The 132804-nt window shown below is 53.4% G+C and overlaps 12 protein-coding genes and 2 long non-coding RNA genes across 19 annotated transcripts in view; 6 read left to right on the forward strand and 8 right to left on the reverse strand.

Annotated features, from left to right (window-relative positions):
* Positions 1 to 815: 815 nt before the first annotated feature.
* CENPI (centromere protein I) lies at positions 816 to 16933 on the forward strand. 2 transcript variants are annotated; one of them, XM_030498331.1, is made up of 21 exons: positions 816 to 878; positions 2541 to 2867; positions 3159 to 3296; positions 4250 to 4368; positions 5517 to 5624; positions 6836 to 6884; positions 7203 to 7249; positions 7904 to 7993; positions 8754 to 8882; positions 9124 to 9285; positions 9550 to 9670; positions 9873 to 9964; positions 10297 to 10414; positions 10498 to 10562; positions 11054 to 11151; positions 11833 to 11968; positions 12691 to 12815; positions 13884 to 13932; positions 14086 to 14316; positions 15216 to 15257; positions 16031 to 16933. In XM_030498331.1, exons 2-21 carry the CDS (start codon positions 2669 to 2671, stop codon positions 16160 to 16162), a joined length of 2250 nt encoding a protein of 749 aa, XP_030354191.1. In that variant the 5' UTR covers positions 816 to 878; positions 2541 to 2668; the 3' UTR covers positions 16163 to 16933. The 2 variants fall into 2 exon arrangements, with proteins under 2 accessions (XP_030354191.1, XP_030354193.1); XM_030498333.1 differs by lacking the exon at positions 816 to 878 and having other exon boundaries at positions 2532 to 2867.
* Positions 16934 to 25929: 8996 nt separating this feature from the next.
* DRP2 (dystrophin related protein 2) lies at positions 25930 to 53361 on the forward strand. 2 transcript variants are annotated; one of them, XM_030497083.1, is made up of 24 exons: positions 25931 to 26310; positions 33694 to 33847; positions 38771 to 38904; positions 39695 to 39851; positions 40443 to 40563; positions 40980 to 41248; positions 41756 to 41902; positions 42421 to 42499; positions 43627 to 43687; positions 44091 to 44152; positions 44398 to 44472; positions 45176 to 45377; positions 45570 to 45655; positions 46349 to 46506; positions 46625 to 46791; positions 47098 to 47209; positions 47586 to 47722; positions 48000 to 48065; positions 48657 to 48722; positions 48998 to 49141; positions 49739 to 49976; positions 50120 to 50240; positions 50383 to 50469; positions 51263 to 53361. In XM_030497083.1, the coding sequence occupies exons 2-24, from the start codon at positions 33740 to 33742 to the stop codon at positions 51280 to 51282; spliced, it is 2817 nt and encodes a 938-aa protein (XP_030352943.1). In that variant the 5' UTR covers positions 25931 to 26310; positions 33694 to 33739; the 3' UTR covers positions 51283 to 53361. The 2 variants fall into 2 exon arrangements, with proteins under 2 accessions (XP_030352942.1, XP_030352943.1); XM_030497082.1 differs by having other exon boundaries at positions 25930 to 26310; positions 50383 to 53361.
* Positions 53362 to 55786: 2425 nt separating this feature from the next.
* On the reverse strand, positions 55787 to 58236 carry AIPL1 (aryl hydrocarbon receptor interacting protein like 1). Its single transcript, XM_030497084.1, has 6 exons — positions 58032 to 58236; positions 57287 to 57466; positions 56894 to 57082; positions 56652 to 56828; positions 56401 to 56542; positions 55787 to 55959 (listed from the first exon to the last, which is right to left on the reverse strand). The coding sequence occupies exons 1-6, from the start codon at positions 58125 to 58127 to the stop codon at positions 55820 to 55822; spliced, it is 924 nt and encodes a 307-aa protein (XP_030352944.1). The 5' UTR covers positions 58128 to 58236; the 3' UTR covers positions 55787 to 55819.
* Positions 58237 to 58661: 425 nt separating this feature from the next.
* Positions 58662 to 64695, reverse strand: TAF7L (TATA-box binding protein associated factor 7 like). The gene is made up of 11 exons (XM_030497089.1): positions 64454 to 64695; positions 63730 to 63808; positions 63434 to 63567; positions 62924 to 63050; positions 62667 to 62725; positions 61606 to 61678; positions 61087 to 61197; positions 60705 to 60893; positions 60491 to 60603; positions 59646 to 59705; positions 58662 to 59074 (listed from the first exon to the last, which is right to left on the reverse strand). Exons 1-11 carry the CDS (start codon positions 64517 to 64519, stop codon positions 59030 to 59032), a joined length of 1056 nt encoding a protein of 351 aa, XP_030352949.1. The 5' UTR covers positions 64520 to 64695; the 3' UTR covers positions 58662 to 59029.
* Positions 64696 to 64718: 23 nt separating this feature from the next.
* On the forward strand, positions 64719 to 68636 carry LOC115612604 (magnesium transporter NIPA2-like). Of its 2 annotated transcripts, XM_030497087.1 has the most exons (5): positions 64719 to 64909; positions 65690 to 65746; positions 66438 to 66528; positions 66657 to 66817; positions 67315 to 68636. In XM_030497087.1, exons 1-5 carry the CDS (start codon positions 64771 to 64773, stop codon positions 67941 to 67943), a joined length of 1077 nt encoding a protein of 358 aa, XP_030352947.1. In that variant the 5' UTR covers positions 64719 to 64770; the 3' UTR covers positions 67944 to 68636. The 2 variants fall into 2 exon arrangements, with proteins under 2 accessions (XP_030352947.1, XP_030352948.1); XM_030497088.1 differs by lacking the exon at positions 65690 to 65746.
* An 869-nt stretch (positions 68637 to 69505) lies between these two features.
* Positions 69506 to 70848, reverse strand: TIMM8A (translocase of inner mitochondrial membrane 8A). The gene is made up of 2 exons (XM_030497090.1): positions 70622 to 70848; positions 69506 to 70313 (listed from the first exon to the last, which is right to left on the reverse strand). The coding sequence occupies exons 1-2, from the start codon at positions 70739 to 70741 to the stop codon at positions 70152 to 70154; spliced, it is 282 nt and encodes a 93-aa protein (XP_030352950.1). The 5' UTR covers positions 70742 to 70848; the 3' UTR covers positions 69506 to 70151.
* A 60-nt stretch (positions 70849 to 70908) lies between these two features.
* Positions 70909 to 78801, reverse strand: BTK (Bruton tyrosine kinase). The gene is made up of 18 exons (XM_030497086.1): positions 78504 to 78801; positions 78285 to 78383; positions 77993 to 78061; positions 77401 to 77482; positions 75793 to 75921; positions 75650 to 75717; positions 74976 to 75151; positions 74604 to 74666; positions 74313 to 74367; positions 73924 to 74006; positions 73698 to 73825; positions 73484 to 73558; positions 72994 to 73165; positions 72534 to 72750; positions 71983 to 72047; positions 71460 to 71578; positions 71193 to 71350; positions 70909 to 71117 (listed from the first exon to the last, which is right to left on the reverse strand). The coding sequence occupies exons 1-18, from the start codon at positions 78642 to 78644 to the stop codon at positions 71046 to 71048; spliced, it is 1971 nt and encodes a 656-aa protein (XP_030352946.1). The 5' UTR covers positions 78645 to 78801; the 3' UTR covers positions 70909 to 71045.
* Positions 73113 to 80182, forward strand: LOC115612607. The gene is made up of 2 exons (XR_003993093.1): positions 73113 to 73573; positions 78555 to 80182. It is a non-coding gene; the product is annotated as an uncharacterized LOC115612607 (long non-coding RNA).
* Positions 80183 to 82165: 1983 nt separating this feature from the next.
* RPL36A (ribosomal protein L36a) lies at positions 82166 to 84936 on the forward strand. The gene is made up of 5 exons (XM_030497093.2): positions 82166 to 82360; positions 82631 to 82736; positions 82970 to 83037; positions 84669 to 84791; positions 84874 to 84936. Exons 1-5 carry the CDS (start codon positions 82358 to 82360, stop codon positions 84892 to 84894), a joined length of 321 nt encoding a protein of 106 aa, XP_030352953.1. The 5' UTR covers positions 82166 to 82357; the 3' UTR covers positions 84895 to 84936.
* Positions 84937 to 85328: 392 nt separating this feature from the next.
* GLA (galactosidase alpha) lies at positions 85329 to 91126 on the reverse strand. The gene is made up of 7 exons (XM_030497091.1): positions 90821 to 91126; positions 90380 to 90554; positions 89980 to 90157; positions 88467 to 88558; positions 87408 to 87569; positions 86646 to 86843; positions 85329 to 86472 (listed from the first exon to the last, which is right to left on the reverse strand). The coding sequence occupies exons 1-7, from the start codon at positions 90988 to 90990 to the stop codon at positions 86209 to 86211; spliced, it is 1239 nt and encodes a 412-aa protein (XP_030352951.1). The 5' UTR covers positions 90991 to 91126; the 3' UTR covers positions 85329 to 86208.
* Positions 91127 to 96813: 5687 nt separating this feature from the next.
* LOC115613177 lies at positions 96814 to 107193 on the reverse strand. 2 transcript variants are annotated; one of them, XM_030498320.1, is made up of 10 exons: positions 106873 to 107178; positions 104196 to 104329; positions 103800 to 103867; positions 102924 to 103147; positions 102715 to 102797; positions 102383 to 102523; positions 102086 to 102300; positions 101666 to 101815; positions 100729 to 100833; positions 96814 to 98275 (listed from the first exon to the last, which is right to left on the reverse strand). In XM_030498320.1, the coding sequence occupies exons 1-10, from the start codon at positions 106953 to 106955 to the stop codon at positions 97988 to 97990; spliced, it is 1491 nt and encodes a 496-aa protein (XP_030354180.1). In that variant the 5' UTR covers positions 106956 to 107178; the 3' UTR covers positions 96814 to 97987. The 2 variants fall into 2 exon arrangements, with proteins under 2 accessions (XP_030354180.1, XP_030354181.1); XM_030498321.2 differs by lacking the exon at positions 100729 to 100833 and having other exon boundaries at positions 106873 to 107193.
* Positions 107194 to 119163: 11970 nt separating this feature from the next.
* On the forward strand, positions 119164 to 126011 carry PLP1 (proteolipid protein 1). Of its 2 annotated transcripts, none has more exons than XM_030498132.1 (7): positions 119164 to 119300; positions 121446 to 121632; positions 122045 to 122306; positions 123070 to 123238; positions 123416 to 123489; positions 123601 to 123666; positions 124048 to 126011. In XM_030498132.1, the coding sequence occupies exons 1-7, from the start codon at positions 119297 to 119299 to the stop codon at positions 124117 to 124119; spliced, it is 834 nt and encodes a 277-aa protein (XP_030353992.1). In that variant the 5' UTR covers positions 119164 to 119296; the 3' UTR covers positions 124120 to 126011. The 2 variants fall into 2 exon arrangements, with proteins under 2 accessions (XP_030353992.1, XP_030353993.1); XM_030498133.1 differs by having other exon boundaries at positions 122045 to 122201.
* A 1361-nt stretch (positions 126012 to 127372) lies between these two features.
* Positions 127373 to 132804, reverse strand: part of LOC115612908 — a 19044-nt gene continuing 13612 nt past the window's right edge. The window contains exon 3 of the long non-coding RNA XR_003993201.1: positions 127373 to 127387. This is a non-coding gene — a long non-coding RNA (uncharacterized LOC115612908). The remainder of the gene's footprint in view (positions 127388 to 132804) is intronic.
* The window catches only part of RAB9B (RAB9B, member RAS oncogene family), a 6545-nt gene continuing 3848 nt past the window's right edge, over positions 130108 to 132804 (reverse strand). Inside the window, exon 2 of the mRNA XM_030497779.1 lies at positions 130108 to 132804. This exon is cut by the window's right edge and continues 1379 nt beyond it. The gene's annotated coding sequence lies outside the window, so the exon portion shown is untranslated.

Below are 132804 nucleotides of genomic sequence, written 5' to 3' on the forward strand. Positions count from 1 at the left end.
AAATGAATTCCAAAAAACATCCCTCTTTTCACATTTGCAGCAGTATAAATTACTGACGCGCAGTAGTGGCCACATCATCTTTATTACAGAGGAATACAAGACTCTTGAGTACAGTAACAAGTCATCGGTGTTTATCTATATTGGGCTGGCCTCCATCATTGTCCCCCAGCACCAGCAAACTGTTTTTGGAAGCATCTTTGCTTGCTAGAGGTGATAAGGCATCACGAACTGATTTAGTCCCTTTGTAAGACGATGTTCATTTACTCTTAATGTCTTTTTCCCTTTGTCTTCTGCACTTTTCTTTCTTCATCTCCAAGCCCATCACATAGTAGATGTCCTGCTCATCGCAGGGGGTTGGTTTGGATGACCTTTATGGGTCCCTTCCCCACAAATTCTGTGATCCTATGATCAGATCCCTTCAGTCTCACCCCACTGCTGAGGGCAGGCACCTCCTAGCGCCATGCTTCCCCACTGCACCTTGCTGAGGAGCGAGGTCTGTCAGAGGAGCGGTGCTTGTCCTGCAGCCTACCTCAGGGCTCCTCAAAACCGCTGACCCTCCCGCAGGACCTGCCTCAGCATCCCTGCCCGCAGGTGAAAGGGACGAAAAGAACCATTACATCCCACCAACCCTGTCAGACCCCCAGCCCTTCATGCGCCAACGCACCCCCATCTGCCCCGCTCCGCCTCACGCCGCCACGCCATTGCGCATGCTCAGAGCCGCCCTCAACAGGGCGGTGGCGCCGCTATTCCCGCCCCGAGGAGGAGGGGAAAAGGAGGAAGAGGAGGAAGAAAGAGGGAAGGTGCCCGCCCTGCGCGGCCGGTGTGCGCATGCGCGGGAGGTTTGAACTGCAGGGCGGTTGGCGCGGGCGCTGGGCGAGGTAACTGTGGCGGGGGCTCTGGGCTCTGCGGCAGGGACAGCCCCGGCAGCGGCCGCCGCCTCTGGAGCCATGGAGCCGGCATGTCCGAGCGCGGCGGTGGGGCTGGGCCGGGAGGGCCTTGGCTCCTTCTCTTCCCTCAGGGCCGCGTCGGCTCTGCCGGGGCCTCCGGGGGCAGGCGGTGTGGGGAGCCGGAGGGAGGAGGGTGTCGGCCGGGAGGAGGGGAGGGGATGTTCGTGCCTCATATCCGTGTGGAAGAGCCTAATAGTGAAGAGCTGTGCGGTGGTGGGCTCGCTGTTAGTAAGAACTGGTGTTACAGCCTGTCTGGTAGTTCTGCTTTAAAGTCTGGTGGCGCGCTCGTCCCCGCCATACCTTTCTGGGAGAAGTCCTGCAAGACAAAAGAAAACTAAATAAATCCCCCAAAACCAGGTGCCAAGGAGTCTGTGAGAAAGCTGTTGCTGTACTCCAGAGTGTGATAACTGAGGGCTGTTGGCTCGCTCTGCTTCCTGAATCATTTAGAGCATGCTCAGGTGGTTCAAGATGCACCAAGCAAGATTCCAGTGTTTGGGGTCTTCTGCAGCTCTGCATCATGTCAATCTGAGCATGGTATAGTCGCTGTCAGGAGTCTTCACTGCTCAGTTATTTTTGGTCACCATCATGCAAAGCATCTTTGTGGGCGTTGGGATGTGCTTGGTATTGTCCTTTAATGCTGAGGGGGTACATTTCACCTGGAGTAGTTGTCATCTGTAAATGCGAATGCCCTGTGCGTGTACATCATGTGTGCTTCAGAGGAGGTCTTGACATTCCTAGCCAGAGGTTTGTTCTTGATATGCTGCACAGGGAAGTGACAAACAAACCTATAGGAAAATAGGGATGATTCTAACATCTTAAGGAAGTGTGAGCTGAACAGGGAGTATGAATTGAAAATCATTCTGGTTTATTGTGTTGGGAAAGCTTAGGAGCAAAAGATAGGCTCCAGCAGTCCAGGGACATGCATCATATTCTAACAAATTCAGGAAGTTGCAGCAAAATTACATGTTTTGTGGGTAAAAGGTTGATCTCTCCAGCATACTGAGGAAAAAATGCTGCTTTTCATGGTTATATTTCACTCAAGGCTAGGCGGTTCTGCAGTGTTGGTAGCTTTTCTGCTTCACTGGGGAGTTTATAAAATATATATATTTTTTTCAATCTTGGCTGTTACTTAGGTTGCAGAAGAATCTAATTTTTGTAAAATAGGGAAATAAGTGTTGTTATGATCATCTAAAAGCTGTACATTGCCTTGCAAAGAAAGCATGACCTGTTGACTGTTTACATTGACATACGCAATACAGGCAATGCAACTGAGATGTACAGAATAAACTCAAAAGAAAATTGTGGATTGTGTTTTGCTAACTTTCTGATTACATTAGGGTTTGGGTCAAAATGCTATATGAAATGTTATCATATCCTTTACACTTGAAATGAGTTTGTGTTAATTTTTACCTGTGATTTGTTTTCTTCCCTTTTTGAATCAAAGAGAGAATGGAGTTTTGATATGTTGTTGTCTATGCATCTTCTGAGTATATTGTATGACCTTTGGGGGGGCAGGTGGCTCTAAATGGCTTCCTCTGAAGTTACCCTGTTACATTTTGCAGGATCCCTCTAAAATCTGTTATTTTCTTGCAGGGAATCGGCTCTCTGATGTTCTTCAGCTGTTGGAGGTTTATCTGTTTTCTTGCTTGTCTGTAATGAAGGATTGGAACCCATGTGACAAATGAGTAAAATTCTTCAGTCTCAGCTGGGAGTTTGAAAAGATGCAGCGAAAAAAGAGTTGTAAGACCCCAAAGCAGCCTCTGCAAGATCGCCACAAAATCCAGACTGATCTCTCTGCGTGGCGAAAAGGGGGGAGAATCGACCCTGAAAAAAGTGTCCAGGGTCATCAATCTCTCAACTACCAGGAAAGTAACAGCAAGCAAGACTCCCTTGAACCAGCTTTGAGCTACTTTGCAAAAGGTAAGAGCAGTTTTCAGGTTAGCTGCCTGAGGTTAAAAAGACAACAACTAAATTCTTCATAACAACAAGAATAATAATTTTATTTGCTGTTTTCCCTCTTTAATGCCTGAACTTTGTAACATTTCTTTAATGCCTTCAAAAGATTTTCCCTTTCTGTTACTATGTAATGAACCCAACAGAAAACGATAGATGTAAGGACAGTTCAGAGAAGTTTTAAATGGTTCATTTTCGATTCAGAACTGGTTTCATCCTTGTTTTGTTGTGTTTTGGGGTTTTTTTTTTTCCCCCTAGTTCAAGACCGCGTCTCGCTGAAAAGCAGCAGTGCTCTGCAGAGACACTTGGCTACTGTGGAAAGCATTGCCCTGCAAAGAGGGTTACCCCCTGAGGCATTTGGTGTATTGCTAAATACAGCACTCAGCGGCAAACTTGGTAAGTGTTTATATACTGTTAATGTGTCTTCTGTGAATGTCTTTTTTTCCCCTCTAATCAAACCTGCTTGAGATAACGTGTTTACAGGGACTGTCCTGTTAGGTACTTCAGCGTAAAATTCATCTTTCTGAGATGCATCAGTATAATTCCTGAGTTCACACTAAAAATAACCTCAGTTCTTGCTATGGGGGGTGGTATCCCAAAAATACGATAACTTGTAACAAATATTTTTTGAAAAGCTTATTTCCTTTCTCCAGAGTTGCAGGTGTCTGAAAGGCTGAAAGTGTGACATTGTCTTTTCCTTGTTGTAACTGTTTGTGGAGGTTTCTTTTACCCAAGATCAAAATAATTGAAGAAACTGACTTGTTGTTTTAGTGAAACTTGCCCAAATTAAAATGCTGTCCTAACAATCAGTTCAGCATTGTGAGTGCAGCTCTCATGCTGTGTTCTTAGACATGGTGGCCACCATTTATACTTCTAAATAATGGAATACTCAGAGGAAAAAAAAAAACCCTAAACTTTCCCTTCGAACACAAGAGGAGCGTACAGGATTCTTTCTCCATTATGCAACTCGTATTGTGCTTTTCTTGATTTAAATCGCTAACTTCTCTCCAGAACACTGATCTGCTGGTGTTTGGCTTACACTCATATACTCTTGCTGAGGAATTAGTTGTTTAGTATTACCAGAATTTTGTGTTATTTTTGCTTGTCTTGCCAAGAGTCTAAAGCTGTTTCAGTATTAAAATACTCAATATTCCATTTTCTTTAAGCTGGAAAGGAATATTTCTCATCATTTTGAGGTGTAGGTAAGTCCCCACTAGATTCGTGTGTGCTCTTTAAGCAGTGAAGTGCTGAATAATCTTGTCCAGAGGGAATTTTGAGCAAAGCTGCAGAACCATATTGAAGAACCTGATACATGAGCACCATCTTATTTTAAATTGTTTGTTTTCCAGCCGATACAGTGAATACTCGTTTGCTGAAAAGCCTAATTCCAGAGTCAGTAATACCAGAAAGTTCTGTGGTTTCATCTGTATCTTGGCTGTGTGTCAGCAAATGCTCAAGCAACATCCAGGTAACTCAGTAAATAGTTACAGTAGTTATTGCTTCTGCACAGGAATGATGAGGGCAGATTTATTTTTTTTCAGGAAGCAAAAATCCTGAGGTTTTAATATACAAGGTCTTACATAAAGATACTGTCCTTTAGAAAGATTGGCAGACACTCCCATTGCTGGAACAGCAGTGGGAACAGAGGGCACTACTTAAGTATGAGTGGAAATTTGCACAGCTCCTGTGTGTCTTGTATCTCTGAATTCCTTATGAATGATTTCTCTGCCAACATTTCTGTGCAATATTTCAGCTATGGGAGGCATTCCTGACCAACTTCAGCAAGGTATCCCTTAGGTTCTGTGTACCTTGGCCTTGACAGCATGACGTAAGGTTGGCAAAATAGTCCTTTTTGTCCTCACATAGTCTGCTCAAAGATTTACGTTACAGAATAATTTAGGTTGGAAAAGACCCTTAAGATCACTGAGTTCAACTGTAAACCTTACACTGCCAGGTTCAGCACTAAACCGTGTCCCCACTTGCCACATCTACACATCTTTTAAATACCTCCAGGGATGGTGACTCAGCCACTTCCCTGGGCAGCCTGTTCCAGTGCTTGATAACCCTTTCAAATGAAGAAATTTTTCCTAATATCCAATTTAAACCTCCCCTGGCACAACTTGAGGCCATTTCCTCTTGACCCATCACTTGCTGCTTGGGAGGATACTGACCCCCACCTTGCTACAATCTCCTTTCAGGTAGTTGTACAGAGTGATAAGGTCTCCCCTGGGCCTCGTTTTCTCCAGACTAAACAACTCCAATTCCCTCAGCTGCTCCCCATCAGACTTGTGCTCCAGACCCTTCACCAGCTTTTTTGCCCTTTGGACATGCTCCAGCACCTCAATGTCTTTCTTGTAGTGAGGAGCCCTCAGATCACATCTGAGGTCATCACATACTCAGAACTGAGCTGCTTTTTCCATTCTGATTTAGCAGTTGATGCTCTTGGCAGACATTCTTCCACAGCTGAATTAGCCCAGTTCTGTTCATCTGTACCTATGTTGTCCTTGAGAGTGGCACATATCCTTAATGATTGAGTCTCTTAAACTGACTGGTAACTGGTCTGGCTGGCTTTTGCCCATCACTTAATGTAATATGGGGTTTTTTTCCTCTCTGCAGGTGCTTTTTTTAAGATGGCTGATCACAGTTTTTGACTTCATTGATCACAAGGAAGACCTTCATGCCCTCTATGGTATCTTCTTTCAGTTCGTGCAAGATGGGAAGATGGTAAGGAGAGCTGAAGAATATATGGAATTGACAAAAATAAACCTAAATGTTCCTTAGTAGTATTCATGTTAATGTTAGAATTAGTCTGGAGTAGCTGTTGGTTAGAGACCATTTTCTGATGGCTGGAGTTATTTCTGGTTTTTCATTTTGCCTTTGAAGGTTGCTGGGTGATTTAGATTCAGAACCAGGGAGGTTCTGGAGGATTATTTCCGTTTCAATGCTGGGATTTGGTTGTTTAAACACATTTCCAAGAATTGCTATTTTGCATCAGAGTGACAGTATATTTGGTCTAAATTCCCAAGAATAACCATGCTGCTGCAGTCTCTGGGAATGCCTTTGGTGTCACAAATTAGCAGGTGAAGTGTCCTGCTTCTGGGGAGAAACCGGCTTGCATACCTTGGGCAAAAAGAAAACAACCTTTTAGAGCAATGTTGATTTAAAGGTGAGAAACTCCAAATGCTGTTTTACTTAACTGATTTGAAATTTAGCTTAAATGAGAATGAACAATCAAGACATTTCTCTTACATGGCAACTGTAAAACCCAGGTCCTGGAATGTTGAAGTGTTTGGATTCAGTTCACATTAAGATGATCTGGGTGGTCATGTTAGGCAGATATTCTTAGTTTAGGCTATTTTGTGGTTTAAAAGTTCCCAAGGCTAGGAGTTATATTTCTTGCAAAGTTTTTAATGGTTTTAGGTGAACATTAGTTATATTCTTTTCGTAAAACTAGATTTAAGTTCTTACTGTTTAAAACAGCATTTTCAGGCATGATGGGCCAATTGGAAAGCGCACCAAAGTTGGTGTGAAAGTGGTTTAAGCCCCTTACAGCCTCAACTATAGAAGCTCTAATGAATTATTTTGATTCTAAGGTGCCTTTCTTATTGAAAATGTGATTTTACTTCCACTGCTGACTCCTAAAATATCCAGACCATGTTTCCCATAACAAGATTCAAGCTCACTGAACAGCTTGATTGCTATAGGGACTGCTCATAGTGCAGGTAATGTTTCTAAATAAAATTGACATATGTGACACTTAAAAACCATGCTACTTCCTAAGGGAAGTAAGGTGTGCTCTGCCCCATGGGGACACAGGCATGACTTGAGGAGTCAACTGAATAAACCAACATTAGCTTGTGAATCCTGTATGTTGCTTTACTGTTTCCTGGTCAGCAGCACCAGCAGGATAGTTCATTGCTGCCTTTTCCTTGCAGTGCCCCTACATCTGCCACCTGCTCTACTTGCTCACCAGGAAGGAGAATGGTGAGTCAATGCAATTGTATGAGATGGAATATCAGTTTGTTTCTTACTCTGTTTGCTGGCATCAACTTTTGTCCTAATGGAGCTAATGCAATGATCAGCCAATATGCTGCTTTTTAGGCAGGAAGTATGAGTGGTAGTGGTAGTTCAGCCTGATTTGTGCAGCACTTTCTGAATTGGAAACTCTCTATTAGCCTAGAAATAAGACTGGTTCTGCTTCATTTGCAAGGGCTTTCTGTAAAAAAACAGGATATTTAATTTTTGCTCAAATGTCTGATGTAGTGTTTTTAAACTCCATTATGTTCTTAATTGTATCTCCAGTCAAGCCTTTTCGGGTTAGGAGACTGCTTGACCTCCAAGCAAAACTGGTGAGTTTATTTTGAATCTTGTAGAGTTTGACCTGTGGTTAATAATGTGGCTTGTAAGACTGATGTCCTTACAGCATGGAGCAGAGGGGCTTAGCGTCTGAGGACAGGGTTAGACTGGAGCTGTAGGTTATAGTCTTTGTCGCATCAGGGCTTGTCTGTCTTGCATGTGCCTGCCTAGTTTTCATTCATGTTTGTGAGCACATGCAATGACTTGCACACAGCTATAGATTTTATGGCTATGTGTAGTAAAACCCTTGAAGCAAGGGGTGGCTTCATTTATCTGATAACATCTTTTTCAAGTGGTAGCAGAAATGACTCAGAAATATAAGATTGTGCAGGATCTGTGCTCTTTGTAAGAGAAAACTGTACCTGTAATCCTTCTCAGCAGTTAGATGTCAGGAGACTATTTTTCATAGTTTTGATTGTTAAATTCCTTCTTATTAGTTATGACTACAGCAAGTTCCTTCTTCAGTCCCCTTCCTATGGTATTTCATTGACAGTTTCTGCTCTTCCTTTCAGTTGCTCATCTGTGGTCACTTACTGACATGTAGCTTTTAGTAATCAGTGGTGGGTTTTTGCTTCTAGAATACAGTGTGCGGTTTCTACACTAAGAACACACCTCACATGTTTTTCCTCTTGTTCTGCATTTGGCAGGGAATGAGGTCTCATCTGCAGGCTCTACTATCACTTTACAAGCTCTTTCGTCCTGAGCTGGTGACCATAACCCTTCCTGCAAAAACAAAGGTAAGGAATTAGGTTTAGTCTACCTGGAATCAATACTTACAACACTGTTTGTACTGAGCTTTCTGTTTAAGCTATAGCATGATTTAGTGGTGAAGGTTAAAACCCAAAACCATCTTCAACTGTTTTTTATGAGCACACTATATTAACTTTTGTAATAAGAGCTGGATTACCTGGGCTCAAACCAATCTGAATACTTTTGTGATGCTTTAGCACTCAGTTAGAATTTACAGGCCAATTGCAACTGAAGTGACAGAAAATAAGTTTTATGCAGAAAAGGTGTTGGGTTCACTTTTCCAAGTTTCTTTGTTTTCTGTAGTATCTACAGTAATTTGAGAATTTGGTTACTCACTGAATTTTTCTGTTTGGTGGCTATCACTGATGCTGAATTTGGGAAGCCTTCCCAGTAAGTTGGTATAAGCATACCTTGGTCGTTTTTATTTTAATGTATACTTCAGGTTTACTCTATGAATTACTGATTTGTCTGAATAAGGATTATAAATCAGAAGTGTTAGAGATCCCTTCTAAAAAAAGGGGAAATAATTTCAGAAGGGAATAAAAGCATAACTGTTGAGCTACAGGCAAAAGGTAATGAAACTGAGGACCACTGAGAGTTTTGTGCTGTGAAAACCTTGCTGCTTGGTCTGTCAAGCAGAGTTGAGGGTATAAACACTGTGATGACATTTATGAGAATAGAAACTGATCTTTCTGTCGCTTCGTCTTAGTTTGACTTCTTGCATAGATGTCTGCTTTATGTTTTCAGACTTACTTCAAGAATGTGGAGGGCCCATGGAAAGCGGCAATCAAAATAATAAGGCAAAGAAAGCAGGAAGACTCTCCAGTGCCCCAGCCACTGTTTTTAGGCACAGTTCGACCTCAGTCACGGAAAAGGGTAGGTTATGGGCCTAAGGTAGATCCTAGACGGTGCCAAGCAGCTGTTTTCATTATGAATATTGGCAAATAATGGGAGTCAGGCTTTATTCCAGCACTGGGAAGGGTGGAGGAGCTATACAGAAATCCACCGTTCCTATTATAATGAAAGCCTTTCTTGCAAAACAGGGTTTTTATGGGAACACTGCACTTGATTGCAATGGAAACAGTCATTGCTATTCTTTTGTGTTTCTTTTCTAAAGAAGTGGAATACCCAGTTGATGATTCCTGCAACCAGTACACACAGAAATCATTTAGAAGAGGTCAGGGAAAAGAACAGTGATTTGTACAGTACAGATGAGCGTTTTCCAGTGGAGCAGCTGCAGACTTTTCCTCAGCTCCTACAAAATATCCACCATCTAGAGGTGAGTTTCTGGAAGGTCTTGGTAAGGTCACTGAATGTTTTGAGAGATCAAAGGTTATTCCTCTAAGCCCAATTTATATGTGAACAGTGTGTGGGCTACCTAGTTCTAATAGAGCATCTAGTCCTACCTGGGCTTGACAAATGAGTCCTGAGGTGATCTTGTTACTGGTAGAAGGATTGAACAGCTCTGGTAGAATGAGTTTCTCTGGCAATTTGCTGATGTAAATACTGAAGAACTCTTTTTTTAATTTCATTTCTCCTGCAGTTTCCTTCCCAGATGGGTTCAGTGTTAACAAACCCTTTATTGCTTCACTACATGAATTGCGTCAAAGATGAATCTGTTTACCTGAGGCTCCACTTCTGGTTGGGCCAGACTCTTCAGGAAGGTAGGAATTTAATATTACCTTGCATGGTAGGGAGGTAAAGGATGTCTGAGGCTTTTCACCTTTCACTAATGGTACTTTGCTATTCAGATTTATAGTGATAATCTGATAATTACATCTTGATTGGATGAGAACTGAATTCTGTTTCTGATCGTGCTAATTCTTGCTGTGCTGATATTTGAATACAGTGTTCTCTCCTATTTAGAATGTACTTGGTGTGTGGCTGCTAATAGCCAATATGAAGAAGAATTCAAGGACTTCTTGGAAACTCTCTGCAGAGCACAGTCTTTCTTACATGTAAGTGCCTGTTTTGGGGAAGCAAAGGGTTTCATGATGTCTCCCCTTAGGGTGCTTTGGGGACTTAACCTGTTTCAAGTAATATCTCTGGGAAGTGACACTGTCTCAAGTAATAAAACATATTCCTAAGGCAAGTTGATATTCTGAAGATGACCTTGTTTTCTGCAGGAAAGGTAGTTTAAGAATGATATTAAGAATTATAATTTGAATGTCCTGGTGAATTGTATGGCAGGAAGGAGGTGTAAGCCTCTTTCTTTCTCCAGGGGGAAGTGAGCATGGCAAGGTGCAGGCATATGAGATTAGTTTTTGAATGTTCATCTTCTGCTTTGTAGGAGGGACTTTCTCCCTGTGAAGAGTTCCTGTACAGGAGCCTTCCTCTCTGGGATGGCTTGTGCTGCCGATCACAAGTCCTCAGACTTGTGAGCTGGATCCCCCTCAAAAGCTTCTCTGGTACGTGTGATCCTCCGAGTGAGGCTGATCTTGAGGGATAGAATTTTTCCAGATGATATACTGCGTTCTCATCTTATTTTCAGAAATGAAATCACATCTCTATGATCCCCTGGCACAGCTCTTCTTCACATCATCCCTTTACTTTAAGGTAATTTAAGTGAATACAGTGGCTGGTTAGTTTTGGTTGATACTGTATCTGCTCTTCTATCAGGTGTAGCAGGCTGAGGGATTGTATAGGGGACTTCTGGAGAGGTCTGTGCCCAGGTGAGGGTAAAGTATGTACTTACATTGTAACTTCTGGGGGAACTTGGGTGCCGTTAAGATATTTTCTTTTTTTGACTGAAATTCAGCTGAAGCACTAAGGAAATAAAAAGAACTGAGAGTACACAAGACACTAGTTGGTTTGCAATTATTTATTGCAATTTTAGCTCGGTATTTGCAACCCACGTTCTCCAGGAAGAAGCTGGGTGGTGCATACATTCAGTTCAAGGGGACATGCAGTTATTTCCCTGCTCTTTGTGGTCCTGAGAAATGCTTGGTATCTTCCCTTGTATATATCAACTCTCATGGCATTTTTTGTTTAGTATTAGTCACTTTTGTAAATTGCCATCAACCTGGTTTTGTTTTTGCCTCTTGCAGTGCAGTGTTCTTGAAAGCCTGAAGAGGCTGTTGCAGAACTGGTTAAATTCGCAGATGGTTCATCTGGATTCAGCAGCTGACTCTCAAATCCATTCTTCGTAAGTTTATCTGAAATAAATGCAGAGTTCGGTGCATTGTTCACTAGTGTATTTAGAGATATATTCTAACCCTATTACCAGCATAAAGAAAAACTAGAAGGTTAATAATGCTGTCATGTTTCTGCTGTGTATTGTAAGCTGCCTTGTCATAGAATCACAGAATGGTTTGGGTTGGAAAGGACCTTAAGATCATCCAGTTCCAACCCCCTGCCATGGGCAGGGACACCTCACACTAGACCATGTCACCCAAGGCTCTGTCCAGCCTGGCCTTGAACACTGCCAGGGATGGAGTATTTACCACTTCTTTGGGCACCCTGTTCCAGTGCCTCAGCACCCTCACAGTAAAGAACTTCTTCCTTATATCTAACCTGAACTTCCCTGTTGAAGTTTGAATCCCTTACCCCTTGTCAATCCTCTTCTCTCTTTCTTTAAAAATATTTCTATGGACACTGAAGGTTGAAATGTCCAGAAGTCAAATCCTTGTAGCACTGACAGCTGGGTCAGGTTTGTAATGACATTGGTAACAGTATGTTACTGGGTGTACTGAAGAGCAAATTTATGTTGCTGAATGCTTGTGGGGCAGAAGGATAAACTTCAATCTCTTTTTTTACTGCTTTTTACTGCCTACGAAGAGGTGTATATACTCATGTTGCATCATGTCATGTATTCCTCATGCTGCAGGAATACAACCATTTCTGGACTAGTGAACGTGGTGGCTGAACTGATCCACTTTGTTGGAATGATCTCTACAGTTGCCCTGCGTTTGGAAAGCAATCATACATTCTTGCTGTACTTCATCCTTGATTTCTATGAGACTGTACGTATCCTGTTCATTTCTGGCTTTCAGAATCCCAATACACTCAAAGGCTGTTTGCAGTTTTTAAGCTAGACCACGAAAACATCTTCCTTATAGTTTACAGAACTTTGAGATTAAATGCAAGAATATTCCAAATACTTGGTAGATCTACAGGTGATAACTGTTGCTCTTGCATCCACAGGCAGAACTAAATATGCTGCTAGAAAGTGGTTGCCCTTAAGTCAGAGGTGAACTGTGGAAGGGGAAGAAACAATATGTCATAACATGCTTTTTTAATGCTAATTTATAGAAAAGAACAATGTTCAGTTCAATTTCAAACAACATATCCTGATTTTTTTTTTTTTTTTCTCCTTAAAAAAGGAAGCTTTCCCCAGTTTGTCTTGGAGACAAGCTAAGAGCATCAAATAGGCTTAAGCCTATTCTCTAGTTTCCTCACGTCCTCTCTCTGCTTATTGCCGTATGACTTCCATGTCTGGGTTTGGCTCTAAGTAACCATGACAAAACATACGGCATACCTAAGTGGTTGAAGCAGAGACTGAGAGATGGACTGATGATATGTCTCATATCGAGAAGCAAATGGAATTGCTTCACCCTGGCCTTCCCTCCTGGGTGAAGTTGCTGGAGCTGGTTGGAATGCAGCATTATATGCTCCTTCACTCTTAGAGCCTTTGGGGTTTGTTAATGGCAGTAATAATCTGCCTCAATTTGCTTCATTCTTACAGGTGTGTGACATGTATCTGATGTACAATCTGCCTTTGTTGATAATGCCTCCTGCTGGAGTTTTCTACCCAATGCTCCTCAGCATGGATTCTGTCAGCTTGAATCAGCTCTGCTACATTATGTACAGGTACTACAAATGGTGTGGGCTGTAGGGACTCCTTGGTTTCTCTTTCAGTCTTTTGGCAATGAAATTATTATCATCATCTTTTTCTTACCATGCAAGGCAAAGGTGGAAGTTCCAGCTGTTCTGAGCTTTCATGGAACAGGATGTTATAGCTGTAGTTCCCACTTTATCTTTTTTTTTTTCAGTCTGTTATCCAAAATAGCAGGATTTTGACTTATTTCCTAGTATTACTTCCATACCTTTGATATGTGAAGGGAGGAGTTCCCGTATTCTTTTGAGAGAACTTATCAGCCAGCTGGAATCACTAGTAGGAAACAACTTCTCACTCCTGTGCTTTGACCACTAGACTAGACTACTGAATTTATAAGGAAACGCTTACATGTGCTGAGTAGGAAGCACTTCTGCAACTTCCAAACTCTTGGACTTTGGGACTGCCTCTTGCTGCTTTCAGGTGCAAAGGCAGCACAGTTTAGCTCTGCAGGACCCCCCACCATGGCTGCTGCTCTTGGCCTTGTTAGTTCCAGTGGCTGCATGTTAGAAGAGCAGCCAACCGCTGACAGCTGGCCCAGGCCTCTCCATGTGGCCTCTTTCTCTAAGGAGTCTGCAGGGTAATTAACATGACAGGATGGTCTCTGGGAAATCAGAGGAGCCAGTGCTGCTTATAGAGAGCATCTGTCACGTTGCATTACTTAACAGTGCTTCTGTTTTGCTGCTTAGTGAATGAAAGGCTCCTTTCTTAAAAACACTCTGCATTTCTCTGCTGATTTTAAGGCTGTATGTCAATAGGTACGTGTTGCCTTTATAAGGTGACTGTCTCAAGGAAACTGGGCATGTCTTAATCATTGAAGAAACTAGTATTATCAACTGTCTCACTGCTCTGCCTGGGAAGGCCAAGTGATAAAGTCCCTTTGAATTCTTTTTCATCTCTCTCCTTTTTATCAGTAAAGTCTGATCTCTCTTGTGTAGGAAATAAGCTTTCTTAATACATTCCTCCAGCTTATTTTCCACACTGGTAGGTAGTAAAAATGTACAGGCCCCTAACTTTCTTGTTTGTTTGCTTGTTTTTCTCAGGTATCGAATCAACTTGGTGGCTGCAAAAGAAAATGAGCAGAGTAAAAAGGTATTGTGGATGAACTTATGTGCTGGAACAGACCTTAGCAAGGAGTTGGATTGTCTGGAGGGGAGGTGTTGTGATGACCTTCTTTTAAAGACTGGAGGGAGCACGCAACTGCTTCAAGGATGCTAGTTTTTGATTTGTGTTCTTGTCCCTCAGGAAATACAGCAATTCAGGTTCAGCAATGAGACATACCAAGAGTACAACCAGTACATAACAGCTATGGTGGGTTGTCTGTGGACATCCAATGCATTCCAGAAGGATATTCATCCTCAAGGTCTTCGTATGGATGAACTGCTGACTAAAACTGCAATGGAGCAACACAGAACCAGCTTGAACATTGTCTACCACCCAGCCATGATAGGCTATGCTGTCCTCTTCCTGCAGCAGGTAATGGTGGAGGCCAACGTTTGGGCCTTTGGCAGCACTGGCTGTTGCCTTGACAGTTTCTCTAGAGACATGTCTCAGCACGGAGTCTGACTTGTGGAGTCACTTGGGCTTTCAAAAGCTGCTCTGGCATTCTGTGTGCGTGTCAGATCAATAGCACAATTTGAATAGTCTTTGTGTGGTATGAAAGCATGGATGTAACAGTTCTAGATGTGAATTTGTGCTTATCATTTTGAAGATAGAACTAAAATGGCTAAATAATGAAAGGAATCACTAATTCAGTAAACGCTTCCCGACAGTGCGTCCTGCTCCACAAAATATGCAGCATGACCTAAACAGTTAAACTGCAGAAAGCCAAGAAACACGTAGTTCAGCTGTACACAGGTGCACATGGGAGAACATTTGCATTCTTCCTCCTGCAGAACCCAATGAGCTTTTGCTTGGCAGCATTGCACGTGTGTCTTGACAGGAGAAATCCTTAGCTGCGGTGCCGTCGTAAACACATCAGTGTTGAGCACCAGAGGGCACTGCTCTGCAGCACACTTGGAGAACACAAGCAACAATCTAAATGGTTGTAGGTTCTCTCCTCTTGCTCGTCTATGTGTAATGCTTTGGCGGGGTGACTTTTCCCCTGCAGAGACACAACGGTTAAAGGCACCTATAAATATTTTCTGTTGCTGTCCAGTAATGCTGCAGCAATGGGGCAAGAGGGTCTTGCATTACCTGGTCACTTGTGGAACATGGTATGATACTGGAAGCCCGTTATGAAGCATGATTTAAAAATCTCTGAATTTCTTTGCACACCTACAATTCCTGGGTTAGGAGGGGACTAAGCAGAGGCCCAGCAACTCTGGACATACTTTTTATCTGACTTGATACTGTTTTTACTCCCTCTCCTTAAGGCTTGTCCAGGTGATACCACCTTCAACTTCAGTTTAATTAAGGTAAGATTTCTTGTTTTAATGAAGTTTTCAGCAGCTGTAAGAGAGGATGAGATGATAATAGTCACCAATTCCACAAATGCTCTATAAAAGTTTTGAAAGGGGAAAATTCCAGCTGTAGATTTTGGCTCAGTCTCTTAACAGGAGAACATCAACATCTGAGAAGTTCTGTATGTGGCCATCTGTGGGTAGTGGTTTCTCCACAAGTCAGTGCAGCATCAGGACAATGCTGTTTATTGTTCTCTGTAGAACAAGTTGTATTTTTGATGTAGTTGAACCAGAATTTCTATTATCAACAAACTTAATATTAAATTTCTGGGATGGTTGTGTAGCTTTGGTACAGCTTGAACAGGGATCCTCTGCTGAGCAAGTACAGTGGCAGTTTGTTTCCTTTCCTGTATCACAGTGCACTTCAAACCTGATCTGCAGGAATCACCACTAGTGATGGAAGGAAGGCTTTAATAGCCAGGTTGATTTGGTTTGTGACATCTTCACTGTTGATCCAAAAGACTTTGCTCTTTTTGGAACTGGGATTTATAAACATCTTCAGAATTATAAAAGATGCTCATAATTTGTTATGTTCAAGCTAAGAATGTGTAATACATAACTGCTAAGTTTGGGCATTTGGAAACAGGATGTGACCCTGTATACTTGTGGGTGTTTACAGACTAGGATGGATATCAAAGTATGGAAGGCAATATTGGCAGAACTTTTCAGAATGGCCTAAGAGACAAAGCTATGTCCTGCACATCTGACTATTCTTTCTATTTTTATAGGGAAAAAAGTGGAATTGGTATCTGGAATACCTCTACGCAAAAGGTTTAGAGGGCCTGAAGCTCTTTATTGAAAGCAGCATCAATCGTGTTTCCCAGACCTCTCGGAGTAAAGCAGGGAATACGGAAATGTGACCTGGGACTCGCCAGAGCCTTTGTATCATCTGGTACAAGAAAGCAGAATATAATGGACTGTGTCACTAATTCTTCCTTCCTCAGAGGAAAGAAACAGAGCAATTACCCTTGTCTGCATTTTTGTACTGACATCTATTTTAGGAATGTGAGGACACAGAAGGAATGCTGAGTAGTCGTGGCTGCTGGCTTGGCTCACTAATACTGAACCCCCTCTTGTCCCTGCTGAACTTCTCTGGTCTGAGAGTGCTGAGCTCAGATGTTATGTATCATCCTCATTTTTCTCTGTTGGAGTATCTGCTTTGATTGAAAAACATTTTCCAGCTCAAAATCACAACGAGCAATGCTGCTTCATTTGTAAGTAGTGCTGATCCCTGACCTTTGCCTTCCTTGACAGTAGGTGATGAGAATCAGTTGAATCAGTCTTTCAGGAATCCCATATATGTTCTGGATTGTAGCATTATGAGTTTTCCAATTCCCTGTTGCAGCATGTACATACTGACTGTTAACAGGCTGACCAAACTGACCTTCCAGAGCTTCACTTTCATTGTGAAGCTTCCAAAAGAGACTTTTTGCTAGAATTGCTTATAAAGTTCTTCTACTGCAACTGGAAGATTTGGTGCTCAGTTGGATTTATTGCTGACTTCAGCAAAAATGTTCCCACTGGCTCATCATTTTTTGAGAAATGCAAACAGCTTTCCTTCATGTGGTTTTAGCTCTGTATGTATTGTATATTATATGTGTACATATAGATATAATTTATATTCTGTAAAATGTTTCCAATGTGATATTTTGAAGGAACTTTGCAACAAAACTTACCTTCTCCTGTCATTTCATTTTAACACTGGGTAGAGGTTGGGTGAAGCTGAACAGAGGTCTCGAGAATTTGAGCGAATTTGATTTCACTGTTGTAAAACAAGGTTGTAACAACTTGAGAGATGGGTCAGAGTACCCTGAATTTTGCACTTTAATCTGTACTTTAATCCAGTAATTAGTTCTGAGAGTGATTCCAGAACCACGAAGGATGTGTTTGGTGTCTCCATCCTCTCATATGTGTATATATATTTATATATATTCACTCCAGAGAATAAGAAAATCTTTCACTGAAGACTTTGAGAGAGATTTGCACGGAGGTCTGCTTAGACTAAAGTATTGCCCTCTCTCATCCTGCTGTGTTACTCCAGCCTGTGTAAGGGCTGTTTGCTAATTTCTGTTGACAGAAACAGATCTTCAAACATCTGGGTTGTATTTTCTCACCAGAGGAAATGCCACAAATTACAAATTCCCCCTGTTGATGTGTTTTAAGATGTGTTCCTCACATATAAGCAGTTATCTCCTTTAAAGGCTGGTCCTGTTGTTTTGGACCAGCTCAGCTTGTTGGCTGATGACTATCCCGCCACCACTGGCTGGCAATCCCTATCATACTGTTGTCTGTTGTTTGTTAGATTCCTTAAAGGTTTTGGCTAAGGATCCAAGGAGGAGAGCTCTGTAGCTCCATAGTTGGTTTTATAATTTTTCTATGAAAACTCATGAATTTTCATCCTTCACACTATGAATATCTTCCGAAAGGTATTTGAAATGCTGGTACTTGTGCTGGAAAGCCTAAGGAATGCAATGTGTGTTGCATTCCTTAAGGACAACTCACACCATTGCCTTCAGATGTTGACTAGACTTGTACTTTCATATCCACTGGGATTTCATATAGGAATAGGGCTGGAGGGTTTGACAGCCCTTGGTGTGAAGACACGGACCCAGTTACAGATCTGGGTATGGCAGAAGAGCAAATACAGAACATCTCAAAGAATCGTTCTTTGCCAGGAAGACTTCATGTTACTGGGGTGCTGGTTGGAGTTGATGTGGAAGGAGCAGGGCTCTTCAGCATTCCAGTCAGGTTGGAAGGGGCTGCCGGAGGCTTCCTTTCGTTTGTGAAAGGTGCCTTGATTCTGAAGAATGTGTAAATGTGTTTGAAGGGGCTTATAGCAGAATCCTTTAGGCTGCACTGAGTGTTGTAGAGTTACTGGCTTCCGAGATCAGTTTTCCCTTGAGGGTGGTGGTTATTTGAGCAAACTGAATCATGTTACAGCAGACTCTTGTTGCATCATTGCAGGTCTTCTTATACCCTGTGTTACAGAAGTCTTTAAACAAATTGTGTACAACTTTATTTTTCAAGGGCATAGACTGGGTGCTTAGAGGTGCAGAAATAAAGTCTCAGGGTAGACAGGTTTCCTGCAATGTCAGCCTCTTGGTCAAGATGGCTGTTTAAAAACCTTCCCATGTAGCGATGATGTGCCTCCTATTGCTGGGCACTTGACGTGACTCTGAACCTCTGGACACCTTGGTGGTGGTTGTCATCTTTCACATCTGGACATTTTCATTTTCCTCAGAATACCTGACTTCAATGGAAGGATGGTCCTTTTAGGGGGAAATGTGCTGCTCTACCTATTTTAGTTTTTAGCTTTTTCCTGCTTGCTCTTTACCATCTAATCCCATTGGTAAATTTTGTAGACCATTTTCTGTTACAAGCATATGCTTAAAGTCTTGGCTGACCACAGCATCTGCTTTGAGGACTGAACCAGAAATAGGCAAGAGCCGTCTGTTTCCTGGTAGGTGACAAATAGGTGATTTACCTCTAGTGTGTGTTTCTGCCTGTTGTAAGGTGCTGCCCATATGTGTACACTGTGAAACTGCAGCAGAAACAACTGCTTTGTGGTACTGTTTGATAGGAACAATACAGGATGAAAAGGTCATTTAAGACTCACGTTCATTTTGTCAATGCATCCCAGAATATTTAAGTGTAGGTCAGGCCTGCACCCTTCCTCAGGGGATTATATCCAATACAATTCACTAGAAAGTAAAGTGCATGCTTGCATGTCACTGGGCTCTGCTCTCAAGTGTGTGTTTTCTTTTTAGAGGATGCTCTTTCAAGGTCCAAATTTCTAGTATCAGCCGATCTCAGGGAATGCTGGTTTTTGTGTCCTGTCTGCCCATGAGCTGATGATTTGCTCCAATTCCTGCCTGGCCTTCCTTCTCAGGAGGCTTCTACATACTTAAAATGTAGGAGTTTTGTAATCTGACAAGAAGGCCAAGGCAATGGTCACCTCAGCTTAACCACATTCTGTAGCTGTTCCAGTCGTCTATTTAGATGCTCACAAAAAGGGAGGTTTTCCCTTTGGAAAAAATCTCTTGAGTGGGTATTAGATAGGATTTCAAAGTACAGGGTCAGAATCCTGTCTGGGTAAGCAGGAATAGCTCCACTCATTCCTAATGGATCTGTGTTGAGTTGCACCAGCTGAACATCTGGTCCATGGGTCACAGGACCAAAGCCATTAACCCCTCCCCTGCCAGGCACATGGGCCCTGCGCATTATGTATTTGCGAATGCAGATGCCTCAGGCTAGAGTTAAGCTGAATCCTTTTTTCTGAAGCTATGTTTGCTTTGTGTTTTTGTTAATTCTGATTTTACTTTGTGGAGAGAGCTTCATTTGTGCATTTTTACACACCAGGCTGTGTTGCTCTTTCTGAGAGAGCTTGCTCTGAAAGAGTTAATAATTTCAACCTGTTTTCAGCTGGAATGAGGAGACTGGTTGCTCTGTGTCCCTGCTTTCTATTCTCTTGTTGGCCTACTTCCCTCTGCTTGCATTTTGCATTCCTAATGCCATGAATAAATCAGGACCCAAGGATTTAGAAGGTGGTACAGCTGTAGCCACTCAGAAAATCGAACCTCTGAGGCTTGTGCTGCAGCTCTAACAACTGCCAATATGTGTGCTCCTGAACTCTTCTAATAGCATCTCACTGGTACCAAAGTAAAATTTGCTTTGCCCTTTTTGGAGGTTTAAGGTTTTTGTGCCTCTACCCAGCATCTGCTCATGTGGCTCCCTTTGTCTTTTGGTTACAGCTCAGTGATAAACCCTTCAGGGCAGGGCAGTCTCCTCCTGGCTGCTGTGGCAAAATGGCTTATCACAAATCTTTGCACAGGGGAGAGAAGAGTGAGAGAAACTGAGGGATCTGACCTGGCTCAGGGTTCGTCTCTAAAGAATCACAGCACAGCCAAACTCCTGTCTGGCTCTAGCCCGAGATCCTCTGATAAGTACTCATTAATAATACACGCTGGACAGCTTTTATTTGTAGTGCTGTGGCTCCTGAGAGAGTGTGTGAGTGAGCTCTTTATGTGCTCTTTAGTCAGAGGATACATCCAGTCTGGGTGAAGAACAACAGGCATCAGTAATAGGCTTGCTCTGGAGGATGAGTATCTTGAAAGAACAAAGACTCCAAGTATTTTCTTCCAAGAAAGATGATTTGTATTGTACCAATGGTTTTCCCTCATTATGGCTTTTAGAATAAAAGTAGTGATTTTAGTCTCATGGTGGCTTGATTTCCCTAAACTTTGCTTTTGACTAGAAGGTCTTTTATGACTTTCTTAGCATATGGTGATGTGGTTTTCAGCACAGGATTCCTGAGATCTGTACCTGGCTGTTAGACCTGCCCGAGTAACTGCCAGGTAATTACAGTTGGCAAGAGAGGTATTGAAGTACATAAATAATGTTCAGTAAAGCGCATGTCTTATGATGCTGCTTCATTTCTCTCGGTTTCCTGTGTTGTAGGAGTAAAAAGTCTGCATAGCAGAAGGTAAGATTAAAAAAACAAACCCGACCTTCATTATTTTGGCATCTAATTTCCATTTCCAGGCTCACCACAGACATAGAAACCGACACAGTTGGTCTTCAAAAAAAGCTGCAGGTACCTTCCACAGGCTCTAAACGCTACTTTAACCTTGACAGCATTCAGAGATGTGTAGGCTCAGACATGATCATCCCATTTCACAGCTTAATGAGTGAACATGTACCAGGCAAGCTGTGGTACCTGCCAGCAATGTGACACAAAATGGACTGTTCTAGTCCAGGCTGGGTGATGGGATGTTAAGTCACTGTAATGTGGCTGAGCTCCTGAGCCTCAGGCACTGGGTTTATGTGCAAATTGCCACAGATGCTTTTTGAAACATTTATTCTCTGCCTAAATCATTTGGGGCTCTTCCTTTAAAGAATTCAGGGATAAGCTGCTTGTGTGCATTTTCATATGCAGCTCTATCCCCATGCAGTTTGACTTGCTCTCCTCCAGCATCTGTGCTGCCTGGAAGTCTTGAGTGCGCTCTCTGCAGAGAGGCTGCTCACTGCAGGTTTTCTCCCAACCCTCTAGAGACTCTAGGCCTGTAGCATTCCCATCATGGTTTGCTGTACACGGATCACTAAGCACTTTCCTTTCTCTTAGGGCGCCTCTGTTCTATGTCTGAGTGAATCTTCGGCAGCTCCTGTGTGATTGCTTTCCTGCTCCTTTGTGTGCTCAGCCCAGTAAATAAGGAGGGGGATGGAAAGCACATTGTAAACGTGTTGACAGCTTTTGAAGAATAAACAGCCCTGAAAGCCGCCTCTCTGCCTTCTCTCCTGCTGCTTTTGCTTTCTTTTCTATCATTTTCTCTATTTTCTTTTTTTTCCTCTCTTCCACTACCCGCCCCCCCCCAATTCTTTTACACTCTTGTGACACCCACCCCTGTTTCTTTTGGTGCTCGCTACTCTCTCCCCTATAGTCCTCCTCATTTCTCACTCGGGTACTGTTTCAATCCCTATGCTGGAACAAATGAAAAGGGGGGTTCATTCTCTTTCTGTGTGTGTCTGCTTGTATGGGTTCTCTCTCCATTCTTCTCTCTCACCCCAGGTCCATGCTTTTAGAAAGTATCCTGCTGTTTTCCTAAATGCTTTCAGCAGGGTGGAATGTGCATGGGGGATTTCTGTGCTTACAGATGCGAGCAAAGGAGGTGGTGTTATTTATTTGGCATCAGGATGATACAATATCTGAGCAACTGTTAGATTCTTCTCAAGCTGTAAATGGGCCCCTATTTCTAGTTTTACTCCTCCTTGTTAAAAGAGGCTTTTTGTGCTTTACTCACAAACAGGCTTGCTTATCTAATACATTGGAATTGATGGGCAGGTCTGTCCCTTTGTGTGAGAACTTTTCCTTCTGGCTTTCCCTTCACAGCATAACCACTGAGACCAATGATCCTGCATCAAAACTGAGTAACTCATTTTGGTATGGATGCCTGTGCGAGAGCTCAGTCTCATCTGTTAGGACAAGACCCAGATGAGGGAGCGTGGTGTTTTAGGAAAACATGGATTCTTAGGTTCTTGGGGAGAAATGGGATTTCTTCAAGCCATAAAGAATCTTGTCCTGGCTCAAATGCCTTTCATCAAACCCTTCTTCAGCAGCTGGATCCATAAGGATACTGTTGGTATTGTGCCTCTTCCTCTATCCTCCTTTTAGCAAGGAGATGCACTTTCATCTATAATCTCAGTCAATGTTTAGCTTTGTTCTTTGGTTTAGGCTATGAATAACTTGTTTCCTTATGTATGAACTTCACAACCTCCAACTGCTTCTCCAGCACTAACTTGGGCATCAAACTCATCAGGCAACACCAGGGGCTTCTTTGCTTACAATGTTGTATTGGTTCCGTGTCAAAAGTTGGTTGACAAAATGCTGCAGCACTTACTGCTTGAGTATCATTTAAATTCAGGTGTATGAACATGCTCTAACCTACTGCCTCCCTTGCTGCTACTGTGTTTAAACCAATTTAAATTGTGCTCCCTGAAGCCCTTTGTCACTTTGCATTCTCAGTGTGTGTTCTTGGTATTGCTCTATTATGAGGGACTTCCGAGAACTTATCCCACACTGGTAAATCTTCCTCGCACAATCTGTGTTCTAGGTTCCTGCGTGAAGAGTCATTCTCTGAATTACTAATTGAGATAAACTGAAAAAAATGGGCTTTATTCAAAAAGAATCAGGCAAAGTTTCCAAAGGATGGTAACAAGAGGGAAGATGATCCTCCTCTTTCAGGACCAATGAGATTTTGAAGGAGGAGAGTTGCAGTGTTTGAAGGGGAGAGAGTGTGCGCATTTTGGAAAACAATCCTCTGCGAGAAGGACTTATTTTAGAAGAGAAAGCTGATGGGTGGGAGGTTATGAGAAGCACAAAAGTGCAAGTGGTAGCCTTTACCTGCACTGACAACAGAAGAGCTGTGTTGAAAATGCAAATGCTAGAATTTATTTAGTGTTTTTATTGGTTGGTAGTGCAAGATACTTGGTGTTATGGATGTTCCACTGAAAAGTGATTTGGACAAACACAGCGCTTCTAGCTTTTTAAAGTTTCTAAACTAAAAATACTGTTAGTTTATCTCCCTATAGCACAGTTTTCACCAGTCATTCTCAGCAAATGCATTTGTGTTCAGGGCGATCCTCATTTTGTGACTTTGTGTGTTTGGTCAGTGTGGCTGGTTCTGATTTCACAAGCGTAAACTGGAATCTGCTTCAATGATTTAAACTGATTTGAACTCCAGTGTTTTAAAGGGTTTGACTCTGGTGTAAACCTGAATCTGACTTCAAAATCATGCCCATGCCCTATGAAACTTGTCTTGGTGTTTATCTGTCATATGTCTGTGCACTGTATTTAGCATTGTGCATATTGAGATGTTCCTGTTGGGTAGGTGGAGATACTTAGTTTCGCTAACATGGTACATATTTGACACAGAGATGTTTTGTTAGGGAAAGGCAGACAGTAGGTACCACCATGCTTCTGGAAGTTGGGTTCTTGAAATTCCTTGGGAAATCTTTTGGACTAAGTTCTCTTCAGAACTCAGAGCACACCAAATTTAGCATCCTGTCTCGTCAACCTTCCCATACGCTTAAAAGATGTGTAGTTCTTCCGTGGAAGGCTGTGTTTATCACAAATCTGAGTTTGTCTCCCTGATTTCCTTTGAGTTCTGAATTGCTCAGCTGTTTGTCCTAATTATATCCTTAAAACAGAAGGTATTGGGAGACTCAGGAAGATGCTCTCAGCCACGGAAACAGCTCTTTCACCAGAGATTCTGGTTTGTCTCAAAATGTAAGCTAAACTGACGTGAGAGATTTTTTCCTGCTGCGTTTTACTGTCCCTAAGCTATCAATAATTTCGGATGCATGTACGGCAAAGCACCTTGGTTTTGTGATTCATCCTGTCTGTTAACGTCTCTGTGCTGATGTCTGTCACGTGTGCATGTACAACTTGGCTTGATATGTACTCCCGTTGTTTATCCGTGTTGTCATGTCCCTTATAGATACTGTTGGTGACATGCATGCTGCAATTGGATTTGGTCATGTCTCTCTGTAGAATGGTGTGTTAGGAGTTGCTGGATATCCCTTCCAGCATTCCGTTCTTCCCGCTCACTCTCCTTACTTAACCCAGGATGTATTATTTGTATTTGTGTGTATGCACAAAAATAGCCCAGCAGAGACCCTGCTCATTTCTGTCTTCCAATCCATATTTCTTTTCAGTCTAAAGACAGCTTTTCAGAATGAGTTTTGTTGCCTCAGTACAGCTGTGGTGGAAGCAGAAGCTATTGAAGTAGCTTTTAAAAGCAGAAGGTGTGTGGAGTGAGAGTGTGTTCTTGGGTTGGTACTCGAAGTATTCAGCATTAGTCCTTTTGGAACCAACTATAAAGAGGTTGTTATTTAAAAATATCCTTTCAGTGTAGGTACGTGAGGTTTCTGTGCATCTCGCCTCACTATGTGCTGATGGGCTCTGCTCCCGACTCCTGGTTCACCTACCTAGGACGAAAGGAGAGGTTCCTCAGTGCCAGTGGGTACCACCATGAGGAGCACACTGGTTTCTTGGGAACTCTCTCAAATTGTATTTTACTGAAGATCAACTATATTTTTACTTCCTTCTCCAGGTTTAAATTGGTGATCTAGAAAAGCTTTTGATCTGCCCGCATCCACCTTCCAACAATGATGTGGGATTAGAAAGTTTTGCTCTTAAAGTCCCAAAGCTGGCAACGAACCTGCATTGAGGTACACCCGACCTACCGTTTGTGAGGAATAAATGTGTGAAAATGGGCAACCTTTAGAAACAGCGGTGATGTTCCTGTAGAACATGACTGTATGAGTAGAAAATTAACATCTTCAGTCTGTCAGCTCTGAGAAAAGAAGGGCTGACGCTCATTAAAGGTTGTTCTGACAAGCACCAGGGAGATGGTGTTTCCCAAGTTCTAATTTTCTCAGGGAGAGGCTGTGAGAAGGTCTCATGGCTAAAGCACAGGGCTGGGATCAGATCTGAATCCTTTTTCTGACCAAGCCATTTATCTCTGTTTCTTTTTGTGTAATAACATCACTGGCATCTTGAGCAGCTTGAAATCCTTGGGTGGAATGATCTGAAGAAGTACAAACTCTTTGTTATGTATGGACTGAAATCCTAATTCCAGGTCTGCCGGTGTCCTCAGCCAAGATAGGAGCTCAAGTCCTTCTATTTTTTGTGAGCTGAGACAAGATACCTTGACATTTAAAAAATCTTGGATCAAGATTTCTCCCCAGCTTGGAGAACTGCCTCTTCCTTTACTTATTCTTCTTTCCTAAGAAGAATAGGAAGCATATCCAAAATGAAATTATTATCCTATTTCGCTCCTTAACTTTAATTTTTAAATGGGCTATTTCTAAATTATTAAAGCATATTCCAGACACCCAAATTGTTGTTAAAGGAGGTGAATGTGTCTGGCATTTTCCAGCACACACATGGCCATATCTAACCTAAAATGAGAGCCACCAGTCGTGAAAGGCAGTGGGGAGACGTCGGCAAGCAGCAGGAAGCGTGTCTGAGCCCATCAGCCTGTGTCGGGCCTCTGGAGGTCAGACCACAGAGCCTTTTGTGCATCTCTCTTTCTCTCCCCCTCCCTTTTCTTTCTCCCTTTCCATGTGTGTTTTGTCTCCTCCTCCTGTATCTGTCTTTGCATCTCCACTCTTCTCCCTTCCCTCCTCTGGATCAATTGCTGGCCGAGGAGACCTCCAAAGGGCCGGGCACTTTGTGGGATCGTCCTTGTTCCTCCTGCGTTTGCCGAGTCAAGGGTATCTCTTTGGAGGCTCGGAGGGATGCTGTTACTCCTGGTGATGTGATTGCATAGCAACACAGCAGCGCGGTCGGTGGAGGAGGAGAGGCAGGGAGCGTGCAGGCAGCAGCGCCCAGCCTCAGCATGCATCCCTGTCACAGGGACTCCTTTGCTGATTCACAGGCAGCCCCAGTCCCTGCTCCCGAAGCCCAGTGGCTGCTGCTCCCGCGTCTCAGACCTGGTGGACTCAGAAGGTAGGCCATGACTAGAATTTGTTTCCCACTCGGATCCTCGCTGGGCTGGGAAAGGGGAAGGTATTGACAGACGGTTAACCTTGGAAATGCGCTCTTTGGGCGTGTGTGTGTATATCCCCTCACAGTAATGCTGTCTGTGTATATGCGGGTGAGGAAACTTAGAGAGAAGAAAAGAAGGGTGTTGGGGGGGACACAGCGGGAGCAAGAGAGGTGGACAAGGCTGATTCCACAAGGGAGAAGCTGAGAAGCAGTAAGTGATGTGGATTCCCAAGGCAAACAATAGTAGCCAGCATCCCGATTTCACCAGCTTCGATTCTTTGCACACTGGAGGCTTATTCACCCTGAGCTGAACGACTGCTCTGGGGAGGGTGTGTGATGGCCTTCTAGCATCCTCCTGGGAGGATTAGACAGCAGGGCAAGGCAGGTACCCAAATATAAGCTGGGATCAGACTCTAGTCCCAGTCTGCCCTTTCCATTCACTACCTTTCCCAGTCCAGCCTTGCTCCTTTGTGTCTGCCCTCCCCTCCCCCAGCTTCTCCCCAATCCCTTTCACTTGCTCATCCTCCTCCTCTCTCAAGGCCTTATATTGCCACTGCTGACCTTCCTTATGATGTGCTGGCTGCAGAACCACCTGCAGGAAGCACGGGACCTCTCCTACTCCCCAGGGCTGAGCAGTCTGCCTCCCTCTCCATGCCAGACAGGGCAGCCTGGGCAGTGCTTCACCAGGATTAGTGCCATGTTGCAGAACAGATAATTACTGGTTCCCAGTCCAGCCCGTTCCCTTCAGTCTTCCCTCCGGCACGGCATGGCAGTGCGGGAGCTCCGCTAGTGGCATTGCCAGCATCTTATTCATGGGGTCTCACTGCTGAGATTGCCCATCCACACAGGGGTGTGGAGCAGTTACTTTTAAGGCTGAGCTGTGTGAGGGACAAACCGATGCTTGTTTGGGTTTTGGCTTTTAGCACTGAAAACCAAAATTCTAGTACAATCTTTGACAGTCTGTGTGTTCCCTGTGCCCTGACCTGAGGCCCTTCACACCTTCCCTCCCGTCGCCCACTGACCTCTCTGGAACCATGAGAGTTCGTATGTGCTTACTCTCTTTAATGGCCTCTATTGCCCAACCACAGTACCCTGCACTGTGAGGAGTCCCAGCTACAAGGCTCAGTTGTGCTGGAAGGGTTCCTGTTTTTCCAGCAGCTGTGTGCCTGCTGTGGCTCCGGTGCCATCTCGCATCCTTCCCTGCCGGCTCCCTATGCTGAAAGCTGCTTTCTCCTCTACTGCAGGAACGGGCCAGGCAGGGCTCTGGTGACAACAAGCGTGTGATGACACTTTGGGAAGGGACCGGACTATAGACATGTGATTCCAAACTATCTTGGTTTGCAGCATTGTGCCCAGGAACGTGGGTGCCTGGAGCGCTGGGGTGGGAAAGTGTTGGAGTGGGCGCTGTGATGTGATGCTGTGTTCAGGTCCTCTTTGTTTATTGAAGAAATTAAGATAAGGACCATCTCTGTCTGGATTAGTATCTGAGATAGATCAATCCTACTTGCTGAAATTGGCCAGGACTGTAACCATGAATGGGGTTGCCCAGGTTGGAATGACTCTTTCCAAAACTAAACATAGTGAGATAGGGAAGGGATTAAATGAATGGGTTCAAACAAAAGCCCTGAGTTCTGGAGGCATATGGTGAATTTCTGATTATAATCCTACTTTGAGAAATACATTCAAGGCCTCCACTTTAGGCTGGATGATAAAAGCATGAAAGAGGAATTGTAAGTCTCCCAAACCAAGACATACTGACTAGAAAGAATTCAGACTTCAAAAAAACCCCTCGTTTTCACAGGTGAATAAAGATGAAACTGAGCTTTTCAGGATTGAGACAAAGTAGTTCCATCCCATTTTCCTTTTCTGTTTCTCTTAGCATAGGAAAAAGGCTGCTCTGATATATCTCAAGAAAGGAAAGGAAATGTGACTTCATGTCATGCTTATAAAATGCATGGCCTCAGAAAGCCAGAGAACCCCTTGCTTTGACAGGGAGATTATTGTAAAGACAAGCTTGTTGTGGACAAGGCAGAATATTCAGTACAGAGATAGAGATATCAGTCTGACATTGAGAATGAGGAACAAAGCATCAAGGAAGCCAAGAGTTAGGACAGCATTACCTTGGCTATTGCTGCATGGTGGGTAAGCTCTTCTCACTGCTGCTGATCAGTTATATAGGATGGCAAATGGGTGATGTGTTTTTTCACAGTGCAGCAAGACTCGTTTCCTGCCTCTAGCAGCAGGGAAGGGGAAATTCAGCTTCTCAGAGGAGAAAGACAAAGACAAAACTTGAGATTTTTAGTGGGTTTGAATAGGCTGGTTTCAGGGCTACAGCACACAACTGAATCTGAAGAATTGGGTTCAGTTTTTATGGTTGTTGCAACCTTCTTTCAGTCATTAAGCAAGTTATTCCCCCCTCTCCACTGTCCCTTTTGGAGAGCTGGAGGATGTTTGCTGCTTCCCCTGCTCCTTTTGTCTGTCAGGTCTATCAGACAGCAACTTCCCTGTGTCCAGCACAGCAGGGCTTTGTGTTTGCAGCTGAGTCCTCAAGGTGCTCAGGTAATCATCTGTAGTACTTCTGTAATCGAAGGAGGAGGAGAAAGGATGGGAAGAATTCACTGGCAAAGTGAGTTTTGGAGAGAGCAGCTTAAAACCCAGCTGGGAGTCTGAAGCAGCGTGTGAAAGACATTTACATTTCAGCCTTCCTAAATGAATTCCCACAGGTTATTTTTAAGCAGAGATAGGAGCAGTCAGTTCTGCATGGCCATGCTGTGGCTGTGCACTCACACTCACCTGGTTAGCTGGGCACATCGTCATCCCACTTTCCCGGTGCAAGGCTAACGGGTGACATCTTTCAGCTTGAGTTTTTGTGTGCATCTGCCTATTTTTTTGCTTGAAAAATGGCATGTGAATGAGGCAGTGGGAGAGATGCTGCTTCTGTGGCACCTCTTTATTCATAGAATTAAAATAACATTTGGCTGTGAGCTCAAAGTCTAAGTGGTCATTTAAGAATGCAACTCATTCAGTGTGAGTGCCCCATGTCATCCACTGCCAGTGAATGAGGCATCTCCTGCGCCACTTGCTCCCTACCAGATACAGCAAAGATTTTATGTCACTTCTTAAGGAGAGCTGCTTAACTGAAGGACCTTTCATCGTAATTGATGAGGGGACCTGGCACTTAGGTGACAGTGCAGCGTGAAGCCCAGCTGCAGCTTTGGCATCTGGTATTTTGGATAACAGGGTTGTAAATGCCCGCTCATGTGGAAGGTTGCTGATAGTCCTGTTCCCCTTTCCTTGCACAGAGGAGCAAGTGAGAACCAGGAGACTGTTGGGGTGATTTTAAGGAGTGTGTTTGGGTATCTACTCCTGGTTTGTAAAGAGATAGAGACTAAGGACCCATTCTCTGAGAGGGAGTTGTGTTGTTTGTATGCTTGGTCCCACTGGGACAAAGACTTCTCTTCCTTCTCTCTCAGCAAAACTTGACCTAATGGGGTCTTGGGAAGTAGGTCTGCTGGCCCTCAATCTCAGGCTTAAACTATTTACTTAACATGTGTAGAAAACAATTTTTGCTGGGACAGGATGTGCTATTGCGCTGTCGAGGGAGTCCTGCTGTCTGCCAGCTTGGGAATGCTCCCTTTGTAAGCATTTACATGGGAGCTGAACTTTGAAATATCCACAAGCCTCCCACCTTTCCCCTTAAAGGACATTGAGCATACTGAGCTTTAGCTTCTCTTGTACAGTAAGTTAAACAACAACAAAGCCATTAACATTTCTAGCAGCAGGGAATGTGTTTGTGTTTCCATTCCCCTCATGGGGATAAAGTCTAAGCTGCCTTTCCTTAGAAAGCTGCCATATTTTTTCCTTATAGGCCAAGATCTGAAGTGGAAAGTTTCAGTCTGGAAAGAATGTTTTGGAGGAAATTAGCAATTCAAAGCATAAACCTTGTGATCAAGAGACCTCTTGACCTAAATGCTGTATTTGCTCCTGTTAAATGTGGTAGAGAGCTGGAAATTCAACATCTGACGTTGAACTTTAGCTTCTGCTGCAGGTGCCTTGGGTTACCTTTAGTGATGCAGATCAGCTGCAGTGTGAATTCCCTTGGTGTTTGGGAGGGTTTGTATAGGGAGGATTTTAACCAAATGTAGTGAAACAGCAGAAATAGACTGTGCAGCACGTGCACTGGTGGGAAGCTGTCACCTTCCTGCTAGCTGGGATGAAGAAGAGATGCTGCAGGAGATGGAGCATAACCCATACACCCAAGCACTGCCTCTCCAGCCAGCCAGTGCTGCTGCTGCAATGGGTCTGTGAGTAGGAAGAGTGCGGAGGCCACTGAGCAGAGCGGTAAGTTTTGTGGTAGAACTGAATCAGAACTGGTTGGGCAATGGCCATGCCAGCTGCATTTGTCTGACTGGCTGGAAAGCAGAACCAGATTCTCCAGTGCTGGATTAGTAACAGGTACAGCTCAGGTAGGAAGAGGAAAAAGGCAACTGCTTTGTTTTGAATACACCCTAATGCCTAATACACTCTAAAGCATTCAACTGTTGAAATGTAACAGCAAGATTTTTGGCTTTCTTATTTTTCCACCAAGGCATCATCATGGTCTCCAGTTGTGTCTTGGTTACTAAAGCATTTGGAAGCCGTAACACAGTGCCGTGAAATATCTAATGCTTTGTTTCCTAAGGTGTACTAGGAGCAGAGGCAAGAGTTGGCTGCTTTTCCTGTGGGACGATGCAAAACAGCATTTTGTAATGAGGGAATAGACCCTTCTGAGGAGAGTCTGGTCACCTTTGGACCTGGAGTGAGAACCTTCAGCAAAGACCATGTGAGAGACACCACTGGGAAAGGTTTCACTCCTTACTCTCCCCATTATATGGGTGTAATGCCCCATTGCCTGCTCTGTGGTGACCCTAAGACTGCTCCTTATGATGTCTTCCTGCTCCTGCTCACGTGGGCCTTGACGTTTTAACTACTTGCACAGAAATGTGCCAGGGGATCAACCTCACTTTAAATCTGATGGGACTGCCTGATTACACTGAGTCCTCAAGGAGGAGTTTTCAACTCCTTTTCAAGTATAGGCTTGTAATAGGCTGCAGGGATGGTAGTTTTAGTTGCCAACGCTCTAACCTTTTCATGATTGATGTTGTCCCTTGGCTGTAGCACTCTGGATCTCCAGCACCAGCCTAGAGGAGAGTGCAGAGGGTGAAAGCTGCTGTGGGAGAAGCAAGGTGGATCACAGGTCCTGTTCTTGACAGCTGTATGCACCAGGCAATAGCCGGGAAGCATCCACAAAAGGTCTACTCCACATGCTGCAGTGCCCAGATGCAGTACCATACTGAAGCACCAAAGTAACAGCGCAAGAGCTGGGGCTATTTTGTGTGCCCTGGCAGAGGAGCAGACCAGATCAAGGGCCTGGTTCCTGTAGTAGCAGGGAATTTGGCAAGGGATCATACGTAGCTGGTGGTTTGCTTGCAGTCATGCCTCACGGCCTGGTTGTCTGTCTCTCTCCCACCAAATGTCCTGTTTTGCCCCGGTGTGTGCTGTTGGAGATCAATGGCATTCCTCTGATGGAGCTTTTGAGTAACTTTTCATGCCCTGACAGTTGTATCTCTGCTAGATTGAGCCTCATCTAGAGGTCATTTAGAGCATCAAGGTCAGCTCAGACCCCAAATAGCACAAGCATTGGAGGAATAGGATGTGGTGTTTCCTGCTGTCAAAGACAAAAATCATCCACTTGAAGTTGCCCCACGAGGCTGGGAGGCTTTGAAGACCCTGGGATTTATGACTGCTCATGTATCCTGGTAACCCTGCCTGCACGGGAAAGCAGCAGAGCGAGGGTGCTGCAATGCACGGTCTGTGATGTTCATTTATGCCAATGGGCAGGAGGGGTAGGAGAGCAGACCTTGGATTAACAACATGTTGTTGGGGAGCTCAACACAGGCTGTTCTGCTGGAAAGGGAGAGAATTATGGCTGTGCAAACTGCTCAGGGATTAAAAAACCCCATAACAGGATAAGCTGTGCTCTTAATGTGTGTAATGGAGGGGGAGAGGCAGTGAAAGCTCAGGCAGGGGAGTGAGGGATGGGCAGTGTGTACCATGGCCTGAGGCTTTCTCCAGCATGACTGCTGACTGTGCAGGACACGCTGCCTGCTCCTGCCCTGCCAGGAACAAGCAGGAAGTTTCTCAGCTGGTCCAAGTGAGTGTGAAGGAGCCAGCGACCTTCTTCCAGCAGTATTGCTCCATGTGTACCTTGGAAGCAGCCCCGTGTCAACTCGGACATGAGGTCTGGCTGTGGAGGCAGGCAACAGTAGGAAAGCAAACACCAGGTTAGGCAGTGTGTTGGGCAGGAGACAGCACAGTCCCTCCGTGCTGCCTCATGACCCATCACAGGCAGTATTCAGAGCATCACTTTTCATTTGCTTATCTGACCTCACATGTGCTGAGTCTGGTTGGGCAAAGCTCTGCATGGTGTTCCTAGCTTTTAGGTCCCCATCCTGCTGTGAACATGCTGGTGCTCAGCTCCTTTCACAGCACTGCCACTGGCCAGACATAGAGTTGTGGGGTTGTGCTTCAGTTCTAGAAATATGCCAGATTCAGGTAAAAATCTTGCACCATTTTCTCTGGGCTTTATTTTCTCATGGTTTTGTGTAAAGCTGGGGTGATGCTGCACTGTTTACTTTATTCAAAGTCCAAACACCACAAAAAGCAGCACTGCGACCAAAGGTCGTGTTTCAGATCTATAGGATAGACAAGGGGCCACAGCTAAGCAGCTTTATGGGTGAGACAATTCTACAAATGGAGTTAAAAAGAGAATTTTATAACGAGTCGAAACTCATAACAAAGCAGATGACAGTGTGAGATGCGTGTGTGGGGACTGTGCAGCTCCAGGCAGTTTTCCTTCTGAACATAAAAGGAAAAAATAATGTGTTTGAAAATATTGTTTGTTATGTAAATATGTCTGTTTTGTCTACTCATAAGTGGTTGTCCTGGATTAAAAAAGCCCCACAGTACTATAGCAGCTACTAGGAAGCAAATTAACTATCCCAGCTGAAACCAGGACAGTTGTCATGACAGTGAGATCCTTCCTTCCCTTATTCCTTTAAACCCTGGATATTTCCCGTAGTTCAAGAAACACAACCCTTTTAAAACTGCAATGTGGGACTGGCTGACACCAAATCTAATTGCAGCAAATTGTGTAACTGGATGCAAAAAAAGTTGGACATTTAAAAAGATTGCAACATTAGTACAAATGTATTAAGAAAAAGCATCCTGTGAAGGCAGCTAGGGAGGGGGTCAGCTCCATGAGGAGGTGCAAGCTGACCCTGGGACTCTGACACTGCTTTTCAGGTGCTCGTGCCCAGAGCTGTCTCCATCCCCATGAACATCGATTCTGATGCAGCCCCTGGTGATGCAGGAATGGCCCTATGCCCTCCCACAATGTCCTGAGTGGCACGTCACAGAGCAGGTACAGCACAGCAGCACTGCCCGTGTGCTGTCTCAGGTAAGAGCTGGGTCTGGGAGCCTTCCTTGCAGTGGTTGCAAGTATATATGGAGCAAACTGGGACTTCTGCTCCTGATGTAAGGGAAAGCTGTTAGCTCCAGCCCCCTGTCTGCTTGCACTTAATGAGAGCGTTGGCTCTCCTCAAGCATTTTGGCTGCAAAATGTTTCCCAAAGTAGAGGAAGAGAGACAACCTGCAGAGCTGGATTTCAAGCTTCCTTCAAAATAAAGAGGAAGAGGCCACTGTTAGCAGCCCTTTTGTATTTGGTTGGGTTTATTCTTTTCCTGGAAGTTTGGAAGAGCATCAGCTTTTGCTAAAAATGTAGGTTTCTAACTTCCCTGATTGCAGAGAACAGCTTGGAAATAAGCCCCTGGCAAATGCTGTGTGCAGAGGAGGAATCTGACCTCTTTCTGGTCTAATATCTTGAGGAATGGCGAGTGGGTGCTCACACTGTTGGTCTCCCTCCTCCTTCCCCCATGGTCTCTGAGCGAGCCCAGGCTCCTCACCAAAGCCAGGAAGAGAGGTGAAGGTCTCTGGGCAAACGGCAGCGCGGAGTGGAGGGGAACAGAAAGATGTGCTGTGAGTGTCTGCAAAGCTGCTCGAGCTCTGCACTGAGCTGACACACACTGGTTTAGCACCTTGTTCTGGGTCACCCAGGACAGCAAGGCTGGGGAAATGCTGGAGCATGGCCTCCCCTTTGCTGCCTGTAGCTGTTGTCCCAAGGTACCTCTCACCTGACAAGAGACTGATGGATGGAGCCAAAGTTCCCCTTGGGCACTGGCGTTGTTGTTGCCAGGGGGAATGAGGCCTGGCTCTGCCTCTTTTCCGTCTTCATCGTGCTTCAAACATGAAGAGCAAAGGCTGAGTGGGAGCTCCTTCCTGCTGTGGCTTCCATCAGCACGGACTCATCCTGCTCTGGAGAGCCGGGGTCTGTGGGAGGGAGGCAGAACTGTCTCTGGAGTGGCTCCAGCCCACAAGGATGAGGCTTGCAGCTGGGGCATCCTCTTGGTAGCTGAGCCAGGGCTTATTTGCCCTGTGTTGGGCAGCTGCTACAGTGCATGGGTGGTTAACGAACAGGCCAGCAGATGAAGAGCGGAAGGAACGGGATAGAACAAGATGAGCAAATGCCCTCCCGAGCAGTCCAAGCCTCTACGATGGGGTCAGAGCCCTGTGGGGTTTGCTGGGAGAGGGGAGCTGGTGCAGAACACCCTGTGGGACCCACCACCAAGACAGCACAGGGGAAGGGTGCAAACATCCTCAGTTTAGGTCACACCCAGCACAGGTTTCCCCCAGTCGCTGCCTGAGCCTGGCTTTGAGCTGCATGGGCTTTCCACACCCAACACAACAATTGGTGTGTTGGGTGCTGTGCACCATGTGGCTGCTGGCTCCTGCAGTGTTAATGACAGCCCAACTCATTCAAAGGGTCTGCAGTGCCCGCCTGCTCGCAGGTGTAGGTGTTGCCAGGAAGCAGCCCTCTTCTCTTGTCCTTGCTTGTCCTGACAGCTCCCAGCAGGCTGCAGAAATAGAATCACAGAATGGGTTGGGTTGGAAAGGACCTTAAGATCATCTAGTTCCAACCCCCCTGCCAAGGGCAGGGACACCTCACACTAGACCATGCTGCCCAAGGTTCCCTCCAATCTGGCCTTGAACACTGCCAGGGATGGAGCATTTACCACTTCTTTGGACAACCCATTCCAGGGCCTCAGCACCCTCACAGTAAAGAACTTCTTCCTTATATCTAACCTGAACTTCCCCGTTTAAGTTTGAACTCACCACTCCTTGTCCTACCACTACAGTCCCTGATGAAGAGTCCCTCCCCAGCATCCTTGTAGGCCCCCTTCAGACACTGGAAGCTGCTCTGAGGTCTCCACGTGGCTTCTCTTCTCCAGGCTGAACAACCCCAGCTTTCTCAGCCTGTCTTCATACAGGAGATGCTCCAGCCCCCTTATCATCCTCATGGCCTCCTCTGGACTCGCTCCAACAGCTCCATGTCCTTTTTATGTTGAGGACACCAGAACTGCACACAGTGCTCCAAGTGGGGTCTCACGAGAGCAGAGCAGAGGGGCAGGATCACCTCCTTCAACCTGCTGGTCATGCTGCTAGTGATGCAGCCCAGGATACTAAGGATCTCATCCTTAGCTGTACCCTGGCCTTGCTGAAGCCTCTTTCCCCAGTCTGGGAGCTGGTTCTCCATCAGTCCAGCCTGGGAGGTGGTGGGGAGAGGAGGCTGGTGCTGGTCCCAGAGGGAGGGAGGGAGGGACAGCAGCTGCCAGATGTGCAGGCAGGGAAGGAGGGGAGGAGAATGAGAGATAGAGGGAGCTTTTGATTCCCTCCGGGTAGGTGGAGGAGAGCATGGAAACAATGCTGGGCGTCAGGATTGCAGGGGGCACAAGGAGCCAGCCCAGAACCTTCTGGCAAAAACAAACTATTTGCACCCAGTCCAGGCAGGCAGAAACATCTGTGCTGGCACCCAGCGCTGGGCTGGGGCATGCGGGGGGCAAGGAGGTCATCTTTGGCTTTTTGGCTCTCAAGGACATGACTGTTTCTCTTCTAGGTAGCCAAAGCTTGCTGGGGACCATTGCCTGGGTACATCTCTTCCCTGCCAAACACCCCATCTGCCCTGCATGTGCTCCAGCACCTGAGGGCAAGGTCTCTGCTTGTTACCTGTCCCAGCCCCACCATCATTTTTGCCATGCCCTTGCAGGGATGGATCTTCCCCAGTTCCCAGAACATCCCACCTGTACAGGGCCAGCTTCCCACACGGAGCTTTCCCACGCTGGGGTGCCCTGCAGACCTCTGCCCCCTTCGTGCTTTGCGGGCAGCCGCGGTGGCACCACCGGGGTTAAGGCAGGTTGGAGGCTGCCGGAATGTCATCAGACAAAGCTGGGATTGAGGCTGGCTGCGAGGCACTGCCGCCCCCCTCCACATTCCTGGGGGGTCAGTGCTCGGGCTGCTCTGCTGAGCACACGGTGCCCGTCTCCTTCCCTGCCGGGTGCTGCCTGGCAGCACCCGGAGGGGTGGGAGGCAATGCCCGCTCTCCCGAGGAAGCTGAGTGGCCCTGCGGCAGATCTGAGGCTAAGCACAGGTAGATGCGCCTGGAATTCTGTTCAAGGGTGGAGGGGGAATGCAGCTCCAGGCAAGGGATGCTTAGGGAATGCTTGGAGGGAAAGCACTGCTTTTCCCCTCTGCTTGCTTGCAGGGGTTTTGTCCTGGGGGAGCAGATACTTGGCCACTGTCACTGGCTCATCTACTGGGCGTGGTCTGTGAGTTGCAGGCTTGGTGGGCTTTTAACTTCTTAAACAAGGCTGGGAGGGCTGCATTGTGTCTGCTGAGCTGTGCTCATCCATCCAGGTAGAGCTGATCCCTCCTTTGGTATCCACTGGGATAGAGGGGAGGAGTGGAGTGCTGACGGTGCTCTGAGGATAACCTACTTCAGGGTCATGATGATGTGCCCATGCAGAGTATTGATTTTTCTATGTGCAAGCAGCAGTTCTCGCTTGAGCAGTTTATTATTCATGGCCCCAAGATTCCTGTGAACTCTGTGGGTGGTGGTTTTCTCTGTTTCCTTGATGCTCCTGGAGCGGCAGGATGGGGAGGCAGAGAACAGGCTGGTGTTAGGTGGGTTTAGATGAAGCAAACTTAGAACCAGTCTCAGGAACCGTTTGATTTCCCTCTGAGCACTGGTGTGGAGGGGGTATTGGTTTTGCTGTGTGGATAAATCCCTTGTCTGGCGGGTTCCTCCTGCCTGTTGTTCTCCTTGGCTTAGCTGGATTTGTCCCCTTGTCTCTGAGAGCCCTTGGACAGGACAAGTGACAAGTACCTGCACATTTCCCTTGGAAGCGCTGCTGCTCTTCCCAGGGGCAGCTGCCCTTCTCTGGCAAAGGAGTGCCTGTTGTATGCGCTGTTTAGAAAGTGCTAATGCAGTTAATTATGGTTGATTAATCACCGGGGGATAATTATCACAAATGAGCTCTAGTATCAAAGTAGCATTAGATCGAAATGCTGCCATTTCCCTAAAAAAGCCCATCAATGTCTCACTTGTGGAAATGAGACATGTCCCTGTGCTTTGCACAACTAGTTCTTTTGGAGAGGAAATCCCCCCTCACTAACTGAGTCCTGTGTGAGATGCTGCTTGTCCTGATGGTGTGTGCTGCTATTGCCAGCAAGTTAAATGTTGTCTTCATTGACATCATGAGCAGGAGCATGGTAGAGTGCTAAAGGCTTAGGAGAGGATTTCTGCCCCATCCACTGAGGATTTGTTGTCCGGGGATCAGCACCCGCTTTTCCAGGCTGGATGATGTGCTTCCTTTGTGTGGCTGGGTTAGGATTTGCTGCCATCTGCTCAGAGCACCCTTCTCACCACTGCCCATTGTGAAGAGGTGCAAAGAAGCAGCATCTGTGGAGGAGAAGCAGCATCTCAGAGTTTCTGTACAGGCAGGGAATATCCTTGTGCTTCTGTAGAGGAGCAGGTGGCAGCTCCCAGTACTGGAGATGGTGTAAAAGAGGTTGGCAGGTCCCCTTGGTCCTAGGAACAACAGGACCCACGGTGCTTTCCTTTTCTCAAAGGCACAGCAGCCTGTATGGCATGGAAAGAAATCACTGTTAGCCCTGCAGGGGCTGTGACACACAATGGCCAGCTCTGATTTAATCCCTAGCAGTGAGATAAGTTCATTGCTGAATAACTGAGGAACAGAGATCCTGCAGAAGAGAGATGTACACTAAGCTCTTCCTTCAACCTTTGCTCTTGGTGCTGCTGGAGCTGGCATTGCATCCTTCCTCCACAGACCCCTCTGGGAGCAGGGCAGCCCCTTGCAGGTTGGAAAGCCAGGCAGGGTCAGGACAGAGCAGGGTAGCTGTCCCCAGGTAAGTGCCATAAGCACAGGGCAGTGATCCCTGGATGCAGTCTGGTTCTGTTTCTGCCCAGGTTGAAGCCTCACAGGATGGTGCACGACCCTCGTGTGTAACCCACTGGGCTGTGAGCGGAGCCGCTGCGCCCCGGGCCCCTCTGGAGATGAATCTTTGCTGGAATGAGATCAAGAAGAAATCCCACAGCCTGCGGTAAGAGTTCCTGCCCAGAGCAAAGCCCAGGGCTGGGCTGGCCTCCCAGCACTGCCTGCTGCATGTTCTTGGCAGGACGGCTTGAACTTGTTTGCTTGATGAGCCACATGAATTCACGGTGACCTTGGCTTGGTTTCCTCTCTTGTCCACAGACTTCTGAGTCTTTCTTCTTGTGCTGAAAAGCATCCCCTCCATTTCCACCCATCCCATCCTCTTCTCCCTCCCCTCCTTCACTCCTGCTCTTGCTTTCTGCTGCTTTCTCCATCTTCTGCCGCTGCTGTCTCATCTCTTTCTGCCCCATTGCCTTGCTGCCACCTCCACTGCACTTGTCCTTTTGCTGGGAGCCATCTCCACTGCACAAGGGAATGTGCCTCCCAGACCATCAGAGGTTGCAGATCCACAGCCAGCACAACGCAGCCTTTAACTGGGGCGTGTTAATTGTCTTCTGCCTTAATGCAAGGCTCCTGGAAGCTGCCCAGTCATGCAAATGTTGAGCCAAGCCCGCTGTGCCAGAGCACAGCCCTGACCCACAGGCAAATGCAAAGTCACTGTCCCCTGCTCTGGGCTCCAGGGTTAGAGTTTGCTCTCTCCAGTGCCTCTGTGCTTCACCCTACCTGCTGGTGCAGTGTCTGTGCTGGCTGAGGGTCATGCACGATCCATGCTGGTCACTGGTGGGGTCGTGTGTGTCCTGAGACCACCCCAGCCGCAGTGCTGTGCCTCCCATCCCCAGGGAACCTGCTCCTCTCCGGTCCATCTGACCACTCTCCTGCTGTCCTCGCTCTCCTGCCAGGGCTCGGCTGGAGGCCTTTTCTGACCACAGTGGGAAGCTGCAGGTGCCTCTCCAGGAGATCATAGACTGGCTGGGGCAGAAGGATGAGGAGCTCTCGGCACAGCTGCCCCTGCGGGGGGACGTTTTGCTGGTGCAGCAGGAGAAGGAGACACATGCGGTATGTGCCCTCACACCTTCCCTGACACCATTCACTGCTGAGAGGATCCGCAGGTCCCATGTCACTGGGAGCCCCGCATCATGTCACTGCCAATGCCCACAGCCATGAGTCCACCAGGCTGAGGAGAGGGCATCCTAAACCAGCCTGTCTCTGAAGCCGTTTGCCCGCAGCAGATGTGCTGTTTTGGCACATCCTGCTGGTCCTCTCCTTGCTCGTCCGGCAGCTAAATAGCTGCTGGAATGAATGTTTGCATGAGCATGCTCTTGCTGCATAAGGAGAGTCTCCAAGCAGTGCCTATGAAAGCAACATCAATAAAGCAGTTCATTTTGCATAGCCCTGGCTCAAGAAACCTTTCTGAGCTCACTGTTCTGCCTCCCCGCCCCAGCAAAGCTGCAGGCCAGGAGCCACCGTCTTGCAGGTGGTCATTCCTTCCCCAAACTGCAAAAATATTTCTCTGTTAACTTCTCTCTGTGTCTCCAGTGAGGTTTGGGCCCTGGAGTGAATAAATCACTGCTGCACTTGGTGAGGGGGCAGCAGGGGCACAGCTCTCTGGTTGTGCCTGCTGTCTCATCTCTGTGCTCTGCTCCCCAGGCTTTCATGGAAGAAGTGAAGTCTCGGGGACCATACATTTACTCTGTCCTGGAATCAGCACAGGCTTTCCTTTCCCAGCATCCATTTGAGGAATTAGAAGAACCAGCTTCAGAAAGCAAAGGTCTGTGGAGCTCTCTTTTCCTTGTTCTCCCATAGCACAGCTCCTCCTGGGCTGGGCTAAAGAGGATGGAGTGGAAGTGGTTGGTGTGGTACAAAGTGGCACATCAGTGCTCTGCCTCACACCATCGTGCTGTTTCCAGCCCTTTGGCAAAGGTCAGGCTGGCAGGGAGCAGGACTTCTGTCCTGGGCAAAGGCAGAGGCTGTTGATGCAGCCCATGATGGGGTACATCTCATTGGGCAGTATCAGATATGCTCTGTGGTTGGTTTTTGAGGAGCTGGTGCAGAGATAGATCCTATTATCACTTGGTTTCCCCCTCTCTTTCCCTTTCTCCTACCCTCCCTCCATCTCTTGCGCACTCTCCTTCGGGCTGAGCTCTCACTTTTGCTCTGTGCCCCCCTTCTGCTTTACCTTCACAGATGTCTCTCCCCGGCACCGGATCCAGAACATCAGCCGCTTTGTCTGGAAGCAGGCAAATGTGGCCAGCGAGCTGTGGGAGAAGCTCACAGCCCGCTGTGTGGACCAGCACCGGCACATCGAACGGACACTGGAGCAGCTCCTGGAGATTAAAGGGGCTATGGAGGAGCTCAGCACTACACTGGACCAGGCTGAAAGCGTGCATGAAACCTGGGAACCCATTGGGGACCTCTTCATTGACTCCTTGCCAGAGCACATCCAGTCAACCAAGGTACTTCTAGCTCTGAGAAGGCTCCAGCCTTCACCCCAGAGGTGATGAGATGCTGCTTCCCAGGAGGGCAGTGTCACTTCTCCTGACTGCTCAGCCCAATGCAACCTCATTACTGGGGGTCTCAGGGGGAATGTTCTCCCTATGACACCTCCTTAGCTTTGTGAGGGTGGATTTGTCCCACAATGTCCAAGCAATTGGCTGTGCTGAGCACCTTGTCATGGCACAGACCTCACACAGACCTCACACAGAGTGGCTCAGCATAGATGAGCTGTTGCCCATGTTCCACTTCTCAGGCAATGAGAGTAATCTCCAGCCTGGCTGCTGTTTGGTTTGGTTTGGTTTTCCCCTGCTGAGATACTCTGTGGAGGGTCAGTCAGCAGTGTGCTGACAGCCACTAGCCCACCCTAGCTTGTAGCATAGGATCAGATCCAAGTCCTGATCACTCAGGCCTGCTTCTTTTCCTTCTTGTCCTGCTCTGTGCCTGTTGCCCTGGGCATGGGGCTCCAGCTGTTCAAAGAGGAGCTCTCCCCCATGAAGGATGGGGTGAAAGTGGTCAATGATCTTGCACACCAGCTTGCCATCTCAGATGTCCACCTATCCATGGAGAACTCCCGTACTCTGGAGCAGATCAACACACGCTGGAAGCAGCTGCAGGTGGGAAGGAGTCAGGACCATGCACTGCAAATAAACCACAGGTGGGAGGATCCTGGGGAAGGGCTGTTGCTGCTGAGCTTCAGGGATGGTACGTAAGGCTTGGCATAGCAGGGATGGCATAGCTGTGTTCCCGGAGGGAGAGCATCAGTTCAGTGTGAGGAAAGTTGCTGGTAAATCTGTAGAGGTCTTGGGCAGGAAAAGGAAATGGGAGCAGCAAGGATGCTGTCTGAGGAGAATCAGGATCTGACGGGGATGAGCCAGCACCAACTGTGGCTGTTTTGATATCTGTGAAGATACAGACACAGGTGAGCTGGAGATGTGGCCTGTGCTGCCTCAGGCTGTGGGAGAAGGTATAGAGGGCTGAGCAGATTGGGGAATGCACATACCAAGGCAGGTGAGGAAGGAAGAGGACCTGCATGCTGGGGCATGTGTGAGTCCATCCACAAGCTCTCCTGAATGGGGCTCCAATTTGGAATGCACGATGGGCTGCCACTGAGTTCTTCTGTCCCATTCTCCAGGCCTCTATAAATGAACGCCTGAAGCAGCTCCAAGATGCCCACCGGGACTTCGGACCAGGCTCCCAGCACTTCCTCTCCTGTACGTGAGCAGATCCCTCTGGCTTCCCACCGTGAGGCTGCCTCTGCAGACTGGCTCAGCATGGGCTGTGGCTCAGGAGAATGGGGTGCAGAGTCCTGTTGCTGAGCCCAGAGCCACACACACAGAGCTAGAAAAGGGCCCAGCCAGTGCCTGGTGCACTGGAACCAGAGCAGGAATCATCTCCCAGAGTCAGCATTGTGCTACTTCATCTTGTGGGACCAAGGGTGGGACATGAGTGTGGTTGCCCTTCAGAGTGCAGCTCCCAGATGATGCTGGGACTGTGCTAGCCTCAGAGATTGGGTGGACAAGACAACAGGTATCAGAAAAAGGCAGAATCCTATGGTGTTAATCATTTGGAGGCCAAGAATGTGCATGTTAAGGAGGTTTTCATTCACATGGCGAGGCAGAGGGATGCTGTTCCCACAGGGCTGAGCTGCTGATGGCTCTCAGACCTTCAAGGATGGGCAGCAGATTGTGGAGTCCATCCTTGGAAATGCTGAGCCCTTCAGGGTCGCCAGGTATCAGTGGCATTTGTTGGCCTGTGCTTCTCTGCAGACCATGTCTTCCTATCTGAAAGAAAGAATGACTTTCCCAGTTGCTGGAATTGGTAAGCTGCCTGTGACAAGGAAAAACAGCTGAGGGTGATAAAAGGGTTTTCATCCTCTAGATAACAAACATAGGGTGGCAGGCAACTGGTATGGGATGAGTCCTCATCTTCCTGAGATACTGCAGCTGACACACATAGCATGAGTAATGGGAACAGCAGATGCTGTGGGTGCCCAAGCCTGGCCATTAACAGGCAGTGCTGCGTGTACCCAAATCCCACTGGTGACCCCAACATTGCCTTGGGTATCATCAAAAGCATCATGAAGTGTCTCTTGCTGAGTTCTGAGCTCAGCCAGATCCAGAGCCCACCTCAAGAGAGGCAAGATACCTCTAACAGACCAGCAGTCTTGTGTCTTTTATAGGTAGCATCTGCTCCAACACCCCCAGTTGGTGATTTGGAAAGGCAGAGCCTCTTCAGAGGCACCCACCTGCTGACAAGGTCCTGCTGTGCTTTCATCAGAAACAGCATCAGCCTAAAGGAGCATTTGGTTGATCTGAGATCTGTGTTTCTCTCCTTGCAGCCTCTGTCCAGGTCCCCTGGGAGCGAGCCATTTCCCCCAACAAAGTGCCATACTACATCAAGTGAGTGTGCTCCCAGCCCCTGGTTTGCTCTGGCACAGTGGGAACAGGAACTGGGGACCAATTAGGAGCAGGGGGCAGTGAGCAGACTGCTCTGAGCACTGACCCCCAGTGAAGTGTGTTGCCCCCAGCCTGGCAGAACCAGGCTTTCCCTGCCTGCAGAGATGTTCCATATGAGGGAGGACAATGGCTGGAAGGAGTGGGGGGCTGGAAGCAAGTGGGAGCATCCCTATGGGCATCCTCCATGCTGCTGTGGCTGGGGAGTGCTCTCTGGGGTGCAGCAATCCATCTGCAGGCCCTGGGGGACTCGCTCCTAGGGCTGGCTGTGTCCCTTTAGTAATCTACTTAATTAAGCAGCTGCTTAATTCCCAGTTTGACTTTTGGCTTCCTTTTATTTTCCTTCCAGCCACCAGGCCCAGACAACATGCTGGGACCACCCAAAGATGACGGAGCTGTACCAGACGCTGGGTAAGGAGCCTCCCATTCAGTGTGGGGTGGAGGGAGAGATCCCTCCAGCCCTTCTGCTCCCCTCTGTGGCACAGGGATCCCCAAGGCAATGGGGAGCGACCCCCTGCCAGGCTCTGCCCTTCCTTCTCCCACACACACTTTGCTTCTGCTGGTGGGGCTGGTGCCTGGGAACTGCAACTGCTGCTTATTGCCCTGGAGATCAGGCTGTCGAGCTGCAGTTTCATTCTTCTCCTGTCTTATTCCAGCGGATTTGAACAACATCAAGTTCTCAGCGTATCGGACGGCTATGAAACTACGACGGGTACAAAAAGCCTTGAGATGTGAGTGCAGGAAATATTTCCCTCCTGCTGGGTCTCCCTCGATAAAGGCATTAAACTAAAACAAGCTTTTAACAGCACATCAAAGGCAGGAGCCCTCCAAGGGACAGGTAGCTGAGGCGAGAAGTGCTAGGAAGATGAGCCTGTGGCTGGGAAGCTGAGCAAATCCACTGTGCCAGTGCCTTTCTTTGCAGGCTTAGGGTGGAGATGCCTCAAGGGCAGGTGTTAGACAAAGGTATTTGAGAACAAAGTGGCCCAGCTGAGAGTTGCAAAGCTGTGGGATCAGGCAGGGGCTCACCCAGGAGCTCCAAGAGAGCCTAGAGGTGGATGTAACTGAGAGCAGAAACCAACCTTGCTGGCAGGGGCAGAGAGCGCTCCACTAGTTAAAGAGGAGGAAGGGAACCAGTAAACCTCACTTCACTGTTGGTAAAACTCCAGTTAAAAGGTGTCCCTGCCCGTGGCAGGGGATTGGAACTGGATGAGCTTTAAGGTCCCTTCCAAACCATTCTATGATTCTATGTGGGTATTTTGGGAGGGGTTTATGGGTGAGAGAGCAATTCTGGGAGCTGTGCCCATCCTGCCAGCATCTTCCCCATCACAGTGGGTCTTACACTGTCAGGGCAGGGCTGCCGCTCCCTCTTCTTGGTTCTCACCACTCCCGTTTCCCTCTCTCTCTCTGCTCCCTCTGCCCGTGCTTTCTGCGCAGTGGATATGGTGACCCTGGCCACAGCCTTGGAAATCTTCAACGAGCACGACCTGCAGCCCAGTGACCGAGCGATGGACGTGGTGGAGGTCATCCACTGCCTCACCGCCCTCTATGAGAGGCTGGAGGAGGAGCGGGGCATCCTGGTCAATGTGCCGCTCTGTGTGGACATGAGCCTCAACTGGCTGCTCAACGTCTTTGACAGGTACCAGTGTCTCCGCATCCCACTGCGCTTTGGGGCTGCCATGCTCGGAAGGAAACCCCTTTGCTGCTCTTCCAGCTGGCAGTGCTGCAGAGAGGCCCTGGCCACCAGCGAGGTGCATGCTTGCCTTGCTCACCCCCTGCATTCAAACACCTCCAGAACATCAGCAAACCTGTGCAATATCTCTCCTTGCAGTGGCCGCAGCGGGAAGATGAGGGCTCTCTCCTTCAAGACGGGCATTGCATGTCTGTGTGGGACAGAGGTCAAGGAGAAGTTTCAATGTGAGTCCCCTGCCTGCCTCCCCTGGGGTCTGGTGTGGAGTAACCTGGGGAAAGTGCTTTTGTTTCCTGTCATAGCCCTTCTTTGCCCAGAAAGAGCAGAGGAACTGCTTTCCTGCAGTGACTAATCTGCTTGCATCACCACCTTTGTCTCCCTCCTTCCCCCGCTCCCAAAGCCTATGCCACCTAAATCAGGAGGCATTTTTGCAGAATGACTGGTACTGAAGTGATCTTGCTTGCATGGCACTATAAGGAACAGTGCAGAGAAGGCAAACAGGCAACACTTATCCACTGCTTCCCAGAAGGAAAACACCTGGGAGTACACAGCTGGGGTTTCAGACAAATTAAAGGAAGCCCCTTTGCTCGCTGTATCTTAACCATGGTACTTTCTGCCATAGGATACTACAGAGGGGTTAGTACGGGAAGCACCAAGGGGTTAAATAAAGGGATTGGGCAGATTCATAGAGGACAGGCCAGCTGTGGCTCTTAAAGAAGTGATGTATGTCATCTCAAGCAGACTCTAAGCTCCTGGTTATTGGGAGCTGAAAAGGTTATTTAACCATAGATCAGTTTCTCCCTCTTATTTAAGCTCCCTGGTCTGATCCACACATTCATCCCTATGCCTGCATCCTGCCCAGTGTGTCGGGCATCACCCATGTGTCTAACAGGGTTCTGTGTGTGTGTGTCTTGTGGCAGATCTCTTCAGCCAAGTGGCCAATGCTGGAGGGCTGTGTGACCAGAGGCACCTCGGTGTCCTGCTCTATGAGGCCATCCAGGTCCCACGCCAGCTGGGGGAAGTGGCAGCGTTCGGAGGCAGCAACGTGGAGCCCAGCATCCGCAGCTGCTTCCGCTTCGTGAGTAGGGTGATGTGGTCCGGGATGTCCCCTCTGCAGTAGTTGTGCTGGGGACAGGCTCCAGAGGTAGCGAGGAGCTTGCACCCCATCACAGCAGCCCCTTCCTCTCCCCTCCCAGAGCAATGGGAAACCCGCCATCGAGGTATCCCAGTTCCTGGAGTGGGCCAACCTGGAGCCGCAGTCCATGGTGTGGCTGGCTGTGCTGCACCGGGTCACCATGGCTGAGCAGGTGAAGCACCAGACCAAGTGCTCCGTTTGCCGGCAGTGCCCCATCAAAGGCTTCAGGTAGGGATTGTGATACCTTGGCCCCCAAGGGAAGTGTGTGGTGTCCTGCAGGATGCAGCTGAATTTGCTCTGTGCTGTTGGGGGGACCTATTGCTCTGCAGCAGCAGTGCTTCAGGCAGGTCAGACAGGGTACCAGCAAATGGGAAGGAGAATGCTTTTCTGGGGACTTCAGCTATCAGCACTGTGGGTTCAGTGGGGAGCAAGAGCAAAGCAGAACACCTCTGTCCCCTGCTGACTTCTTCTTGGATCCAAAACGAGGTGGTTTTGCTGCCTCCTTGCCTCCCTATGGCCTCTTGATCTCTCCAGGTATCGGAGCCTGAAGCAGTTCAATGTGGACATCTGCCAGACTTGCTTCCTCACCGGACGAGCCAGCAAAGGCAACAAGCTGCACTACCCCATCATGGAGTACTACACCCCGGTATGGAGTTGGGCTGGTCTTGGCTGAGAGCAGGTCCCCACTGACAGCAGCAGCCTTGTAATGTTTAGGCTAGTGCACCCCCAGAAGTGGATCCCTTTGTATGTTTTTGTTCCCCTCTGCATGCTGAAGGTTGCCTGTGTCCCTGCTACTCTGGGGCTCATGGTGAGCACGATGGGCACCCACCATTGCTCAGCTTGGCTTGTGCCAAGCCCTATGACAGGCTAACAGAACTGCCGTGTGCCCTCCTTGCTTTCTTAGTTGTGTCTGCCTCTTCCTCTATGGAGCTTGTGCCCAGCATGAAGGGACATCTTCCCTGCTGACCTGTGGTCCCCACTTTTAAGTAAGCAGCACTTTGTTAATGTCTGTGTCTCTGCAGACCACATCCAGTGAGAACATGAGAGACTTTGCCACAACGCTGAAGAACAAGTTTCGGTCCAAGCAGTACTTCAGCAAGCACCCGCAGAGAGGTTACCTGCCCGTCCAGTCCGTCCTTGAGGCTGACTTCTCCGAGACGTGAGTTGGCTGCCCCCCCAGGCTGTGTCTTTTGAGCCTATCTGATATGTGGGCTCCGCAGATGGAAGCAGCATCTCAGCTGCAAGACAGGGCTCCCATGGGAGGGTTGGAGCAGGCACTCGCTCTGCGGGTGATATGACACCTAGTTCTTGGTGGAGCAGGGATTTCCGTCTCCCTCTCCAAGCCTGTCCCTGGCTCTTCTCAGCCCAGGTGAGACCAGAGCAGCACCTCCAAGCCCTAGCTCTGAGCCTTGCTGACCAGTGCACATCTCTTCCAGACCAGCCTCCTCCCCGATGCTGCCGCATGCCGATACCCACTCCCGGATCGAGCACTTTGCCAGCAGGTATCACCATGGGCACTGCTGCCATGCCAGGGCAAGGACTGTGGGTCTGATGGGTGCGGAGGTGTTTCAGGGCAGATGTACAGTGAGAATGCTGACTGCAGTGCGATGGGAAGAGGCAGCTGCAGGGCCAGGCAAACCTGCCTGCATGGCTTTGCTCCTGCCTGGGATGCAGCTGGTGCCACACAGTTGGCAGCAAACACCATGCATTTGACAGCAGATGTCTCAGTGTTGAAGAAGCCTCCATGTACCCTCCTGCTCTTTTCTCAGTATGAGCTGCTGGATGGATTCCTCTGCACCTCGTTCTGCCTGTGCCCTCACCAGTGCTGCTGCCTTGTGGTCTGTAGCGCCTCTGCCCTCAGCATGGGCCCGGGCAGAGTGTGGGGACCTGCGGAGTACAGGGAGGCTGTAGCTCACGTAGCTCAGGGCACACTTCCACCCCGCTGACTATGTGAGAGGATGCTGAGCTGGCTGCATGGCAGCAGCCCTTTATTCTGCAGAGAGGGGTCTGGCAGGGGCTACTGTGTGTCGGGTGCATTAAACAGACATTCAGGGTGTCTCTCACCACATCTGAACCTGTTTCTCTTTCCTCAGGCTTGCAGAGATGGAAAGCCAGAATTGTTCCTTCTTCAGTGACAGCCTGTCCCCTGACGATAGCCTGTGAGTTCTGCCTCCTTTCCTCCTCCTCACCTGCTGAATCAGGGCTCCCGTGGCTTCACCCCTGCCTAGCCAGGGCACAGAGATGCTTTCCTTCCCAGCTCCTTTGAGCCTGAGGTTCTTGGGCACCCCTAGCTGCCAAAGAGCCACTTCTGATAGCAGCCAGAACAAGCTCCCATATGAAACCACCTCCCTCCAGGCTGTCCTTTCCCTATGGACACACAAATCCTGTGGGACTGATGCTTCCCACTAAGATGTTTCTCCACCTGCTGCAACAGGGACGAGGACCAGTACCTGCTGCGCCATTCCAGCCCCATCACTGACAGAGAGCCTGGAGGCAGCCAGCAGGTTCCAGGAAGCCTCAACATGGATGACAAGGGAGAGCTGGAGCGAATCCTGGCCCACTTAGAGGATGAAAACAGGTAGAGGCATGGGCAACTCTGAAAGGGAGGGTTTATAGCCTAAAGGAAAGGGACTGGAAAAGCCTGGCAGAGCTCAGAGTGGAGCTGGGGATAGCTAGTGGTGCTGGATGTGGGGATTGGAGGAGCTGGGTGGGCTGGTTTGGAGGGTGTAAAGGCTGAGCGCTAAAACCTTCATTAGAGTGCTCAGTGAGGGTGTGCTCTTTGGGGAAAGCAGAAGACCCAAAATGTTCCTGCCCCCATCCCCAGAACCTGTTCCCCTCCTGAACCCCAAACTGGCTGAAGTGAGCCCAGGGTGCTGCTGTCTGTCTTCCCCTGAGCCCCTCACAAACAGTGGTGGTGCTGCTCTGGACCACACGAGGTGAGGCTCTAGGCAGGGCAGATCGACTCAGGAGGAGTGATGCTTTCCCTGCCCTTGTTCTCAGCCTCTTAGGAAGCAGTTGCATGTCTCTTTCTAAGCGGGGTAGAGCTGCAGGAAAGCTACCCTGTGGTGCAGGGACAGAGTCCGGGAGCATGCAGGTCCTCAAGCTTCACAGCAAAGGCTCCAGGGGTGTCTTGTCTCTGAGGAGAGCAGTGATGTTGACCGAGGCTATCCCGCAGGATCCTCCAGGGAGAGCTGAGACGTTTGAAATGGCAGCACGATGAGGCGGTGGAGTCTCCAACCTTGGCTACAGGCTCCCCTGAATCCATGCAAGACCCGTGTAATGATGAGCTCCTGGCGGAAGCACGAATCCTCCGGCAGCACAAGAGCCGCCTGGAGACCCGCATGCAAATCCTGGAGGACCACAACAAGCAGCTGGAGTCCCAACTGCACCGGCTGAGGGAGCTGCTGCTGCAGGTACTGTCGGAGCAAGGATGCAGGGAAGACCATCCTTGGGGTGGGCTTTGCCATAACGGCGCTGGGGCAGTGGCAGAAAGGGATGGTCAGAACTGGGAGAGGACAAGGACAGAGGGTCGTGACAATCCCTCTTCTCTCTCCAGCCTCCAGCAGAGTCGGAGGTCAATGGTTCAGCAGCCTCTTCCTTGGCTTCATCTCCACATCAGTCTGAAGGCAGCCAGGCAAAGGAGAGAGAGCACACCACCCCTGACACTGAAACTGCAGGTGAGGGTTGGGGTTGGGCTGGACTCTCCCTTGGTTCAATGCTGCAGGAAGCTGCCTGCGCCCTGCCATCCTGCAGGAATGCTGGCCAGAGACGTGGATGCCCAGGGAGCTGCTCACCCCCCTGCCCTTTTTCCTGCTGCAGATGAGGTGGAAGCCAAAACCCAGGAGGTCAGCGTGTGCCTGGAAGACATCATGGAGAAGCTGCGGAATGCCTTCCCCAACTCTCGAGGTACTCGAGTGAAATCCCCCTCTCTGTCCTCTTACTGCTCCCTCAGATGAGATTTCCCCATGGAGCCCTGTCCCGATCCCAGCTTCTCTGTGATGGCCGGTCCCCTGCAGCGCCTACAGCCAAGAGCTCTGCTGCCACAGTGCTGCTGGGGCTCGTGCGTGGCCTGGGCACAGAGAGGATGAGGAGGAGGTTTTATACCTGCAAGGAGATGCTGCCAAGAGTACGGACCAAATAGACCCCCCCAATAAGCCACAAGGCAGCCTCTGCCCTGCTCGGGACCCTGCACCCCGCGGGGGTCCCCACTGCAAAGATGGACAGATCTGCCAGCATCGAGTCTGCAGTGACCACCTTGAGCCACCTCCTTGCTCCATCCCTGTCCAGACCCCTCTCCAAGAGACGTCGAGGTGCTGGTTACTGGGCAAGATGGAAGCAATGGTGCGAGCTCTCCTAGCTGCTCATGGACATCTCTTCCCAGCAGGGATGGGGACTGGGGGATGTGTATGTGGATGGCACTCAACTCGCCCAGTAGGTTTTGGTGTTGGTTTTTCTGCTGTCCCTCTGTGCTCCATCCCAGGAGCAGCACTTGGTCCTGTGCCCAAGCTGCCCATCCACGAGATGGGGACGGGCATTGCTTGGTTCCAGCACTAACATACAGAGGAGAGCTTCCGTCTCTGCCCATTCCCTGGCATGCTTTCTGCCATTCCTGAGCAGGATCCTCCTGGCTCTGCAGCAGCCCAGTTCTAACCAGGTGGCTGCAGGTCTTATAGTCCTGACCTCTCTGTTTCTCTTTCAGGTATGACCTCCCTTATCTAACACCTCCTGTGAGCCAGAGGCTTTTCCTAACCAGCTACCTGGCTGCTTTCCTCCCCCTCCTCTCCCTGCCATGCTCCTTGTGCTGCAGCAGACCTCGCACAGACTCCCTATGAGCCGGCTGTGCAGGACACTTGCCAGTCCCAGAAGATCTCAGGGGAACATAGGCCAGGCAGGAGCAGGACTGTGGGCTCCCCAGGAGGCTGGCTTGGTCACAGCCACAGTGCTCAGGCCTGAGTAGAAAGGGTCAGAAGAAAGAACTGAAGCAGCAAAAGCTGCCTGTCTCCCCTGGCACTTGCAGGCTGCTGCCTTTCCCTGCAGCCCTCGGGGGATGCAGAGATCAGCATCCCATTGCTCTTCAGCTCTGCTCCAGGTTTATGGGCACCAAAACACTCCTGGAGCCACCCAGGTTTTATAAGAGCTCTCTCTAACAGCATCCAGCTGCCAGCCTTATGGATTGAACTCTCTGTGCCAGCCAGGGCTCTGCAGCCAGCCAGGCACATACTGCCTGGTGGGGAGAGGCTGTGAGGTTTATGGAGTAGGGATGAGTCCATGTGAGAGCTTCAGCCCAGCTAGTAGCCTTATCTTGAGATGGTCTTTATAACAGAGCCTTATCATCTAATTTGCATATATTTCTGTATGTTATATATATATATTCTGTACTTAAATACTCTCATGGACTCACTCCATTAAATTCTAATACTGTAAGTGCAGCCGCCCTTCACTTTCAGCCCAGCCCAATATCTCCTGTGGGGACCAGCACCTTCCCTGTTGCTGATGCTGCCTTGGAGCAGGGCTGTGTGAGGGGAGCTCTGTGGAGGGCTGGACCAGCAGCAGGTACTCTGTCCTGCCTGGTTTGCTGAGGAGCTGTGCCTTTGCTGCCTTTGCTGTGGCACAGAGAGCGTGTCCTGCCTGGACCTGGCTCCATCCCTGGGATGCTTTGGCTCTTGCAGCCAACAGTACTTCAGGAAGGGGCTTCTCCAGCCATAGCTCCTGGGGCCACCAGGACATCGAGCTGTGATGCAGGAGCATAGCAGTGCAGGCAGGCAGGCAGCAGGACACTTCCTTGCCACCCCAAAGCAGCTGCCCTGCTGCTGTCATTCTGTTTGAGCTGGGCTGAGGGGCCAGAGACACTCAGAACCAGGCAGCAGAGAGGAGGCTGTTCTGCAAGCTGGCAGGGCAGCTCGGCGGTGGTGCTGCTAATCCCAAAGGCTCCCTCAGGCTGGCTGTCTCATGCTGTGTTATGTCGAGAAAGAGGTAGAGTCAGGTGCTGTGGGGTGCCCCGGAGTGGGGCTGAGATGGCCCTGGTGCTCTGGGGACACAGCGATGAGATGCCTGAGCCCTCAGGGCAGGGCAGGGCACAGGCAGGGACTCATGCCAGTGTGAAGCATCCTGCCCAAAGCAGGGCTTTGCTGCGAGGACAGGGATGGGGCTGTTGTCACTGGCTGGGGTGGGTTGTGGTGGTGAGCTGTGGGGAGGTTTGGACCAAGGCAGCATGTGGCAGCACAGGGCTATGGTTGGCTTGGCGTGCTGGCAGAGGTGCAAAGCAGTGCCCACAGCAGGGATTGGGCAGTGTGAGCCCTATGGCCAGGTTTTTGGGGTCTTGTGCTGCAGTGTCCACTAGCAGCGGTGCGAGTTGCTGTCCCTGCTGTTCCCCATCACACCCAGGCGGGCAGCAGCCATGCAGTAGTGGTGGCATTGGTGTTAGGCTGGCTGTAAGCATGCTGTGTGTTTGGCTGTGGTGAGGGACAATATTCCAGCCTGCAAGACCTGGCTGGATCTCCTGTTATCCCAATGGCAGACCTGGGGGGTCATGGAGAGGAGCGAGGTTTTGGCCTGAGGATGAGGTCGGGAGTAGCCAGCCAGGGGGAGCTGGAGGAGGGAAAAAGCAGGATGAGGACAAAGCTGCTGGCCCTGGTGCCAGGTACTGTGTACCACTGGGCTGTGTTTGAGAGCTGGGATGTGGCAGGGAGGGGAGCAGGCTGGCTAACGCTCTGGTAACCGTGGTGCTGCTGTCCTCTCTGCTTTGTGCCATCTCTGCTCTGGAAGGAGAATAAATTTGTATTTATACTGAGACCCGGATCCGTGCTCTGGCCTCTTCTATCCATGCACCTCGGCTGAGTCAGGGCAGCTGCCAGCACCGTGCCACCCTGGCACTGCTCCTGCAGGGCTGCTGGGACACAGATGTCCCAGTGTCACCCTGGCTCTCCACACCATTTAAGCAGAGTAGGAGCTGTGAGCGGAGCCCTGTGCTCCCCAGACACAGATGTGTCGCCCAGTCACCATCTTCCTTCCTCCTCTCCCAGCAAGATCTGCACCAGGCCATGTGGCAGCCTGGGACAGGGGCTGTGTGTGTGAGGAAAGCCCCTCTTCCTCACCTGGGAACTTGTGCTGTGGGAAACCCTTCATCCCCAGGAAGGATGTCGGCAGCAGAGGGATGCTGGGCAGCCAGTCCTCTCCCTCTGTGCTTTCTGCCTGGAGCCCCATTAGGTCTCCAGTGCCCACAGGTGTCTGAGTGCTTCTGCTCCACGTTCCCTGTATCTCCATGGCACAATGAGGGCTCGGCTGAGGACTAGCGCAGGGCAGGGCAGGGCTCCCTGTGCCAGGGTGCAGCCCAGCCTCAGCTGACATGCGGAGCCTGCCCAGGACTGATCCTTCTAGTGCTGGACCTGCTCTCACCCCTGCCTGAAAGGCTGGTGGTGCTGTGCAAAGGCCTGACTCGTTGCTACCGCATGGGGACAGCCCCTCACACAGGAGACTTTCAGGAGTTTAAATGGGGGTGAACTGCAGCCTCGGTGAAGGGCAGCACAAACTGCCCCTCCTGTGCCGCAGGCTCCAGGCAGGAGGTGCGGTGTGATCAGGGAAGCGGGTCACGTCCAGGAACAGATCCAGCCCGTGGTGCCAGGGAAGAGCTTTTATTTGTGAGCCAGCAGACCGCAGCGGTGCCCGGCTGGGGAGCGCTGGAGCCGGTGGGTCGGGGCAGGGCGGCAGCAGGCGGGTGCTGCACAGCGGGGCTGGGGGTGCAGCCGTGGCAGGGTGAGGGCAGCATTGTTCCCGTGTCACTGTGGGGCCAGGCCCCAGCCCTGGGGCTCCCTCTCGGCGTACAGCAGCCCCACTGCCTGTGCTGTGCCTCCCCAGTGGGTAACCGGCCCTGCTCAGGGCTGGCTGTGCCCCTGCGTGCTGGCCCCGAGCTCTCTGCTCTCGCTGCGGTGCCCTGGGGGTGCATCACCCCCTTCCCTGGCTGCCGTGGGGCAGGGGGGTACCTCTGACCCTCCATCCAGACCTTCCTTTGCCCCTGTGTGCCCAGCCTGGAGCACTGCCCCCGGGGTGGAGCTGTCTGGGGGGATGCTGCCTTCCCCCCTGGCAGTGCCTGCTGGCTGCTCCCCGCAGCTCCCCTCTGCCAGCGCCTCTCTGGGTGCTTCATCCAGCTCTGGGGGTCCCTCACATGGCATCAGTCCCTCATTGGGGGGCTCTAGGGCTCTGCTTGGCTCAGCCCCGGCCCCTGTGCCAGCGTCCTGTGCCCCACCGGCTCCCTGCTCCAGCCCCTGCCCAAACCCTGCCGCCTCTGTCCCTCCTGCTGCCCCACAGTGCCCTACAGACAGCTTTTCCAGCTCTGCTTGTGGGCTCTCTTCCTCTTTGTCCTCCTCTATCTTCCTTTCCTTCTCTTCCACTCTGTCCTCTCTTACTTCCTCCTCCATGTTCTCCCCTTTTTCCCCCTCCTCCCCCTCCTTTTCTTCCTTTTTCCCCTCCTCTTCTTTCTCTGCTTGTGGGGTCTCTTCTTTATTGTCCTTCTCTTCATTCTCTTCCTCTCTGTCCTCTCTTACTTCCTCCTCCATGTCCTCCCCTTTTTCCCCCTCCTCCCCCTCCTTTTCTTCCTCTTTCCCCTCCTTTTCTTTCTCTGCTTGGGGGGTCTCTTCTTTATTGTCCTCCTCTTCCTTCTCTTTCTCTCTGTCCTCTTTTTCTTCCTCCTCCATCTTCTTCCCTTCCTCTTTCCTCTCCTGCTCTTTCTCTGCTTGTGGACTCTCTTCCTTTTTGTCCTCCTCTATCTTCTTTTCCTTCTCTTCCTCTCTGTCCTCTTTTTCTTCCTTCTCCATACTATCCCTCTCCTTCCCCTCCTCTTCCCCCTTCTCCTCTGTCTCACCTCCCTCCTCTGCCTCCCTCTCTGTTCTCCAGCGTTCTGGCTCTGCCCTAGAGGTGCCCAGGTTTTCTTCTTCTCCCACTCCTGTCCCATTCCTCACCTCCACCTCTGCAGGCTCCCCCTGGGTCACTTCACCTCCTGGCACTGCCCCTTCACCCCCAGCCCTGGGGGTCTCTTGTTCTGCTTGGTCAGCCCCTGCTTTTTCTGCTTCTCCCGTCCCTGGGACCCCAACCTCACTGTGGGGTGCCCCCTCCTGCAGCATCGCCCCATCTCCCCCCTCCCTGCTCTCCTGCCCCTTGCTGGCCTGCGGCCCTCGAGATGGCTGGAAGAGCCCTTGGTAGCGCTTCCGATCCTCCACGTGCTTCTTCCTCATCCTCTCCCCGAGCTGCTTCAGCTCCTTCTTCACGGCGGCTGCCATGGAGGGGTCGAGGTGAGCCACCCGCAGGAAGTCCTCCCGTGCCTCCCGCTCGTTCCACACAGCAGCATGAGCCTTCGCCCGCTTGAAATAGGCCTTGGCATTGTCTGCCAGGAGAGGAAAGCCCCTGGGGGGGTCCTGCAGCTCAGGGCCACCAGCCACAGGAGCTGGAGACCCTGGGAATCCAGGGGACACAGACCACATGGAGCAGGGGTAGGTGCTATTGGAGGTAGGGGCACCATCATGGGCAAGGTTACTTGTGCCACTGCAGGCACCAGGGGGTAGGAGATGCAGGGATCATCATGGGCAAGGGGATCATGGTGGGCAGTGGGATCTGGATGATGTGGGATGTCACGGACAGGGGGAGCTAGAGGATGCAGGGTGCAGGTGCCATCACGGGCAGGAGGACTTGGGACACAGGTTCTGCAGTGGACATGGAGATCCAGATGACATAGGTACCATCACAGGCAGAGGGATGTGGGATGAGCATTGTCATGGTTGGGGGATCCAGAGGACGGAGTGCCTGGGGGCTGTGGGCACAGCAGGGCGGGATGCAGGGCACAGGTACCTTTGTGTTTCTGGAGGAGCTCTGTCGTGTGCTCCAGCACCTCGTAGTAGTCGCCCAGCTCCAGCTGGCACTGGCAGTAGTTGAGCACCAGCGGCGTGACCAACCTCTCCAGCTTCAGCCAGCCTTCTTCCCATGGCTTCTCCTGTCCCGGGGAGCCGCAGTCGGTGTTTCGTGGCTCCCCAGCACCCAGGGGAGCGCTTTGCAGAGGAAGCCCAGGCAGGGAGGACAGGAGGTGGCTGGGTCCTGCTCACCTTGGCCTGGAGGTTCCTCAGGCAAATGACAGCCTCCTGGTACTTGGCTGCTGCCTGCGCGAACTCCTTGCGGAGCACGAGGCGGTTGCCCTCGCTGTGCAGCACGGGCACCGCCGCCAGCTTCTCCTCCTTGCTCATGGCCCACGTGTCACGTTTGTACGCTGAGGGCTCCTCTACCTGCACGGACAGCGGGAGCTGAGCTGCTGCCCTGGCCATCCCCCCCATCCCCACATCCCCCTTACCCGGAACAGCTCCATGATGAAGATGAGGGGCTGCGGTGTCCGCTGCAGCTCATCCAGGTCATCGTAGCCCGTGCTATGGTAGTCAAACATGTTGCCCATGCCACAGCGGTGCTTCTGCCCTTCCAGGGGGTCCCGGCCCTCTGCGATCCTCCGCATGCCCCTGGAGACCAGGGCATACATGCCTGTGTGCTGCAAGGAGGGGGAGCACCCTGCTCAACCGCATGGGACTCGCCTGCACCCCTTCCCCTGGGTGTAGCCCAGTAGTGCCACGGTAAGTGACACCCAAGGCATTGTGCTTGCACCAGGCAAGGCTGGGGTATCTCTGGGTACATGGTCCTGTGCCCTGGCTGTGCAGAAAGGAGGGGAGTAGGTGCCTGTGGGCCCCTCACTCACAATGGCGTCACACCAGAACTCGGCCACCTCCCCAGTCCTCATGGAGCTGAGCAGTGTCTCCCAGATCTCCAGCTTGAACATCTTGCCCACGATGATCTCCATGGGGATGCCAGCTTCCCGGCTGTCATCAATGACCGTCCGCTCAAAGTCATCCTTCAGCGTCTGGAAGTGGAAGGTGATCTGCCCCGGAGAAAGCTCAGTGTTGAGCAGTGAGAGACCTCTGTCCCCTCGACAGCCCCAAATCCCTCTGCCATGGGGCCAGGACGCAGGGACAAGCCTGCTCCCAGCAATGTGCTGGCTTGATTAGCAGCTCTCCATCTGCAGCAGGAGATTGTGCCTCCTTCCATCTCGTGCCTCTTAAGACAGCAAGCAGATGGTGGAGCGCCTTAACGCCCATCAGTGCTGTATCTTGCTGCTCTCTTTAGATCCCACATTATAATCCAGAGGGCTCCCATAGGATACACCAGGACCTGGTGGAACCAACGCTGCTCTGCCCATACCCATGGGCTGGCGAATATCAGAGACCCTCAACAGCTCCCCACGGGCACCCCTGTGGCTGCCTGTGCCCAAAACAGCTCTTCCTGCACCTCCCCCTTGGGAGGGATGTCCTGGAGATGGGATCTCCCTGTACCACAGACACAGAACATGGCTTGTGAGCAGGGAATCTAATGTAATGGGCAGGGATGTTGGTGTCGGACCCGCTCCCCTCTCCTGGGGCTTTGGTGTAACAACTAAGCCAACTTACCTTGCTCCCATCCTGCAGCTTCGGCAGCTCCCCTTGGCCTCCATGCAGAATCTTCTTTCTGACCCCTTCCACGTTCAGCAGGTAGGTTTCCTCCATGGCTGCTCCTGTTGGCCCCCAGGAGCAGGTCACGGGCACAAGGCCACGCTCAGGCCCTTCCTGAACTCCACGTCTTCCTCAGGGTCTCTCCCTTTCCTGACTATCTGGACACACATGTCATCTCCCAGGGCTGCTACTGACCTTCCAAGTTCTGTACTGGGGCAGAGCTTGGAAGCCTTCTCCCCTTCCCTTGCCCTCTGGGTTGATAGAGGGGTGTCCTGCTATAGCACACCCTGGGTGCTCTCTGTTGCGTTCTGGAACTGCCTTTCTAATCCTCTTCCCACCCTGCCAGGTTAATCTGAGATTTGCCTGCCCAGTCTGTGAGGAATTAAAGAAACTCCCTGATGAGGAGGGCCTCATTCCTTCCACAGCATGACAGCTCACAGGGTTCCTTTCCCCAGTCTTCTTTTACCCAGCCACAGAAGGAGCAACTCAGTGAAGGAACCCAGAACTGCTGGTGCTAGCAGCAGCCAGGGGCTGTGTATGGTCAGAGGTAGTGCTAGTCTGTGCTCTGGAGACCACAGAGGAACAGACAAGAGTTGGAAACAGTCCTTTATTGAGTCTGATTTCCAGACACAAGTTTTCCTCAAACACAAGAACAAGTTCCTACCTGGCCACGGCCCATGAAGATGCAGAAATCTGACCCAGGGGGAACTAAACCCCTCTGGGAGAATGGTGCTGAATATTTACACTAAATCCAGTATTTTGGCTGCTCTCACAGGCATAAGTTCAATTCTTTAGCTCCACAAACCAAGCCCAGAAAAATACACGTGAGACCAGCATTGGACATGCCCAGGAGCACACCTGGCAGCAGAGGTGTGTGACTAGAGCAAAGACTTCAGCAGGGCAAATGAACACTGCTTCCAGCTCTGCTCGCAGGTACAAAGACCCTGGCCTGCTCCTCACTTCTCCATGAGGGACTCCAGCTGCTCCTGCAGGGATGTCATCTGGGAAGAGAGAGTGAGGCATTGCAATATGGCATGGCTGGGGCTCCTGGCAACTCCAGCCCAAGCACTTCTGTTTCTGTGGATCTTCCACCTACATCGGTGCTGCTTTGCCTGTACATTGCAGGGAGCCATCCCTGGGCACCTCTGGGGCAGAACAGGAACCTGGGAGTGGGAACCTCCTGCCTCGGTACCTGGTTGAAACTCAGGAGAGCTGCCCAGGCAGGTAACGTGCCACGACCCTACAGCTACTGCCCTTCTTGTACATGGGTGCTAGTGGGTTTCTGTGTCATGTTTTACCCCAGGCAGCAATCCTGGCAGTGTTAGGCTATTTGTCCAAGGTTTTGGGTCACTGCTCCTCCAGAAGGAAGGTTATAACTAACGCCATTTCCTATAAATCCTTGTGCCTTAGGAAGGTCTTGCAACTACAGATAAGGTACAGCCACACCTGACCTGTACCACTGGAATTCAAAGCAGCCAGTGTGGTACAAGATCCAGGAAACTTTGTCAGAGGTCAAGCCTAGAACCAATTGGTGTCCCAGTTCTTCCCCCTCCACTGTGGGAGTTTCCTCACCTGCTGCTTCTCTCGCTCCTCCTGCTGCTTGAACTCATCCAGCACGGCCTGGAGACGTGTCTGCAGAGACAAACATGACGCTCCACAGTTACCGATGTGATCTCGATTGAATGAGTGCTGGCACATGTCGAATAGAGCAGCAAGCCCCAAGCTGCACGGACAACCAGCCCTGCAGTTTCATGTAATCCTGACCCCTAAAAGTGATGGGCCCTGACAGTATCTTCCCAAGGGTGTTTGTTAAGAGAGCTGGCTGACATTGCAAGGCCACTCTTCATAGTCTTTGAGAAGCCATGGAGATCAGAGGACATCCCAGCAGACTGGAAGAAGGGTAAATGTCACCTCCATCTACAAGAAGGAGTTAAAGGTTTTTTCAGCCTAGAGAAAAGAAGGCTCAGGGAAGACCTTATCACCATGTTTAAATTTAGAGGGTGGCTACAAAGAAGATGGAGACTTCCTTTTTACAAGGAGTCACATGGAAAAGACGGGGGTAATGGGTACAAGTTACTCCCAGGGACATTCCAGTTGGGCATAAGAGGAAAATTTTTCCCAATGAGAACAATCAGCCATTGGAACAATCTCCCCAGGGAAGTGGTGGATTCCTCAACATTGGATACCTTTAAGATTCAGCTGGACAGGGTGCTGGGCATCTTGTATAGACAGCTTTTGCCAAGAAAGATTAGATCAGATGATTCCTGAGGTCCCTTTCAAACTGGGATTCTATGATTTTTAACTCAGCAAGCCCAGACCCATGGCTCTTCCAGGCCAGCAGCAGAATCAGTCTACTGGATCTAACAGCAGGCCAGTGCTAAGCAGAAGACGTGAAGAGACCCCAGGAGAGCTCTCACCTTGAGGGCTAGGTTCTCCACTTTCATGATGAGATCTTCCTGGCGCTTCCTCCTGTCCTGGGTCTCCTGGAGTTTACTTTTCAGGTTGTCAATCTGTTTCTGGATCCCCATGACTGGAAGAGAGAGTGAGCTCAGACCCAGAGCAGCAGCAGAGCTGGGCAGTGCAGGCTGCCTGGCACCCCAGTGATCCTACTGTGCTCTGCTATCCACTCACCTATCTGGTTGGAGCCCTCATTCTCCTGTTGCTGCCCGTCAGACTCATTCAGCTTGTCCTGCAGCTGCCTCTCCAAGTCATCCTCAGTGTCCATGATGTTCAGGTCTTCATCGTCATGATGATCCCTCTCATCTTCATCTTCGCTGCTGCTGCTGATGTCATTAAATATCTCCCGCAGTTCATCATGTTCTAAGGAGAAGAGAAGAGATAAAGCACAGCTGATGACCTCCTAGCACCCTCTGCCTGTTAGGGACCATGTCAGTACTGGGTGCCTCTCTCAACACCCTCTCTCCTTCGCTCTGGTTAGGGCTTACCCCAGAGAGAATGGGCCCAACTGACTACTTAGTGGCTACAAAGAAAACAACAGCCTTGCCCACTGCACCTGAGGAGCCTTGTTTATGTCCTGACATCCCTGGGGAGGAGATGTCCAGGCTGGTGAGTGAACCATGGTTGTCTACTTCTTTTGTTTCATCTTCAGCAATGACTTCCCAGCCTGACAGCAGGAACAGATGAGTCAAGGGAAAAACAGGAACATGAAAGATGCAGTGTGATGGAAGAATGCTAAAAACTGCAGCAGATCACTGCCCCTCCCGCAAGTCTGGCCTTGCAGCTATGGATATCCAGGACAAACCACCCCCGCCCCCTTTTTGGATGACTTCTCCTCTGCCGTTACTTAAGTTCCTGCTCAGTACACTAGTACAGTCTAAGGAAGGTCACCATGAAGAAACAATGAGCTTTGAACAAGGCAAACATGAAGCTCCAAAACTTCAGTGCCTCTTGTACACCTATCTCGCAGCCTCCCACACCCATATTAAGCTGAACTTGTCTCTTTTCCAGACCCCCCAGGTCTCACATAGTGCCCTGTCCCCCACTTGAGCTTTTTTCTCTCCTAAAAGGATACGGACACTGACAGCTTCAGCATCTGTGCTCAGGAGACGCTTCACCTCTTTTTCCACATCAGGAGACTCGATATACTGGGCCAGAGAGAGGAAAGAGAACAGAGAAATTGTTAAATGCCTCATGCATGCTGCTGATGCTGGCCAACTCCAACCCTCCACCTCTGGACAGAGCCCTCTTTCAAGCCCCTCTTCTCTTATGCTTTCTGCTCAGCCTTTGCTTATGCTCACCCTAGAAGTAATTTATGCACCTCCTGAAGGCAACCCATCTTTTTTGTACAGAGCTCCTTGGTGGGCTGCGTGCTCTCGGTTTTGTACTTAGTTATGAAATAAGACGTGTGTATGCAGAAAGTCTTTGAGGTGCGGTATCTTGATGGATGGTCAACTCAACTCCTTCCCACCTCACTCAAAAGGAGGTTTAATTTTTCAGTTTTAAATTAGCCAGGAATCTTAATGCAGTGACATCAAATCTCTCCTGTGGGCTATAAGAATGTCTCAAGTAATTTGCTTCCCAAATGTCATGCGAAATAGCATGAAACAGTTCTCAGGAACTGCAAAGCAGAGAAGAAAAAGTCTTCTCAACCTCGCAGTGCTGCGTCTCCCCAGCACCTTGCCTGGTTTGTGCATATGCACAGAAACAGTCTCTGAGCTCCATCTGTTGTCACTCCCCCAGCTGAAATGACAGTTATTCTATTTGCAGCATTGCTTGTTGGGGAAGTGAACAGGTTATGCATAGAAAGAAGATTTGAGCTGGGAAAGCAGGAATGAGTGGAGCTTCATTTCCAGGCAAGTCTTCCTTTCTTCTCTATGAGCAGGAATAGATGCAAGGCAGACGCAGGAATGGGGTCCAGCAATTCTCTGCACAGAGGATTTTCCCCTCAGGAGCATCTTGGGAAACATAGAAGAAGCACCCAAAGAAGTGTTTAAATCTACTACCATCCCTTCACCCTCATCTCGGGCAAGGAAACACATGAAGCAATGTTTTCTGGGCTAATAGAGAGTTACAGCTCTAATGTCTCTGCCTCCCTATCCCTTGGTTACTGCATCTCTGTGAGAAGCAACTCACCTTCTTCTTAGCTGTCTTCCGGAATCGTCTCTTCCGTACATTTTTCAGGGGAAGAGTGACTGTGACAGAGGAAACAGATTGCATGTATCAGGCAGATGGCCTAATGAGAAAGCTGTATGCCAACAGGGAGAAGATCCCTTCAGGAACAGAGAGAGCACTGAAAAGAGCAGCACAGCCGGGACATGGCAGTGGTGAGTGCCCTCAAGAGCTGACACTGGGGTGGTGGGACGGAGCTGTTTGGCACAGCCTCTACTCACTGCCATGATTCCAGATGAATTTCTTCTCTCTGTCCTTGTCCTTCTTCTTGTTTGCCTTAGGGTCAGTGCTCACAGTTTGCTCTTCCAAAGGGGGGTAGAGATCACCATCCACAGTGCAAACAAGCATCTGGAATCCCCACATAAATGCAAAGGGTGCTTATTGTAATGCAAGGACAAAAGGATGTGAAAGCTTTTGTGGAAAATGAACAGTAACTGCCCACTGCATGTGGTGAGCCAAAGGGATTCCCAGGCATGGGGTACAAGAAAACACAGTATTCCACACCCAGCTCACTTCATATCCAAACACAGCAGCAGTTCAGCTGTTACAAAGACAATCACGTTTCATGCTTTGCAAGTGGGATTTCTAAATGAATTTAAAACTGCTAATATTGTGAGAATACAGAAATTGGCCATTTTATAACGGGTGTCCAGCTGCCAAAGCATACAGGGGTTTTCCTGGAGAGAGGAGCAAGGAATTAAGCTGTTGGGGCAGACAAGGACAGCCCATACCTGGCAAATATCTGCTGTCTTATAGAAGGTTTTCTTGTCAATGGTTTTTAAGCTCTCGATGATGCAGGGCAGATCCACCAGCTTGGCTGCCAGCGGCACCCGGTCCACGCGGACAATCCCATGGCGCCCATCCGCTGTGGAAAGCCACGGAACAGGTTAGTGCTGTCACTGAACACTTAAACTGAGCAACACGTTCCCGGGCAGCAAAAACATCAGGGGAAGACACATGCAAGTCGCACAGCTTCACTTGTGGGTTGTCAGAGGAGTTATAACATGCCCTGATCCTGCTCGCTCACCGTGTAGCTCAATGGTGAGCCTGTCCTTCAAGTTGACATTCCCAGACTGTACCGCTCGCCGCACAGTGGAGGCATATTCCTGGGAAGGTTGGAAAGACTTATGTCAGGACTGGATGGGATTCGTCTGAGAATCACCAGAGGTTTCTGTACAACCTACCCAGCTTCAAGCACCCCTGCCATCCCAACACAGCCAAACTACTGCAAGAGCTGCAATGAAAACTGCACCCTCCTCCCAGTGCCACGCAGCACCCCTGTGGCTCTGCTATTCCCAGTGCCCTTCACACCCCACGACATGATACAGCTCTGACAGCAATGTGAAGCCCCAACAGCGATACCCTGCAAGGGGACACAGGGGAAGTTACAGCTCCCATCACCGAACTCTTGTGGTCTCAGCGTGACACAGTCTTGACTTTAAGCATCTAACAGTCAGCATCAAGCGCACTGACAGCCACAGCAACTGCAGATCCAGCACCTGGGGTTCCTCAGCTTTCCCCCCTGATCCTCTACGTTGTCTACCCAGCCTCCTGCTCTGTGTCACCTCCTCTTAAGAGGAGGCCATGGAAAATCAGCCCAAAGCAGTGGGAACGGGGCCAAAAGCATCCAGCCTGTTCCCATGTCCCTTGCCGCGTCCGCAGACTTCCCACCGACTCCACCTGCCTTGCTGACCCCTTTCGCAAGCCCGGGTGTGAACCGCGATGGCTGCCCCGCACCGAACGGCTCTTACCGGCGGCAGCCGCAGCACGAACTGGCTCTCCAGCTCATGCGGAGCATCGTCCTTGCCCTTACTCATCTCTCCCTCTTCGGCTGGAGCACCGAGCTTGACACCCAGGGTGCCGGCAGCCCAGCACCCCCAGGCGAGGCTCCCGGGGCCGCGCTGCCGCCAGGATCACCCCCTCGGCTGGGCCTGCCCGGCGCTACCCAGCCCCCCTCGCAGCGCTCAGCCGGGCGGAAGCCGGGCTCGGTGCTCCAGCCCCGGCTCCGTTCCGGGGGAGGGTTGTTACCGGCGCACCGGAAGCAGCGGGCGGCGGCGGCGGCGCTGCCATGGGCCCCGCGGGCGGGCGGTCCCGGTTCTACGTGGGGCTGGGGCTGGCGCTGGCTTCCAGCGCCTTCATCGGCGGCAGCTTCATCCTCAAGAAGAAGGGGCTGCTCCGGCTGTGCCGCTGCGGCCGCGCCAGGGCAGGTACCGCCGCCTGCGGGCCGGGGGGCGGACAGGGGCGGCGGCGGTGTGTGCAGGGGAGTGGGGAGCGCCCCGGGGCTGTCACTGCCGCGGCACCGCCACCGGCACAGCGCTGGGCTTTGGCTGCTGCTTCCTTGTTTGTGGGGCTGCTTGGTCTAAAAGTAGGCTTCTTCCATAAGGAAGCTCCCATAGCCACACGGACACGTTCGTGGAACGCGTCCTTGAAACTGCTCTTTCAAGCGCAAAACCGGGATAAAGTTTGTGCTTTTAGGATAAAGAATCCGTTCTTGCCCATGGCCAATGTGTGACAAGGCAGGCAGAGCCCAGGCAGCCTTGTGCTTAGAGATCAGGCTGATCCCACTTGCTCGCTTCTCCGATGCTGTTCAGGCATGATAAGCCTGTTGGGTAGGTTATAGAATCATAGGATCAGCCAGGTTGGAAAAGACCTTTAAGATCATCAAGTCCAACCTTTACCCCAGCACTGCCAAGGCCACCACTAACCCATGTCACTGAGGGCCTCGTCTACGCGTTTGTGAACACTTCCAGGGACGGTGACTCCAGCACTGCCCTGGGCAGCCTGTTCCAGTGCCTGAGCACCCTCTGGGGAAGGAATTGTTCCTAATATCCAGCCTAAACCTCCCCTGGCACAGCTTGAGGCTGTTTCCTCTTGTCCTATCACTTGTTACTTGGGAGAAGAGACCGACCCAACCTCACTACAACCTCCTTTCAGGTAGTTGTAGAGAGCGATGATCTGAGGTTCCTTGTTAACTCTTTCTTACTTAGGACGAGGAGGCCACGCGTACCTGCAGGAATGGCTTTGGTGGGCAGGGCTGCTCTGCAGTAAGTACCGGCTCTGAAACTGTGTAAGGACACACTTAAGAGTGCGTTAGTCATGGTTTCCAGTTGCTTTTGTGTTTTATTATGATGAACATTGTTTGCTTGATTTTTATCTGAGCGTCTGAGGATGCTGTTGATCTAATTATAACTCCGTATATTCTAAATCCTCATGCATTACCAGGTTTCTTTGCTTAAACAGGAGTCGAGGAGCACGTCCAACTTAGTTAAGTGCTTCTGACATGGCATGTTCAGACAATGTAGTTGTAACAGCACATCCAGCACTGTGGGTTTAGCGCTACAGCAGTTTCAGCAGCTCTGTTTTACACTTTTCAATGTTATTAATCAATTGTACTTGATTTACCCTTTAAAAAGCTGTAAAAGCTTGTCCTGGAAGGACAAGAACATGACTTAGAAACATGGGTCAAAACTCCTTTCAGCTTTGAGAACATTATGGAAATATTTTCCTGTGGTTACTGCTAACGTGACTAAGGATCACCAGGCAAAACCACAAGCCTTCACAGGAGAACCTATATCAGGTTTCTGCTTGTTCTTGCTGGTGCTGTTCTTTCCTGATTCCTCAGAGAAGCATGGGATGCTCAGGTGGAAACTGAGGCTCCCTTCTGACTGCTCCCAAACCTGTATTATGCTGAATTGCTCCTACTTTGATGCTCACCTGACAGAGTTTCTCTTGCAGTGGGAGTTGGAGAAGCAGCAAATTTTGCTGCCTACGCCTTTGCCCCTGCAACACTGGTAACTCCATTGGGAGCTCTGAGTGTCCTTGTTAGGTAAGCAGCCTCAGAAACACCCCTACCTCACCTTAGTGGTGAAAGCAGTTGCTCTGCTTTCCTCCATCTCTTCTCTCAGGTTACTCCATGTTTTGGCTTAATTGGTCTGGGTTTTTTTTCACTTTCAGTGCAGTTTTGTCTTCCACCTTCCTGAACGAGCAGCTGAATGTTCACGGGAAGATTGGCTGCATCCTGAGTATGCTGGGCTCCACAGTGATGGTGATCCATGCTCCGCAGGAAGAAGAGGTTTCCAGCCTGGAGTCAATGGCAGAGAAGCTGAAAGATCCAGGTACTTAAATATAAAGGGTTCTATCAATTCAGGCTTGGAAAGTACAGGAGAAGGTAGGATACAACTTGGATAGATTGGGAAGAACTGAACTGAAGAGTAGTTGAGCTGTTTCTTATTCTGTACACCAGCGGAGGAAACATTCCCCTGTGTCCAGGATAGCTTGTGGGTTGCCTTCTGTGGTGGGAATAGACTGGGGTCTCCACACTTTAAATGTGAAAGAAACAGAACAGGAGGTGGAGGAAGAAGGCACAGGAGAGGAGCAAAGCAGAGTAACAGGTAGATGCTGCTGCTCATTAGAGGAAGTGCACTGGCAGGGCCTTGTACTCCTGTGATGTGATGCTTTCCTCTTTATCCCACCACAGCCCACAGAGGTCAGCTAGGGCTTCCCAAGCCTTCTGCCACCTTCCTAGACCTCCATCTCTACTTGCTGTTCAGTTACATCTGTCACTGCTCCTACTGTTCTCTGGTAGAGATCTTTTAATTCTTCTTTCCCCAAGGATTCATTGTATTTGCTGTGTGTGTCCTGGTGAGCTCCCTTCTGCTTATCTTTGTGGCTGGACCCCGTTACGGACAGAGCAACGTTCTGGTTTATGTTTCGGTGTGCTCCGCCATCGGCTCGCTTTCTGTGTCCTGCGTCAAAGGCTTGGGAATTGCCCTGAAAGAACTGTTTTCTGGGAAGCCAGTCCTGAAAGAACCACTGGGCTGGGTGCTCCTGGTGTGCCTGGTGATCTGCATCAGCATCCAGATCAACTACCTGAACAAAGCCTTGGACATTTTCAACACGTCTGTGGTCACACCCATTTACTACGTGCTGTTCACCACAGCAGTCATGATGTGCTCTGCCATCCTCTTCAAGGAGTGGCAACATATGGTGCTGGACAACATCATTGGCACCATCAGCGGCTTTGTCACCATCGTGTCTGGCATCTTCCTCCTGCACGCCTTCAGGGACGTGCCCTTCACCCGCAACCTCCTGCCCCTCTTCCTCCAGCAGGGCAGGACAGACCTGCATGCCTCATGGAGGAGGGCAGACAGACATCAGTCGTGTCAGCACCAGCCTCTTCTGCCCTCAGAGGACAAAGGCTCTCAGAGCACAGAAGAGGAGGAGGAAGGTGAAGGCATGTGAGGAAGCCTCTGAACTGCTAGCTTCTGCTCCCAGCACTGAGCAGCTCTGCTGCAAGGTCGAACATGCTGCCTTAGCTGCTGCTACACCAGCAGGACATGGCAGTTACCATCTACCTGCCTCAGGTGTGAGATGGGGGAGCTGCCACTGCGAGCGGGCTGACAGGGACGGCAGCTTCCTGTGGCTACAGACAGGAGCCTTGGGAACTGCCCAGTTCCTGGGATCTGGTGCCTCTTCACTGTTCTTTCATGTGAAGAATCCATCTGCCCTTATCAGGACAGAGACTTCAGCTGCCCAGAGGCCCGCAGCACTAACACAGAGCTAACCCTGACCGAGTGTGGACACCACACATGTGGGGAGGCCTCACAGCGATTTTAAGAATAGAAGATTAACAAACTAATCTAACCTGGTGCTAAGATGACAGGGAGAGAAGACGGATGTCTGGCCTTAAAAGATGACATACCCAGAATATTAATTCAAAAATGCCTCTGTCAAATGCTTGTTTTGCTCACTCTGCTAGAATTTATTTACAGATTCACATCCAAGAACAGAGTACAGCCAAAACAGGAAAACTTCAGTGGTGCTGCCACTGCTGTGGCTCTTACAGAGGGACCAGCCTCTTCATACAGTATCTGCTGTGCAGGTTGATGAAGCACCTGCTGATTGTATTCTATTAAAAACCGTTCTGTTCAGTTACCAGTGGCTCATGTTCCATTTGTACCGAGAGCTGGGCCACGCTGAAAGGCCTGAGAGATTACAGGGGTAGGAAGAACCGTGTGGATGTTCCAGAGAAACTCAAGATACAGACAGGAGAGGGAATCACTTTGAGAACAGGAGTGACTGAGAGTCCTTAGCTGTTGAGGTAAGTTTCTGAAAGATAACTAGACAGCAGTGTCCTCACTTACTTACATGGGTTTCTATCTGCATAGCTCTGTTGAACACATCCTGAATTTGTTCCCAGGAAGGCTGCTCACTGCAAGCCACTCGTGTTAGAAACTCACACACCCTGTCCAGCCACCCATGGCAGATGGACATGTGCAGAACTGCTTTAGCAGGTTCCTGTACAGAGCTCCAAACCACTGCCAGGCTTCCCAGAGGATGCTGTATGTAAACACTGCAGAAACGCCATGCTGCCTTTCCAGAGGGCAGGTGAGGAGTTTGCTGCTTTTCCAGTTAGAAGCTACTCTCTGTGCCTTGGGGAGAGAGGTCAAGACGACACAGCCACAGGCCTCCCTCCAGTCACCTCCACAGGTAAAGGTGCATGAGGTTATAAAGTACCTGGTTACTTATTTCCTGCATTTAGTCTAAATAAACTACTTTTTTACGTGACAGCAGAGGAGGAAAGGTCACAGCCTCTCCCAGCAACACCTTGATTCATGCGATCAAATTAACTGAGCAATAGGTCAGAATTCAGAGCAGACCTTCTAGCCAGAACAGAATTATGCCCCCTCCCTCCTACTTATTTTGCAATAAGCAGGATCACTGGGAAGGAGGAGGAGAAGTGACAAGAAGGCCAGATTTTCAGTCCTCAGTGGCCATCTACCTGAACAAAGGAGAATCTCATGTTAAAAATTGACCCAGTTAATATTTATTACATTGACCAGGGGAAAGCAGTTAATGGAGCGAGTCAATATTGACAGAGTTGTGCTGCAGTGTGAAAACCTGTCGCTTTGGCCACATGAATGATTTACCTGTGGAAAGTATTCTCCAGTAGTGATACTGCCTGGGATGATCACTGTGCCCAGCAAGCTCTTCTCACTAAGGGTACCTGTCCCAGTCTGGGCAGCGATGGCACCTACAGGGCTCGTGTCTACCCAGGAGGGTCCGTTTTGTGCAGCACGATTAAGGCAGCGGTCACGGGCTGGCCTCACCCAGAGCTGAGGCTCACATCAGCGCTGGGAGCACCCCCAAATGTGAACATCACCACCCGTCCATTCAGCCGAATGGGTGCCTTCCAAACGCTCCCTGCGGAGCACCGGGAGCCCCGGAGTCCCAGCACAAAGCCGGCTGCTGGCCCACGGGGCCAGGAGCAGCACATTGCCTCGGGGAGGAGCGACTGTGCCTCTGCCGTGGGCTCTCATCTGGCTGCAACTTCCCCGAGAGTGGCATTGAATTAAATCCTAACCCCCAGCGCTGCCGCGGGCTCATTTGGGCAGCGGTGACCAGGAGCCGGCGGGGGGTGGCCGGTGTCCCCCGGGGCGCGGGTCCCGCTCAGTCGGACAGGCTCTCCGAGAAGGCCGACTTGGACTTCTGCGTCTGCTCCAGCCGGTTCAGGATGAACTGGCTGGTGTCGATGAAACGCTCCACGCAGTTCACGAAGCACGTCTCGGCCCGGCTGTCCAGCTTCGGGCCTGGCTTGTCCATGCACTTCTCCTGCACACAGCGGGGGACCCGTTGGTCCCGGACGAACCGCGGCTCGACCCCCCCCCCCGCCCCGGAACCCTCCTCCAGCGCATCCAGCCCCCCCCGACCCGGGACTCTCCCGGTCCCGTCCTCCCGGACCCCCCCTTTCCCAAGAGCCCTCCCCACCGCCGGGATCAGAGCGCTCCCACAGCGGCTCCATTTTGCCCCCGTCTCCCTCCTCCCCCTGGGGACAAAGGCCAGCCCGCCCACCCCACCACTTCCATCACCGCGACCCGCTCCCTCCGCCTCCCCGGTGACCGGAACCGGGCCGCCCGTACCCAGCAGAGCTCGGTCATCTGGTGCACCAGCTGCTGAAATCGCTGCTTCTGCGTCTCCACCTCGATGAAGCGCTGCAGCTGCGGGTCGGCAGCGCCCAGCCCTGCGGCGGACGCGTCCATCCCGACACCGGTGTTACCGGTACCGCCGGGTCCCGCCGCGCCGCGACCTTCACGTGCCGCCCCGCGCCGCGCCGCCGCCACCGCGCGTGCGCCGAGCCCGCCCCTTCCGCGCCAACCGCGCGCCGCGCCGAGCGCCCCCTGCCGGCGGGGCGGTGTCAGCGAGGAGCTCAGCGTTGGGAACGGTTTATTGTGGAGCCGAGTCCCGGGGGACCACGGTTCGATCCTGCGCTGGGCGAGGGGCGGCCCTAAGGGACCCCCGGGTGCCGTGTCCCGCTGCAGCAGCCCCGTAGTACCCAGCCCGCGGTCAGGGCTCCTCGTCCGTGATGTCCAGGATGCTGCCCAGCAGCGCTGAGAAGGTGGGACGCTCCTCCGGCTTCTGCAGGGAGAAGGGAGAGCTGCGGAGCCAGGTCCCAGCAACCCCGCGGTGGGCAGCGGTCTGGGAGCCGCTTACCTCATGCCAGCAGCTGTACATGATGGTGTAGACCCGCTCCGAAGCCTGCTGCGGGCGGTACAGGCGCAGCCCCTGGATGACATGCTCCGTTGTCTCGCTGTTGTTGAACCTCTCGTAAGGCATCTTCCCCAGGGAGTAAACTTCCCACATCAGAACGCCTGTCACAGGGAATGGCAGGGATGGGTCATGGCATGGAAGCAGCTGTGGCTGAAGCTGGTTTGTTGGAGCACCCTCTCTTCCCGACCTCCGAGTCATTCATGCTCTTACCAAAAGCCCAGACGTCAGACTTGCTGCTGAACTTGCTGTACAGGAGCACTTCAGGAGGAGACCACCGCACTGGGAACTTTGACCCCATGGAACTTGTATACTCGTCATCTAGAACGTACCTGCAGAAGATAAATAGATCACGGTGCCTGCCTTGTGTTTCATAGTTTACTCCACCATGCAACCAACGAAGACCAAAAGGAATTGGCAGTTCTCAGAGTGACTACAGGTTTCAACAGGCAGAAATAGGGTGACACAAAAGCACAGCCACAAAAAAGGGGATGTGGAGAGAAAGCCGCAGCCAGGAGACTAGAAGTGGGAGAAAGAAGCAGAAAAGAGAAGGGGGAAAAGGGACAGGGGAAGTAAGGAAAGGATGGTGGAGAGGTGGAAGGTTGAGCCAGATAAAGGAGCGGAAAGACAGGAGAAGACAAAGGAAAAGCAGAGCTAAAGGACTAAGATGTAAAAGAGACTGAAGGAGGAGATGCAGGATTGAGACAGGAAGGTGACATAGACACATCCGCCAGACCTGGAAAGGCCAAAATCCGATACTTTCACAATTCCTTGCTCGTTCACCAAACAGTTGCGAGCAGCCTGTGGATGGAGAGATGGAGGCAGTCATTCCTACCTGCTCCTGCCTCCAGCATCCTGTTTATCTGCAGAAGGGCAACTTCTCTGGTGGGATTTTGCCTCAACAAAGCAGTACCAGGAGGAGATCAGGTACAGCACCCAGCAGCATTGCAAGCTAGTGATAGCCCAAGGCTGACAAACTGCAGGCTCAGCTTTTCACGGGGGTTGAGAGGTCCCTTTTCATGTCTGAGCCAGCAATGCTGCCTAACACAAACCCTGACCTAGCTACAGATTGATTTCCCATCCCCTGGAAAACTATCCAATCCTTTCTGCAATCCCTGCTAACCCACTGCAGTGACTTCAGAGCATCCTGCCCATGCTCAGGTGGGCAGGGAAAGCTTAGAGGGATGTGCTGCAGAGCTGCCTCTCCTCATGGTGATGAGCTGGACCCTGTCTGTCCAGGACATGCTGTGGCTGCTGCTGAGTTGGAGATGTGTCCTTCAGGCCTACCAGGTCTCGGTGCAGGAACTGCTTGGATTCCAGGTACTCCATAGCTTCACAGACATCCTTGCACATCTCCAGCAGCTCGGCAGGCTGGAACCGCCGCCGAGTTTCCCTGAGGAAGTTGAGGAGGCAGCCGTTGGCCATGTACTCGGTGATGATGAAGATGGGATGCTGCTTGGTGCAGACCCCATAGAGCTGCACAAGCTTCTCATGAGACAGGTTCCTGTTTTGGGGACAAGAAGGGCAGTTCTGAGCACCTAGAAGGCCAAGCAGCAAAAGAAGCATCTGTGAATAAAGAGAGTTTGGGAAGGGAAGGTGCTCCTGGCCCAGCTGATGGTGGAAAAGCTCACCAGGGAATCAGCACAAAGGCAGTAGGTTCTTGGATGCATTTTTGCATCCACACCACCCAGTGCAGCCATTCTGGCAAGACACGTCCACCACTGACCTGAGGCTGCTCACCACTTACATCATGACTTTGGCTTCGTCAATGAACTCATCCTCTGACATGGAGCCCTCCCTGATCATCTTGATAGCAACGTTGTACTGGCCTCTCCATTTCCCGTACTTCACCACGCCAAACTGCCCCGTCCCCAGTTCCTTCAGGAAGGTCAGATCCTTTGGGTCAATCTCCCACGACCCTGGGACAGAGAGAACAAGCATAATGGGGTTGCAGGTGGCCTCCTTGATCTAGCAAGCACAAGAAGAGCTCACAAGCATTCGCTGCCTGAAAAACTGTCCCCAAAATCCATGAAATCTGAGACTTGTTCCTCCAAGGGATGGGGAGCAAAGTAGTTTGTGGCATCTCTTGGTCAGAACTGACACCAGAGGGAGAGTGTGTGTTGGGAAGTGATTCCTGGGAAGGCTGTGAGCCCTTCTGCCATGGGACAACCAGGATCCCAGCCTCAGAAAGTCAGTGCTGCAACCAGGGAAGTGTGAGGTAGCCCAGGCCAGCTTACCATAGCCAAGGCCAGCTGTGGAAGGAGCACTCCTCTGGTGTTGAGACACAGGGTACTTCAGTCTGGATATGAGCCCTGAGACACAAAAAGGTAAGATTGCCACACCACACTTATCCAGCAGGGAACACAAGCCTCCTGCCTTCAGTGCAGGAAGGTGGGGATACTGTTGTGTCAGTAAAAGCACTGCTGGCCCCACTGTGCCCCCATCACTGACCGGCAGAGTTGTGCTGGTGGTAGGTGATGAGCTCCGGGATGGTGTTGAACACGTGCTTTTCTGCCAGGTAATACTGATTCTGGGGGGTGCAGCACACAACATAGTGGCGGATCATGCCTTGGGGGTCTCTGGAGACACAGTACGTGGGGTCAGCAGCGTGGGGAGGACAGGCAGAGGGTGAGGGGTGCCTCTGAAGTAGGAACAAGCTGTTCTCAGATCCACTTACACAGAGGACTTGGCGTAGACGGACACAGTGTATTTCCCTGTCTTGCTGGTGGAGTCTCGGACAATGAAGCCTCCTTCCTTACCCTAAAAGAGATAGGGGAGAGGGGATGGGGTGGTTGTGGGGTGGTGTAATGTAACAGGCAAGACTTAAAGTGAGTGAAGATCACAGCATGGCTGGAGAGGGTGCGATAAGCCAGAGGAGTCCTACTGGCAGTCCCTGCCTGGGGGCCACCTCCTGAGGAGGTCATGTTGGGGTACAGATGGTTCCCGGGGCTGCTGGGGTGATGCTCCCCTCCCAGCACAGGCCTGGCTGGTCCCACGCTAGGCACAATGTGACAGCAGCCCATGGAGGGCTGGTGTGTAGGAATGACCCAGGGAGTCAGCACTTACCTCCTGTTTGAGCAGTTGCTCTGCTTGGCTGCGGGTGATGTTCTTTGAGTACCACCTGGAACAGGGACACGTGTCAGGGAGATCCCTGCAGCCATGCTGTCCCCAGCCTGGTCTGAGCCTGGCCCAGCACAGGGCAGGGCTGACTGTGGCTCTCAAAGGAGAGACTCAAAGGGTAGGGAAGAGGGAGAGGGACCCAGCTGGGCTCGCAGGCTGTGTATATTTAACAGAACCGAATGTGAAAATCTCTGACCAAGAGCAGCTTGCACCATCCCTGCGCCTTCTCCTACTCACTCAAAGATCTCCAGGGAATTGCTGGTTTCAGTGACATAGTTGCTGGGGATGTATCCTTCTCTCCTGCAGGAGAAAAGGGGCTGGTCACACACTGATGGAGGAGGCCAAGGGGAAAGCAGGTTCCTGTCCCAGAAGGCTCAGTAGAAATGGGCTCAAAAACCTTGGTGCAAACCCATTTGGGTTCATGCTGAAACCACAGCCTGCTTCAGTCTCCTGCACTGTCCTCATGTGCCACCCCACATGGGACCCGCTGACTGGCAGCAGGCTGGCCTGCTGTCCAGGATGCTGAAGAGGTGTGTTTGCCATCAGTGCCCTGGCACCAGGAGAGGCCACTGCAGCAGGGTGACTGCAGCGGGCAGTGGGAGCTCTTACCCGTTCTTGTCACGGGCTTTCCACCAGGGCAAGTGGCTTTCCTCCAGGATGAGGTACTCCTCGCCCTTCTGCAGCTGCAGGTCCTGTGCATTCATGGGCAGGTAGTTGTAGAGGGCCACCACCTTCTTCATCTCGCCCGCTGTGCTGGGGGCCGGCTCGGGAGGCAGCGGCTTCATCTTCCCAGAGCAAGGGAGAGCATGGGACAGGGTGAGGCAGGCAGACACACAGTGCCCAGGACAGACCCTCCCCAGGCCTGGTGGGCAGTGGGCTCAGGCCAGCTCAGTGCAGCGTTTGTCTCAGCTCCCTCATGTATCCCCACCAGGAGACCAATCCCCCCCCAAGCACTTTTCATTGCAACATCTTTTGGAGACTCATCCTCACAAAAGGTAAGTGTTTTCTCTCTACCTTTTGGCTTAACCCGTGACTCCCTATACTAGTTCTTCTCTATCCTCCCAGCTCCCCCTGGGGAACCTCAGGGGTGAGATCACTTGACTTTCCTTCAGGCCTTTGGTTCAAGCTCCTTCTCCCTCAGGGCACCATCTTGACATCCCTCTCCAAAGCAGAGCCCTGGCCTGTACCTGTCTGAGCAATGCCATTGAACTTGTCGGCTTTTCCCAGATAGACCATTCCTTAAACACCTTGGAGCAAACCCACATGCTGCTGCTGGCCCCTACCTGGTCCTCTTCAGGAGTGGGGGGAAGAGGCTTCTTTGTCTTGCGATGCGACCGCCCAACTTTTAAACCTTCAGAACAGAAAAGGATGAGAAAAGACCCCAGAGCCTGGGGACAGGGCGAGGGGAGGATGCCCAGTGTCTTACTGCCATTCCTGCTCTCCAGGATCTGGCAGCCCATGGCATTCTTGGCTGTCTGGGAGCAGCACAGGTACTGGCCGTCGATCCAGAAGCAGGGGTGATACTTCTGTACCAGGTCGCTGTTGTACCGGATCACTGTGGCAGGGAAGGGGAGATGTGTGTGACCTGGGGCTGTGTCCCCAGCACGCTGCAGAGAGCTCTCTGCTCCGTCAAAGCAGATGATCAGCCCTGTCAAATCATTCCACCCTCTGCTGTGCTACTGATACACAGCCACACGTGGCCCCACTGCGGGTTTACCTCAGCTCATCGCTCCTGCAGCCAGAATGTCCGGCATCCCCCAGGCTGCTGAGGTTTGCAGCTCTCTTGAACCCTGATTTTTGGAAGTGGGGAGGGAGGCCAGTGTTGTGCCTGGCTTGTCCATGGGGACAGCAGGGCACTGCCACCATCCCTGCCTGCTCAGAGACTTCCCTTGCTGGGATACTGCTCCTTTGCTAGGAGACAGCCAGCTTCCTTGTGCTTCTCCCCAAGCTAGAGGGACAACTAAAACACCACGAGAGAACAGTGCTGGCCCACAGCAGCTCTGTGGGTGCAGAGAAGGATGAGGGCATCCTGGCACTAGAAGACATGCATTTTCTCTCCCCTTTTCCCTGTGGATTTCACACTGGCTTCAGCTGCCCCAGCAGCCCCGGTGCTGCAGCAGAGCAGTGGGAGAGGGCTGCTGCCTGCTGGGGAAGAGCTGCAGGGCTCTTGTGTAGCAACTGACTTCCCTGTTATCAGCCTGTGCTGCTTCCGCCTCGCTGGGGCAAACTTCCCTGTGTCAATTCAAGCAGCTAATCACCCACCAGCACAAAGCCACAGAGATGCACACGCACCAAGAGACACACACAGGCAGCTCCAGCACCAAAGCATGAGCACTGAGTTGAGGTAAACCCTCGGCGGGGCCACGTGTGACTGTGTATCAGTAGCACAGCAGAGGGTGAAATGATTTAACAGGGCTGATTATCTGCATTCAGGGAGCAGAGAGAGCTCTCTGCAGTGTGCTGGGAGATTCTGGCCAACTTTAAGCACCCCGGCAGTGTGCTGCAACACTCAGCTCAAGCAGGTAGCACCTCATGCAGCAAAGTGTTAGCTCAGCACAGCTCAGGGTGGGTTGGGAGAGATGCCCCTTGGCTTCCAGCAGGCTTTTGCCTGTGGTTCCTAAAGCACTGGGGGCTCTACCCTCGCCTTCCATGCCAGTACAGCTGCATGGCCACATCTGCTATTTCTTTTTGCCCTCAATAACTTCCGAGCCTGCTCGAGCTCATTTGGAGCACGCTTGTGAGAGGCCAAGAAGCCTCAGCCGCGGTGACTATGGTGGGGCAGAAGTCAGGGTGACAGAGGCGAGTGTCCATGTCCCCAGGCAGGAGCAGCTCAGGGATGTTAAGGAGTGGATGTGGGGTATGGTCTTATGAGTGCTCTGGTCACGGGAGGAGTTCCTGATCACTCTACTTCAGCCATGGGACAGCAGAACCACAAGATAAGAAGCCCCGGAAACCTGGTGCTCTGGGTCACACCACACGCACAGCTCATGGCTTGTGTTTGCCTTTGGGGGGGCTGCAGAGCCCCCACACTCACCGCTCTTCAGCTGATGGATCCAGCGTCTGCGCAGCTCCTCTGTCGGGGAGAAGACGTAGAGGGGCCCTTCGTCATACACCACCTGCAGGACCACGCACCTCAGCACCCATCGGGGGTCTCCAGGGAGGACAGGGGGAGCCGAGGCTTATGGCAGAGCACAAGCTGTGCCGTGTGTGCCAGCCCCGCATGCTGCTCGCGGGACCGTGACAGAGAAGTTATAAATAAGCCCCTTCCCCCGAGACTTTCCACTTCCTTCTCTGACTTTCGGTGTGTCCAGAAGAGGCAGGCAGCTGGGCAGGGAGCTGAACGGGCAGCATCCCTCCAGCATGGGCCGTGGGGCCGAAAGGGGCACAACAGAGCTCAGAAGCTGGTTTGCATCTAAGCAGCCCCCTCAGATAGAACTGCCCAACTCCCTGGGGCTCAGTGGCTCACCTGCATGCCCCATGCAGCACTGACTGCAGCAGGGTGTCCCCAAATGGGTGAGTGACACCCGACATGGGGGTAGTGATGCTGGGTTTGTCACCAGGTCCCCCTGTGGTCCTCCTCTGCAGCCAGGCAGAAGGGACCCGCAAAGGGTGCAGTGAGGACTCACCTGGAAGGGGTAGGGGAACCGTTCAATGATGGAGATCTGCTCCATGTTGTTGCAGTCGTCTCCTTTTCTCTGGAAGAAAGAGCCAGAGACATGCTGCTCAGCTGCTGGCATCTCCCATGGGACCCACAGCCTTTGGCATCCTCCTGCCCTGCATCAAGCCAGACCCCTGGTATAGGCTATGGGTGCAGAGCCCCCCATGCCAAGCAGGTCCGTCCCCCATTCCCACCACCCCATTGCAGGGTACCTCTCCCTACTTCCCCAGCGAGGGGACACAAGCGGGGACCCAGCTCACCAGGACCTGCCGCTCAGGGGGAGGGTTGTGCTCAGGCACCACTGTCTCCACACAGGTGATCTTCTCAATGTCCACTGAGCCCTTCTTGCTGCCCCGGCGCTGCAAGACACAGGCTTGGTTTGAATGATCATCAAGGGAGGCTCAAGCCAACCCTCCCTGTCCAACCACCCCTCGGGCTAGCAAAGGGACAACTGGTGACCCCTGTGGCTGCCGACTCACCCCCCGCTCAAAGTCATACTCGTAGTAGGACAGCTTGCTCTCTGTCAACAGGAACAGGCGCTTCTTGAAGTTGAGGGGAGATGTCTTCTTCTTCTGCTGTGAACGCTTCAGGAAGATGCTCTCCAGGAGGACACTGGCCATGTCGGCCCTGCCGGCCTCCTCCGTGCTGTGCTCACCACGTTGCTTTGGGCAGGACACCACCAACACAGTGCTCGCTGCCCACTGCTGGACCTCACTTAGCGCACTGTCTCCACTGCCCGAGGGGCAAGCTGGGGGTGCTGGGACCACCACGGCGGGGAATCAGCTGCAGAGGTGTGCGGGCAGGTCAGTGCGGGGTATCTGTGATGTGACCTCTCCCTCTTCTGTCCCCTCTCCAGCGCCAGGCTGCAGACCAAGCCGCTACCCGGATGGCTTTGGCTTCCGATGGGTGCTGGAGGGGCCCCACGGGGGTGCAGATGGACAGACAGACATAGATAGAGAGGGAGGAGCGCAGAGCCTAAGAAGCAACACCCAGAGGGCTCCCTCCTCTCCTCCAGCATCATGTGTGTATGTTTGTGTGGGCCGTTTCCTCCTGCCATAGCGCAGGCACTTTGTGCAGGGACGTGCTGACCTGGTTCTGTGGAAGGGGCAGCTGTGGGAGACCGGTCCCTAAAAACTTGTGGGTAGATCCTGGCCTCAAATAGCTGCTGAGAGCACAGAGTAGCCCTAAAGGTATCCTTCCCCTCTGTGTCGATGGAGCCTGCAGGAAAGCAAGGATGATGCTCGACCCAGTTTTCTCCCCCTCCAGGCTTGAAGGGCTGCCTCCAGCCAGCAAACAGAGGGGTTAAATCCTTCCCCAGCCCTCCTCAGCAAAGCTCTTCCCTTGAGCCTCTCCAGGGATGGTCCAGGTAGAAAAGGGCTCAGTTGAGAGCCCGTTGTCCCACTGCTGCCCTGCTTTCAGGGGGGCTGGAAATCTGCACTGGCACATCTCTTGGAGCATCCTGTACCCTTTCATGCTGCACTGTGGCACCCAGACAGCTCCAACACCCCCCAGAGCTCTGGCCTTCTCCTCCTCTGAAGGCTGTAACCAGTGCCTGACTCCAGCCTGAATGTAACAGGGAGTTCATGAGCTACATGGAGCCTCTGCTGAACTCCCCTGGAGCCCTCCTCCATGTCTCCTGCCCTGACTACCTACATGCCCTGCTCCCCCTTCACCTCCACCTTTTTTCCTCCTACAAACACAGCTTTAGAGGGCAACCCAGAAGAAGCTGTTTCCCTTCCCTGCTGCCCTCAGCCCATCTCCTCTGGGGGAGGCTCAGAGGTGCGCAGGAGCCAGGAGTTGAGCCCCCCTCCATCAAGGCAGGCAGCCCATCCCTTCCCCTCACACAGGAGGCAGGCATTGGCTGAGCCATCACAGGGACCATGTGGGGACCAAAGATGCCAGGACCCGGTCCCAATAGCTGTGCCTCTCTCTGGGGCATGCCCAGACCGGGAGGCAGGAGCAGGAGTGTTCCCAGACTCTCCCAGCACAGATCCTGCTGCTGCAATCCCGCCCCACTGCGGTGGCTATAGCCAGAGAGGCTGAGAACAAGCAGGGTTCCCACTTCCAGGGTCCCCTTTCCCTACCCTTGTGGCCTTCATGGGCCTTTCCCGCTTGTTTGGGTGGTTTAAAAAACAAAACAAAGCAAAAAAACCCTTCAGCGATGAGTCCTTAGAGTCTTTTATAAAACACAGCAGCCTCCACTGGCTGATCCAGGCCTGGGGAGGAGGGAACTGGGTCCCTGCTGAGCACAGGGCAAGTGGCTGGGGTTGCCACTGACAGGGTGGTGGGCAAACCCAGAGAGACCCCCTTGCAAGCATCCCCTTGTAGCCCCATGCCTCAGTTTCCTTAGCTATAAAATGTGGCTGCCGGCCCTGTGTCCCCCCTGACACAGGCACAGGGGCTGAGCAGAGCGGCCTTGGGGTCCATCCCATCCCATCTGCAGTGCTGGGTCTCCAGAAGCTTTGTCTTGAGTCACAGCAGCTGGGTCACCACCAGCAGTGCCAGGCAGATGGGGCCACATCCTGTGTCCTCTGGGACAGTGCTAACGTGGGTATCTCAGAGGGCTGCTCTGCCCAAGCATGGCACAGCCTCCCCGTCACTGCCACCGGCTCTATTCTTGCCTATCCTTGGGGGTGGTGGGTTCCCCGTGGGACTCACCCCTGCTGCCGTGCTGTGATAAAGCAGAGGTGCAAGTGGGTGGCTGGAAGCATGTCCTGTGTGTGTCCCCAGCTCATGTGACTTCCTGCCGCTGTCACACCTTGGCCAAGTGTGCTCTGGTGCTTGTGGCCTGGGTGCTATGCCCCACCATGGTGCCTGCCCATGTCCTGCTAAGGAGCTGAGCCTGCCGGCCACTGCTGGCTGATGGGGGGCTGCCGGGGGCTGGCATACCCAGAGCAAGTGGGAAGGGTGACAGGGTGTCTGTGAAAGACAAACTCCACAGCCCCTGTGTGTGGGGTGCAGCCCGGAGGGTGACAAAAATGAAGAGGAGGGAATCTCCTGGGTAGGACAGGCTCGTGAACAAACCCAGAGCTGCACTCCAGCAGTGCCTACTGCAAAAAGCATGAGCAAAGAGTGGTCAAAGGCACTGTCAGCACCACGACCCCCTGCTCTGGAGCACAACTGGGGTCCCTGGCACTCACACACCACCCTGATCCCATGCTCTGGAGCACCGCTGGGGTCTATCACACTCACACACCACCCTGGTCCCATGCTCTGGAGCACTGCAGGGGTCCATCACACTCACACACCACCTTGATCCCATGCTCTGGAGCATCACAGAGGTCCCCAGCACTCACACACCACCCTGATCCCACGCTCTGGAGCATCACGGGGGTCCCCAGCACTCACACACCACCCTGATCCCACACTCTGGAGCACCGCAGGGGTCCATCACACTCACACACCACCCTGATTCCATGCTCCACTGCAGCCCCAGAGCCTCCGGCACTCACCCGCTCTGCTGCATGCACTGTGGCCTCATGGTACCTGTCCCCTCCTTGGCCTGCCCAGGGCTGGCCGGGCTGTGGGACAAGGCTGAGCCTTCCCAGCTCACCCGCCGCTTGGCAGCATGTGGCCTGTGCCCAGGACAGAGGCGCGAGGCCACAAGCAGGCACCACATGGCTCCCGCCTCCCTGGCTGTGCCCGCGCTGGCAGCGGGTCACGCCGCCACCCTCGTGTTCCAGCCCTGTCCCCACACCGCACACGGCTGCCCTGGGCACTCACCCGGCCCTCCCGCCGCCGCTCCGGCCCGCCGGGGTCCCGCCGTGCCCGCTGCCCGCCCGGGGTGGCCCAGCGGGGCCGGTTGGGGTGGCTGTGGCGGCGGGGACGCGCGGCGGGGTCGGCTGCGCAGGGAGGAAGGACGGGGCTGGCCAACCCCACCCTTTCAGTTCCCCTTTCCCTGCTCTCTGACTCAAAAGCACCAGCTGTGTTTCCTCCTGGCGCGGCCGGGGCTCGGGGCTGCCCCGCATCGAGGGGACGAGGGACACGCACATGGCACCGGCGTCGCGCTGGGGGGCAGTGCCATGTGCCCCCCGCATCCCGCACCCTGCGCATCGCACAGGGTCACCGCAGTCACGCACCCCGGTGACCCCCTCCTGCACCCCCACAGCCGCGTACCCCCAACCCTCCGCACCCCCCCGGCCACCCTCCGCACCCCTAACCCCTCCGCGCTCCCCACCCCGCAAACCCCGCACGCCCCGTCCCGCCGCCCCGCTCTCCGCCCGCCGCAAGGAGGCGCCGCTCGACCTCCCTGCGCGCCTCCCCTCGATTGTTCCCCGCTCCCATCTGTTTCCGCTTCCCGGGCGCTCCGCCTCTTCGGGCCGCAGCCGGCAAGATGGTGAGTGCCGGCGGCAGCGGGCCCGGTTCTATCCGCTGTCATCCGCCGCGGCGGCGGCTCGCTCCGCCCGCCCGAGGCGCCCGCCGCTGCGGTGGGTGCTTGGCCAGCGGTGCGACCGGGTTTGGGCGGCGCGGGGAGGTCGTAGGTCCGGGGTAATCGCGCAGGGCCTAACCGAGGGGAGGGGAAGGGCGGCCAGGCCGCGCTGCGCTGGTGGCCGTGCTCCCTGCGCGCCCGCTGGCCGCGGTGACCGAGCCCTCCCTTCCCCTGCAGGTGAACGTCCCGAAAACCCGTCGGACCTACTGCAAGAAGTGCGGCAAGCACCAGCCGCACAAAGTCACCCAGTACAAGAAGGGGAAGGACTCGCTCTACGCCCAGGGTAGGGCTGCGGGCACTGGGGCACGGCCCAGGGGAGGTTGTGTGGGACCCGGGTGGCCATGTCCCGCAGCGGGGGGATGGTTGTGGGGCAAGCACGCGGCTGTGGGAGAGGTGGGGGTTGCTTCTGATCTGTGGCGCAGTTGCAGGCTGAGTTCTGTTAAGGTTTGGTGAGTGGCAGTTGTGCTTATGGCGTGTTTTGAGTTGTTGCCTAACGAGAGCCATTTCTTCCTACAGGAAAAAGACGCTACGATAGGAAGCAGAGTGGCTATGGGGGCCAGACGAAGCCCATCTTCCGTAAGAAGGTGAGTGCTGCTTCTGGAAGGAGGACCTGAAACTTTTATGGCAATCCACATGCTCGTTTGGAAGAGGGAGCTTTAGCCTCCTGCAGCCTTGTGCTGGTCCTGTGCTCTAGCTATGTCATGGTGGCTCTGCCGGTAGTGGTGTCCGGGGAGTGTAAATTCCCCATCCACATCTTCCCTGCTGCTCCCGTTTCGTGTGATGCTCCTTTTATTTTTAGGAGTGATGATGTAGCATGTTGTGATGATGAGCGGGTTGTGCAGGGAGGTTGATGGTAGAGGGGAGCAGGGTCTTACTGGGAGTGATGCTTTTGATGAAAGGAGAGTTTTCTTCATTGCTTGCCAATACAGCGAGGGGAAAGGGAGCCTGCTGCTTGCTCTCCTTATGAAGAAGCGGCAGTAGTTTCTCATTGCAACTTTGCTGGGTTTGTGAGGCTCTGCTGTCAGTGCAAGGGTGTGGGAGAAGCAAAGCACGTGCAACTCTTGGGGCAGGGCAGGACACAACATGGTTTTCTTGCAGTCTGCTGCCTCCAGGGAAATCCGTATTGCTGAGCCAGTACACGAGAGCTGCTGCGTTAGGCCTGTCCTGGGAGCTTCAGAACAGCAGTGCGTTCTGTTACAGATGAGCTGCAGAGACCTGCTGCTGTCATCCTCTGTCCTCGGCAGTGTGTGGATACCTGGGACTGTGGTCTTGCATGTTTTCCCCCTGTGCCTCTTTGTACCTCCTGGCAGGGAGTTGTAGGGGGGCAAAATCCATGGTATTTGCAGCAGGGAAGCAGAACCTGGTGGCTGATTTGCTATAGTTTTTGTGTGAACTGTTCAGTTACTTACTAAGCTGCTTGGCTTGTTGCTGGAAAGCCCTGGTGGTGTGCTGGAGATGTTCATTAAGTCTTCCAGCAAGAAGAAAATGAGACAGCAGTTCTTCAAGTTGATTTTCTGCCAGGAATTGGGGAAACCTTGCAGAGAATGCGGGCGCAGCAGGGTACACAGAGCAGCCGTACTGCTCTCGCAGTTTGGCACTCTCCTGCTGTACCGTGCCATCCCCATTCCTGTTTCTTGCTAGTCAGCGTTATATGGATGATTGGGCGAAGCTGGTAACTGGTGGTTACAGCCATGGGCAGCTGCTACAGCAGCTTTGGGTCCTTCCCTCTGTACTCTCGGGCTTCATCTGACTTGTCAGTAGCTGTGGGTCTGCACTGAGCATACTGTGTTCTGGGGCAAGTTTGTGCTGCTTCCAGGTGTGTCTCTGCCTGGGATTCTGCTGAGTTCCCTGAGCACTGTCAGTCTGTTCTTCCACACTGCAAAGTGCCTGTTCCTGGTTCAGTGTTCAGAACTGTTCAGTGTTCGCTGGCACAGGCTTGCAGCGTGGCTGAGCTCTGCAGGGGCCAGCACTGCCCCACTGAACCAGTGTCCTTTATTGTGAAGGTGGAGATCCACTGTACTCCTGTACTGGTCCGTAGAGTGCTGCCTGGTTTTTAATGGAAGGAGCCTAGCTCTGTAGGTAGTCTTTTTATGTATATTGTGAGAACAAGCTGCTCACTGTTCAGGAGTGCAGGTAACATGCTTTTCCTGACAGCAGCAGTTTGTTTGCTTGTGGACATTTTGTGCATTGATACACTCTGCTCCTCTCCTCCCAGGCTAAGACTACGAAGAAGATTGTGCTGAGGCTGGAGTGTGTGGAGCCCAACTGCAGGTCCAAGAGGATGCTGGCAATTAAGAGGTGCAAGCACTTTGAGCTGGGAGGAGACAAGAAGAGAAAGGTAGGTTTGTGTACCATGAGTGGCTAAGAGGGTGGCAGCATTCAGTGGTGAATAAACTTGCTCTGTCTCTTCCTTCTTACAGGGCCAGGTGATCCAGTTCTAACCTGCTTGTTGTTATGGACCATATTAAAGTATTTGGAAGTGATCTGTTGTTTGGGTTTTGTATCTTCTCTTGGTGGTAGGGTTGGACTCACAACTACATCAGCCCAACAGGAAGGTATTGCTTGCAGAGCTGCTTAGTAAGTGAACAGTTGTCATCCAAAAGCCCTGCCAATGGCTGGGATCTCCTGTCTTCCTAAGAGCTTGTCTAGAATGCATGTAGAGCCTGAGGCTCTGATGGATTTTGCAGCAGTGGCTTCTCAGTGTGACCTCTGCCTGTGACAGGGACTGGATGGCTGCATTGTGTCAGCTTTACTGAGTGCTCTGTAGTAAATCGTTACAAAAACTTAGGGACTGGAACAACTATCCTGTCATCTAAAACCTGTTTTAATTTCAGAGACTGAGCTGTACTCCTGTATAGTGGAACTAAGAAAAAGCTTGGCCTTTTAAAGGGATATTTTAATCAAAGTGCTTAATCACAGAAGTAAGAACAAATCAATATACCCTGATTGTGCAATAAGTCAGAAGAGAACATACTTGTACATGATAGTTGCATAAGTGATTGAGTATCCATCTCCTGTCTCAGAGGGACCTGTGTTATTCCAGCTAAAGGTCACTGTAGCAGTGGAAAGCAAGCACACAGGTACTTCTGGGAGGCAGCTCACATGATAGGATCTCAGACGCATCATGAGGGAGTTGTCATCTAAAGGGAAGTGTCCACCGCTAGTGAGAGTCCCGGGGTAAGGAAAAACCCTCAACAGCTGAGTCCCCAGCTTACATTTATACTAAGCAGGCAGCTGTTAAGAAAGCAGTTGCTAAGAAGTGCAATGATTTAGGCCAGTCCCTGAGTGGTCAGGTGGAAGGAGATGTCCATCCTCTGAGGAGAGTGTTGGGTTTCTTCTTCCTTGACTGTGTGCCCCAGCCTGGCAAAGCAAGAGCAAGGCAGCCAAGGGTGTTTCCCTATTGTCCCTGAAATGCTCAAGGAGAGCTGTAAGATGCTGCATGTGTCCTTCTGCATTTCCTTGGTAGTGGCAGAGGGTATGAACAGGACTTGCTGCCCTGCTGCAGTCCTTAGAGCCCCCTGGAGGAGTTAGGTGAGATGCCAGAGAAAGGGTAAAGGAGAAGCAGCACCCCTTTCTCTGTTACCTTTGGTGATGGAGCGATGGGTATTTGTCGCCTTAGGCTGAAGGTTTGAAGTCCACATAGAAGCACTTGAGTAGCAAATGCCTGAGGAGAAAACAAAGGCACCCACCCCACTTCCTTTGACAAGAAGTTTAGAAAGAGCCTGAGGCTTACAAGGAGATTGTCTTTGTGCCTCCTATAGCGCCACTACTTTGAGCAGCACAGTGCCTGTTGGGTTCACCTCCACGCTCAGGGAGGACACCCAGCTGTACACCCCGCAGTCCCTGCTGGCCGGCAGGACCTGCCACACAGAGCACGCCGGGTTGCAGGCCAGCCCGTTGCCAAGGAAGGTGAGGGGGAAGGTGAAGTTTCGGGGTCCCCCAATCTCCTGATGGTTCAGCACTGCCACAGCATAGGCTTGGCCAGACAGGGGCCGCTCCCACAGCTCAAAGTCCTTGTCCTGCCAAGGAGAAAATAAACATGTTAGGGGAGACAGAAGTGATGGTCTTTGTGCCTGTCTGTTTCAGGAGGCTTCAGGAACAAGTGGGCTCACTTGGCTCCCATTCCCAAACCTGGAGCACCCCCCTATTACCCCAAGTGTCCCCTTTCTGAGGAGGCTGCTGCCTGCTGTACCTTGGTGATCTGGTATCCCTGCTTGCCCAGTGGGTCCTGGTTGATGGCGATCACCTCTTTGTTCTGGAGCAGCCACTTGGCCTCAGGACTAATGTGCCGCAGGTCGTTGGACATAAAGAGGGGAGCTGCCATGATAGCCCACATTGCCATCTGAGTCACCGCCTGGTCCCAGCTCAGCCCAAAGTTTCCAATCACCAGCTGTGACAAGAAAACAAAAGCACCTGGTAACACTGCCTGCCAAGGAGAAACTGGGCCACCAACATAAGCACTGGTAAATGGCCGGATGCTGAGGGTGGGACCCCTGTTTGGGAACTGCTTAGATAGATAGTCTGAGCGCCAGGAGCAGGTTGAGAAAGGCAAGGCATGACTACTGGGGCAATTCAGGATGAGCCACTGGTACAGGCAAAGAAAGATCCTCAACTGGCTAGGCAGCATTTCAAAATCTGCTTTCGGATGCAGCTATTCCTTCCCTGCAATGCTGGCACCCAGGGGATTCCCTGTAGTGGGAGATGAGCACTTCAGAGTCTCTCTCCCACTGCCACGCTGCTTGCTGAGGCTGCATTACAGAGACAGCACTTCCTTGGTACTGTCTGCAGCTGTAGTTCTCTTTCCCTTTTTCAGCCAGGGATGCTCTCATCAAGCTCCTCATCCTGAAGCCCTGTCAGAACCCTTCTCAATGTTTCTCCCCATCCTTCTCAGCCTACACCCGATGAGAGGATTTTTTGCTGGTGCTACAAGGGAGCTGGGCACTGCTCTACTTGCCATGTCAGGATCATTCCAGCCCCCTGGCCCAGCTATCTTCACAATGCTGTCCTGGTGAAGTGCTGTCCAGTCCAAGATACTTTTGATGCTGCTCCAGGAATCATAGACATCAAAAAAGTTCCTCCAGTGATTGCAGTACTGTTTGATCTCTGTGTAATTGGGCTGCCAAAACAATGAGTGTGATTAGCCACAGAGCCTGACTGTACAAGAACAAGACCATACATAAGGCTAGACTGGATCATGGATAACATGGGGAAGAACTATGATAACACCTTACATCAGCAACTATCTAGATGATCTAGTGCATGTTGGTTCCCTGGGATGCCTTATGCCCAGTAATTGCAGGCTGCCATGCTCCAGACAACACTATTGCCTCCCTTGGGAGAATGGCTGTGGCCATCCAGCTCTGTTAGAAAATTCCTCCGAGCACTATTTTACTGAAGGTGTGATGAGGCCAGTGGGATTAACCGTGACATCCCAGTAATTACCGCCATTTCTTGGGTTTACGCCCTTTGGTGACTAATGCATTAATTAGGAGGGAATGGCACCATCCTGTCATGGTGGCACAGGGGAAGCCAGCTATGGGTGGAGAGTCTGTCATGGACCCTGGCTGGCAGAAATCTGTTGGCAAACAGGAATGTGGAGAATTCCTGTTGAACAGGCTGTCCTAAAGTCTCTTTCCTGGTCCCCAGAGGTGACTGTAAGGCTGAGTATGCAGCACTCTGCATTCAGGAGGAATAACACCAAACTATCTGCTAGCTGTGTGTCTGCATTGCCCATGTTTTGTTGCTTGGCTCCTTGGAGGCAAAGCAGATGGATGCTGCTGTGCTCTCTCTGGCACGCTCCAGCTGGGCTGTGCCTTCATGCTGCAGGATCCTACTGAATTCAGCAGAGTAATGACTTGCCTCAGGTGTGCTTCAGGACTCTACAGGAAAATGTTGTTTTCCTACACCTTACAGTCTCGTTCTCTGTCAGATGAGCAACAAGTTTCTCAGGAGACTGTTTTGCAGTCTTAATGCTTAATTTCTTCCAGGATAAGCCTTGAGAAACACTTCTTACCTGCTGCATGGGCCTCAGGTAGAAAGGCCACTCACAGGAGTACACAATGCTCCTTCCAGTCCTGTTCAGGGCCAGAGACATGTGCCTGTAACCTGAAGGAAGAGGACAGACAGAGGTTACACAATCTCCTCCGTCAAACAGAGGAACTTAATCTAACGTTATAGGTTCAGGTTTCAGTTCAACTCTTGCTAAATCAAGGCTGAACACATTATTGCAGCAGGAACACCAAAGGGAGGACAGGGGAGCTTATGGTCTGCAGCCAGTCTCCAACCTCCCAAGGACAGGTGAGCTCCTTCACGGCTTTGCTACACGTCATGGGCAGCGTTATTGCTCCCAGACTGCTGATCTCTTTGTACATCCAGCCCTGGGAAGAGGCTGGGGTTTTTCTGTATGGCTTTTTTAACTCTAGATACCTGGGAAATAGAAGTTGGTGTCCATCAAGCTGCTGGGTACAGCGTCACTGGATAATGTTGCAGGATTGTGTTCCTCTGAGGCATTTGCACCATATGGATTGGAGTAGGAATGCAAAACCACTCGTTTTTCCTGTCTTTGTCCCCAGACAGCCCTGTTAAGTCCTTTTTAATCAGCAGAGAGGGAATGAAAAGTTTCCTCTCTCCCCTGGAACTGCTTCTATACAACTGGGTTGTAACCTGGTTACATCTGATCCAACAAGAGCTTTGAGCTCCGCTGTCACGGTCCTGAGCCATGCTCCTGGCTGCAGCAGCTGGCGTATGCCCCACCGACTGGCTCCTATGGGATTGTTACTTGGGTGGGTTCTCCCTACCAGGCAGAGCGTGCAGGATTCCTGCTGCCAAACACTGCGGTGCCGACTGTGACAGCAGTGAGAGCCCGGCTGAAAGAAAACCACCTTCCCAGTTGCACCATTCTTCCCACAAATCTGCTCCTGTGGCACCAGGATTTGCTTGTGCTTGCAGGAAGTCTGTACCGAGCCCCCTCGGCACAGTGAGCTATGGAGCTTTCAGCTGCTGACTTGCCAGCCTGTGTGCAAATAACTCCTGCACTAGGATTCACACTGCCAGGCTTTAAAATCAAAACCCTGTCAGGAACTTAATGCCAGAATTCCCTTTATTTTTTTTTTCTTCCTGTTAAAAACCCTGATAACTGCCCTCTTTATGGCTGACACAAGCTGTTCTTGCTTCAAGCTGTTCTGCACTGGCATGGCCTTGCCAAAGGGATTAAGAGTTAAGTGTGTGGAACATTTTGAGCTTTCCAGTAAAAGCACTGCAAAAGGGCAAAGCCTCTGCTGTGTTTCGAGCTGAGGCAGCAGTCTGCACAGAGAGCCCCCAGGAGGGTGAGCAGGTAAAAAACACCAGTGCCAGCAACACTCAGTACCTGGGGAACAAAGTCTCATACCTGCTTCTGTAATCAAATTCCTCAAATGAGTATGCTCAGGGAAAAGCAACTCCCTGGAGCCCACCCTGGGCCTGGAATTGCTGCTGCTTGCAGAATATTCCCACCCCGTGGTGCAGTGCAGCCTTGAGCCCGTGCCTACCTTCTGCCAGCAGCTCCAGCGTGCCAGAGTTGCAGCCGTCAAACTTCAGCAGGTCCACGCCCCAGGAGGCAAAAGTTTGGGCGTCCAGATCGTAGTGGTTGTAGCTGCCGGGGAAGCCAGCACATGTCTTGTTCCCGACATCGCTGTAGATTCCCAGCTTGAGACCCTTGGAGTGGACCTGGACAGAAAGAGAACTGGGGATGGGGCAGCCGTGAGGCAGGAGGGAGCAAAGCTTGGCCAGCAAGGGCAGCAAAACCCCACTCTGTCAGGCAGGGGTTTAGCTCAGCAGCTATGCATCCATTCCCCACCCGGCCTTCCCTCTCCTCCCCTGCTCCCAGCACGGCTGCAGGCCAGGTCCCTGCCTGCCATCACTGCCTGCACCGCAACGGGTGGCACTCACGTAGTCGGCCAGCTTGCGGATCCCGCTGGGGAACCGTTTTGGGTCAGCCTGGAGCCTGCCGTGCTCATCCCGCGTCGGGGCCATCCAGCAGTCGTCAATGCAGATGAACTCGTAGCCCGCGTCCCTCCAGCCCTCAGCAACCATCACATCGGCCATCTCCACAAAGAGCCGCTCGCTGGGCACGGGGAGGCAGCATGACCAGGAAAGAAAGCGGAGAACAGAGCAGCCCCATGTCAAGCACTGAAATGTGCTGCCCTTCCACGCAGGGGGTTGGAACTGGCTGAGCTTAAGGTCCCTTCCAACCCAAACCATTTCCCAAGGGACAGGGGCGGCACCGGCACAGGAAGCACACCGGGCCAGGCCCGCAGAGCATCGCACTGTGCCGCTGCCTCCTGCCCTGTCCCGCCGGTGCGGGTACCCGCGCTGCCCCGCCGGCGGTACCTGACGCAGCGGTGTGGGTCGGTGCCGCAGTCGGTGCCGCAGAGGAAGCGCTCCCAGTGCAGCCAGCCCATCGGCGGCGTCCGCGCCAGCCCGTTGTCCAGCGCCAGCCCCGCCGCCACGGCCGCGGCCGCCACCAGCGCCCAGCGCAGCGCCTGCCGCCCCGCCGCCATGGCCGCCGCAGTGACGGGCTGTCCCGCCGGCCAATCGCCCCGCCGCCAGCCACAGGGACCGCGGCGCTCCGCGGCCCGCCCCTATCCGGGAGTCTTGTGCAGTGGCGGTCACATGAGGGAGGCGAAGTGCGTGTCCGGTGTCGCCCGCTCGGTGCCGGGGCACGGTGCGGTTGTACCGGGTTAAATCGGCGTTTCGCTGTGTAATCGATACCGGGTCAAATCAGCGTTTCGCTGTGTAATCGATACCGGGTTAAATCAGCGTTTCCTGTATAATGGATACCGGGTTAAATCAGCGTTTCCTGTATAATGGATACCGAATTACATTAGTATTTCACTGAATATAGAGGCTTGGACATAGAACTACAAGGGTGCTTAAACTGGTATTTCACTGTGCATAGGGGCTACAGTCCTCAAGATAAGGCTGCAACAAGAGGACCAGATGTCTTCTCTCAAACCAGTGTAGGTTCCTCCTGTTGAAATTGGTAATCGGCTGCAAAAGAAAACAACTCGAGGAGCCTCTCAGGGTCAGAAATTAGAACAAACAAGAAGATGTAGTTAATTGTCAAGACTACACACTACACACACGTCCCAATGTCCTTAACTAGCAGATTTCCATCAAAGGATACAATAAGTAGGGGTATTTCTCCCCAGATGACGACCATGACCCCCAGAGACCACTCCTCAAAATTTACAGTGCCTGCACCACAGCCATATCTACCCAAGTTACCATAAGCAATGCGTAGTGAGAATTGGGTGAGCGTTTTGTGGAATTATAATTAGTATGTATATAATGAAGATACATGAGCTGTAAACTGTCTCTTCTCAGGGTGCATGAGAGGCGGAGTGATCCCCCATGCAGCTGGTACTATAATAAAGTTGTGTTGGCTTCTAACCTCTCATTGTGGTTAGAGAGTTTATTGCCTCTGATGGCACCATCTTCCTCGGAATGGCTTCTTCCCCCTGCTCTCTTTCCTCCTCTGTCACCACTGTGCTTAACCCGCCTTCATCCCTCTGAGACACACTGCTGGGTTCATCTTCCTCACTTTGCCTTTCACCCTGAGCACTCCCACTCCTGACCGTGGCAGCTTGTCCAGCAGCAGTGGAGGAGGAGGGCTTTGGTGTCACGGTGTTTCTGCAGACAGCACCTTGCAGCCTGGCTGTGGGAGGTGTTTGAGCACAGGGCTCTCCGGTGTCCCGGCTGTGCTGAGGGGCTGCCGGGGTCTCCACCATGAGCTCAGGGTGGTTTATGGTGCTGTAGGTTGGGAGGTAATGAAGGGGAATGGGGGCTCTGCAGAGCTTGGCTTTCCTCTTGCAGGGATCCAAGGATCAGAGCAAAGCCCAGGGCTGGATCCAGCACTGGCAAGAGGCTGATGCATGGGGTATGGCCAGGCTGTTTGCTGCTGCCCTGCCTGCTTCTGGGGATCCCTGTGGGGCTGGATCCAGTGCATCTCTGTCTGGAGTGCCTATGCCCATGGAGGTCTTTGCACTCAAAAACTGTGGTCTCTCTTCACACAAGTTCAGCCATGAGAATAAATCATAGTCACTGGGCATCACCCTGTTTGCACCGGTACAATCAGCTTGACTGGGAGTTGAGATCTGAACCTCTGGGAATGGGCAATACTGGTGTCAGCAACACTCGGGGAGCTGTAAGGGGCACCTGCATCCCAGTCTGTTTCTGAGATGAGCCCCAGATGTAATTCCCGTGTTTGTAGGATTTACACAGTGGCAGCATGTGTGGCCTGCCAGGGAGACATGGAGGCTCTCATTGCCAAGGCAGCAGTGAGAGCAGTGAGAAATGGGAAATGAGGAGCCAATTCTTCGCCCCTGTGGATCTTCCCCAGGGCTGGATCAGCCCCTGCAGCCCTGCCGGAGCTCTTCTTGTGGTCCCTGCCACAGCAGGAAGACAGGAGCAGGATGGGGCCGCTGCAGGGCCAGGGCTGCCACAGCTTTGGACTCTGGGTGCCGCTGGTGTGTGGGGCCATCGAGGCATCTCGCTAGATGTCCTCCGATCCCTGCTCTGGAGCACCCAGGGAACAAAAGCTCTTCAGAGCCCGTGGTTTGATAATTGCTCCTTGTTTCAGTGCTGGGGTCCTCCCCCTGCCCCTTGAGGGGCTGAAGCGCAGAGGCTTCTCAGAGTCGGACAAAACAAGCCACGTTTGGGGCTGGAAAACCTCATCGCTTTGTTTTTTCTTGTGTGAAAACCACAGCCCAAAGCTACGCAGTTATCCCATATTCCCATATTCCCAGAGCTTAGGAGCACTGCAGGGCTCATCCCTGCTTGTCTCTAGGTTCCAGCCTTCCCTCACTGCCCCTTCCCAGGTGCCCTGCCTGTGCCCTGGGGGTACCTGTCTCATAAACACCCCTTGAGTTGGGGAGCACGTGGGGTGCCCCATGGCCTGTGTTCATGCAGGCTGGTCCCAAAGAGATGCCAGGGGCATGGATGTGGCTGTGGGGTTTAGCAGGGCACTGACGAAGCCCCTCTGAGCAGGTGGAGGTAATGGTGTGGTGTGATGCCCCAGCTTAGATGGCAGGGCTGTGGTGGGGCAAAGTGCCCTTTGGCTCCTGGGGCTCCTCTGTCTGGGGGGTAGTGCTGGCAGAGCTGTGCTGAGGGCTGGGGGGCCAGCACAGCCACACCGTATGAGTGCCCCACACCTGGACCTTCCCTGGGGTGGATGGATCCTGCCCCACAGCGGGTCTGAGGTCCTGCAAGGGCCCCCTGAACCATGGCATTACCGGATCACAGCAGCACATGCTGCCAGTGCAGCTCTTGGTGCTTTCCTTGTGCCAGTCCTGGTGCTTTCCTTGCTCCCCAGCTCGCTCAGGACTCATTGCTGACTTCGAAGCTTGGTATTTGCTTTTAAAAGATCCACACCTGGGCAATGTGCGAAGGGCACCGAGTGCTCAGAGCCCTGGCAACCTGCTGCCTGTTCTGGCTGCATTGAACTTGCCTGGCTCCAAACCTGGTGCCCCAAACAGCATGGGACATGCTGTCCAGCAGGCATCGGTCCGTCTGGACAGGGTGGTTTGCTAAACCTCTGGGAGTTGGTATTGCCCCACAGCAGCACCAGGCTGTGGGTGCAGGCAGGAGCCCCTGGTGAGGGAGGGGGGGAAGATTTGGCACCCCAGTGCCGTCATGCACAGCAGCAGAGCTCAGCTTCAGCAGGATCAGACCCTCTGTGCTTGGCAGGGGGGCCTGGCTGGCATGAGTGTTCAAGGCCAGGTTGGACACAGGGGCTTGGAGCAACCTGCTCTAGTGGAAGGTGTCCCTGCCTGTGGCAGGGGGTTGGAACTGGATGAGCTTTAAGGTCCCTTCAACCCAAACCATTCTATGATTCTTTGGCCCCATGCAGGTGCCCCAGGGAGCCCTTGGGGCTGGAGAAGGACTGAGCTGCCTTAAACCTATGTGTGCCTGTGGCCACCTAGCCCTGGACATGGTGTTGACAGGCCGTCGGGAAGCTGCCAGTGCTGGTGATGCTCATTTTACTGTCTGGGAGGCCCATTAACCTGGTGTAACTCCTTTAACTTCTATTTAAACCAGCAATTAACTTGGCCACAGCTGTTGGTCCTGTGCCCACAGCTGATTCCCATGGTGGCTGAGATGCGTCCCCCTGTGCACAGCCTCGGGTGGAAAATGGAAAACCAACTCTATCTGAAGGCTTTGCTGGGGGTCAGAGCCACCTGGGGGGGCTTGGTGCTCAGCACCCCCAGTCTGGGCACAGCCGCTGTCCCCAGGGACCTGCTGGAGGTGTGTGCTGGAGGGCAGTGACAGCCCTTCAGCTGTGAGGGTGTCCCAATGGCTTCCAGTCCAAACTGGGCTGCTGGGAGGACTGGGATGGGGTCTCAGTGCTGCGCCTGACCCTGAAACTGCTCCTGGGGACGCCTGAACTGCAACAGTCTGTGGGGCAATGCTCCCCTCATGCCTTAGCCAGTGTGCAGCAAAAAGGCACACACGCACCCCACTGTGATCAGTGCATGGGACCCAGGGGCTTTATCTTAGGAAAAGGGTGTTTTACCATTTCCATTTTGCCAATTCCCAGAGCCAGGTGGCTCAGGGCTGACTGCAGCGTTTATCTATGAGCAGATGCAGGGTGCCCAGACCTGATGTTTGGCATGGGAGAGAAGGGAGAGCAGGGGGTGAAGAAACTGGGCACATCACACCGCTCCTCTTGGCTGCATCCTCTCTATGCTTGGGATGGGCGCAGCAGCAAGACCTCGTGGCGGGGTTTGGTTTGTCCCATTTAAAGAACACCACCACGGGTGCATCTTGCTTTCTCTCCTCCCTGCCACAGAAGACCCCGATGGGGCCGGGCGGGTGACAGGGCTGCGAGGTACCAACAGAGCTGGTCTGTGAGACTTGGCTGGGAGGACAGAGGGAGATTGATGCTTGCTTGGGCGTGCGGCCCTCAGCTGTGGGCTCTGCCTGCCCCTGTGCCAGCTGGGGACAACAGCGCCGGCCCCGGGTGGCACTGTGGGGCTGGCGTAAGCCCCCGGCACAGCTGGCAGCTCTGTAAGGCTGGCGCCTGCCCAGAGGGCTGGCACCAAGGGGCCACACAGGGAGGTTCACCCCTCGGGATGCTCAGCCGTGTCCGGGTGTCTGAGCTCCACTGCGGAGCTGGAGCCCCCCTCCTGGCCCCACACCTGCCTCATTGTGGGTCCTGTGCTTTTGTCAGGGGTGAAAAGAGCTGTGGAAGCACCCCACAGAGCTGGAGCTGGGGGATAAAGTGATGGGGTTTGGGGGTAGGAGCTCATGGGGGGCTCCTGTGCAGCTCTGTGGCATCTCCTGTGTGAGAGAGAAAACCTGACAGTCACCACCTCTTATATCAGAAAGATCACGTGTGGAGGTAACGATAGCTGGGTGTAATAATGATAGCTGGGTGTAATTGCAGGTCTGTCCCCACAGGGCAGTTGTGCCTTCATCCCTACATCCCCCCCACACATGAGCGATGCTGAGCTGGCCACAGGGTCCTTGGCAGACATAAACCCCCAGCACAGCACTGAAAATCCCAGAAAGGCTTTATTTATTCATTTATGTATGTAGGAAGGTTGATGCTGTTTAAAAACCCACCGCTGCTGGAGGGTGCTGGGCCACCAGAGCTTGTGGGTGCTGGGTGCTCGCTGGCACCTCTCTGTTCAGCACTGCCTCAGGGGGCCGGGGCTGGGTTAGCCAAGGACAGGGGGTGCACCCCTTCCTCCACCTCCAAATGGGGCCTCTCCCCAAAACCAAGGCTCAAAAGCCTCGCCCGGACACACGATGGGGCCCTGTGGTGACCCCCATGGTGGGGATGGCATGCACAGCAATGGCAATGGGATGGATGGAGCTGGCGCAGCCCATCCTGGTGGGTCCTGGGCATGGCCTGGGGCTGGTTCTCCTCTGCTTGTCCTGTCTGTGGAATGGGTGCATGCAGCTGAGACTCAGGGGTTAAGCGGGTTGTGGGGAGATGTCTTTGCTCCCCTAAGTCATGCAGGGAAAGGGTGATGCCTGCCCGAGGAGCAGGGTCCCTGGTGGCCATGGTGGGGGGTTCTGCCCAGGTCTGGCTTCAGCAGTCAGCGCTGGCCTCCCTCCCATGTCCCCCTGCCCCGCAGAGTCCCTTTTGCCATCACAGGTAGGTCACCGGGGCCCTTGCCATGCCGTGGTGGCTCCGCAGCCTCCAAGGAAAGGGGTCAATCCCATTTCCACCCTGACCTGCCTGCAAGACCCTGGGCCCTCTCCTGCACTTGTGGGGCTGTGGAGGGACAGACCCTGCTGGGATGCGAGTCTCCCCAGGCTGGCTGTGAGCAGGGGGAAAAGAGAGCATCAACACATTTCTCTCTGTAGGACCTACATAAACATCACCTACTGCTTTTATTTCCTGCTAAGCATGGAGGATATCCAGGTCTGGAGGGCTGGAAGCCTTGCTGAGCTTGTCCTGTCGAGGTTTTGGATGCTCTCCTCTCCAGTGGAGGAGCAGCAGGGGTGAACCTGCCCCGGGAATGCAGCGCCTGAGCACCAGGGTGTGGAGGAAGCTGGGGAACGGGGCGGTTTTCACCTCTGGCGCTCTGCTGGCACTGTAGGGCTGCGGGAATGCAGCGGTCTGGGGATGCCACCACTCACTGTTCCTCCAAAAGCACTGGCCCAGCTGCCCCCACTGCTTTCATCCCATCATCAGAAGATGGGCTGTGGGCCATACCCTGCAGGTAGTGCAGTGCCAGCTCCCTGGTGCCAGGTGGCACCTGTCGGCAGCTGCAATGGCTGTCTGTGCCCCTTCACCATCAGCAAGTCTGGGCTCACCTACTGCTGACACAGGGCTGTTTCCCAGCAGAAACAGAGCCTCCTGCTCAGTGTCCGTGCCACAGCCCTGCCGCAGCCATGGGCACCATGGGCAGCTCTGTGCTCTGCAGGGAAGGAAGCATCCCTGACCCACTGCTTTGCTGTGGCTGAGGCTGGTTGGGGGCCTGTCTGTTGGTGGGCTGGGGGCTATGGGGCCATAGCCAGCACCACACACAGTTCAGGTGCAGACAGGGGTGCTGCTTGCTTTTCCTGCAAGCCATAGAGAACTTCAGCTTCTCGTCTGGCTGCTTGTGGCCCATGGCTCAGTGATGCAGCCTGGAGAAGAAGCAGCCTGACACGGAAGAGGTGAAGGGTGTTTGATTGGAAGGTGGTGTTCGCTGGCCACCAGCTGTGCAGCACCCCAAAGTATCAGGAGCCCCCCTGTACCATAGCAGCACAGCATCCATGGGTACCTGGGGCTCCCCAGCAGCACAGCATCCCTGGGTGCCCAGAGTTGATGCCATGAAGGAGGCAGGAGGGGTCCCTCTTTCCAACCTGGGGTTGCTGTCCCCCACTCCTCAGTGCCCCAGCATCCAAAGGGACATGAGTGCTGCCACACGTCCAGGCTCCGAGGCCGAGCCCGGCTGTGCCGCTGCTCCAGGACAGAGGGAAAGGTGGTTCTGGCTGAGCTCGTGGCATCCAGGCGCACTGCGGGGGGCAGACGGAGGGGCAGTCCTGCTTTTCCAGCCCTCAGGGAACCGAGTGGATGTCCTCTGAGCGCAGCACTTTGTAGACGACCCAGTAGAAGATATTGAAGACCAGGAAGGTGAAGGGGAAGACGGCTCTGGAGATGGTGTCGATGCGCTTGGCCCTGTCGATGTAGCGCCGGTGGAGGCTCTCCCCTTCCCGCAGCAGCATCCCAGCTTGAGGGGGGCTGTAGATGCCGGGGCCCTCCCCAGCCCCATCCTTTGGCTGCAGGCAGTGGCTCAGCCCATAGCCTCGCAGGTAAAAGCGGCTCTCACGGACAAGCTCTTCCTCCTGGCGAAGGGAAAGGCTGTCACCCTGTGCGTGCTGATGCTGCAGGGTGAGCAGGAGCTTGTGGCTGCATGTCTTATACACCCGCCCTCTGGGCAATATGGTCATGGAAGTGCCCAGCACAAGGTTAGGTGCTTTTTCACACATCCCAAACTGAACAGGGATGTCTGAGAGCACAGGGCCAGCGGGCTGCAGGCAGAGGCAGGCAGCGGTGTGAGTGCTGCTCAGCCAGGACGTGTTTTAAGGGTGCATCCAAGGGTAACCCTGACCCTGTCAGCCTCACACTGATCCCCCCAGCCTTCTCCCAGCCCTGGCTAGGGGCCTTGGGAAGCCCGGCTCTCCGGCAGCTCGGGGGACACAGGTAAACTGGAGGGAGTGGTTTGGGTACACGGGGGTGCAGGGCATAAGGGTGCAGGGTGCATTGGGGTCCTGGGAGCTTGGGGGTGCAGGCACTGCTGTGACAGCTATGCCTGCTGCAGGGTGCAAGCATGCCTGTGCTGGTCAATAGGAGAGGACAGGCAGCTTGGTGGGGCAGAGCTGGGCAGGGATGCATAAGCCTGGCTTCCATCAGGGCTTGCAGAGCCACCCAGTCCCTCCAAGGGCCCAGACCCCTGTTTCTCGCACAGCTGCTTGGCAGGAGCTGCCTAGTGCAGCAGAGGAGGGAGGATGAGAGAGCTGGATTCTGTGCTGCTTTCTCTGCCGGTGCTCACCCCATTCCCGCTTCATGCTGGTGGGGGCTGCAGGGAGGACAGCACGCCCATGGGGCTGCATGTCCATGATCAAGCCTCCAAAAGTGCCATGAGAGCGGGGCGCCTGCCCTCACCCGTGGGTCACAGCCCATTGCCATCACTCACAGCACAGCCCTGCTGCCCTTGCAGCCCCTTGGGTACCAGCCACACTCCTCCCCGCTGGCAGCCATATCATGAGCCACTTGCCTCATCGCACTCGTTTATCCTCGAGGGGAAGCTGTGAGTGCAAAGATTAGGCAAGGAACCAGCATGTACAAGCCCAGGCTGCATGTCTGGCTTCTCGCTGAGCCCCTGGGGCACTCATTTGGTCTGTGTCTCATCCCCCCCTGCCCTGCTGGTGCCATAAGGGGGAGTGGTGGGTCCCTTCTCCCAGGATGTGCTGCAGGATGGCTGCGTGCCTCATGAAATGGCCATACACAGCCCTAGTGCTGGACCCCCAATGCCATCTCGGGCCAGCACTGAGCCTCCTCGCTGAGCTCAGCCCGCAGTGGCACTCAGCCGGCAAGGGGGCTCTCATGCGGAGAGCGTGCGCTCTGGCGTCTTTATTTAACTCAGCAATCCACCAGCTAAGCAAGATTTCTCGGTGGGAAGAGCAGCACCAGCTCAAATTGCTGAGATTAGCTCTCATTTGCAGCAGAGTTTTATTCCCCTGCCCCAGGCTAAGCGCTTGCAGCCACCCTGGGGAACGCGGTGGGGAGGCTGCAGCTATTCCCTCAGCACAGAGAGCCAGCAGAGCCTGCCAGGGCATCTGGGGGAGGAGATCCACGCTGGGAATGCTGGTCCTTGCAGATGGGTCCCCCAGGACTAGGGCAGCCCCATGGCACTTACTGGGGCTGGGTGCAGTGAGCTTCCTGGGCCCAGCTTTTTGGGGTCTGTGCTGCAACTCTGGATGCTTCTGGTGCATCCCTGGGATGCTACACCCCAGGGCGGCTGCGCTTTGGTCTGGTTTAAGCCAGCACATGGTTCCTGGGCTCAGCAGAGGTCCCCCCTTTCCTGCCCTGGCTGGTGGGTGCTCATCTCCAGGAGCCGTGCTCACGGGCTGTGAAAGGCAGGGGTAAGGGAGCATGCTATGGAGAGCTGGGAAGCCTCTCCTGGCATCCAAGGGCTGCTGATGGTGGACAGGAAGCTTGGGGCAGCCTGGCTGGGCAGGGAGGTGAGGATGTACGAGGCCTGACCTCCCTGCCTGGAGCTGTGCTCATCCCCCAGCATATCCCCACCATCCTGGGAGCCTGCCCTGCCCCATCGCTCCTCCCTGCACAAGGTGCCTGTGTGTCCTGAGCAACTGCCCATGCTGGAGTTAATGCAGGCAGCCTGAGCGCCTCAAACCTGCCTGTGACAGGGCAGGCAGAGCCCTCACCCTGCTAGAGGTGAGCACACCCAGGAGTAGCCATCAGTCTGCCTCAGCACCACTTGACCCTCAGCAAAGGGAGCTGTGCTGCTCCTGCTTTATGGAAGGGCAAACTGAGGCACAGCGTGGGGATGTCTCCACAGAAATCTGCTCCATTCCCATCACTCTCTCAAATCTCTTTTCAGCCCAGGAAGCAGCAGCTCCATCCTATGGGCACATGCTCCGTGCGAATAAATCACTGCCCTGCTTCCCCCAGGCTGCTGCGACCAGCTCCTGCGGGGAGTTGCTTTGGGTATGGGGGGCGAGGCTGGCTGGGGGTGCTCTGCACTGCGGGGCGCTGCCGGAGGGTCGTGCTTTACCCTGGAGCTGGAGATCTGCGAGAGTGTCGCGTAGGTGTGCTCGCCGCCGTGCCGGCCGCTCGGCTGCCGCAGGGACTCCAGGCTGCCTGTCCCGCTGCTCAGGATCTTTTGGCATCCCACAGTGCGCACCAAACAGAAACAGGACAACGGGTGACCCGCGGCTCTGCCCCAGCCTCGGGGACAGGGGCTCAGGGTGCCGGGATGGGGATGGTGGGAGAGATAGTGGGGGCTCTATGCATCAGGGAATAGCCCCCACCCAGCCATGCCCAGGCACCGGTATCCATCTTCAGCATGTGCTGAAGGGGTTTGGCTGCACAGGACTCTGCGAGCCTGTGCAGTGTGTGTCCATGTACTCCTGTTTTCCACAGAGGTCTGGTGCCTCATGGCATGGTTACTGCAAGAAAATGAGAGTGGGGCAGCCACAAGTCTTCCCCTGATGGGCTGAAGGAGAAGGCTGTCCTGCAGCATGGAACCCTGCCTCTCCAGGCCCTGCTGCATTCCATTCTGCAGCCCAGACCCTGTCCTTTGGGTGCCACCACATTGCCTTGGTGCTTCATCACCCTGACTCAGCAGTGAGCCCCTGTCACCGCTGTGGCACAGCGAGGAACCTGGGTTTGGTGCTGCAGGTAAGGGGAAAGGCCATTTCCCCCACCCTCGTTTATTGTTCTGCTTTTTTAGAGGAAGCAGAGCCCAAGGATGTGCTGACAGGAGGAGGATGGCACCCTGGGTGTGTTTGTGCTGGGGCACCCATGGGTGCTGTGCACTGTGCTGCTCAGGCAGGCATGATGCCCCTGGGTCCCTGATGTGCCAGAGGGTCTGTCTGCAAGCCCTGGGCAGTGGGACACGGCTCTGTCCTGGCGCAAAACTGTCCCTGCAGCCCCAGGCTGTCCCCTTGGTAGCTGGGGATGGGCAGATGTCCATGGTGGGAAGGACTCACCATTCTCTGCCGCCGCTGGCGCCGGCGCAGGCGCATGAACTCCTTGTGCTGCCGGGAGACGAAGTTGACGGCTGCGTACTCCAACAGGGCAGCGAAGACAAAGAGCAGGCAAATGGCCATCCAGATGTCAATGGCCTTCACGTAGGAGACCTGCAAGGGTGAGAGGGGGCTCAGAGACCTGCTGCCTCGCTTGTCCCTCCCCACTTCACCCCACTGCAAGGGGCACAGAGGCCCTCTCAATCAGGACACATGGGTTAAAGCTCGCCCAGCTGAGCAGCACCATGTTCCTGCTCACTCCATAGCTGGCAAGGCTATGGACCCAGCCATCCTCAAGGGAATGCTGCCCTTGGGACACTGGGGGCAGCCCATGTTCCCTGGTCAGGCACCAGTACAAGAGCCCGGCATGGATCCAGCACTGACCTTGGGCAGGGAGGCACGGGAGCCAGCGCTCTGCGTGGTCATGGTGAGCACGGTGGTGATGCCCAAGCCCACCCGGGCCGGTGCCGCATCCATGTTGATCCAAAAGGAGACCCAGGAGAGGATGACGATGAGCAGGCTGGGGATGTACATCTGGATCAGGTAGTAACCCATCTGTCTCTCCAGGTGGAACTTCACCTCGATGCAGGTGAACTTGCCTGTGGGGAAGGGCAGCCCGAGGGGTGAGAGGGACTCCTGGGGCATGGTGAGAGGGTGGTAGCAGGTCCCTGAGGTGCTCACCTGTGTTGTAGTACTTGGTGCAATAGCCCAGGTCCTTCTCATCCCTGAGGATGAACTGCGGGAGTGTCAAGCCCTCTGCCACCTGCACAGCCTCCTGCTCCTCCAACCACTTGAAGATGAGGTCGTTCATGGTGTAGCCAACTGGAGGGGATGGAAAGAGCCATGGGACAAAGCGGAACATGCACCCTGTTCATGCTCACCCTGAATGACTGCTCCTTCCTGCTCACCTCCCTCAGAAGCAGGGAGATGCCAGCCAGGTGGCTGGGATGGGATGGGATGGGAGGGGATGGGGTGGGAGGCAAAGCACAGCTTGAACCCCCCTAGGTACTCACAGCTCTCCAACTGCATGGTGCATGTCTGGATGTCCATGGGAAAGTTCTTGAGGTCCATGGGGCAGGATAGGATCAGCGTCAACCTGGAGGAGGCAGAGAAAATGAGGGGGTTGCTGGAGCAGTTGGCGAGGGGAAACCTGCCCCACGGGAGGCAAGAGGAAAGCTTCACCTCCCTACTTGAGAATCACACCAGAGGAGCAGGGTTCTACCTAATGCTGTAGAGCACGTTGCCGTTCTTGAAGATGCGCAGCAGCTTGTTGTCGGTGGTGACCTCGTGGAAATTGGCCCCTTTCTCATTGGCAAAGAACAAGTCTGGCTTCCAGATGGAGTCGAGCATGGAGGGGTCGAGGTCCAGGGAGTCGTCGGGGTACTCGCGGTAAGCCAGGCGGGGGTCATTCCACTGCTGCCGCAGGAACACGTTCACCCGGTAGTCCTGGGGCAGGGGGCACCGTGTTAGCTGGGAACACCTCGCGGGGCCCCAGGAGGAGGAGGAGATGGAGGAGGAAGGCGGGATGGGGAGGAGGTGGAAGTGGGGCTCTCAGCCCCACAAGTGCTGCCTGCCTGGCACTAACCACGACAGGGCAGGGGCACTCTGGAGCCTTCCCATGCTGTCGGCAGCCAGGCGGAATTAAAAAGCCAGAGCCACAGCGGCCGGGAGGAGGAGGAGGACCAGTAGCTGCTGCCTGCAGTGTTTGTTGCAGGGCTCTGTGAGGGGCTGATGTGACAATTTATGGTACTAAGGCTTTGCAGCAGCACAAAGAGGACATTTTTAGCCCTGGGGCTTCCTCACGCACACGAGAAGGCTGGGGATGGTGGGGACACAGAGCTCGCTTGCATTGTGTGGCACCTGCCACACTCTGACCCAGCTCAGGCACAGGGAATGTGGCCCACAAAGCCCAGCTCTGGTTAAGTGATCCTGGAAAAGCCACAGCCATTTGCTGTGTCCCCACTGTAGTTCCAGGGCTCACAGGACCCCTGTAAGCATAGCCACGGGCTTGACCACCAGGACCTGCACACCCCCCGTTAGAGCCATTGCCAGTCCCGAGGCACTGGGGCAGGAGCCCGTTGGGCAGCAAAACCCTCACCATGGTGGTCTCGGTGACGGAGCCGAAGCTGTTGATGAAGATGTTGCACGTCACGTTGACGGGCGGACCTGAAAAACAGTGTGAAGCCTCCTCTTGCTGCTGGCCATGGAGACATGTGAGGGGCAGAGCACCCCCTCCTGCATGCACTGTGTGAATAGATGCACACGAGCATCCCCTGCCTGCTGAGGATCCCCCATAGGATGTTGGTGTGAACCCCACTATACCCAGGCACAGTGGGCACATGCAGGGCACTAGGATCACACACAGGGAGGGTGTTGGGATGGAAGGATGTGGGTCAGGGCCCTACCCCCAGACCGTACCTGCCCATTCCCTGGTTTTGGGCAGCCATAAGTGTGGATCTCTGCCAGGTTCGGAAGCCTCATGTCCTCCTCTTACCTTTGAAGTTGGGTCGAATCCGGGCATCATACCCTGACGTTCGTCCCATAAGCTTGTCCAGGAAATCAGAGGGCGACATGGGCTGGGGTGAGCTTCGGGAAGCAGCTTTGATTTCCTCCCGCCCTGAGACCAGCCTGTGGGGCAGAGGAGGCAGGTGAGCTGCCTGCAGGTACATCTCAGCACCCTGCGGTGCCACCTCCAAGGGAAAGTGGCTGTGCCCACACTGCATCCACTCCAGTGCCATCAGTCTGCTGACCCCAGCACCTGCTCTCACTGTCATCCCCTCTCTGCCACAGCCTGAGTGCCACATGCCTGTGTTTTGCCTGTCCCCCTGCCCACAGTGTCCCCTGGCAGGGTGTTTGGGGACACGGTGGTTCCTCCCAGCTCCAGGGTGCCGCGGGTGATGGCCTTGTGCCTGGCAGCCGGGCTCTGTGCCGGTGCTGGAGGGGCAAAGTGTGAATGGTCCCTCCGGGTTCAATCGCCAGTTTGAGCTGCTGAGCAAACATCCGTACCCTGCCTGGCAGGGACTCATGGTCTAGAGGGCTTGGGGGACACAACCATGGGCTGGCCTGAAATGAGGTGCCCAGGAGCACAGCTGGGGCTGTGACACTTGCCAGGAGCCAAGATGATGTGGCAGGAGCGGAGCAGCAAAGCCCACCTCTGCACTGGCCGTGGCATGGACCTGACATGATCTCTCCCATGCAGCGCTCCCAAAGATGATGGAGACTTATTTAAACTGACCTTGGAGGGGCTATTTTCATGCACACATCTCAGCCTGCCAGCTTCTCTCCTTCCATCAGTCTATAATGATCATTTCAAGAAACAATGCGGGAGACGCTCGCTCACCACATTGCCAGGCATGTGGCTGTGATGGAGAGGAATTAGCCAGAGACCTCCAGACACAAAGGGAGCTTTGAGCACGCTGCTGCTGCTACACACTGCTTCATAACCCCACCAGGGCCATGCCCAGGTGGGTCCCACTCCTGCTTGGAGCTACAACCCCAGTATCTCAAGCAAGAGGATGATGCTGAGAGCTGGGACACCCTGGGGTCCTTCTTTCTACCTCCTTGTTCCTACCAACACACCTCGTTCCTACTTCCTCTCAGGGGAGCAGGGTTCATCCTGGAGGGGCTTATGTGCACCCTTTGCCATCTAGAAATGGCCACAAGGGCCATCCCAAAATGATCCAGCCAGGCATGTTTTCCCTTAATTGGAGATGGGCAGCAGAGAGAACCTGAGACTGGTCCTGGCCAAGAGCAAAAGGCTGGAGAAATTCCCCCTCCAGGAGCTGCATTAGGAAGGTGCACCTTTGGGAGGAGGGCTGTGAGAGGCCAGGGTAACAAGGAGTTAAGTCAGGCCTCTGCCTGCCACACATCTATGAAGGTTTCCTCCTCCACTGGAAAGGAGGATGAGGGTTCTCCCCTGGAGCATGTGGGAGGAAGGCTCCTTGAGGAGGCTCAGCTGAGCTGCAGCCCCAGCGATGCTCGCACCTTGGGGACTGCAGGGGTGCGGGAACACCCCGGTGCAGCCACCTCCAGCGGTGTCACTGCAGGGCCACACCGGCACACAGCCCCTGGGCACAGCCCTGGGTCCTGGCTCTTTTCAGGGTTTGGCTCCTCAGTTTGGGCATTGCCTGCCCCGGGGGCACTCTGCCACTAACCTGGCCCCGGAGCCGTGCACCTTGTGGAGTGGGGATGCTGGGGCTGGGAAACGCTCACATCTGCCTAAAAATGCCACCCAAGACAAGCAGTTTCCACACGTGCAGCGAGGACATTTTGATACCGTTTCCCACTCCCCATCACAAATGCCGCGGCTCTCCCGCACACTGCTCAGCCGTTCTGGCTGGGTAGTGCGGGGGAATGCAGGCAGGAAGAGGGCTCAGAAGCCCCCCAACCCCTCCCTGCCTGGCCCCTTCTCCCCCTGCATCCCACCTTGCCCCAGGTAGCACCCGAGGTACCAAAGAGGGAAAAAAAGACCTGGGAGCTTTGGCTTTTCCATCCTTCATCCAAGGGGCCAAGAGTTGTTCCTGCACCCATGGGACGTGGGGCACCCACTGGCCTGGGTGACCCAGGGGATGATTCAGGGACTGTCCTGAGCCCCCCCAACGTCCTGACCCAGGAGAGGGTCTGGACCTCACAGGGGCTTTGCAGCACTAGAGAAGGAGCTGCCTGGGCCATCACCTGGCTGGGATCACCCCTTTTCCCACCGTAGCAAAGGTCCCCAGCTTGGCTGGGGTCAGGGGGACCACCGGGGACCCAGCACGGGGGCAGGGACTGCTGGGGACAGGCAGAGCCTGGCTGTGGGTGGCTGGGGCTGGAGGGGGAAAGTCTAGCGGGTCCCCTGGGTCAGGGTCCCAGGGATGTGGGGGAGCTCCGGCAGCCTTCGGGGTCCGGATCGGGGCTGGGAGGGCTCTGGCTGGGGGGAGCGGCCCATGAAGAGAGGTCCGGATCTGGTTTGGGGGGTCCGGGAGGGGATGCCCGGGTCCCATAGGAGAGCTGTCTCCAAGAGAGGGTGAGCCTGGAGTCCCGGAGGGATAATGTGGCTCCCCTGGGAGGGGATAAGGGTCGGGGTGCCGGGGGAGCGGTGCGGAGAGCAGCGGTCCCCGCAGCCCCACGGCCCGCGAGTGGGGGGCACCCCGCGGGACGCGCAGCGCCGAGCCCCCGCGCCGTGCGCTCACCTGAGCGGGCCGCGCCGGGGCAGGAGGCAGCTGAGGAGGAGGAGGAGGAGGAAGGCGAGGGCGCCGGCCCGGAGCGCGCCCATCCCGCCGCAGCCCGCAGCCTCGCCGCCCCGGGCGCACGGGCATGACCCGGCCGGCGGCGGCGGCGCCCCCGCTCCCGCTCCCGCCGCACCGGGGCCGCTGCCGCTGCCGCCGCCCCCCGCCTGGTCCCGCTCCTCATAGTCCGGGCGAGCAGGAGCCCGCCGCAGGGTGGGCGCCGGCCGGCTGCGGGCCCCAGGAGCCGGGCGGAGCCTCGCCCGCCGCGGCGGGGAGGAGGCGGTGCGCGGCGGCGGGGGGCTCCTCTCCGCCCTGCCCGCCTCCTCCCCAGCGCTCGGGGAGCTCTGCCGTCCCGTCGGGGCTGCCCCGGAGCCCCACGTCCCACCCTATCCCGGGGGCTCCTCGGCGCGGGGCGGCTCTGCCCCGTTGAGAGGGACAGGGGCGCACACGGGGTCTGGGGTGCGGCGGGGCGATGGGATCGAGGGATGCGCTGGGGGTTCGGGATGTGGCAGGGCCGATGGCTGTGCTGGGATCAGGGGATGTGCAGGGCTGAGGGATGCTCCGGGGACCAGGGATGTGCTGTATCGAGGGCTGTGCAGGGGTAGAGGGATGCCCCGAAGGTACTGTCCGTCCGAGTGTGAGGGGAAGAGTCGGCCTCCGGCTCCTTCGTCCCTCTGCCCGGCCTGGCGGTGCCCGCTCCGGGGCCGCAGCTCAGGGCCGGCTCGCAGCCCCCGGGGCTCAAACCCCACCCTGGGACCCCTGTGGTTGCCTTTCCCAGAGGCTCATCGGATGGGCAATCCGCGGTAGGGGCAGGTAAGCTTCTTGGAGAAGGCAAGAGGAACAGTCATGTCTGCGTGCTGTGGGAAGCTGCAGTGGCTGCCAGGGAGGGGTAAACTGAGGCAGAAGGAGGAGAGCTGCTTGTTAACCAGGGCAGCATAGGCAGGGCTGGGCTGCTTGGCTGCCTTTGCTGTCCCCTGGGGCCACCCGGCCCAGCCGCAGTCACCTCTGGTCCTAAGGCAATCTGTGATTAACTTGCGAGGAAACGCATAGTATTAAAAAAAGAGAAAAGCGCAGAATTAATGATTCCGGCAGATATGACATTCAAATTTCTGTTCACTCTTCTGTGGCTGCCTCATCTCGTTTATTTGTATTAATTACAGTGTCGTAATGGCTAGGAGCTGCCTAAAGAAGCCATTACTGCAGTGGTCCACAGAGGAGGATCTCGGTGGAGGAGGAGAGCGTGGTACCCCCAAGGCAAGTGAGTGGCCCAGGTCTGTGCCGGCTTCTCCTCGGCAGAAAGCCAGAGCAGGATTTCCAGAGCTCCATGCTCAGTTTGCTGTGTGGAGGCAGCATGACCAAGGGCTGGCTGTGTGAAGCCGAGGCTGAGGCACCTTGTCCGGAGCAGGGGAGAAGACAGGGGGCTGTAGGAAGCAAGCACTTAGCTGTGGGGCAGCGTGCAGGACCCCTCATCCCCACTCATCAGCTCTCCCAGCACCAGCAGCTGGGAGAAGTCTCTTCTGATTACCATTGCCATTATGGGACTGCGGTGCTTGGAAGTGCAGGGCAGGATGTGGAGCCGTGGGGCGTGGAGCTAGCGCACTGTGTGGCAGTTTCTCATCCAGACACTGTCCGAGCTAAGTGGACCTGACACCGCAGGAGGAGGGGAGCCAGCCGCATCCTCTCTGCCCTCCAGGTAAACTGAGGCACCCGCGCGGCGTGCCTGCATCTGTGCCTGCATCCTCCAAGGGGATGGATGGAGTGGCCATGGGGCTGGTTCTGCAGGTGGCCACGAGTACGGGCTCTCAAGATAACCATCCACAAGGCTTGGCTGCAGTCAGCAGGGCACTGGGGCCGTCCTAACGAGGCCCGTGGAGAGGCCGGCGGAGCCGATGCGTCAGCGTGGCTCCCTGGCGGGCAGCCCTCCTGCCTGCCCTGCAGCTCTGCAGGCAGCCAACGCTGCGAGGAGCGAGGCCGTGCTGGAAATAAGCTCTGAGAAAATGAAGGCGGCGAGCATCCCACCGGGAAGGCGAAGGCAGTGCTGATTTGTTGCCGGCCGGGTCAGGGGGATGGAGCAGGAGCTGCAAAAGCAGAGCCTGGCTGTGCCCAGGGGACCCCCAGGCACCGTGCCGCATCCCGGACAGGGGATTTTGGGGAGTGACAAGAACAGGTTTCTCCCCATGTTCTTTAAACTGGAGTGCGAGGTTGTTTTACTGTAGAGAGCAAAGATTCCAGCCAGCAGGAACACGCTCCCGGAGGCTGGCATCCAGCGGCGGGCTGCAAGGAGCACACTACGACCGGGCTGTGGGCAGCAGCCTGGTGCAGTGCCCAAGGCTGGTATTGGCATTGCCCTCCCCTGTTGCTGCCCCGAAGCTCTCCCCATCACAGTGTCAGGCTCTGCTGCTAGGAGAGGCGCAGGCAGCAGAGGCTGGGGTTGCTAAGGCAGGGAGGAAAGCATGATACCTTTATTTCCTTTCCCTCTGCTATCTCCGAGCCCTTGTCAAGCCATTCCCATGGGGCCAGGCTCTGACCCGCTGTGAATCTGGCTGGATCCAGAGCTGGAGGAGAGCTGTGCCAATCCCACCTGGATCCAGACCCCTCTCTGCTGCTCAGCACCTGCATTGTCACATGTATATATTTAATCCTGTCTGATAAACCCTGTAGTGCGTTCTCAGACAGCAAGATTCCGAAGGGCTGCGTGATTCAACCTCTTGAAAACAGGTTTGGTTTTTCCCAGAGAAAAGGTTGAGAGGTGCTTGGGCTCAATTTCAGGATGAACAGCCGCCTGTAAGATCAGTTTTGTGCTGCCTGTGTTGTGGGTAAGTTGGAGGGAGGGAAGTGGTGAAGGAACATGCTTTGCTCTTCACCCCAGAGGCAGGAGATCCTGCAGCACCAGGAGGAGCAGAAGCCTCAGGTGGGCACAGATTCGTGGTGGGCTTTAAGCAACTTGCTCCAGCTCCCCTCCAGCAGGCTCAGAGGGATTGAAGGGCTCTGGGGCACGGGTTGACGGCAGCTTAGGGGCAGGTTTGGGGGTGTCACATGCTCTGCATCTCACAACCCCAGTGAGGTGATCCAGCCTCCTGCCAAAGACAGGATAACGACTCTGAGATTCACCAGGGCAGAGGCAGCTGCTCTCTGACACTGCTTGTTTTAATTAGAGAGCACCACACAGCAGGCACCTCCGTTCCCTATGTAATTCCCTCCTGCCTTCCGTCGCCTTTCCCAAGGCTCCCAGCCAACCCAGCTGGGTCTGGACATCCTCCTCTCCCTTCTGCCCTAGGGCTGGGATATTTTTGCAGGAGCCAAGGTGTGAAACAGGGTCGCGGAGCGCAGAGGGCTCTGCAGCCAGCGTGCTAGCGCTGCTCTGCGCTTCTGCTCTGTACCGGTTGCTTAAATGCTTAATGAGCACTGGGGAGCAAAGTGTTCTTTGGGAAAGATTCAAGACATCTGCGCCTCCAGTTTCGGGATATGCCAGTTCCCCTCTCCATGTTTTAATCCTCTGTCAGTGAAACAAGGGGAAGCAGACACAGTCTCTTCACTGTTTCTAAGGAAAGCAGCAAAACAAATAGGAACCTCCGTGTGTTCGGGGAGAGGACAGCCCTGGGGAGGACACGGTGACAGGCTCCCGCAGAACAAACATTTTGAGGCCTCTAATCAAGTGTGAAATTAATGCCATGGACAGCACATTCTCAACGGTGCATTGCTGCCAACCTGCAGCCTTCCCTGGTCACCCAACGTGTGCCCAGCTTGGGTGCTTCATTCTTTTCTAATGGCACATTCATCTGGTTCCCCAGTGTTGTACTGGTCCCTGTCTTTCCTCAGGGAAGCTGTATGATGGGCTGTGGGTGCTTTCCTTCCCCTGCAGGAGCAGAAATCATCTCAGGGCAATAAATGCATGGCTAAGGGATGAATAACTGCAGTGGTGCTCTGGCTGGGAGACTTGGTTTGGCTGGCACCTGGGCTTGGGCAGAGAGCCCTAACCCCCCTACGTGTCAGAAGGGCAAGGGGTTTGGGTGTAATCACCACCAGGACCAGGCACGACGTCCCCTCCAGTGATCCAGGAAGGTCATGGGGAACCAGGGAGGTCTGAGGCTGCTCCTAGGGGAAGGTGGCACCACGGCATGCGAGGAGGGGACAGGATGGTGGCGGTACTGGGGAGCCCAGTGCATGCTTGGTCCTGATGCGGCGGTGCTGGCAGGGACTCAGTGCCTCACCGAGCCGGGCAGGGTGACCTGGAGGAGATTGCAAGGTGAACTGAGATGTTGGTCCCAACTCCAGCTAATGTCACTCTATGATATTGTGGCGCCTTTCCAGGCTAAAAATACCCCTGCCATTGGTGCGGCACGGGGCGGGCACTGCACAGAGCCGCTGTGGAGGGATGCTCTGTGCTGTGGGACCGGCCAAGGGCAGCCCACCGGTGGGGCTGGGGTGTCCCTGGCAGTGGCCGTGGGGCTGGCCATGGGGCTGGCCCTCCTGGACCCCAAGCAGCCAAGCACAGAGGTTGCCTCTTCTCTCCTCCATCTCCGAGGTGACTGAGCACCTTTCTCCAAGGCTATGACACGCAATTACTCAGCCAGAAGTCTCCAAAATACCATGTGGGAAGCTCAGTGACCACTCTGAGCTGGTTTTCTGCCCAGCATTGGGTCCTTTGCTGATCTCAGAGGGTCACAGAGCTTCTATGGGTGCTCTTTGGGGTGTGTCTGGCCCATCTGGGAACCAGCCTGGGAGCAAGATGCTACAGCAGGTCCCTAACAAGGGGCAGCAAGGTCTGAGGAGCTCAGCCTATCACTGTGGGGGTGCTTATGTGCTAAGGGATGTGCCCCCAGTGCTTTCGTACAGCTGGGGGCAGTGCATCATCAAAATGAGGGACCTCACCTTGTTCCTGTGTGTGTGAGCTGCTGGGGAGCTGAGTGTCGGATGCACGAGGGGACAGGGCTGGCAAGCCTCTCCCAGGCTTGGAGGCAGTCCCAGCACTGCAGGATCCAGCTGGGCCAGCCCCATGCACCTTCACCACCCTCCTTGCCATGTGGGGCAGCTCAGCCCTGTCCTCTCTGCTGTCCCAAGTGGATCACTTAGAGCCAGGCAATGAGACATGCAGGATCTGACCCTGTGCCCATGTCGACATCCATGACAGGACTTCTCAGGGTGATCCATAGGAAATGGGCCCCCTGTGCCATTGTGCATCTTGGGGATGCCATGCCATCACATCCCACTGTGATAGAGGCCACATGGACAGACCATGGCTGCCGCTGGGGCTGGATGCTGTGCTTCATGGGAGCTGGATGGGTGGCCAAAGGAGGTCTGGTGGCCGTGCAGCTCAGTGCTACCTTGGGAGCTCCTCTGTGCTCTATTGAGTTGGTTGTCACCTGCACAAAGGCTGCCCAAGCCTTGCACAGCATTCTGGAGCCCTTGGGCATCCTTGGTAAAGGTTGGAGAGTGTTTCAGATGTTGCTGTCCTGAAAGCTATCAGAGTCCAACACTTGTTCTTCAAAATCAACCCCTCATCTAACAGGCTGTTATCCTCATGTCTGACATATTCCTGATGTGTTATGGCAGGTTGTCAAGGAAATATTTCATCCTGTACAAGCTGGGGACTCCCACCCTGGCCTGAAGACACGGTCTAGATGGTCCTAACTTGCCTTTTCCCTCCCACGGGCTGTGGACCTTGTGCCTCCTGCTTCTCTGCTTTGGGTAAAGTATGTGGATCGTATCTGCAGACAGAGCAAGTGTGGAGGGAGCTGCAGACAGAGGGAAGGATGGAGCAATGCTACCGGCTGGTCCCATGACCTTGGCACGCTGAAGGGAGAGATTTAATCTAGATAAGTGAGGAGCGAGACTCTTGGGGCCAACAGCAAAGCTTGTACAACCCCCAGTGGGTGCTTTGCTCCCCCAGCACATCCTGGCCCTTTCCCCTCTTTGTGTCCCTCCTCTTTTCCCATGGGTCACCCCTTTGTTTCTTGCCTTGTCCCCGAATAGCACCACAGTCTGGGCTTGTTCCCCCCGAGGCTGGGGGTGCAGGAATGGAATTAGATGAAGGAAGTTTGGACTGAAGCAGAGCTCTTTCTTGGCTGAGGATGCTCCCATGTCTGCTCCCAGTGTCCCTTCTTGCTGAGGATGGCAATTGGATGGGGACGGGATCTGCTGATGGGCTGCAGGGAGCGGTCCTTGTGGGACAGCACTGGCCTGACCCCTGCTCCGGCTGCCTCCAGCATTCCCAATTACTCTGGGGAAAATCTGTTGGATTTTGACACTGCAAGACCCCCAAAGCCCTAATGTCTGCCTCCCCCAACCCCCTCCCTTCCATTGCTCTTCTCTCCTGGGAAGGAGAGGAGCTGCTGTGCAGAACTGATGCCTTGGCCAGTGCCTGGCTGAGGGCTGTTGTATCAGCAAAGGCAGGTGGAGGATCTGGGACAGGGCCTGCATGGTCCCCCAGCCTCCTCCCTACTTCGGGGTACCCATGTGCTCTGTGCATCCTTGGCCACAGTTGCCATGGTGATGCACATCCCTGCTGCAGCAGGAGCGCTGGCGGGGTTTGATGAGCTCTGTTTGCTGTTCTCGCCTCCCTGGCTCTCCTGCTCTCAGCCTCAGCCGTCTCCAAGCATGACAGTGGAAGAGTGGAAGGAGATCACCAGGAGCAATACACGCAGCAGTGTTGTGTGGCATTAGCTGCAGCTGCCCGCCTCGGCCTAATTGGATGGGATTATTTTTGTTCCCACTAGAGACCCCCGGGAGGGACAAGTTTGGAAAAGGAAGCGTTACACATCTGCAGCATCAGGCAGTGAGCAGGGGGGAGATGGGATAAGAATCCAGCCCCCCTGCCCCGTGTTTCCTCCACTGATTCCCCCCGGCACAGCCACTGTGGTGGGGATGAAGGGTTTGTTTAATTGGATGGCAGATCCTCCCGCTGCTGCACTGATGCAGACAGCAGCAGCTCAGGCTGCTTCCAGTGGGAATCTTGGCTGTGGGAGTCTGGGTGTGGGGCTGCTGTGGTCCCCATGGAGCTAATGGGTGTCATGGTGCCCATGTGGCAGAGGGTGACAGCATGTTGGGTGCCACCCCGGCGGTGGTGGTGATGTGGCTGCAGAGGATGGTGCTGTGAGGAGCCTTGTGTGACCCCAGGTTGCTCCTCCCCTCTGTCCGCTGCCTCTCACACTGTTATGGGCTCTGGGGTGGTTGTTGTGGGGTCCCTGCTGCAAGTGGCATCCTGGTGAAGGCATCTCATCAGTCCCCATGTCATCACCTTGCCATCCCCAGGGTGCGAGGCTGCTTGTCCCTGTGCAGCTGCTGGCACAGCAGCATCACCTCAGTAAATGTCACAACTGGAGCAGCAAATGGGTCCCCTGTGCCCAGAGCCACCCCTGGAGAGGTGCCTGTGTGGTGTCTGTGGGTTGTTTCTGCCGGGTTCAGCTGCAGGGGGTGCACAGGAGGGATGTGTGATCCCCGGGAGGAGCATCGCCCCTGGCACATGTGGGCAAGCTGGGACCAGCATAGGGATGGGCAGGAGCAGAAGCGTCTTCCTGGGGTCTGGAGGGAAATGGGCGACATGGTCTAGTGTGAGGTGTCCCGGCCCATGGCAGGGGGTTGGAACTAGATGATCTTAAGGTCCTTTCCAACCCAAACCATTCTGTGATTCTATGAAACACAGGGAAAACCTCCCTCTCTGAGCATAAATCCAAGAGAAAACCCCACAGGCACAATTTCTGCTGCTCAGGGACTGTCCTGGCTAACCCAGGAACTGCCTCAGCATCACCCTCCTGTGGGCTCAGGGAAAGCATGGGATAAGTAGCACCTCCTTGGCTGTTCGGAGGCACACGACCCAAGCCCTTTGAAATACTGCAAGAAATAACTGGGGGTGCCCCAGAGCTGAGCCTGGCCCTGGCACTGCTGCACCCTCCTTTTAGAGCCTTTTAGAGCCTGCTCCTTTTGCAGGGGCAAATGGAAACAGAGTGATCCTGAGGTGTACTTGCTCTTCTCAGACACCACCAGCTCCAAGGAGGCAGAACAACATTTGTTTTCCCTTCCAGGATTTTCTGAAAGGTAAATGAGAACAGTTCAAGAATATGACCCCACGAATGGCAGAGCGAGAGAGTAATGAACAGCCTGGAGAACATCAGCGAGAGGCATCTGTTTACCCTCCTATAGGAAGAAAATCAAGGAGAAAGGCAGTGGACGTGAAAGGCAAATCTGCTGGAAAATCAGCATCTCCCCAAAGCTGTCATTGATGTGGGGGACTCGCTGCACTGGGCAAGAGTTTGGGGGGGCAGCAGTGGGGCTCCTGCATGCATTGCTTCTGGGATGCCAGACACCCTGCTCTGCTCTCCAGGCTCATGGCTTTCCCTACACCAGTGCTGGATGAGGAGAACCTTCAAAATTGTAAAACGTGGTCTTTTCAAACATACCTGGCTTCTGCCGGGCAAAACATCAGCCAGACACAGCAAAAGGAGGCACGGGCTTCAGCTCACCCTCTCTAAAGGGCGACTAGGTGGGGAGGCGAGCTCAGCTCGGGTGTAACCTCAGCTGCTGCAGTGGTCCCAGATGAAGGCAGGAGCTGGATGCTGGTGCCAGGCAGGAGGGCTCTGCCCTGTGTTATCCGGCAGGGCTCTGCCTGCAGCCCTGCTTGCTGGGGGGTCCCTGAGAGCCTTGGAGCATCCCTGGGGCTCAGGGTGTGGGGTCCTCTTGCCGTCAAGACTGGTACCCACTGCCCAGGCCTCAGCTAAGCCTGGTGAGGGTTTTATCCTGCTACTCTCATGAACATCCCCTGCCCTTCCTCTGTCATCCTGTGACCCTGGTGTGTCTGTCTGTCCTTTCTCATGCCTTCCCTGTCCTCTGTCAGCCTCTGCCAGCTTCCTTTTTGTTTTAATTTAATTTTTATTACCACATTCCTCAGCCTTGCAGCAACCCGGGAATACAAACAGGACAGTGAGTGCAGCCAGGCCTGGGCAGCGGTGCCCGTCCTTGGCAGCCCTGCGAGGAGGCAGCTGGACAGATGCTGCCGGGGCCACTACGACCTTTCCACAGCCACCATGTCCTCTCCACTTGGATGGGACTGCCTGGGAAAGCAGGACATTTTGCATGGCAGGAACACCCCTGGGATGCTGCCTGGCTCACCCTGGGCACAGGGAGCAGGACGCATCTCGAGCTCCCCATCTGGGGTGTTTTTACCCCTGTGATGGGTGAGCGGAGGCAGCGAGGCAGGGGGAGAAGGACAGTTAAAATCAGCAGCAGATAACAAGAAATTCAGCATGGCCAGGGAAGTGGCTGCCTAAAAATAGCAGCAAGGTTCTCAGCTGTGACAGGATACACAGGGATTTCTCCTGCTGCCCGATTTATAATGGATAAGGATGCTGCATGTGCCGTCACTGGCTCCTCTTGAGTGTACCGGGGCTGTGCCTGCATTTTGGGGTTGCAGGGCGGGGAGAGGAAGTTTTCTGTGTTTTGCAAGGTCAGCACCCACTGCTGAATGTGATTTTGCCCACCATGTATCTTTGAAAACCCAGCTCTGTGCCCAGGGCAGTGGAGAAAATGACTCCATAGGGATGTAAGCAAAGAAGTCAATTAGGGGGGGAAAATCCTCCCTGAACCTGCAGGGCTGCTGCAGCTGGGAGCGAGCAGGAAACCTTCTTCTTCCCTCTTCTTCCTGCTGTGACTGGCCCCTGCGTAGCTGCAGGGAGGGCTGCCCGCCTGCCCAGTGCGTGCCGGGGGGCCAGGGCAAGCAGGAGGCTGTCCCATGCCATCGGCATGATGGGAACGGGTATGACAGGCTGTCTGCGGTGATTACGGATGAGGTGGCTGCATATGGGGATGTGGACAGGGAGGATGCTTTGGTCCTTTGCCCCATATGTTCCTGCTTGCTCTCCCATCTTGCTTCTCTGCCCTAATGCAGTGGAGCAGTGCACATGTGGCTCTCCCTTTACCATTGCTGTTACATGCTTGTCCCCCCAGCCCCAAACTTGCCTTCCCTGTGGGAAAGCCTGAGTCTGAGCCGCAGCTGTGAAGCACAGGGGATGGAAAAGAAAACCCCACAAACATCCCAAAAAGGCCTTACCAGGCAGGAGGTGTGTTTAGAGACCTACACGTGTGTTTTCCTCCAGATACTTCATTTTGGTGCAGCCCGTTCCAGTGTCTCAGTGCTGATTGCAGGTGGCTAGGGAAGAAAAGCCTTCTCCATGCCTAGCCCTTGAAAGGGGCAGCATGGCAGCCCCTATTAATGAGTACAGGTACTATTAATGAGTAGAGGTAGCCAAGTCCTTAATTGCCCTGTGAGTTTTGGACATAACTGGCCACTGCCCAAGGGGCAGAACAAATGGCAAGGTGATCAGATTGATTTCTAAGCATGTTTATTTTTACCAGCCTGGCATGGCCTGCTCCTGGCTGGCAAACAGGGATGCGTCTCCCTTCCCTGCCTGAGAAACAGCATTTTCTCTGGCAGGGACAAGCCAACAAGGAAACCTTTATACAGGCTGGCAGGCTCCCTGCAGCCACACACTGCCCTCGGGGCCTCATCCAGGGACAGGCTGAGCTGCAGGATTGCTCCGACTATATGGAAGCGTGCGGTTACGCACTGAGGGTTTGTGGGAGAGGCTCTCACAGCCTTTCCAACTGAATTGCAAAGGGAGAGGGATGCAAGGAGGCTTTTTCAGCATCCCTGTGGCCACATGTACCCCTGGGGAGTGGGGCTGGTCCCTACTGCCAGCAGCTGATGCTGGTGGCATCCTCCTTCCATCCCAGGAGGGAAACGCATGCTGACGAACAGTGCCAGATCACCAGGAATTTTAAGCCACTTTGTGCAGAACTCACAGTCCCTCTCAGTTGCCACCTTCTCCCCAATGGGCTAAAGCTGCCACTTTTACCCCCAGGGTATCAGAAATTGCAGAGACTGGAATTTCTATGTAAAGAAAAAGGGGTTATAAATTTTTTTCCCGGTGTCATTTTTTTATATGTTATGTTACATTTTATATGTTATATCTGTGGTTTGGTGTTTTTATGTTGTATTTTTTCCTCCTGGTGGCCAGGGATGCAGGCTGGGCCCTGCTGGTTCCCAGTGGCCGGAGGGGTTACAGGTTATTTCCAAGGGCATGTTCTAAGGCTGTCACCCTCCCATGGCCATGACAAGGTGACCATGGCTGGTGACATCACTGCCAGGCCACTTGGGTGTTACCTGGAGGGCGAAGGGACATGCCCAAGGATGCTGCCCGCAGCGGTGGCAGAGGGTATCCCTGTTCCACTGTCCCTCCCCAGCCCTTCCCATCCCATACCTGGTTGGGGACACCTTCTGCCGCTCTGCTTTGTCATGGGAAACCAAGGCAGGGAGCGGTGCTGTGGCACCAGGAGCTGTGTCCCACCTCTCTGCGGTGCAGTTGGGCCCACATAAAGCCCCGGCAGCATGTGCACAGCTGCCCAAGTGGTGTTTCCCCCCAAACTCATCTGCAGGCAAACCAAGGGCTGGCTGTTTGGATGGGCAAGGAACGGGTAGGGGGCCCCACAAGGTGGCCCACCCTGCTCCTGCCCTGCCACAGCCCCACAGGGACCCACCAGTGTCCCCAGCCCCAGGGACAGTCAGGCCCTGCCACCTCGCTGCCTGGCACGAAGCGGGGCATTGAGGGACACAGCAGGGCTTTGTCCAGCCTGTGCCTGCTGGGAAGGAGCTGGTTGCCCTCTGCAGGCTTCCCTGGCCGCAGCACCCAGGGGAGCTGCAGTACCCATGGGACACCCAAAGGAGCTGGGGTGCCCATGGGAGCTGTGGCACCCATGGGGCATCCAAAGGAGCTGGGGTACCCATGGGAGCACCCAAGGGACCTGGCTCCATCTGCTTCTCCATATGCTGGAGCCATACTCATCACTTGAGGACCCCAAGGCTGTACCCACCCAAGTGCCGTTCCCTCATGGGGCCAAGTGTCCGGGAAAAGTGGCTTCAGGATTCCCATCAAAAGGGGGAAAACTCCCAGTTTGGAGTCCCCGATGCTCAGAGCAGGTCCTCATTCCCCACTGGCGGGTGCTGGGGAGGGGACATCACTGCTCCCACACTGCCAGAGCAGGCATCCCAGGGGCAAACACATCCCAGTAGGGCCCGGGGTGGGGGGTGCCCATAGCCACCGATGAGGGGACACCCCATGGACACCCCCAGAGCCCTGCGCAGGCCGCGGGGTGGCTGTGGCCGGGGCATCCCGGCACTGGCAGCCAAGGGGTGGCGGGGCGGCCGGGGCAGGGGCGGGTCCTGTCCCTTTAAGGGGGGTGGCTGTCACTCACAGAGCCCTTTTCTTTGCTGGAGAGCGGGACAGGCACCCAGAAGGGGAAATACAGGGCGAGGGACCACCAGGCAGGAGGAGGGCTCCAAGGCACTGCACCAAGGCAGCCGAGCAGGCGGTCGGGGGAGCTGACCAAGTCCAGCGCCATGGGTGAGTATGGGGTGAGGGTGGCTGGTGGTGGTGCTGGGGACCCACAGCAGAGACCCCTGGAACTTCCCTCTATCAGCAGTCAGGTCCTGGGGGCCCTGGTGTGGCCACGCTGGCCATGGGAGCTCCTGCAGGATGATGCCCTGCACAGTGGGGACTTGCTTTCCCAAGGTGGTTTTCCATCGCTGTGTGCCCATGTGCTGTCTGTGGGGGCAGATGCCATCCCCAACACTTTCCCACCCAAGCCCTTGCCACAGGGGATGGAGAGATGAGACATGAGGCACTCCTCGTGCCTCTGCTTCCCTGTGGATACACCAGAGCTAATACTGACCGGCATACCCCCCAGGGCATCGGGGTGCTCTGTTCCCAGGGGTGCCATGGGCTGCCGGCACCCTGCCTCCTCCTCCTGTCTGCAGTGTATTACTGTTCGGCCCCGGCAGCAGCTGAGCCTGGGTACAAGGCCCGGGATTGTGCAGCACAAGGGCTCTTTCTCTCCTCCCTTCCCCTCCCCAGGCTTCCCCAGCTCAGCTTCCCAAAGCCGGAGGGGCCGGGGCTGTGGCATCCTGGGATGCACAGAACCCCCCGGGAATGGAGACACTCACCGTGCCCCAGACCCGGGGCACCTTCCATGCCACTTCCCAAGCAGCCAGAAACCAGCATGAACGCAGGCATGTGTGACTCAGCGCCCCGCTGGGTGTGCAGGGCCATTCCCATGGGTCCCAGTGAGGTTTCGGGGAGCAGCACTGGCCGGGAGGAGCGGGACCCCCCTGGACCTGCCCCGTCCAAGGCAAACAAGTGGGAGGGGTTCCAGCGCTCCCCATAGCGCTGTCTTTGTTCCCTGTTTGCTCTCCGGGGTGGCAGTGCCAGGACAATCCCCCTTTGTCCTCGGTGCCACCACTGACCTTGCTCCCAGTGGGGAGGGGAGGGCGCTGCTGGCCAGGACCCCACGGCTTGCTTCTTGTCCTTCGACGGAGGAGATAAGCACCGTGGGATGCGTGGAGGGAGCGTGGGTTTGGGAACGCTTCCCATGAGTGCCTGTTTTGGCATTCAAGGCAGAAACACTATGTACAGATGGGATGTGTCCAGGCAGCCGCTGTGCCCAGGACAGTGGAGTGCCCGAGCCCGCATCCTGGGGAAGGAGAGCCGCTTCCCTGTGCCGAGGTGTTGCACAGCCAGGGCAGCAGCTTATCGCAGCTTAGCTGGAGCCAAGCTGATGCTCCAGAGCCAGGTGCTGGTGCAAACCCACCTGGTTGCTCATCCCCAAACCAGACAGGAGAGCTGCTGGCTGAGCACCTCCAAACCCAGCCCATCAGGACCCTGAGCTAATGATGCTGCACATTAGAGCCCTGACATGCGGAAGGAGCAGGTGCCCATGGCCCCACTGCTGAAAACATTCCAGCATTTAGGCAATCCAAGGAGCATGCTGGCCTCTGCCCTCGCTTTCCCTACCCACACACTGGTACATGAGCCCTCTTGCCAAGTATCTGTCCTGGAGGACTAAATCTATTACACAAGTGCTAGAACTAACACAGCTCCTCTCCATAACCACATCAGCCTGTGTAATGGGGCTGCTGCAGCCCAAGCTGCCCACAGGGTGCTGTGAGAGGGGACAAATGCCTCCCAGAAGCCCAGGATGCTCGGTGTGCATACCAGCTCCTCCCAGCCTGCCCCAAGGCCAGGCCACACTGCTGGGTCTCCACTGGGCTTGTCTCTGTGGAGGTGCTGGGTTCCCCTCTGTCTTCAACACCAAAAGCAAAATGCTGGAGTCAACACTGCCTGCATCCGGGCTGTGCCAGCAGCAGGGAGCCCATTAGCAGCTTGTTTGCTGGGTCCCTCTGGCATCATGCTACATCACCTTGTATTTCCACCTCGTTTGACAAGGTGGGACAGGCTCACCTCGGCTCCCCCTCCACCTCATACCCAGGAGCTGCCGTGCACCCCTGCCCCTGCTCAGGTGTGATCCTGCGCCACTGCTTGGAGAGCTCTTTGTGAAGCTGTTTGGTTTGGCTCTCCAGCACCACAACCAACCATCTCTGGGTCTTCCTTCCAGCTGCTTCCCTCTGCCATGCTTGCCTGCTCCTGAGCTGCAGGCTCCAAGCACTCCCCATCCCAGCAGTCCCGTCCCACCTCAACACTCTTCTCCCCTAGGTTTGCTCGAGTGCTGTGCCAGATGTCTCATCGGAGCACCCTTTGCTTCGCTGGTTGCCACTGGCTTGTGCTTCTTCGGGGTAGCGCTGTTTTGTGGCTGTGGGCATGAAGCCCTCACAGGCACTGAGCAGCTCATCGAGACCTACTTCTCCAAAAACTACCAGGACTACGAGTATCTCATTGAAGTGTAAGTACCCTGCTATGGTGCATTGCCCTCACGCCGGGGCCCCTTGTGTCTCTGTCTTGCTCTGTGCCAAGATGAGGTGTCTGGCCAGGATGATGCTCTCACCCCATGGAGACCCCAGGTTGCATTTGCCATGCGCCGGTCCTGCGGCTGCATGAAACAAGTCTAGAGGTGACTTGTTTCTGTTTCATGCCTGTTTTTATCTGACCCTGGCTAGAGCTGGACCCCTGCACGGGTAGGTATGGAGGGCATGGGGGAGCTGGCAGTGGCCCACAGTCTTGCTCACCACAGCTTTGCCCCAACTCTTGCGGCTTCACCCTTCATTTTGGTACCCGGGGCTGGCATGGGGAGGGTAAGTCGTGTTGGCCATGCTGCATCCAGGGCTGAGCTCGCTGCCCACTCCTCTCCCTGGCAGCATCCACGCTTTTCAGTACGTCATCTATGGCACTGCCTCCTTCTTCTTCCTCTACGGAGCCCTGCTGCTGGCCGAAGGCTTCTACACCACCGGCGCCGTCCGGCAAATCCTCGGGGACTACAGGACCACCATCTGCGGCAAGGGCCTCAGCGCAACGGTAACTGGGGGCCCGAAAGGGAGGGGAGCGCGAGGCCCCCAGCGAGCTCACTCGTTGCAGCGGGTGTGTCAGTGTTTGGGAAAGTGGCTAGGACATCCTGACAAGGTGATCTTAACCGGGGTTTGGCACCCCTTCGCGCGCCCGCAGCGGGTTCACCACGCTCAGCGTGGCAAAAAGGGCAGGACACGTCCGGTTTTTGGGGGTATCCCAAAGGGAAGCGCAGCCTGGACGCCCTCCCCCAGGCTCGCTGTGGCTCCCGGGGACCAAAACCAGCCCTAATGGCCACATTTAACCGCTTCATGTTTAAGCATTGCTGGGGAGAGCCATGAGCATCCTCGCAGTGCCAGCATCTAGCGCCCCTGGGATTGTCCTCTCACTGTGCGTGGGGACCATGACAAAGGGAGCCCGTGGCCTGGGGGAGCAGAGGGGGATGGCTGCGGTTCCCCTGGGGTCTGGTCGGGGTGGCACCAGGGAGGGAGGGCAGGAGAGCCCCATTTACACGCCAAAGTGGGTTTGGCAGCTGCCCTCCCGCAGAGGCCAAACCCTGCCTGGCCGTGGCCATGGTTATCCCCCACTCCATGGGATGTGGCAGCCGTCCTGCTGCCGCTGCTCACCCCACACACGTGTACCCAACCTGGGGCTGGGGCTGGCCCTGAGAGCCGCAGGGAGCACGGCTGTGCCGCTGCTCTGTGCTGGCTGCTTGGGGACATGCCGGGTTTGGTGGCAGTGCAGAGCCAGCTGCAGGCAGCATCTCAGTCCCCTGCCTGCCCTACGCTCTGTGCTGCCTGGGGACCCTCGCGCTCCCCTGTCCATGTCCCTGTCCGCTTGGTAACCATGGCTCTGCCCCGGCTTCTGCTGCCCCTTGCAGTTTGTGGGCATTACCTACGTCCTGACCATCATCTGGCTCCTGGTCTTCGCCTGCTCCGCGGTGCCTGTCTACATCTACTTTAACACTTGGACTACCTGCCAGTCCATTGCCAACCCCAGCAAGACCTCAGCCAGCATTGGCACCCTGTGTGCGGATGCCAGGATGTACGGTGAGTGCTGGCTTCACCACCCAGGAGGGTCAAAGTGGAGGATCAGCAATGGAGGAGAGGGCCCAGGCAGATAAAGCTGGGATAAAGCAGGGGTGACTGCTATAGAGCCCCAAAACACCAGTGTGTGTGACTGTGGGATGCTGTGCCCGGCTCACCTGGCGCCCTGTGTCTCCACAGGTGTCCTGCCCTGGAACGCTTTCCCTGGCAAGGTGTGTGGCTCCAACCTGCTCTCCATCTGCAAGACCAGCGAGGTGAGCACCTCCTGTCACCCTGTGTGTGCTCCCCTCACCGGGTGGCTTCGGCACTGGCCTCCCCACCCAGTGTGCATTGCCCCAGGAGCTCACCCCGCTCTTCCCTTGCAGTTCCAGATGACTTTCCACCTCTTCATCGCAGCCTTTGTGGGGGCAGCTGCCACGCTGGTCTCACTGGTGAGTCGATGCTCCCCCTGCCCGGCCATTCTCCTCTGCCCGGTGAGGAAGTGGGGGCAGAGGACAACGGAGGTGGCGGGCACGGATGTGTCAGAGCCTGTGCTCGTGTCATTTTCTGGCACATAAGTGCAGATGGCGAATTCAGGCCATAAGAAGGTAGAGGTGGAGAGCATCTAGAGAAGCTTTAGGAGAGCACGAGGTAGAGGTCCTGATGCCTGTCCCCTGCCTTTCCCTGGCTCCACAACTGCTCTGTTGGGGTGCGGGGCTGGGGGATGCCACCTCGGGTGTTCCCCAGCGAGCAGCCCACCCTGCTTGCCCTCCTTGCCCATGGGAACTTCACTTCACCTCCTGCCCCTTCGCTCACTCTCTTCCCACCCACAGCTCACCTTCATGATTGCCGCCACCTACAACTTCGCCGTCCTCAAGCTGATGGGCCGAGGCACCAAGTTCTAGCCCGTGTGGTGGAGCCCAGCCAGACAAACGCCCTTCTTTTCTCTAACCCTGAGGCTTTAACACTGCAGCCACCCGACACCAGGTCTCCTTCGTTAACTTTGCCTCCGCCGCTGACTCCCCTCCTCTTCCTCTCTCGCATCCATCCCGCTGAGCGTGACCAGGAAGGAGAGCTTCCCACCAATGGACGTCTCTTCATGCACTTTTCTCTCTCTGCTCATCCGTAACCGGTTCGCTCTAGGGGCCCATCAAAACCAGCCAGAGAAGAGGAGGGACTTACTCCAGTGTCCCGATGTTGCCTAGGGATGAGCAAAGGCCTTCATGCTCTTGGGAGGAGGAAATCTGTGTAGGTTGCTCCGTGAGTAGCAAGAGGCTACCTAGAGAGAAAAGGAAGTTGGCCCAGTCCTGGTACCATTGCTAGAGACTCTCCTGGAGCTGTCTGCTGTCACCACCCGTGGATGGAGAGTAAGAGAAGGATTTTTATTTTTCCCTTAGCAAAGAAAGATGAACTTACCCCAAATTACCTGCTGCAGCCAAGGCAAAGGGAGTTCAGGGCAAGGATCTTCCCACTGCGGAGAAGAGAGTGCTGACCCCAATGCTAATAAAGCCCTAACCCAGCTGCTCCTATTAAAGCCTAAAGGAGTTTGGTGTCTCTGTAGACAAGGGGGACTCTTGGCTTTACCCTCCAGGCAGCGGAGAGGCGGCAGATAGGTTTGACCGAGGGGACATCTCTGTGCCATGCCCTGGGAGCGTAAAACCAGAGCCGTCCCTCCGCAGGCAGGGGAGAACCCTCTGGACTGCGCCTTGCCACACGCTCCCATCCCTTCACAATGGTGCTCTTTGGGGTGATGTCTGCTTTCTAACCTCCGCTGCGTCGGAGAGCTTGATTTGTTCCTCACCCATGTCAAACCTAACTTTTCCCTTGTTCTGTCCCCTTCTTCTCCTGTGTTTCCTGCAAGTCAGGACGACTGTCTTGTGTCTGCCAGGGCGGGAGGGACTGGCAGCATCTCGCTGAAACCCATGGAGGAGTTGAGGAGGGAAGGAAAGGAGGCTGTTTGGGGGTCATGGGGTGGAAACACGTCTCTGCAACCTACATCCCTTTGGTGCCAGTTCAGTGCTTTCCCATGGAGCAGGGCAGCAGGGCGAGGGGTTTGGTGGAGACAACCTCTCCCCCACGGCAGCTGGAGGAAAGCCCTCTGAGCGGGTAGCATGGGTCCAGCCAGTCCCACCAAAGCGCTGTTTGCAGTCCTTCCCCCCACTGGCATTTTGTTTTGCTCTTCCCCACCTCTCCTTCACGCTAATCTTTGTGTTAATTTATTGGAGAAACTACTTTCAGTGGCAGACTGTAGCTCCATCTCGCATGGATTTGTTTTTTATTTTGGTCTGTAGTAATAGTATATTTTTGTTAAGAGCTGGTTTCAGCAGGGGCAAGGATAAAGGAGCAGACCTGCTGAGCAGAGCATTCTGAAGGATCCTTGCCGCTGGGAATGCTGAAATAGGTTGGCCAGGCTACCAACGCACAGGGGCTGGGGAGGGGGGAGATGCCGGGAGGGATGGCAGGGTGGGTTGAAACCCAGATCTGGAAATTCACATCAATGCCGTCTCTCTTGGGGGTTTGCTGGGGTTTTTTTGGTATCCATTTAACAGAAATAACCAGATCCTCCTTCCCACCCTTGTCTCCAGACCCCAAACACACACACACATGCACACAAGTGCACACACACACGCACGCAAAAAGAGTTAATCGACTGAAAGTGTTTCCTTCATTTCTGATCTAGAGTTTCAACTTGTTAACAAGCAATAAAAAGGAGCAAGTTTTTAGAGACTTATCTTACAAGGTGTATTTTATAAAAATTAAAGAAAATAAATTAAAATTAAGATCATTCTGAACAAGATATATGTCTGTCTGTCCATTTGTTGTGTTGCCTTTCCCACTCTCCACCAAAGGAAAAAGGAGAGAAGGGGTGTCTGCAGAGGAGAAGCTCCCAGAGGAGCAGCACTCAGTGCCCACAGGACTCTGCCCACCCCTCATTCCCATCGCAGACATCGGGTTCATAACCCTGCCTTTAAAATCCATTCCCAACTGGAGAGCCCTTAAAACCTCTATTTGTCCTCCAGCCACCCAGAGGAAAGCTGGAGTCTTGTAGGAGCCGCTTGCTTGTGTTTGGTGATGTGATACCCAGCCTACGTGGTGGCAGCATCTCTTAATGTAGCACCTACAGCATAACCACAGCAAAACCCATGAGCACGGCTCGAGCAAAGCTCGCGGGCTCCCATCAGGCAACACACGTGGTACAAGTGCTTCCAGAGCCATGCAGAATGAGCTATTCTCTCACTTGCACAGAGCCCTGTGTGAAATAGGACCGTCTTGTTCAGGCATGAGGGCGGACTTCATTGCAGGGCCCTACATGTCCTGTCCACGCGCTCTGTGGGTGGTTGCGTGCCATTAGCTGCAGGGCCACTGACAGTTTGCACAGTGCTGGTGCATGGGGAGGTCATCGCCTGGTGTCTTTCTGCCCTGACTGAACACTACGCTTAGATGCACGTTTCCACAGCAGTTGGTCAAAAACTATTGATTCAAATGTTGCTTCTCTTGGAAATTCCCCCCAGGAACAGCACTAAGGAGCATCCGGGGGAGTGAGACCATGCAGGGATGTTCCCAACCCCATGTTTTAAACCCCGGCACTGCTCCCAAGAGGCAGATTTCAGGCATGGGTAGGTGCCTGTAGAGCAGCAGGGCAGGCTGAGCACCAGCAGGCTGTTACCTACCCATGGCCAGGACCCTCAGCGCTCTTCCTAACTAGGACTCTAGCCCAAATCCCACTCTGTCCCTCCATGCAGCCTGGCCAGGAGAGGTTTAGCTCATGCATTGCTGCTGCCCCAGCTCAGTGCACAGCTATGGCTGTACCCCAGCCTTGCCCCTGCTCACAGAAACCCGTGGGGCTGCAGGCAGCATCAATGAGGCCCTTTATTCCCTGTGTTCCCAGATGCCATCACTCTCCTCTCCCCATGCTGAAAGGGCTCTGTGTGTGCACAATCAGCCACTGGGCAGGAGCGAGCCAGGGAACAAAACACCATCTCTTTCCCCTGGCAGAGACTGGTGCCCCCCGGCCGGGGTGAGGGCTGGGGACAGCAGCACGAGGCAGCGTGTGAAGGCACCAGGACACTGGGCAAGTTCTAAGGCCAAAGGACACATATAGGCTCTTGCTGGGTGTGCCTTTGGCAGTGTCCTGCTGCCACCCCACTGGGGACATGGGACCTGCCCTCACAGCTCCTGCCCCGGGCACCCAGAGCCCTCTAGAAACTGGGTGAGAAAGCACAGGGCATAAACCCTGCCTCGTAACCAAACCTCATCTCTGTAAACCACGGGAGCTCCAAGGAGGGCAGCTAGTGCAATCAAACACTGTCCCCGTCTAGTGGCTGAAATGTGGCTGCAGGGTCACTCCCATAAAGGCTGGACCAAAGAGAGGGACCGTGGAGCAGCTCCCACGGGTTGCCTTGTTCCCAGCCCTTTATCCCATGCCCTGCCGCTCCGACCCTGTGCCGCTGACAGCAAGCGAGCCCTTGGGACAGGGAAGGCTGAAACCTGGGATGAACAGGGAAAGGCGAGGGGAGCGCGGCACCCCAGGGTGCTCGGGTAGGGGCGGCCACAGGTGCCCAGCCCGCCGCTGAAGCGAGGCCCCGCCGGCTCGATGTTCCTCCCGCATCCCTGGTCCTCCGTCTCCTCCCCGTGGCCGCCGGCTGCAGTCTCCCTCGAGTGCTTTCATTTCCCCTGGGCTCAGCCCCGCACAGTCCAGCGAGGGAATAGCAATGAAAAATGTACCCTAAACATCCAAAGGCTGCCATCCAAAGCCCGAACGACATAGAAAACTCTCCTGAAGGCACACAGGCAGGGAGCACACTCTGCCTCGCTCTGTTAGCAAGGGCACACTCATGCTGCTCCTCACCTGAAGCTCCCCCAGCCCTGCCCTGGCTTCAGTTAGGGCAGGAAACTGCTGCGAGGCGCAAGCGATGCCCTGGCAGGGGCTGGAGCTGCCTGCGGGGCCATGGCACAGCGGTGCTGCTGCACATCCACCCTGGGAGAAGGTCTCACTGCCAGCTGGTTCCTCTCCATTTCTGCAAAGCTTGGCTCTGCTGAAGACATGCCCAGGGACAAGGAAGGAATAGCAAGTGGGAAGTCCTCATGGAAAGAACTAAGGCTGACAATAGCACAGGGAGATGCTGTACTTGGCTGCTCATGAAGATGTGGCCACATGCACCAGCACCTAAAGGACCCCTTGAAGCCACCAGGAAAGAGCTGCTCCACCAGCCATGCAAGCACTGGGGTCAAGGGGTATCTATGTCCATCTGCACTTGCCTTAGCAGTCACCCACCGTGTCACTGACATCAGGGATTGCCCCAGATCCCTGTTTCCAGTCCAGGGACTCTGACTCACCTGAGGCCTTCAGGCAATTGCTGTCAGAGCTGCCATCACCTCCCACCTCGGCAGACCTGGGAATGCTCCTCACTCCAGAGCAGAGCACGCCAGTGCCCCAGGCGCCAGGGCTGCAACAAGCTCCCTGTTCAGAACTGAAGCCTGGAGCAGGGTTCAAAGGCTCATGAAAGGGTATTTTTAGGCTCTCTATCTTCGTGCTCATCCTCAAACATATGTAAGAACATGCACTCCCCAGAGATCATGTTCCCATGAACTTCCTTACAGCTGTACTGCTGCAAGGAGCCAGCCTCCGGAGGAGCTGCACTCAGACAACACACGGTGTGCGAGCAGCCTCGGGTACCCAGAGAGCAAATGCATGCATCTACAGCCATCTGGGGCTCCTCAGCTTATGGTTCCAGAGAAGCTTTCAGTTTCCAAGCAGCTGCACAGCATTACTGCTGGCCCAGAGCAGCAAAATCATCAAGAGGGCTGTGGGAGAAAGGGATGGATGGGACCAGGACACTCCTCACCTCTCTTCCTTTGCAAGCACTCAGGAATACAGTACGGCATCTGTTCCATGCAGAAACAGCTCACTGCTTTCCTTTGGACATACTCCTTTGCATTCCAGGGATCCATCCTCCTCCCAGCTCATTACAAAACCCTCTCGGCCCTCCAATACTGCTTGCAGTGGCAAAGTAGGGGATGAGGGAACAGCCTCACTGTTGCTCCTGCCTCTGCCCTGAGTTTTCTTACAAACATGTCACATCAGGGGAATTGGTGGCTCTGATGGTGTTAGACAGACCCTCGCTGATGTGAGACAGCTTCACCCAATGGCCTGTGACTCCTCCAAGGCTGGGATCTTCTCCCACCAGGTCTGTGGTTACTGACTCTTTTCAGCTGTGTTTTGAAGCGGCTGAAGTAAGATGCTGGAGGCCCCCAAATACTCCAGCCTACATTTAAAAAGCAAGCTCTCCAAGGACTCGAAGCCCCACAGTGCCTCTGGAAGCATGGCTCGGCAAGCAGGCATGGGAGAGTAATAAACTAAAAGGTTCTGCCAACAGGAACAGCAGGCACAGATTCTGCAAACACAGACAAAGCCTCTCAACATAAGTGCCCATCCTGGCAGGACAGCGGAAGAGAACAGTCCCCATATGCTCTTTTCCATCTCAGCATCCTGAGGAAATCATGCCTGGTTCCAGCCCCCTGCAGCCCCCAGGACTGGTTCCAAGATTGCAGGAAGGAACCAGAGGGAAGTACCCAGCTTGCTGCTGAGAGCCCAGGCTGATAATTGAAGTGTAGCGGCAGAAGGAAGCAATATTGCTGTTACTCTGGAAGGAGTATTCCTGGAATGAAAGTGTTTCTGATATGTTGTTAATGCAAAACTGGTCAGTGGATTCTGCTGGTAAAGTTCTATTCCTTCAAGTACTGCTCTAGCCAGGAACACTCAGGAATAACCAACCCCTCTGATCCCTTTGTAACTTCTCTCTGCCAGACGCTGTAACCAACCCAGTCCCACATGCCTCAAGAGGACAGAGGCCAACATGAACCCTGATAAACGAAGACAGACACGTCCTGAATCCACTTGAATACATCCAGGTTTTATTTGCTTAAATAAATCTCGGTTTTACAATTCCAGTTCTGTAGCAATAGCAACAACCACAGCAGCAGGAGTGGACACAGGGAGGGGGTGGCTGTTGGCATGGAATTTTGTGACAAAATCCTGGCTCCTTTGTGCGTGTCTTTAAAATAAACCGTTTCAATATACTTTTTAAAGTGGATTTTAAAAACACATAAACCTAATAAAATAGTTGTGGTTGGTTTGGTTTTTAAAGTCAATGATCCAAGGTGTGTTAGGAATAAAAGACACTGTGTAACACCCTCTGTACATACCCTCTGCACAGCCGGTGTACAATGAGGATCTTGAGCTTCAGCTATCAGCATCAACATGCACCCAAGGTACAGCAAACAGCGTGCTGCACCCGTGCCTCCTGCACTGCAGCTTGTTCAGTCATAGAATCATAGAATGGGTTGGGTTGGAAAGGACCTTAAGATCATCTAGTTCCAGCCCCCCTGCCATGGGCAGGGACACCTCACACTAGACCATGCTGCCCAAGGCTCTGTCCAGCCTGGCCTTGAACACCACCAGGGGTGGAGCATTTACCACGTCTTTGGGCACCCTGTGCCAGTGCCTCAGCACCCTCACAGTAAAGAACTTCTTCCTTATATCTAACCTGAACTTCCCTTGTTTCAGTTTGAACCCATCACCCCTTGTTCTATCACTACAGTCCCTAATGAAGAGTCCCTCCCCAGCATCCTTATAGGCCCCCTTCAGACACTGGAAGCTGCTCTGAGGTCTCCACGCAGCTTCTCTTCTCCAGGCTGAACAGCCCCAAGTCTCTCAGCCTGTCTTCATACGGGAGGTGCTCCAGCCCCTGATCATCCTCATGGCCTCCTCTGGACTCGCTCCAACAGCTCCATGTCCTTTTTATGTTGAGGACACCAGAACTGTACACAGTACTCCAAGTGAGGTCTCACGAGAGCAGAGTAGAGGGGCAGGATCACCTCTTTTGACCTGCTAGTCACGCTTCTTTTGATGCAGCCCACGATACGGGTGGTTTCTGGGCTGCAAGTGCACACTGAAGCCGGCTCATGTTCAGTTTCTCATCAACCAACACCCCCAAGTCCTTCTCCACAGGGCTGCTCTGAATCTCTTCTCCACCCAACCTGTAGCTATGCCTGGGACTGCCCCGACCCAGGTGCAGGTTCAATCTCTGACCTCTTCCACAGGAGGCCTCACACAGATCCCATGGGAAGCGGCAGGTTCACCTCCAGGGAGCTCCCTCAGTGCAAGGGCCTGAGCCTGTCCTGACCTTGGACCCTACACAAACAGCTCTGGGGGAACGTGTCTGTTCCAAGATGTAAATCAGAACCACAGGCAACGGAATGGGGGATCTTGAAGGAAATATAAAGCCGTGTTAAACTGAAGAAGAATCTAGAGGCCTGGGGAGGTCACACATTGGTAAATAGTAACAATAACTTTAATATCCTGTAAAAATCTGTTGCATCTGCAGAGGCAGAGCCTTCTCTTATACCTCAAGGGACCTGGTTTCCCAGAGACTGCAAACACTCCCCATCTACCCCTGTGAATATGAGTGTTCAGCCCTGTTTAGAAATCAGATCCCTCTAAAGCACTTTGCATTAAAGATTCAGTCCCTTCCACAGACGGCCGCCCTGCAGAGAAGGGCAGGATCACCCTGAGTTCCCCCAGAGGAGGCTCCCTGCATGCTCGGAGTGATGGGGATTAGCTGCCAGCAGCCAGCACGAGGGCAGAGTGCCCAGCTCTAAAGCACAGCATCAGTGAGGCTGCTCAATTAGAGCTACAGAATTTACCATCCAGTAGCTCATCACAGTGGGAACTGCACTCAGCAGCTAGCAGATATGGACTCAAGGAAGCTCTCCCCGTGGCAGGCTCCTATGTGCTTGTGGGCAAAGTCATCGTTTTGGACAATGCTTGCATGGGAAGTTGCAAGACATGAGGTTTTAATGGTAAAGACAGCAGTCAGCAAGCATTCATCTCTTTGCTACACAGATAGCTTGGGACTAACACCTAGCAGGGGGCAGCAATCAGGACCAGTGAAGCCTGATGTCCTTTTCTAGAAGGTTCCTTGCCTCCCCCTACCATTTTTCAGCCACCTTGAACAGAGGTGGAACTGGTGCAGTGACCATTAACAGCAGTGGCCAGTTAACCGACAGGACATCCTCTACAAATAAGGTCTGTCATATGAATTACAGATAAAACAGATTCCCTGTTAAGGAGTGAGGGCCAGGACAAGGGCATGAGTTCACTGTGCTCAGCAGCACCGCACCTGACAACAGGTAATAAAGTGAACAGTTTTAAGTTGCAGCATCCAGATGAGAACATCTGTGCTAAAGCAACTGAAGATGCTGATCCACCGGCTCACATAGCACAGTGGTCACCAGCCCCGGACACAGAGTGGGTTTAGCAGCTGACCACACATGACTCCCTCAGCTACCTGCACACCCCAGAGATGTCCCACCTCTATCCGCTCTGCTAGAGCGTAACATCTGGGCACAGTGATGACTTGTGACAGAAAACAGCAGAAGTTTCACGCTCCAGATCTCCTGAACTCCTGAGGAACTCTAAACCCTCTGACACGACCCAGAGAGTGTCCACATCAGTATTTTTCATCCAGGGCTTCAAGGTATGAGAAGCCAGATCCGGTGTTAGGCCTCCACAAGAGACAAGGAAACAT

Source organism: Strigops habroptila, chromosome 9 (genome assembly GCF_004027225.2).
Source record: "Strigops habroptila isolate Jane chromosome 9, bStrHab1.2.pri, whole genome shotgun sequence".
Taxonomy (NCBI): domain Eukaryota; kingdom Metazoa; phylum Chordata; class Aves; order Psittaciformes; family Psittacidae; genus Strigops; species Strigops habroptila.

Excerpts from the sequence above, each read along its gene's own strand:
- CENPI (XM_030498331.1), top strand. The coding sequence starts at position 2,669 with ATGCAGCGAAAAAAGAGTTGTAAGACCCCAAAGCAGCCTCTGCAAGAT. Across the intron at positions 9,965-10,296 it reads GAGCACAGTCTTTCTTACAT|GAGGGACTTTCTCCCTGTGA; the intron begins GTAAGTGCCTGT and ends TCTGCTTTGTAG. Across the intron at positions 10,563-11,053 it reads CATCATCCCTTTACTTTAAG|TGCAGTGTTCTTGAAAGCCT; the intron begins GTAATTTAAGTG and ends TGCCTCTTGCAG.
- DRP2 (XM_030497082.1), top strand. The coding sequence starts at position 33,740 with ATGCAGCCCCTGGTGATGCAGGAATGGCCCTATGCCCTCCCACAATGT. Across the intron at positions 38,905-39,694 it reads AAGAAATCCCACAGCCTGCG|GGCTCGGCTGGAGGCCTTTT; the intron begins GTAAGAGTTCCT and ends CTCTCCTGCCAG. Across the intron at positions 46,507-46,624 it reads TCCGCAGCTGCTTCCGCTTC|AGCAATGGGAAACCCGCCAT; the intron begins GTGAGTAGGGTG and ends CTCCCCTCCCAG.
- AIPL1 (XM_030497084.1), bottom strand. The coding sequence starts at position 58,127 with ATGGAGGAAACCTACCTGCTGAACGTGGAAGGGGTCAGAAAGAAGATT. Across the intron at positions 57,083-57,286 it reads AGTTCTGGTGTGACGCCATT|CACACAGGCATGTATGCCCT; the intron begins GTGAGTGAGGGG and ends CCCTCCTTGCAG. Across the intron at positions 56,829-56,893 it reads TCATCATGGAGCTGTTCCGG|GTAGAGGAGCCCTCAGCGTA; the intron begins GTAAGGGGGATG and ends CTGTCCGTGCAG.
- TAF7L (XM_030497089.1), bottom strand. The coding sequence starts at position 64,519 with ATGAGTAAGGGCAAGGACGATGCTCCGCATGAGCTGGAGAGCCAGTTC. Across the intron at positions 63,051-63,433 it reads AGACAGCAGATATTTGCCAG|ATGCTTGTTTGCACTGTGGA; the intron begins GTATGGGCTGTC and ends TGGGGATTCCAG. Across the intron at positions 61,679-62,666 it reads GGAAGACAGCTAAGAAGAAG|TATATCGAGTCTCCTGATGT; the intron begins GTGAGTTGCTTC and ends TCTCTGGCCCAG.
- LOC115612604 (XM_030497087.1), top strand. The coding sequence starts at position 64,771 with ATGGGCCCCGCGGGCGGGCGGTCCCGGTTCTACGTGGGGCTGGGGCTG. Across the intron at positions 64,910-65,689 it reads CTGCGGCCGCGCCAGGGCAG|GACGAGGAGGCCACGCGTAC; the intron begins GTACCGCCGCCT and ends TTTCTTACTTAG. Across the intron at positions 65,747-66,437 it reads GTGGGCAGGGCTGCTCTGCA|TGGGAGTTGGAGAAGCAGCA; the intron begins GTAAGTACCGGC and ends TTTCTCTTGCAG.
- TIMM8A (XM_030497090.1), bottom strand. The coding sequence starts at position 70,741 with ATGGACGCGTCCGCCGCAGGGCTGGGCGCTGCCGACCCGCAGCTGCAG. Across the intron at positions 70,314-70,621 it reads AGATGACCGAGCTCTGCTGG|GAGAAGTGCATGGACAAGCC; the intron begins GTACGGGCGGCC and ends CGCTGTGTGCAG.
- BTK (XM_030497086.1), bottom strand. The coding sequence starts at position 78,644 with ATGGCCAGTGTCCTCCTGGAGAGCATCTTCCTGAAGCGTTCACAGCAG. Across the intron at positions 78,062-78,284 it reads CCCCTGAGCGGCAGGTCCTG|AGAAAAGGAGACGACTGCAA; the intron begins GTGAGCTGGGTC and ends TCTTTCTTCCAG. Across the intron at positions 74,667-74,975 it reads AAAGCCCGTGACAAGAACGG|GAGAGAAGGATACATCCCCA; the intron begins GTAAGAGCTCCC and ends TTTCTCCTGCAG.
- RPL36A (XM_030497093.2), top strand. Across the intron at positions 82,737-82,969 it reads GGACTCGCTCTACGCCCAGG|GAAAAAGACGCTACGATAGG; the intron begins GTAGGGCTGCGG and ends TTCTTCCTACAG. Across the intron at positions 83,038-84,668 it reads AGCCCATCTTCCGTAAGAAG|GCTAAGACTACGAAGAAGAT; the intron begins GTGAGTGCTGCT and ends CTCTCCTCCCAG.
- GLA (XM_030497091.1), bottom strand. The coding sequence starts at position 90,990 with ATGGCGGCGGGGCGGCAGGCGCTGCGCTGGGCGCTGGTGGCGGCCGCG. Across the intron at positions 90,555-90,820 it reads GACCCACACCGCTGCGTCAG|CGAGCGGCTCTTTGTGGAGA; the intron begins GTACCGCCGGCG and ends CCCCGTGCCCAG. Across the intron at positions 86,844-87,407 it reads GCTGGAATGATCCTGACATG|CTGGTGATTGGAAACTTTGG; the intron begins GCAAGTAGAGCA and ends TTCTTGTCACAG.
- LOC115613177 (XM_030498320.1), bottom strand. The coding sequence starts at position 106,955 with ATGGGCGCGCTCCGGGCCGGCGCCCTCGCCTTCCTCCTCCTCCTCCTC. Across the intron at positions 103,868-104,195 it reads GATTCGACCCAACTTCAAAG|GTCCGCCCGTCAACGTGACG; the intron begins GTAAGAGGAGGA and ends ACTGTTTTTCAG. Across the intron at positions 103,148-103,799 it reads CCGTCACCGAGACCACCATG|GACTACCGGGTGAACGTGTT; the intron begins GTGAGGGTTTTG and ends CCCCTGCCCCAG.
- PLP1 (XM_030498132.1), top strand. Across the intron at positions 123,490-123,600 it reads CCATCTGCAAGACCAGCGAG|TTCCAGATGACTTTCCACCT; the intron begins GTGAGCACCTCC and ends CTTCCCTTGCAG. Across the intron at positions 123,667-124,047 it reads CTGCCACGCTGGTCTCACTG|CTCACCTTCATGATTGCCGC; the intron begins GTGAGTCGATGC and ends TCCCACCCACAG.